Raw genomic sequence first — 144,179 nt, 5'->3', positions numbered from 1 at the left:
AACTAAAGGGCATTTGTTTCCAAGGTTTTGCTATTAGAAGAAATGCTAACTGCATACGCTTGGCATACTGTACCCTCTTGTGCTTCTACAGGAAGGTGAGAAAGAAGGGAAATTACTACAATTTTACGTTTCAAAAGATGTAACAAATTGCCCTGGAATTTTACACACTTATCCACAGCATTTGAGAGCATTCACCCCTCCCCCCATTTGCTACTACCAATTTGGATGACATATTTAAGAGCATTTAAAAATCAAAATGGGAGTTCCCGTTGTAGTTTAGTGGTAACTACCATCCATGAGGATGTGGGTTTGCTCCCTGCCCTGGCTCACAGCTTAAGGATACGTTGCTGTGAGCTGTGGTGAAGATTGCAGATGCAGCTTGCATCTGGCGTTGCTGTGGCTGTGGTGTAGGCCAGCGGCTACAGCTCCAATTCGACCCCTAGCCTGGGAACCTCCATATGCCACAGGTGCGGCCCTGAAAGGCAAAAAAATAAAATAAAAATAAAAATAAAAACAAGTCAAAATGGAGCAACCATGGTTCACACATCCAAAACAGAACCAGGTGGACACTGTGGATGTGCTTTTAGACACATTCCTATGGTAACCGAGAACCTGAATTTTCTCTGAACTACATCAAACTCAAGGAAACCAACAACCATTTTCAAAACAATATTTGCTAGCAGCTGCTAGCTACAACCCTGTACTTTCGAAGCACCCTTCCACCCTGCCATGTAATCATTTCAGACCTCAACAAATCCTTGCTTAACAAGCAGCCACACTTCTTATCTGCTCCAATACTAATTCCTGACAAATAATTTATGAAACCTTGTGGCCTACATAAGCCTCCTCATTTGGCAGTCTGTCGGAACACAATTCAAGTGCTTCCTGAATTTATGTCTCCCAGGCGACAGTCCTGCCAAAACCCCAAATAAATACCTCTTTATTTCAATCAGGTCTCCATTTCTGAAATTGTTATTGTTTTTGGTTTTGTTCATTTCTGTTCAAATATTATTTGGTCTTGCACCGCCTGAAGTTAAGCATATTTTTAAGTTTATAGGCCATTTGTATTGCCTTTTCCATGAACTGCCTGTTTATATCTTTTGGCTATTTTTTCTATTTGCTTATATCTCCCTTCCTTAATGATGTTTATAGTTTTGCTTTGTTTTAATGTTTAGGACTTAAATTCATCTAGGACTTATCTTTTTAAATGGTGTCAGGGAGTTCCCATCGTGGCTCAGTGGTTAACAAATCTGACTAGCATCCATGAGGACACGGGTTCGATCCCTGGCCTTGCTCAGTGGGTTAAGGATCCAGCATTGCCGTGAGCTGTGGTGTAGGCGGTAAATGTAGCTCAGACCTTTGTGGCTATAGCTGTGGTGTAGGCTGGCGGTACAGCTCTGATTTAACCCCTAGCCTGGGAGCCTCCATATGCCATGGTGCAACCCTTAAATAAGCATAAATAAATAAATAAATATAAATGGTGTCAGGCAAGGTCCTAATTTACTTTCTTTAAATGAGCCTCAGCATCATTCAGTGAATAGTCCTTTCTTTCCTTCCCCCCAGTGATCTGAAATGCCACCTTTTTATACACTAAATTTCTATACATGCAAGAACCCACTTTTGGACTATTCTGTTGATCTACTTGTCTTCACCTACACTAAGTTCATATAGTTTTAACCTCCGTATTTCTAAAATATGTTTGATGTCAGGTAGGATGGCTTGTTACTTCAATGCCTGGTTAAAGTTTCTTATTCTTGGAAAGTTTTGTTCTTTTACTTCAAACTCTACTACTGCAATTCTCCACTGAGTTACAGCTCTATCCTTATCTATTACTTCCCGGTCTATTCCCTTTCCACTGAGAAAACTTACCCTAATCTCAGGAAATTCAGTTTATTTGTAGCTGTCTTGGGGTAGAATAAATATAAATGATTTCTAAACATCTAAAATTATTTCTATTTCACCAGCAGCAAGCACAGTCAAGTTTGCAATCTAAATGCCTTTTGATTCCCCCACCCTGACTCTTTTCTTTTCCAAGAGCTACCGGCTTAGTTTAGGTTCTCAACTCTTGCCTAAAATAGTACAACAACTGCTTAAGGGAGTTACTTATCTCTGTTGCATACCTCCAATCCATTTTCCATGATGCTACCATAACTGTGTTTAAAATGCAAATCTTACAACCTCAGTTCCTGTTTAAAAGACTCCAGTGATATTCCATGATCCAAGTGATAGAGCCCTATCTTTTGAATGATTTTAAATACAGTGCTAATAGTCAATATTTATTAAATACTTTCTGCATCGCCAGATATTATGCTAGATGCTTTATACATATTGCTCAATGATCCTGTGAGGGTTAATTATTAATTATATTTTTCATTATCCTGCAAGGTAATGGAAAATTATTATTTTCCTTTAACAGATGCACAAACTAAGGCTTAGATGACTTGCCTAAAATCATACAAAATAGTATCTGCTAGTTACATTGATATTTAAAACATTGTATACACCATAAAATGCATGCCAGCCAGTTTGCTGCCTCTAAAACTTAGCTATTAAAAGAAGTTCTCATAATAAAATTTTTAAAGTAGCTACTTGTTTTTTAAAAGTTAGATGTAAAATAAAATAACTCAGAAAGGCTGAAAATAAAGATAAGGGGAGAGGAGTTCCCATTGTGGCTCACTGGAAATGAATCCGATTGGTATCCATGAGGATGTGGGTTCAATCCCTGGCCTTATTCACTGGGTTAAGGATGTGGCGTTGCTGTGAGCTGTGGTATAGGTCGCAAACAGTGCTCAGATCACGCATTGCTGTGGCTGTGGTGTAGGCCAGCGGCTACAGCTCCAATTTGATCCCTGACCTGGGAACTTCCACATGTGGGTGTGGCCCTAAAAAGCAAAAAAAAAAATTAAAAAAATAATAAAAGTATGGGAAAAGATAATCCATATGTATGCTACCCCAAGGTAAAAGCAACATAGTATATAGGGAAATATCAGCAAAAATAGAATTCAAAGCAAAATAATACTAAAAGCAGTAGCAATAGTTCACATTTTATTTTTAGAAGATACGATCTACCAGAAAAATAAAATTATACATTTCTATGGCGTTAGCAACTGTCTTTATTTTATTTATTTTTTTTTTTTGGCCTCATCTATGGCATGTGGAAGTTTCCTGGCAAGGGACTGAACCCACACCACAGCAGCAACCTGAGCCACTGCAGTGACAGCAGTGAATTCCTAACCTGCGATGCCACAAGAGAACTCTGCAACTATCTTTAAATACACAAACAAAAACATGAATGATCTGAGATTAATCAGAGTGGAGTATTTTAACTTACACTAACTAGAAAAAAAATTACAGAACAAGTAGGCAAAACTAAAAACACAGATGATTTGAAAAACACAAATAATACGCAACTGTAAAGACAAAGAAAGTTTTGAATGGATAAGCAATGAGATGCTGCTGTGTAGCACTGGGAACTCTATCTAGTTACCTATGACGGAAGATAATGTGAGAAAAAGAATGTATATATGTACGTGTGACTGGGTCACTTTGCTGTACAGTAGAAAATTGACAGAACACTGTAAACCAACTATAATGGAAACAATAAAAATGATTTTTTTAAAAAAGAGAAAATTTTTTAGCCAACAATAAGGGAACATAAATGCTTTTCAAACATCTAATTATATGCATTTTCAATGGTGGTGATAATGCTCTTTAGAGAGGGAAAATTAGTTCTTAAGGGAGCAAAAAAAAATCTTGAGTATTATTAGGTATTAGGTACTATTAGCTATTAGGGTATTAGATTTGTGCCTGTCTGCATCCCACAAAAAAAAAAAAAAAAACCTCAACCCTATCTGAAAAAACTTATTGCTTAATTTTTTCTTTTGTTATGGAGAAATTAATTTTAAGCTTAAATTTAAATTTATTTAATTAAAATCTTATTGTTTAGTATTCATTTTTTAAATAGAAATTAAACTGAATTTAACTTAATTTTTCTCTTCAGTGGGCAGTTATGGAAAAAAGGGCAGTTATAAAAAAACAGTGATCTAAAAACATGCACAAAAGTTGAGTCATGTAGGGAGAAAAAAAGAATATATCTGTATTCACTTATACATGCATATTTATGCATACATGCATAGACCTCTAACAAGTAAATAAGAAAACCATCCATTTTTTTTAAATAGGCTTAAAACTTGACAGACTCCTCGCCTAAAGAAAACATGCATGGCAAACAAGCACATGAAAAGTAATTAAAAGCATTATTCACTATGGAAATGCAAATTAAAGTCACAGTAGGATACCACTTTACACTCACTAGGATGGCTGTAACTAAAACGAAGGACAATGTAAGCACAGGTGAGAATGTAAAAAGGAAGCTTCTTATCATTGGTGGAAATGTAAAACAGGACAGCCACTGTGGGAAAGAACTTGGCAGTTTCTTAAGAAGTTAGATATGTACAATCTAGCAATTCAACTCCTAGTTATCTATCCAATAAAAATGAAAACAAATATCCACACACAGAGACTGTGTGGAATATTAACAGCATTATGCATAACAGACAAAACTATAAACAATGAAAATGTCCATCGAATGGATAAACAGGACACATCCATACAGTGGACTCAGTAACAAAAAATGAATGAACAACTGATACATGCAACAACATGGATGAACTCAAAAACATGCCAAGGGAAAGAAGCCAGACACAGAAGACTACAAGTTATAGGAGTCTATTTATATGAAATTTCCAGAAAAGGCAAAACTATAGAGACAAAACAGACCAGTGGTTGCCTCGAGTTTGGGTTGGAATGTGAAGTCACTGCAAATGGGCACAGGGAATTTTTTGAAGTAATGAAAATGTTATAAAACTAGATTGTGGTTATGGTTGTACAACTCCACATATTCACTGAACTGTATACTTAAAATGGATGACTTTTAAGGTATATAAAATTCTACCTCGATAAAGCTGTAAAGAGGAGGAGGAGGAAGAGAAAGAGGAGGGACAATTGACCCAGGCACAAAGTCACAAAAGAAATACCAACTATTTTGGCATTCCCGTTGTGGCCCAGTGGTTAGCAAATCCGACTAGGAACCGTGAGGTTGCAGGTTCCACCCCTGGCCTTGCTCAGTGGGTTAAGGATCTGGCATTGCCATGAGCTGTGTTGTAGGTTGCAGACACAGCTCGGATTCCACGTGGCTGTGGCATAGGCCAGTGGCTACAGCTCCAATTCGACCCCTAGCCTGGGAATCTCCATATGCCACAGGAGTGGCCCAAGAAATGACAAAAAAAAAAGAAAGAAAGAAATACCAACTATTTCTAGAACAAGATATCAAGATATCACAGATATGAAAGTCACTATGCATCTTGCAACAGATAAGTAAAATTTAAAACTATTAAAAAATGGGGGAGTTCCCGTCGTGGCGCAGTGGTTAACAAATCCGACTAGGAACCATGAGGTTGCGGGTTCGGTTCCTGCCCTTGCTCAGTGGGTTAACGATCCGGCGTTGCCATGAGCTGTGGTTTAGGTTGCAGACGCGGCTTGGATCCCGCGTTGCTGTGGCTCTGGCGTAGGCCGGTGGCTACAGCTCCGATTCGACCCCTAGCCTGGGAACCTCCATATGCCGCGAGAGCGGCCCAAAGAAATAGCAAAAAGACAAAAAAATAAAAATAAAATAAAAAAATAAAAAATGGGAACAACTTCAAATTTTGTCCACAGTAGAATTAGTAAATAAAATATTATCACACAATGTAACACTGTATAGTAATGAAAATAAAATACAGTTATGTGTAAAGTCATGGAAAAAAATCTCACAATAATTTTGGGCAAAAGAAGTGAAACACTTAAGAAAAAATAAAGCTGTATTCATATGAAGCTTAAAAACAGGTAAACATGTATATGCATTGCCTACAGATAACATACATGCATCCATCTATATATGTATATCCTGATAACAAACTACAAAGGAAAACAGAGAAATTATTATCACAAGAGTAAAACTCACAGATACCTTTAGGAGAAGAAAATAGGAGTTACAATGAAGAGGATCATGAGAGGTTTATGTAGTGCTGATAATATTCTGATCTGGATGCTATCTAAATTGTTTTATTACTTACATGTACAAACACAGACATATGATACCCCTCATTCTTACTGGAAACCAACTACAAACACACACACACACACACACACACACACACACACACACACACAAGATTAAAAGAATATACAGCTAAAGGAGAACTCTCCCTGCCAAAGCCCAAATTTACACATCCAGAAATTTTAAAAACAAACATACTTTAGATAATTTGGGTGTTGGAAACAGAAACTTAAAATAATTAACTGAAGGGCAGAGTACTACATATCGATCCATGGCACTTAGCCAAGGTAGTAACCAAAGAAAAATTTATAACCATAAAAAACTTGCAAGATCACAAGAATGAAAAAAATGAAGCAAGACTTCAACTGAAAAGGCTAGATACAAACCAATAAACCTAAAGAAGTAAAAGAAAGGAATGAACAAGATTTAAAGCAGAAAATGATAAATTAGAAAAAAAGCGGGAATACTATTCAGCCATAAAAAAGAATACAATAATGCCATTTGCAGCAACAAGGATGGACCTAGAGATTATCATACTAAGTAAAGTAAACCAGCAAGGACAAATAGTATAGGATATTGCTTATATGTGGAATCTGAAAAAAAAAAATGATACAAATGAACTTATATACAAAACAGAAAGAGACCCACAGACATAGAAAAACATGGTTACCAAAGGGGGAAAGGAAGGAGAAATTAGGAGTTTGGGATTAACATATGCATATTACTATATATATAACAGATAACCAACAAGGACCTACTGCATAGCATAGGGAACTATATTCAATATTTTGTAATGACCTAAAAGGAAAAAGAATTTGAAAATGAATAAACACACACACACACACAACACTAAATCTTTGCTGTGCACCAGAAACTTAAAGAATACTGTAAATCAACTATACTTAAATAAAATTTTTAAAAAGTTATTTGGTAAATCTAAAAAGTTCCCAAAATTTTGGCAAGTATGATTTAAAATAAAAAGAACAGGGAGTTCCCGTCGTGGTGCAGTGGTTAACGAATCCGACTAGGAACCATGAGGTTGCGGGTTCAGTCCCTGCCCTTGCTCAGTGGGTTAACGATCCGGCATTGCCGTGAGCTGTGGTGTAGGCTGCAGACGCGGCTCGGATCCCGCGTTGCTGTGGCTCTGGCGTAGGCCGGTGGCTACAGCTCCGATTCGACCCCTAGCCTGGGAACCTCCATATGCCACGGGAGCGGCCCAAGAAATAGCAACAACAACAACAACAACAACAAAAAAGACAAAAAGACATAAATAAATAAATAAAAAGAACAAAATTAAAATATGTAAAGAATAAAAAGGAATAGATGACGACACAGGAGTTTTAACTATAAGAAAATATGCATTAAAATGTCCCCCCAAAAATCTAAAAACTCACATGAAATGGGCAACTACCAGAAAAATATAAACTCTCTAAACAGACCCCCCCCAAAAAAAAATCAAGTAGAAACTGAACAAACTAATCAATAGTCATGAAAAAACTTAAATAAGACTAAAAGATTTCTCCTCCAAAGAGGCTACAGGCAAAAAGAATTCCATGAAGGAACTTTTCAAGCCTTCGTGGATCAGATTACTCACATCCTAAACACACTACAGAAGAAAAGTGAAACAAATGGGAAGCACTCATTTTACAAAATTAGTATGATCCTAACCAAAACAACACTATGGCTTAGTTCCACATGAAATCTAATGCAGAAATCCCACATAAAAAAAATTAGTAAACTTAAAGCAGCAGGAAACTGAATAATATCACAACAGTATGTTTTATTCCATTAATTTTAGAATGGTATAAATGAAATCTACCACATAATCCACTACATTAACAAGCTGACAAAGAAAATGATAATTTCAATAGATGCAGAAAAAAACACTAATAAAATCCAGTGCATGTTTAGATATAATTCACATACCAGAAAATTCACCATGTGAATGAACAGTTCAGTGATTTTGGTAGATTCACAAAGTTATGCAATCATAACCACCATCTAATTCTAAAACACTTTCATCACCTCAAAAAGAAAATCTGTTAGCAGTCACTCCCAATCTCCCCTCTTCAGACCACCCTCTGGCACCCATGAATCTACTTTTCATCTCTAAGGATTTGCCTTTACTTGATATTTTATATGAGTGGAATCATCAAATATGAGCACACTGTATTTGTCTTCTTTCACTTAGCATAGTGTTTTCCAGGTTCATCCAAGTTGTGTCCTGTATTAGAACTTCATTCCTTTTTAGAACTGAAAAATATACCACTGTCTGGATATATCCCATTTTGTTTATACCTTTATTTTTTTTATTTTTTATTTTTTTTTTTTTTGTCTTTTTGCTATTTCTTGGGCCGCTCCCACGGCATATGGAGGTTCCCAGGCTAGGGGTCCAATCAGAGCTGTGGCTGCCGGCCTACGCCAGAGCCATAGCAACGCAGGATCCGAGCCGCGTCTGCAACCTACACCACAGCTCACGGCAATGTCGGATCGTTAACCCACTGAGCAAGGCCAGGGATCAAACCCACAACCCCATGGTTCCTAGTTGGATTCGTTAACCACTGCACCACGATGGGAATTCCTATACCTTTATCTTTTGATGGACACTTGGGTGTTCTCCCCTTTTTAGACTCCACAGATAGTGCTACTATGAATATTTGTGTGCAAGTTTTTATATAGCATAAGTTTTCAAGTCTCTTGGTCCTGAACCAAAGAATAGAACACTTCATTTCATGATTAAAATTATTGAAAAACTGTATGTAAAGTATACAGCAAATACCATACTTGATGAAATATGAGATGCAATCCAATTAAAATCAGGAACAAGATAAGGACTGCTTATCTGGACAAGATACATAAACAAGTATCCCAGTACTAATGCTATTCAACACTGTCCTAAATGTTTTGACAATGCAACAAGAGAAGGGAAAGAAAGAACATACAAATTACAAAAGAAAGAAGACACAAAACTCTGATTATTTGTGCATGATACATCAAAAACCCAAGAGAACCAAATAAATTATTAGAAGTGATAAGTTCAGCGAAAGGGCTAGGTAAAAGCTAACAGAAAAATCAATAACTTTCCGAAACACTGGGCCTGTTAAGAGACTGTGCTTGTGTGTAACAGAAAATCTGAGTAAACACTGACTTGTTAATATTAGCAGTTGATGTTTTTCTTCACATAAAAAGATTCAGCTCCAGATGTCAAGACTGTCTCTGAAATTCTCTTGATCTTTGTTTCAAAGCTACAGCTCCAATCACTACACCTGTGTTTTACACAGGAAAAAGTTAAGAGGAGAAAGAGAAAAGCAGTACCGAGAGAGTCTACTCCTTTCCATAAAAGCTTTTCTGGAAACCCACCCAGCAATTCTGTTTGCATTTCATTGGCTAAAACTGTGTAATATGGTTAACCTATGCTGCAAAGCCATCTGGGAAATGAAGTTTAGTTGGCATACAGCTGCCACAAATAAAACTGAAGTTCTGAGCAGGCAAACTCATCTGCCACATGTTAGTAATAACCAAGTAGAAAGTATAATAGGAAAAACAATCCCATTCACTATAGCAACAAAAAGCTGTAAAATTCCCAGGGAAAAAAATCTAATAAAAAAAAATAAGGGAGTTCCCATAGTGGCACAGTGGTTAACGAATCTGACTAGGAACCATGGGTTGCAGGTTTGATCCCTGGCCTTGCTCAGTGGGTTAAGGATCCAGTGTTGCTGTGAGCTGTGGTATAGGTCGCAGACGCGGCTTGGATCCCAAGTTGCCGTGGCTTTGGTGTAGGCAGGAGACTACAGCTCCCATTGGACCCCTAGCCTGGGAACCTCCATATGCCTCGGGAGCGGCCCTAGAAAAGGCAAAAAGACAAAAAAAATAAAATAAGAACTTTATGGGAAACAAAAAACCTAGGGAAAAAATGACAAAAGAACATTTTTAAAAACACATGGAATAAACAGGAAAATATATCATAGCTGTAGAATGAAAGGCTCACTATTGTAAAGATACCAATTCTTTTTTTTTTTTTTTTTTTTTGGCCACCCCTGCTACATGTGGAAATTCCCAGGCCAGGGATAGAACCTGTGCCACAGCGGCAACCCAAGCAACAGCAATGACAATGCCAGATCCTTAAACCACTGTGCCAGCAGAGAACTCCTAAAGATATCAATTCTAATCAAATTAACTTATTAATAAAACTTAATCCAAATCAAAATCCTAATGGGATTTTTTAAATAATCTGAAAAAAGATGATTCTAAAAGTAATACAATAGATTGCAAGAATTATCAAGACAATTCTGAAATAAACACTTAGGGAAATTTTGCCCTATCAAAACACATGTACTACTGGCACAGAATACAGCACAAAATGTGGACTCCAGAAACAGACCACATGTGCATACACACACACACACAAACAGCTAGATTATAAACCTCAATGTTTTTTAAAATACAGAATCTATTTATAACCCTGAGTTCCTAAGAAGGCTTTCTTTCATAATATCCACAAAAAAGCAAAAATGTAAATGAAAAGCATTTATAACTTGAACTACATAAAAATTTTAAACTTTTATAGGCCTGAAATGCCACAGTAAAGTTAAGATTATTATTGGACCAGGAGACACCTTTTACAACTTGTACAAAAAAGAAATGATTACAATCTAGAAACAGAGAATTCTACACAATAACAGTCAAATGAGTAATACCAAAATAGTCTGGGGGTGGAGGTAATGGGTAGGGGTATATATGAAACAAGACTGGCCATGATCTGATAACTACTAATTTTAGATGATGAGTGACAATGAGGTCGCTGTGCCAATTTCTTTACTTTTGTATATGTCTGAAATTTTCCCACATTTTATTTATGGACTAATATGGAAAATGAACTAAGAGAATAGAGCAAAAAAAGCAAGTTGGTAAATATATAAACTAAGATGCTATCAATGATACATTTGTTTTTTTATAATGATTTTAATTTTTTTCCATTATAGCTGATTTACAGTATTCTGTCAATTTTCTGCTACATAGCAAGATGACCCAGCCATACATGTATACATTCTTTTTCTCACATTATCATGCTCCATCACAAGTGGCCAGACATATCTATCAATTATACATTTTAAACATCTAATTATATATTTCCCATGGGCCAATTTTCTCAGGCCAATATCACTATACTATACTTTCCTAAGTACAAATTAGTAAATTTATATTAACTTACTAGTATAAATTAGTAATACATATTAGTAAATAACTTATATTAGTTACATTAACTAATATGTATATAAATATAATGTTTATACTTAGGAAAATATAAATTAATTAGTGCACAGAAAAGGCCTGGAGTATATCAAACCAAACTAGTACCAATGGTTACTCCAAAGAGCAGGGAACTACTTTCACCATGAGTGTTCATCAAAGGAGAATTTTAGTCTAATCTGCAAGGCTTTAATTTTTCATTTAATTAGAATGTAAGAGGTTCACAACAGCACATATTTATCAAAATTCATGGAAATAAAGTTCTGCATGGTTACAAGAATCAGTACACATGCAAAAGCACATAGAACTGTAAAACAAAAGAAGTGAATTCTATTGTGAAGTTTAAATTTTTTTTAAATAGCAGCAAAGAAAACTCTCATATTACTGTCACCTAGTAGAGTGAACTTTGCTGTATGTAAATTATACCTCAATATTCCTAACCATTAAAAAAGGAAAGATTTGGGGAGTTCCCACTGTGGCGCAGTGGAAATGAATCCGACTAGTACCCATGAGTTTGTGGGTTCGATCCCTGGCCTCACTCAGTGTGTCCCAGGATCCGGCGTTGCCATGAGCTATTGTGTAGGTCGCAGACGAGCCTCAAATCTGGTGTTGCTGTGGCTATGGCATAGGCCAGCTGCAGCTCCAATTCAACCCCTAGCCTGGGAACTTCCATATGCCGCACGTACAACCCTAAAAAGCAAAAAATAAAAAAAAATTATTTGGAAGTTCCTATTGTGGCTCAGCGAGTTAGGAACCCAACCAGTATCCATGAGGATGCCGGTTCAATCTCTGGCCTTGCTCTGGGGGTTAAGGAGCCAGCGTTGCTGTAGCTATGGCGTGGACCGGCAGCTGCAGCTCCGATTCGACCCCTAACCTGGAAACTTCCATATGCCGCGGGTGCGGCCCTAAAAAGTTAAAAAAAAAAAAAAAAAAAAAAAAGATTTTAATTTAAAAAGAATGATCATAATATAATGTTTAATAAGGGTGTAAATTACACTTTTGTTAGGAAAGTTACCTATGATCTAATTTTTAGGTAGGTTATAAAATATGTACGTAATACCTATGTGTATATAGTATGACCCCACTTATATGCCTATATCTTATTTTATCTCTGCATATTGGGATGACAGATAGTTTTTCTCTTTGCTTATCTTTTTTCCTACATGAATACGTATTATTTTCTAATATGAAATCCTTTTTTTTTTCAACACTGGAGGGATGTGCACTGGCTCAAGGATAGCGACTCAGTGTAGAAACTCCTTTCCCTTTGGCTCTGCTCCCTAAGCCCAGACTCCAAGGGTGAGCCTTGGCAGTGACCCGAGGGAACGAAGCAGGTGGGACTGCCTGTGGGAACAAAGAAGGAAATGTGGCTAGGGCCCTGAAAGCAACGTGTCGCAGAGTACACGATCATTGGGTTACCACAGGCATGTGTGAAAGTGTTTGCCAAAACGAATATAGCTCTTAGGAACCTGTCTTGAGGCCCCACCAGGCGCCGTGAAAGCTTCCCCTCCCAGCACACTAGAAAGCATTCTCTGCCTGCAGATCAGTCCCTGTCAAATTATTTATAGGAGATTGGTCCACATACTCAAAATGATATGAATCCTTCTAATTATATCCAAACATGCCAAATGTCAGTACACATTATTCTGAGGGTTCGGGCTGCCAAATGTCTTGCCCCAACAAAGAGGAAACAGCCGCGGCATCAGCACATTAGTTCCTATATAAGCAGGACGAGCCCTCCTGCTTTATCTCAACCAAGAGCCCAGAGGTAAGTGACGGGGACCATGGAGCTGGAAGGACTCCAAGGGGGGAGAGACAGCTTACCCCATGGCCCATCCCAGAGAGTGAAACTGTTCCTCTCAACTTTGACTTTTATTTCCACAGAGCCAAGCTTTAGAGAAGGAAAAAAAAAATTTTTTTTTTTTTTATATGGCTGCAACTGTGAGATATGGAGGTTCTCAGGCTAGGGGTCGAATGGGAGCTGCCTCTGCAGGTCTATGGCACAGCCACGGCAACGACGGATCCAAGCGGGCATCAGCGACCTATGCCGCACCTTGCAGCAACTCCAGATCCTTAACCCACTGAGCGAGACCAGGGATCGAACTCACATCCTCACAGAGACAATGTCAGGTTCTCAACTTGATGAACCACAATGGGAATTCCACAGACAAGGGAAATCTTAATCCTGTAACTATCATACTGGAATTTCAGCGCTTAACTAATAAGAAACTTGTTGGTTTACAGTGTTAGGCACTTCCGAACCTGCATTTTCATCTGGCATCCAGAGGTGAGACTCGGCTTTATTCATTTATTGATGACAGGGGATTTAGTCTAATGAAGCTGAGAATGGCTCTTCTTTGTACACCATTTCCATGGTTTTGTTTTTACTTATGTAAGGAGACTGTGCTTCCAAATGACTGCTTATAAATGCTGGGAAATCAGTTTTTAAAAATGTCTTATTCTCAGAGACCACCATCATCTGAGTTCCAAGATAAAGGACCATTTACAAAAGAATGAACTTTGACAGTGAGTTTTCAGCTGCACTTAGAACTGTCCAGGGGCAATAGGCTATTCCAGGCCAACCTCCCTCTACTGACAAGCGTTGAATATTTATATGTTTTACCAATATTTCTTAAACAACTGGAAAAATTCTTAATCTAAAAGTGTATTAAATTAAGGGAGTTCCCATTGTGGCTTAGCAGTAACGAGCCCAACTAGTATCCACGAAGATGCAGGTTCGATCCCTGGCCTCGCTCAATGGGCTAAGGATCTGGCGTTGCTGTGAGCCTTGGTGTAGGTCACAGATGAGGCTCAGATCTGGTGTTGCTGTGGCTGTGGTGTAGGCCAGCAACTCCAGCTCTGATTATATCCCTAGCCTGGGAACTTCCATATGCCACAGGTGCAGCCCTAAAAAAGATGTAAATAAAAACAAACACCTTGTTAAAACCAGAGCATTTTATCTACTTTTTTATGATTCATTATTGTTTTTAGAAAGATTAGTTATGTTCATTTAAAATCACAAGTATTACATCCGCTAAATATCATACCTAATATAGAAGAGATCCTGTCCCTTGCCCAAGTAACTCATTGCCTGAGAGCAAAGGACAGACCCAACCAATCTAACATGCCAACAGAGAAAAACATACCTATTCACACAGGACAATGGCTCACATGCATGTAATAAACCCTTACATTTCTGTCTCTTTTCTTTTTCTGGATGGAAACAAAAGAAGCCTGTGGAATTTATGTGGGAGGAAGAACCTTCACCCTGTAGCTCTCATTTCTCTGCAGTTAGCTCTGTTAAATGACAGCTGAAATCTCTTGTGCCAAAAGGGGAACGTTAAAAGAGATTTTGGAATTAAGGCAATGCTAAGTCTTGGTAACAAGCCAAAAAAACCCCCCAGAGTAATAATTTATTATGAGGGTCTTTCAACTATTCACCAAGAGATATAACACCAAATGTTAATATAAGGTAGTTGTTAAAAATAATTATTTGGCTTATGAGAGAAAAAATGGCCATCTAAAAGGCAAAGGCATTTTTGATAGCTTTGAAAAGCTCAACCTTCATCTACACAAGACAAACTTTCCCTCCTGACTGTATGACTGTCTTAGCAAATGGCAGGTGCAAACATTATGCAGAAGGAAAAGTGGGGATTAAAGAATGACAGTTGCTATAAAACAATCCATCAACAACAGTCTTAGCTATAGATGTTGTTACAGTCTGGAGATTAAAACACACAGAGATTCCATTCTCACTCAGTTGTAGGTGCCCCACCCTGATGAAGAAGATATGCCAGCTGGGAAGGAAATTTTCAAAGTCTTAAAAATGGAGCCTCAAATTGCAATCTCATTCCAAACCAACCCTGTGCTAGTGTTACTGTATTAGAACGCTGGTCAACAACAGCTTGGAAGAACAGTTACAGCTCAGGCAGACGACATCAGTGCTTTCATTTCAAATTCGCCTTAACAGTGCTTTCATTTCAAATTCTAGCTCACATGAATAACTTCTGGTTTCTATTTCTTCTTTCCTCCCTTTTTCCCCCAAGGCAGAATTCTCTCTGATAAATCGCAGCCATGAGTGCAAGCTCAGATGCTGAGATGGCTATTTTTGGCGAAGCTGCTCCTTACCTTCGAAAATCGGAAAAGGAGCGGATTGAAGCCCAAAACAAGCCCTTTGATGCTAAAACATCAGTTTTTGTCACGGAGCCCAAGGAATCCTATGTGAAGAGCATCATACAAAGCAAGGAAGGGGGGAAAGTAACTGTAAAGACAGAACGTGGAGCAGTAAGTAAAAACAAAAGGAAAGAATATTTGTTTAATTTCTCTATCTCCTCACTTCAAGTTGAAGCCTTCCTTGCTCAGAATCTCTAAGCCTATTGTCAATACAAACATCCTTTTGGTCCATTAATAGACATCACATTTGGAAGGTGAAAGAAATTTTTAGCAGTATCCCCATTTCTCCTTTTCCCAACTATCCAAGGGACTTTAACCCACTAGCATCAGCTTCCAACATTTCTCTTCAACTCCTCACTTCGCAGTCTAAATCCCCAAACTTGGGAGAAATAAAAACTAGCTTCTCCTATCAAAAGAAAATAATGTATTAACTTCCAGCTTTCCTTACCCCCAAAGCAAAGTTTCTTGTAAGGAATGGCAAGAGAAAATAACAAATTAAACCTATTAAAGTAAAAGGCTATAACTGATACATAAATCTGTAACATGGAAACGGGGGAGGAAAAAAGTTTAAAAAGTAGTATGTATTCTAGCTTATCACAGGAAACAGATTTTCTTACCATCAACTTCTAAAATGAATATATATCCATGCCTCTATTTAAAGGACATTGAATAATATAATGGAAAATGTCCACAATTGTAGTTCTATAACCCAAACAGATAAACATAAACCCCAGCTTCAGCATTAATACAAACTGGTCTCTTGCTTTACTTGTCAGACGCTAACTGTCAGAGAAGACCAAGTCTTCCCCATGAACCCTCCCAAATACGACAAGATCGAGGACATGGCCATGATGACCCACCTGCACGAGCCGGGCGTGCTGTACAACCTCAAAGAGCGTTACGCAGCCTGGATGATCTACGTGAGCGCCCTTCAGCAGCTCTTTATTTCATCTGTCTCTCAAACAAATCCCTCACATTGAATATTCTGATTTTCTCAGACCTACTCGGGCCTCTTCTGTGTCACCGTCAATCCCTACAAGTGGCTGCCGGTGTACAACCCCGAGGTGGTGACGGCCTACAGAGGCAAAAAGCGCCAGGAGGCCCCGCCCCACATCTTCTCCATCTCCGACAACGCCTATCAGTTCATGCTGACTGGTGAGTGATTGATCCATCTATTTACAGAAATGTGGAAACAGAATCTTTAACAAACAAACAGACTTTGGGCTTTGATTACAATAATATATTGCAGCCACATGGGGCTTCACACTGTTTTCAAAAAAATTTCAGAGCTGTTAATGTCACGTATTCTTCCCCACAGCCTTTTTATAGATGAGTAAGTGAAGCTCACTGAATTAGTTCACTGACCTGCCCACGCCGACCCAGCTAGTAACCAGAAGCCTAGTTAAAACACTTAGTAGACCTCTATAAACGTACTTGTTTTTCCTATATATTTTATTTTCTGATTTGGACAGGAAAAAAATAAAATAGATTTTTTAAAATATGCATATCCACAGCAATCAAGGAAAACAGTTACCAGCCATAGCTGGAAAACCTTGTAAATTCTTGTCTTTATCTTTAACAGACACAACCAATATTGCCAGCCTTTGGGGTAGAACATGAGTAAAGACAGAGCTATGACTTTCCTTCCAAAGATTTTGAAGCATTTTCCCAATAGAATGGAAGAAAATAAAAATCCATCTTGAAAACATTTTTTAAAAATTATATCAAAGTCTGTTATTCCTATCTTATCAAGGCACAAATAGCTTTGATACAAACTGCAGGCCCAAATACAGCATTAAAACCTTTTATCAGCACATACCAATTGTACTGCCTTCGGAGATACTCTAAATTCCTGAGTTTCCTGTTCTTCCACGAGATTTTAGAAACTTGAAAGGATTTTGTTCTTTTTCTAAAATTTGTTTTTCTTGCACTGTTTTAAAATTATCTTAAAGGAGAAGAGAGAAGAGAAAGGGATAAAATAGGAATATTCCATTAAAAATTGGCCAGCAGTTCTACAAGGATTTCATGCCAATAAACTGCTTTTTACTGCCTTCCAGAAATTATCCAAATGCAGGCTCCTTCCACAGCGTATTTGTTTGCTGTGCCACACCTGTGCCATGTGGAAGTTGCCAGGCCAGGGATCGAACTGGAACCACAGCACTGACAAGGCGGATCCTTCACCCATTGAGCCACTTGGGAACGCGGTCATTTCAGAGGCTTCAATACTCAGCAGTTGCGTTTACACTGCTGTGTACACCACTACCCCTACTGAGGCCCCCACCCCTCCAAGTTTTGGAGGTGCTCCAAATTCAAGATTACTTATGTCTCCAAACAGGATTTCTGTATAAAACCATGCAAAACTGTGGCTCTTCATTCAGTTAGAGCATAGAATATTGCTTTCTTATCTATGTTCCCACTAGATGTGACAGGATCTTTCATGAATTCTATTGGAAAAAGAAATCAATCTGATTATGTTCCAAAACCTCTATCTACTTCCCTGAAAAGAGCTTTAAAGTTTTCTAAAGTCTATATCCACATCTAAACAGTAACCAAATTAGTATCTATTTCTCTGAATAGATTTTTAGATGAGAATTCTCTAAAATCTAGTCTGTCAGTTTAGAATTAAAGATTTATACAATTCAGAAAATCAGTATAAATCCAACATATAAGTCATATAAGTAGTGACAATTTTTGTTTTTATTACTTAGAAATGTGTATAAAATAAAAGTAAATGAACACCAACGTTTACAATTCCACATCCCTTCTTTTTTTTAGTATTACCAGCAGTCAAATTAATAAACACCTGGAAGGAGGTTGAGTAGCAGAGAAATATATAAAATCGAAGTTAAAAGAACCAAATATCTTGATTAAGCTATGGAATTATTAGAAAAGTCACATTCCTCTCGGGTCTCAGTTTCATCTGTTAAGTGAAACTTCCAAATTCTATGACTCCTACCGAAATAGTTACAGAAGAAATTACATGATGCCTGGAATTTTCTTTAAAATAACCCAGTGAGGGAGTTCCCTTCATGGGTCAGCGGTTAACAAACCTGAATAGGATCCATGAGGATGTGGGTTCAATCCCTGGCCTTGCTTAGTGGGTTAAGGATCCAGCGTTGCCATGAGTTGCGATACAGGTTGCAGATGCGGCTCTGATCCTGCGTTGCTATGGCTGTGGTGTAGGCTGGCAGCTACAGCTCTGATTTAGCCCCTGGCCTGGGAACTTCCATATGCTGTGGTGCAGCCCTAAAAACCAAAATAAAATAAAATAACCCAGTGAACTTGGGATGGGAGTATAGATTATATAAAACTGGCCAAATAATATTAACTTGAAAGTATATGATGGGTGTGGGAATTCTTTATATTATTGTCTCTACTTTGTAAATATTTGAAATTATGCATAACAGCAGTTTTTAAATTAATAAAATACAAAAAGATCAAATATGCTTCAATTAAACAATAATAATAAAATAAAACACAAAAAGAAATCAATGATTCTCTGCCTCTCATTTTCACAAATTTTACTCCAAGAAGCAAGTACTGTCTGGGAGCTACACACAAAACCAAAATCACGGGCGACATCTGCCAAATGTTTAAAAAGGAATAAACTGTGTTTAATCTGAACAGAGTAAATAATCTTCATATTGAATATTTTATTTTATTTTTTATTTTTGTCTTTTTGACTTTTCTAGGGCTGCTCCTGCGGCATATGGAGGTTCCCAGGCTAGGGGTCCAATCGGAGCTGTAGCCACCGGCCTACACCATAGCCACAGCAATGAGGGATCCAAGCCATGTCTGCGACCCACACCACAGCTCACAGCAACACCGGATCCTTAACCCACTGAGCAAGGCCAGGGATTGAACCCGCAACCTCATGGTTCCTAGTTGGATTCGTCAACCAATGAGCCACGATGGTGACTCCATATTGAATATTTTAAAAAACTAATGGTCTTGCTCTTTCTTTCACAGACCGTGAGAATCAGTCCATCCTAATCACGTACGTGATTTTTTTCTTCTTCTCTGGCTCATGATGACTGTCTTAGATGTTGACATCATGAGCTCTAGTTCTGATCTCTTCTGTTTCTGTGTGACAGCGGAGAATCCGGGGCAGGAAAGACTGTGAACACGAAGCGTGTCATCCAGTACTTTGCCACAATCGCTGTCACTGGGGAGAAGAAGAAGGAGGAACCTACTTCTGGCAAAATGCAGGTGGGTCGGGTTGCCAGGATCAGGAGCCCAGCTCGGCCTGGGCTCTCCGGGGAGAAACTCCTGGAGCCCCACAGGTGAGCACTGCTCTCGCCCTTCTCGGCAGGGGACTCTGGAAGATCAGATCATCAGTGCCAACCCCCTGCTCGAGGCCTTTGGCAACGCCAAGACCGTGAGGAACGACAACTCCTCTCGCTTTGTAAGTCTCCTGCACACGGAAGGATCTTCTCGGCCCTCGAGTGCCAGAGAAGCCTGTCTGAGTTATCATCTCAGTCTCTTCTCCCTCGTGCGCTTCCAGTTTGGTTTCTGACATCACTGTTTCTCACGTGCAAGGGTAAATTCATCAGGATCCACTTCGGTACCACTGGGAAGCTGGCTTCTGCTGATATCGAAACATGTGAGTAACAGGACCGTTGAAAGTCAAACAGAGAGACAAGTGAGCTCATCTGAAGCGATGCTCTGTGACACCTGGTGAGCACTGAGACTGCTGCCAGTGTTGCCTGAGAGCTAATGCCAGCTTACACACAACTGCTGTGTGCTTTCTTTACCTTGATCTCAGACTGATGGTTCAGTAGCACATTCTGGAATTCCTGCCTCAGAAGCATCTCTGACAGTTTTTCCAGGACAAGGAGTAGGACTATCTAGGAGTTTCCTGAAGGCTTACAATGCATTTCTGTGATTTGCTCTTGATCTAAGCTTTGGTAGGTATTTCCAAGGTAGTCCCTCACCGAAGAATCTAAGGGGATCCAAGAAAGGAGGGGATAGTAAGGATCAATTATAATACAGAGGTCACAGGTCATCCATATGAAAAGTTTATTTTTACTACAGCAGGTGTAGTTCACTCTCTGCTCTTAAGCGGTGAGAACCTTAGGTAATTGCCATATGTATTTGGGGTGCTTACACAGAGTACCAAGAGGATGGATCATCACATTAAAATCTTAATGAAGCCTAATGCAATACCCCCAATTTTAGCCAAAGCCACTGCGGTTCATTTACTATCTTGGCAGCGTTGGTATTTTTCCTAATTCAATACCTGTTTCTTTCTCTTTCCAGATCTTCTAGAAAAGTCTAGAGTTACTTTCCAGTTGAAGGCAGAAAGAAGCTACCATATTTTTTATCAGATCACTTCCAATAAGAAGCCAGATCTGATTGGTAAGAATGAACTTAAATTCATAGATGAAAGCTGATACTTTTGTTAACAACTTCTTATGTAAAACACATACCCTGAATTCTGTGTACCCAGAAATGCTCCTGATCACCACCAACCCATATGACTACGCTTTCGTCAGTCAAGGCGAGATCACTGTCCCCAGCATTGATGACCAAGAGGAGCTGATGGCCACTGATGTAAGTCACATACACTTACTTATTTAGAAACCCATTATGTATGGGAATAACAAGAGCAACCCACTGTAAGTGTGGTTATCTGAGAACATAGTATAAATTCTCCAAAATATGCTAGTCTCTTCTGCCCTAACCTTTGTCCTCTCGTCTCTCCTGACAGAGTGCCATTGATATCCTGGGCTTTACTCCTGAGGAGAAAGTATCCATCTACAAGCTCACAGGGGCAGTAATGCATTATGGGAACATGAAATTCAAGCAAAAGCAACGTGAGGAGCAAGCGGAGCCAGATGGCACAGAAGGTACCAAATGAACCTCCACCTGGGTTTAAATTAGAGAATGTGACAAGAAAAAAACACGTATTGTAAACTCATATCTCCTTTGTAGCAGGACTTCTGAACGGCATATACACATCACATGCTTTCCTTACCCTCCTCAAATTTCCACATCTCCATCATTTCTAAGCAGCCTAAATAAGTTTAAATGAACCCTAATAGCCATTTGTAAGGATAAATCCAAAAAGCATAACCTGGGATCAGATCAATTAGAGAGAATGAGTTGGAACGTGCTCTTGCAACAGTAAGAAGGTATATAGGATAACTTGGAAGGCCAGTCTGCTCAGCACCAGCCAGGTAAACCTTGTGGGGTGGAGGTGGGGGATACAAAATCCTCCCAAACACAGAGCTGTGGGTGACGGATGTGTCTAGACTGCTGTGCACACGTGTATGTTGTTTATATGTAAACCTGCAGACAATCTAGGCAGCCAGTAAGATCAAAAAGTAAGAAAGAAAAATCATACACTCTACACATGGAAAGAACATGGAACCTTTCCTGAGCACCTCAACTTGACATTCTCTCTCCCCACTGTAAACTTTTCAGCAGTAACCTTTGTGCCTGATGTGGCATTTACACCACAGTCACTGAGAGAAGTTTAGAAGGGGACTCTGTGGGGATCATGCAGTGAAATTTAATCCCCACATTTTCTGACAAAGAAACTGACTTGGTGAGGTTAAACCGGGAGGCACAAAACTGAAAGTATATTTATCTTCTTCCAACTACACCTACTGTGTCTTAAGAGCAGGAACCCCAGTTTTTGCCTTACATAAAGTATTTCCACAAACTCTGGACATATGCTTCTTGTTTAGGAATTGCTTGCAATACATCACCAAAGGCCGAATGACCACTTATTAGCAAGGACATGCTCTAATGCAGAGGGCCTCACCTGATCTTCTATAGAATTATTTAAAGATTGTTATTTAAATAAGAAAGTGGATTGGAAGAAAATGGAAAGATTACATTAAAGAGGATATCACCATTAAACATTTCTCAAACTGTGTCTCTGCAGTTGCTGACAAGGCTGCCTACCTCCAGAGTCTGAACTCTGCTGACCTGCTCAAAGCCCTCTGCTACCCTAGGGTCAAGGTTGGCAATGAGTTTGTCACCAAAGGCCAGACTGTCCAGCAGGCAAGTGCATAACTCTATGAATCTCACACCCCAGGCCTTCAGAACATGCCATTAAAAACTCTAACAGTCATTACCATGTCTAAAGGTGTACAATGCGGTGGGTGCTCTGGCCAAAGCCGTCTATGAGAAGATGTTCCTGTGGATGGTCACTCGCATCAACCAGCAGCTGGACACCAAGCAGCCCAGGCAGTACTTCATCGGGGTCTTGGACATCGCGGGCTTTGAGATCTTTGATGTGAGTTGTCATCACATTAATCAAAAGTGGGAGAAAAGTCAATTTCGGCTCTGATATACTGGGAATTATCATTCATTTACCTTTGTTGTGTCTACACTGCTTTCTCCAGTACTGCACCCAGAACAAAACACCTAGGACGTAACTGGATTACAGTGGTAGTAATAAAAAACAGCTAACATTTATTGAGAGGTCTGTATTTCTGGCATTCTACTAAGCACTTCAAAATGTTACCTCATTTTATCTTCACATCAACCCATGAAGGAGTAACTAATATGACTCCTAATTCCATGTGGAGAAACATGCAAGAAAATCAAAACACTTGCTAAAGATCCTCCAGTGATATGAAGCAAAGCTAGAACAGGAACCCGGATCTGTAGCATCTGATCCATATACAAGGCACCGCCTACGGAGGAGAAGGGGCCTGAAGTAGAAGCATAGTGACGGTTCATAGTTTCTCCTCTTCCAGGTTCATCTGACACACACCACTTCCTCTCTGGGGCATCAGGTTCATCATCTCTAAAACGAGGATGTCAATTATTATCAAGACTCTGTCAGATCTTCCACTGCTATACCACATCTGATCCCTAATTTCACTGACCTGACAGGAAGGATTTACCAAGTGTTTGATATGAATAGGAGAGAAATTAGCCTATTAATTTCATTAAAGGTCTTAAGTTTTCCTTAATAATGTGACAGCCAAAAGTGAAAATGTGAACTTTATCTTGAATTAGAGGGTGGGGGTGGTAAAAGAAGTGAAGTTTTGCGGTAAATTACTTTCACCCTTAAATCTGAACCGTTAATCATTGCGCTGTATTTCTGCTGTAGTTTTAATGCATATTATTTAATGAACTTTATTGCCTATGCAATCTCAGAAGTGGAAGGAGGTAGATTTTATCAGAACTCTTGCTGCGTGGTTAATACCTGTGTCTTTAAATAATGCCCAGAAATCATACAAAAGGTTCATGTCAAAATGATCATTTTTCTCCTGGGATTTCTGAAGAAATAATCAGTTTAAATTTCATTTCATCGCTACAGTCCACATTATTTTCAATAAAAGATTTTTCTTTCTTTCTTTCTTTTTTTTAAGGCCACAGCCACAGCATATGGAAGTTCCCAGGCTAGGGGACAAATCTGAGCTGCAACTGCCAGCCTACGCCACAGCCATAGCAATGCAGTATCTGAGCCACATCTGCAACCTACATCACAGCTTGCAGCAATGCCGGATCCTTAACCCACTAAGCAAGGCCAGGGATCAAACCTACATCCTCACAGACACTAGCCGAGTTCAGCCACAATGGGAATTCCCAATAAAAGATTTTTCAGCAATAAATTCTACTGCTATAAAAATCCATCTAATGTTCACAATTTGGTTTTGTGCAGTTCAACAGCCTGGAGCAGCTGTGCATCAACTTCACCAACGAGAAACTGCAACAGTTTTTCAACCACCACATGTTCGTGCTGGAGCAGGAGGAGTACAAGAAGGAAGGCATTGAGTGGACGTTCATCGACTTCGGGATGGACCTGGCCGCCTGCATCGAGCTCATCGAGAAGGTCTGTTTGATCTCAAAAGAAAACCTAAGCTGTAAGGGTAACTTTCACAAGTGTCTTAAGCAACTATAGAAAAGTACTGCTATAATCTTAAATAGACTGGTATCAGAACAAATTAGAGAAGAACTATTTAGAAACGACTCTTTTCAACTTTTATATAAGAGTTTAGTGTCTTTTTTCTTTTTAGGGTTGTGCCTGTGGCATATGGAAGTTCCCAGGCTAGGGGTTGAATCAGAGCTATAGCTGCCAGCCTACACCACAGCTATAGCAACATGGGATCCAAGCCACATCTTTGACTTACACCACAGCTCACGACAACACCAGATCCTTAACCCACTGGGTGGGACCTGGGATTGAACCCGTTTCCTCATGGATACTAGTTGGTTCATTACTGCTGAGCCTCAATAGGAACTCATTAGTTTCATTTTGACCAGTTTTGTTCTTTTTTTTTTTTTGTCTTTTTGCTATTTCTTTGGGCCGCTCCCGCGGCATATGGAGGTTCCCAGGCTAGGGGTCGAATCGGAGCCGCAGCCACTGGCCTACGCCAGAGCCACAGCAACGCGGGATCCGAGCCGTGTCTGCAACCTACACCACAGCTCACGGCAACGCCGGATCGTTAACCCACTGAGCAAGGGCAGGGACCGAACCCGCAACCTCATGGTTCCTAGTCGGATTCGTTAACCACTGCACCACGACGGGAACTCCAGACCAGTTTTGTTCTTCTAACACTGACTTAGATCTAATATTAAAGCAGCATCTCTATTGATATAGTCTGTTTCACTAGAAAAACTACTTCGTTAGTTTTTCTATATCCTAAATCTATATCCTTTATGATCCAAGATGTCAGCAATAGGAATAACTCTATTTTCTAAATAACAATTAATGCACAGGTAACACAGCTAGGGCTTAGATGAAAAGTAATCTGTTTGGAATTAAGAAGTCAAATTGCTTATGTTTCTTCATAATCTATCTTTAAGGAGATTAAATGCACAAAATATCTTTAAGGTTTGAGTTATTTATACTATTAAATTATTACATATAAAGTAAACATCATTCTAAGTCACTAAGTATTCTTCACAGAAAAATAAAAGTTTGACAATAGATTAATTCACCAAATAGGGAAAAATGTGATAAATACAGAACATAAATAAATAAATTGCCTCCACACGTTGTGCTGACATTTGGAGTTTTTATCCAGTTATTCTTTGAATTGAAAATAATACTATGGATTCAATGAGAGAAAGAATGGTGGAAAAGTCATGCTAGTGGAAACAAAAGGACTTCTTTCAGCTATGACCCTGGTTTACTTTCTAAATGTATTTAATCAGGAGTGCTCATAATTCAATTCAATCAAATAAGAACCACTGACTCTATCTTTTGAGACAAGATAGACTGACACCAACGTCTACTTTTCTGAATTTAGCCACTGGGCATCTTCTCCATCCTGGAGGAGGAGTGCATGTTCCCCAAGGCCACAGACACCTCCTTCAAGAACAAGCTCTACGACCAGCACCTGGGCAAGTCTGCCAACTTCCAGAAGCCCAAGGTGCTCAAGGGCAGGGCCGAGGCCCACTTCTCCCTGATCCACTACGCAGGCACCGTGGACTACAACATTGCTGGCTGGCTGGACAAGAACAAAGACCCCCTGAATGACACAGTGGTGGGGCTGTACCAGAAGTCTGCAATGAAGACTCTGGCCAGTCTCTTTTCTACATACGCTAGTGCTGAAGCCGGTACTTTCCGTGCCCCTTATCTAAAGTAAACCCATTCCCACAGAATGTTCACATACCATGTTAGCCTCCGGGACTCTAATTGATGGGTTTTCTTTTTATCTTAGACAGCGGCACAAAGAAAGGTGCTAAGAAGAAGGGTTCATCTTTCCAGACTGTGTCAGCCCTTTTCAGGGTAAAGTACAAATTTAACTTAAAAAAATATATTCAGTATTTATGAATTATCATAATTATAGACTTAGATAAATTAGGAGGGAATGGAACTATTTCAAACAGTCACTCTTCTCAGGATAGAGCCAAAGCAGTACCTCTCTTGTAGGGTGGAATGCTTTACCCAATTCCTATTATGCTCATCTAACATATTCAGGAATTCCAAAATGACCTTAGAAGCTTTCCTATTCTATAATAAGGCTAATGTTTAAGGAAGCACAGCTGCACTTCGGAACTATCCCTGTGGAAAGCTGTATCTTTATTTCACTACCACAGTCCTTTGAGAGTGTTCCAAAGCCCCTCTTGGAGAACAAACCTGAGATATACTCTTTAAGACATCCTTCCACCAAAACACATTTTTGCCCTCTGAGGGGGATTTAATTTTTTTTAATAGCTGAAAATCACTTAAAAGCAAACCTAGTGATTTTTAGATGGATGATTAAACTAGAAAATATCTCTTGAGAATAAGATAACAGTATACTAATGTTGCTACAAATAATATGCTTCTCTGAGATGACTTAAAAACTGGCTCTTCTAAAGGGGAAGGTAAGAAATGGCTGGTCTAATGGGTGCTTTGTCAGGACTTGTATGCAGATGCAACATTTCTTGACCTAAACAAGACAACTGCTCTATTTTTTTCTTTCTCACTACCAATTTGCATTATCTCACCAAATATACTCTTGTTTCATCAACTTATTTTTGTACATATTTTGAAGAGTAGAAACTCATACTATTCATTTTTTTTAATTTCCTGATGGCTACTGAGATATGAAAAAAAAAGCAACCCTGCCTTCTCAAAGAATATACCTAAGAAATATTAGGAAATATCTATATGCCAGTTTTCTATGGTTGAATAAAGCACCATTGTTTGTCATAACCAGTAACTCTTATCACTGGAATAACTCCCCCCATATGCTTCAAACTGTGGATCCTACGATCCACCCACACAAGGTCATATAGTGTCATGATTTTAGACTCTTCAAAAACAAAAACAGAAACAAAAGGAAAGAGAAAAAAACAAATTACAGGTCCCAGGGAATAATAAACTCAAGAATGGAACGGCAAACATCAGGACCGTTTGCTAACCTAGGTTACCACTGTAAACTGCTACTGTGAAAACAACTAACAGAGAGAGATGAAAGAAACCTCAGAGGTAATCTCAGCTATTTTCAGATGAGGCCCAGAGAGACAAAAAGGATTTTATAGAGTCAAGCAGCTCATTAGTGGCAATGCAAGACTATAGTCTTTTGTCTTCTGATTCCCAGGACAATACTTCCTGTGCATCAAGGCTCGGGAATTCAGTTTGTTTACAGGACAGTTCCTAGGTGTTATAAATGAATACCACGGAGACCTGCATTTCCTCCCAGCACTTTGGCCTCTGGATTATGTGGCAGGCTAGAATGCTTGAGACCTTTAAAATACTGAGCAACTGAAGCCTCAAAGACTTATATCTGGTAGTTAAAAGAGGTGCCTAGGTTTATTCCATGTAATTACAAAAAAAGAAAAAGAAAGAAAAAAGGAATCTGAAATGGACCCTTCTCATCAGTCCTTTTTATATGGTTTTCTAGGAGAATTTAAATAAACTGATGACCAATCTGAGGAGCACTCACCCTCACTTTGTACGGTGTATCATTCCCAATGAAACCAAAACTCCTGGTAAGATCTAAGAGCATGAAATAATCAAACAGGCACCAGTGCGAAATCCAGTGCCCAGTGGTGAGCACTCTGACATCTCTTCAGGGGCCATGGAGCACGAACTCGTCCTGCACCAGCTGAGGTGTAACGGCGTGCTGGAGGGCATCCGCATCTGCAGGAAGGGCTTCCCAAGCAGAATCCTATACGGGGATTTTAAACAAAGGCCAGTGTCTCTCTGTCGTGTTGCACTGAATGCTCTGAAGATTTAATCATCTTCCTTCTTGTCCTCTGTTCACTGTATTTCACGTATCCTGCTTAGTAAATATTATTAACTCTTGTGCTGGCAGGGCAGAATACAGGTTAGAAAAAGTGGCATTCCTTAAAAGTAGGAAGGAAGTTGGCATTAGACCATGAAAAAAATAGTACTGTTTTACTACCTGAGCCTAAAGGACAGTTGGATTTTCTACTTTGGCTTTTTCTCTGAGATTTTTATCGACATTTGTTTTTGGTGTGGTTTGATTTTCATGTATGACCATACCTCTCTAATTATTCTTTCTTTCTTCAACTAAACAGATACAAAGTTTTAAATGCAAGTGCTATTCCAGATGGACAGTTCATCGACAGCAAGAAGGCTTCGGAGAAACTTCTTGCCTCAATTGATATTGACCACACCCAGTACAAATTTGGACATACAAAGGTATAGCTATCATTTACTTACACCTGATCCAACTAGCTTCTGCCATTTCCGCAGCTCCTGTAGTCTGCGGATGACCTGTGGCTTTCCCTCTCTCCAGGTTTTCTTCAAAGCTGGCCTTCTGGGTCTTCTGGAAGAAATGAGAGATGAAAAGTTGGCTCAGATTATAACAAGAACTCAAGCCGTCTGCAGGGGATTCCTAATGAGGGTAGAATATCAGAAGATGTTGCAGAGGAGGTAACAATCCTGCAGAATATCAGGACTGTAAAGTCCCTTAGGGACTGTAAACCAGCCTTCCTGCTCATTAACTCTTTCATTTTGAGGTTAATAGGAACTTTTTGCCCATTCAGAACACACTCCTACAACACATCAGCCTTTGCCTAACCCCTCACACTTGGATTCCCCTCAAAGCTTCTCTCGTCCCTCAGTTTCTCCCTTTCATTCATCTCACGTCCAGCTGCAGGAATAATCTGCAGTAAGCACTATTTCCATCACGCCACATCTCAGTGTGTGGTTCCCCACGGTCTCTCATGTCAAGTCCAAGTTGCCTGTGTGTCTGTCAAGGCCCTCCCTATTCCCACCTCATCTATCATGCCCAACTGCGTAGCCCTTTCCAGGCTGCTGAGCAATGTGCTTATCTCTCACTCTCATGTTTGCACAAGCCCTTTCTTCTCGGCCTAATTTATCCATTTACCAGTTGAGAACGTCCACTTCCCCTTCCCTAATTAACATCATCCAATTCTATCCACCCAGCACCACTGCGTTCCCTGTCCTCACACACACATTTGCATTCATTCTGCTCATCTACACTTATTTACTTCTCTGTTCTAAGTGTTCCCGAGTCTTTTCCGTGTGTCAGCATTATGGCTTATGTCATGCTACCTGCCTTCTGAGAGTTAAAGTTCCTATAAATTGGACCTGGAGAAATAGAATTTCCATTTTAACAAGCTTGAAGAGACAGACACATTGTTACAAGGTAGTCAAACCTTGTCAGTCTAATGCCACGGTGTGCAGAGGGGTATCTTTTATTACTGTTTTAAAATTTTATTTAAATGAAAGAAATTTTGGAGCTCAATCCAGGCTAAATGCCCTGCAGACATTAACAATCTAACTGTGCAGGTAAGAATGTAGCATCTGAAAGGATTTGAGAAAAACCAGTACATTATGTGAAGATGTTAACAAAAGAAGTTTATAGAACAGACAATTCAGGGATGATTAAAATAAGAGCAGAGGCTTCAAGGAAAACATGATAAATTGTAAGCTCAATTTGGGTGGGGCAGTTCAGAAAGCAAGCCATGCCCTTTCACAGTTTGCATCAGTGTGCCAACAGCCAAGCAGCACAAACAGCTTACTATGCCACATCCATTCCCAAATCATTAATACTGTGAATTCTCAAATAATCTTAAAATGTACTTGCTGCTCATCTATACAAAGCTCTCCTCCTCTAGAGTCAGTTGCTTGGGTAGAGTGACAGGGGCTTGAAAACACAGAACTGCTCAATATGAGCAGGACACACTGACAAAGTGGTCATACTGAGGACCACTCTGAGTGTCAGGGCATGTGTGTGAAGCCTGCATAAATATACAGAATTTGGAGTTCCCACTGTGGCTCAGCAGTAACAAACCCGACTGGTATCCATGAGGACGTGGGTTTGACCCCTGCCCCCCCGCTCAGTGGGTTAAGGACCTGGCATTGCCATGAGCTGTGGTGTAGGTCGCAGACACGGCTCAGAGCTGGTATTGCAGTGGCTGTGGCATAGGCCAGCAGCTACAGCTCCGATTAAACCCCTAGCCTGGAAACTGCCATAGGCTGCAGGTGTGCCCCTAAAAAGCCAAAAAATATATATACAGAATTTGAGATATCATTTATATGTTGGGAGAGGTCATTAAAAGGAGATAATAACATTAAAAAGATAGTAACAACAACACTGTCTCCAGTGAGTGGAACAGTCTACACTGATACTTTTCTGTCATTTCAGAGAAGCTCTTTTCTGCATCCAGTACAACATCCGAGCCTTCATGAACGTCAAGCACTGGCCCTGGATGAAACTCTTCTTCAAGATCAAGCCTCTGCTGAAGAGCGCAGAGACCGAGAAGGAGATGGCCACCATGAAAGAGGAGTTCCAGAAAACCAAGGAGGAACTCGCCAAGTCAGAGGCAAAGAGGAAGGAACTGGAGGAAAAGATGGTGACTCTGTTGAAAGAGAAAAACGACCTGCAGCTCCAGGTTCAGTCTGTGAGTACTCTGCGTGCTGAATGCACCACGTTACAGAAGTTTTTCTCGAATTCACACAGACTTTGCATTCACAAATGGCCCTTTCTCAACAAAGAAAATTTCCAGTTGCTTTTTCCAGTATTTCACTTAACTTTCAACATTCCTGTGAGGAAATAAGGTACCCATTACTTTCAAATTGCAAGTGGAAAAATGGGAGATTGAAGAATGTATCTAACCACATCACAAATTTAACAACCATGAAAGAAGCAGTTCAAAGGCAGGTCCCCAAATCTGTCATTTTACTCATTTGCCTTGCCTGCTTCATCCCAGCCTTAAAAGCACAGCCGTATTTTTTTTACTGCCATGGTGTACAGCAGCTTGAGTGGAAACTTAGTTTCCAGACCAGGGCTACAGCAGTAAAAGTGCCAAGTAACAACGGCTAGACCCCCAGCGAACTCCCTGTTTTCTGAATGCAAGTGTATGGGGCTATATATAAGTTCAAGAAAGACAGTTATTCTTATTTCTCTCTGTATCTCTTTTCCCCAGCCCCCAAGATCGAGCTCAACAAATTCATCAGCCATTACTTGAACTGAACCAGTAGGGTGGAAGGCAGAGATTCTTCCTTTGATTCAATGCCTAAGTTCTTCTTTTTTGTTTTGTTTTGTCTTTTTGCTTTTTCTAGGGCCGCTCCCGCAGCATATGAAGGTTCCCAGGTTAGGTGTCCAATCGGAGCTGTGGCCACCGGCCTACACCACAGCCACGGCAACATGGGATCCGAGCCTCATCTGCAACCTATACCACAGCTCACGGCAACGCCGGATCCCTAACCCACTGAACAAGGCCAAGGATCAAACCTGCAACATCATGGTTCCTAGTCTGATTTGTTAACCACTGCTCCACAATGGGAACTCCACTGCCTAAGTTCTTAAGGTCTCTGTTTATTGGTTCAAGAAGGAGTTATAACCAGAGTGGGGTAGGTTTGGAACCAGCACTCTGGCCAAATATAACCTATCTCCTTGATTCAACAAGCCCAACAATGTCATGAAGAAACCTGTAAAAAGGATAGCTTCCAGAGTTCCCGTCATGGCGCAGTGGTTAACGAATCCGACTAGGAAACATGAGGTTGCGGGTTCGGTCCCTGCCCTTGCTCAGTGGGTTAACGATCCGGCGTTGCCGTGAGCTGTGGTGTAGGTTGCAGATGCGGTTCGGATTCCGCGTTGCTGTGGCTCTGGCGTAGGCCGGTGGCTGCGGCTCCGATTCGACCCCTAGCCTGGGAACCTCCATATGCCGCAGGAGTGGCCCAAGAAACAGCAACAACAACAACAACAACAAAAAGACAAAAAAAAAAGACAAAAAAAAAAAAAAAAAGGATTGCTTCCTTAAAATTCTGAAGCTTTTTCAACTTTTCCTTCTGATAAAATCACTTATATGATGGTTACATTTTCCTTAAAGCACAGTATCACAGCCTCTTCATCTTAGCTTCTTTTCATAGGTATTCTCATTACTCAGTAAGTAAATATTCACTTGTTTATCACCATTAAAAATAAAAGCAGGAGTTCCCGTCATGGCGCAGTGGTTAGTGAATCTGACTGGGAGCCATGAGGTTGTGGGTTCGATCCCTGGCCTTGCTCAGTGGGTTAGGGATCCAGCGTTGCCATGAGCTGTGGTGTAGATTGCAGACACGGCGTGGATCCCGCGTTGCTGTGGCCCTGGCATAGGCTGGCAGCTACAGCTCCGATTCAACCCCTAGCCTGGGAAACTTCCATATGCCATGGGAGCTGCCCTAGAAAAGGCAAAAAGACAATAATAATAATAATAATAATAATAAAAGCAAAGACTGAAAAAAAAAGTGTTTCATTATGGTGCAGTGGATTAAGGATCTGGCATCATCACTGCAGTGCTCAGGTCACTGAAATGGCATGGGTTCAGTCCCTGGCCCAGGAACTTTCACATGCTGCAGATGTGGCCAAATAAATAAATAAAAGCAAAGGAGCCCTGGGAAATCCCTGTTATCATCCATTTATGCATTTTAAAAACTTAAGATATAAACAAACATTGAGAAGTTAAAGATCTTCCCTGGGGCCAAAATAATTAGTGCTGAACTAATTTTCATGAGTTCTTTAGTCACTTAGAGAAACTTTATTGACATAAGTAATTTCTCAAAATTATAAGTTCGTAGGTATTCTAAAATTCATTTTGTGACTAACAGGTAATTCTTAAAATGGAAATGGAAATCTTGGACAGTTAGAGCACTATGACAGACTATCAGGGAGGTCTGAGTGTACACGGGAATGTACTCGTAGGCATGAAATTATTTATGTTCTTTTTTTCTTTTTTAATTCAATCTAACAGTTGTTTGAGGCAAGAAAGGAAATGATCAAAACCAAAACTAACCAATTTGATTAAGTTGAAAGCTTCAAATATTATAGCTGAAATGTTCTTAGTCATTTATTCCAACCCTTTTAATTGGATGAGATCACAAAAAATAAGAAAAACAAAGCAATCTGCCCAAGGTCATACATACAGAGGCAAATTTGGGCAAGAACCCAGGCTTCCTTGGGTCCCTCCACTCTTGTATACAATACTTTTTAAAACAGTCAACTGCTTTAATCCAGTCATTTTTCAGAGTAATTTGCTTCTAAATCTACAGTTCCACATCTAATTAGCTACATTTATCCAGACAATGTAATAATGTTCAATTAAGTTTAATTCATATTCACACTGAAAAATTCATTATCATTCAATAAACACTACTATTTTGTGCAAGGAACAAGTTCCCAACTAAATAACAAATTCTCTAAATAGCTCAATGAATCTTTCCACAGGAAGCTGACGCCTTGGCTGATGCAGAGGAAAGGTGTGAGCAACTGATTAAAAACAAAATCCAGCTGGAGGCCAAAATCAAGGAGGTGACTGAGAGAGCTGAGGATGAGGAAGAGATCAATGCCGAGCTGACGGCCAAGAAGAGGAAACTGGAGGATGAGTGCTCAGAACTGAAGAAAGACATCGATGACCTTGAGCTGACACTGGCCAAGGTTGAAAAGGAGAAACATGCCACAGAGAACAAGGTATGAATCAGATTCTGCTACACCATGCAGAGTCTGCCATCCAACTAAGGTGCTTTACTGCGGAGATTCCTTCTTAAATTTTCCAGGTGAAAAACCTCACGGAAGAGATGGCAGGCCTGGACGAAACCATTGCAAAGCTGACCAAGGAGAAGAAGGCCCTCCAGGAGGCCCACCAGCAGACCCTGGATGACCTGCAGGCAGAAGAGGACAAAGTCAACACCCTGAACAAAGCTAAAGCCAAGCTAGAGCAGCAAGTGGATGATGTAAGTGTATTTTTAATATGACCTGAAAATTTATTAAAAATATACTTTTAATTCCTAACAAGGTTTACTTTCTCATTAGCTTGAAGGGTCTCTGGAGCAAGAAAAGAAACTTCGAATGGATCTAGAAAGAGCTAAGAGGAAACTGGAGGGTGACCTAAAATTGGCCCAAGAATCCATAATAGATATAGAAAATGACAAACAACAGCTTGATGAGAAACTTAAAAAGTAGGAACTCCAGAAAAAAAATTCTATGCAACATCATCTTCAATTCATGTGGGTACTAATATGTCTTGTTCTTCTGTCTAAAGGAAAGAATTTGAAATCAGCAATCTGCTAAGCAAAATTGACGATGAGCAGGCGGTAGAAATTCAACTACAGAAGAAGATCAAAGAGTTGCAGGTGAGTCATCACACCTCTATTTGTTTCTGTACCCAAAGCCCTGAACTTTAGATGAGTTCCTGTTAATGTGCTGCATCTCTGCCAGGCCCGCATTGAGGAGCTTGAAGAGGAGATCGAGGCAGAGCGGGCCTCCAGGGCCAAAGCAGAGAAGCAGCGCTCCGACCTCTCCCGGGAACTGGAGGAGATCAGCGAGAGGCTGGAAGAAGCCGGAGGGGCGACGTCAGCCCAGATTGAGATGAACAAGAAGCGCGAGGCCGAGTTCCAGAAGATGCGCCGGGACCTGGAGGAGGCCACCCTGCAGCACGAGGCCACAGCAGCTGCTCTTAGGAAGAAGCACGCAGACAGCGTGGCCGAGCTGGGGGAGCAGATCGACAACCTGCAGAGGGTCAAGCAGAAGCTGGAGAAGGAGAAGAGCGAGCTGAAGATGGAGATCGATGACCTTAGCAGTAATGCAGAGACCATTTCCAAAGCCAAGGTACACACTACTATCCTTAAATGAGGGTAATCAATAACCTATAAGAACCTCCATCACTCTGTCATTAAACACTGTTTGTAGGCACTGATCTCAAGTTTTCTATTATAATATATTCCATTCTATTCCATTTTTTTAAATGCTGGATATGACTAAGATTATTTCAAAATCTACCTTATGCAAGTGTCAGTATCCAGTACCACTGAGATAAACGAATAAGCCCCAATAATGACCATTTTAGGAACATTTTGCACCCACCATGCTTGACGTCTAGCATGTTCCATAGAGTTGGTGCCATAAGTTCCTACTCACACACAATATTCTTAAAAATATTTTAAGAATCATGTGTTGGAGTTCCCTCTGTGGCTCAGTGGTTAACGAACCCAACTAATATCCATGAGGACGTGGGTTCGATCCCTGGCCTTGCTCAGTGGGTTAAGGATCCAGCATTCCTGTGAGCTATAGTGTAGGCCGCAGGTGCAGCTGGGATCCCTCATTGCTGTGGCTGGGGTGTAGGCTGACAGCTACAGCTCCGATTCAACCCCCAGCCTGGGAACATCTATATGCCACGGGTGTGGCCCTAAAGAGACAAAAACAAAAAACAAAAAGCAAAAAAAAAAAAAAAAAAAAGAATCAAGTGTTAACATCTTTTTACTGCATTCAGTATCTTGTCTTTCACTGCCACACATCCCGTAGGGAAACCTGGAGAAGATGTGCCGCACTCTAGAAGATCAAATGAGTGAACTTAAGACAAAGGAGGAAGAGCAGCAGCGGCTGATCAATGACCTGACGGCTCAAAGAGCGCGCCTGCAGACAGAAGCTGGTAAAGCTTTGAGTCCTGCAACTATGTCCTAGACTAAAGCAATTCCAGGAGTTTGAATTAACAGCAATACTACCGTATTAAAGAGGGGTAAACAACCTACCAGAATTTGCTGAGCAGATAAGAAAAAAAAAAGAAAGAATCAGCAGACTGGTTTACTTGTTATACTCCTACAGAGATACTGCTTTTTAAAAAATCTCTACTTCTAGCCAGTTCTGTAACTATTTAGAATTAAATAAAATATATATTTGTCATATATTTTATATATATATATATATATACACACACAAACATTAGGCTTATTTGTTTATGCTGTTAACAATTCTTTCGCTCCTCTGATCCTTAGGTGAATATTCACGACAACTGGATGAGAAAGATGCTTTGGTCTCTCAGCTTTCAAGGACTAAACAAGCATCTACTCAGCAGATTGAGGAGCTGAAACGTCAGCTAGAGGAAGAAACTAAAGTAAGTTTTACCAAAGATCTTCTTGGCTAATCAAAACTAAACATGTTTTTCCACAGAAAAGAAACTCATGGACTTGGAGAACAGACTTGTGGTTACCAAGGAGGAGGAGAAGTGGGTTGGACTGGGAATCTGGGGTTAACAGATGCAAACCATTGCATTTGGAGTAGATAAGCAATGAGATCCTGCTGTATAGCACTGGGAACTATATCTAGTCACTTGTTGTGGGGCATGATGGAGGATAATGTGAGAAAAATAATGTGTATATATACATGTGTGTGTGTGTGTGTGTGAGAGAGAGAGAGAGACTGGGTCGATTTTCTGTATAGTAGAAAAATGACAGAACACTGTAAACCAACTATAATGGAAAAAATAAAAGTCATTAAAATAAATAAATAAAAATTAATGTGTTCAGTTAGGTTCCACTTTAAGTGTATAAATTAAACTGAAAAAATAAATTTAAGTCACTAAACTTCTCCTTCCACAGGCCAAGAACGCCCTGGCCCACGCCCTGCAGTCCTCCCGCCACGACTGCGACCTGCTGCGGGAACAGTATGAGGAGGAGCAGGAAGCCAAGGCCGAGCTGCAGAGGGCGCTGTCCAAGGCCAACAGCGAGGTTGCCCAGTGGAGGACCAAGTACGAGACGGACGCCATTCAGCGCACCGAGGAGCTGGAGGAGGCCAAGTGTGTACCGTGAACTCTGGAGGCGGGAAATGACATGGCTTCCTAGCTGCCCAATTCAGCAACTCCCTGAAACGGCTGTGATAATGAGGATGCTAACATGACAACAGCAGAAGCTAACATTTACTGAGTGCATACTATGTGTCAAATGCTACTATATATTAACTCATTCAGTGTTCGTAGCAATGTTATGCTGCATTGTTATTGGTATACATACTTTACAGGTGACGAAATTGAGACTAGGAGAGATTAACCAACCAACACAAGAGTATATAATTAATACATAGTACAGCTGGGATTAGGACCGACATTCTGATTCCGGAGACCACCTTCTTCAGTACTGTAGCACAAAGACAGATCCCTTAAAACTCATGTTGGAGGCCACCAAACCATGCATAATATCCAGGGTGAGTCAGAATAGAGTAAAGCCTTAGTCTGAGTACAGACCAAAGGAGACTTTCAGGTAGACCTTCTAGAGCATTAGGGCTAAAGTTTTTTGTGTATATTAGGCATGTACAGTTGGCACACAATTGAGTAAAGCAAGAATGTAGACAATTCAGAAGGGAAAAAAAAAAACCTGCCTTTGCTAAGAATGCGTGAACTGTCCTGATTTATTGATCTATTTCTTTCTCTGGTGAGAGACTGTTCAAATATTTAGCATTAGAATAAACTGGCTATTTTTCTCTAGGGAAAAAGTATACAAGTAAAATGAAAAGTCTGAGAAAGAAGAATATACCCAATATATTTGTGCCCAATAAAGTACCTAGTTAGTCTCAAATCCTTTTTGGAATGATATGAGATATATAAATCAATCAATAAAATTACCCTGGCTAATCCTTCTCCATATCATACTCAATGAGAAGCCATGAAAATCCTGAAATCTTATGCAGTAAAGTACATGCCAACTCCAACAATAACCCCTAAGAATGCAAAAACAAAAAGGACTAGTGGAGTTCCTGTCATGGCTAATAGGAAGCAAATCTGACTAGTATCCATGAGGATGCAGGTTTGATCCCTGGCCTTGCTCAGTAGGTTAAGGATCTGGCATTGCCGTGAGCTGTGGTGTAGGTCGCAGACACGGCTCGGATCCTGAGTTGCTGTGGCTGTGGCACAGGCCAGCAGCTAGGGCTCCGATTGGCCCCCTGGCCTGGGAACTTCCATATGCCACGGGTGCAGCCCTAAAAAGACAAAAAAAAAAAAAAAAAAAAAAAAGGGCTTGAGTTCACTACTTTGGATCTTTTCATAGTTGATCAATCTAGAACCGTGTTCTGACTACCACAGTTTTGAAAACCATACTACTTGACATTATAGAAATAGGACCACGAAAGGGGGCCCAGGAAGTTATCACTTTCCCTTATTCCTGACCTCTTTCCTTAAATGCCTGGTTAACTTTTCAGGAAGAAGCTAGCCCAGCGTCTGCAGGAAGCTGAGGAACATGTAGAAGCCGTGAATGCCAAGTGCGCCTCCCTTGAGAAGACTAAGCAGCGGCTCCAGAATGAGGTCGAGGACCTCATGCTCGATGTGGAGAGGTCCAATGCTGCCTGCACGGCTCTGGATAAGAAGCAGAGGAACTTTGACAAGGTAGCCCCAGCCTGCTCAAACTCCATCGGTGTTTTACTTTGTCTCCCATTCTCCTTCCATCAGCTGACAATTTACCACTTTTCAGGTCCTATCAGAATGGAAACAGAAGTACGAGGAAACTCAGGCTGAACTTGAGGCCTCCCAGAAGGAGTCCCGTTCACTCAGCACTGAGCTGTTCAAGGTCAAGAATGCCTACGAGGAATCCCTGGACCAACTTGAAACGCTAAAGAGGGAAAATAAGAACTTGCAGCGTGAGTGCTCTTGAACTTTCCTACCCAACCTGGCCCTGGCAAGACCTATGCTGCATCAGTCTGACCACTTCTCCCTTCGGTTCACCCACAGAGGAGATTTCTGACCTCACGGAGCAGATTGCAGAGGGAGGGAAACAAATTCATGAATTGGAAAAAATAAAGAAGCAACTGGAACAAGAGAAATGTGATATTCAGGCTGCCTTAGAGGAAGCAGAGGTATATATGATGATGCCATAGGAGGAAAATCAAAGATAAACAGTGGTAAAAACACTCAGTGGGCAATGGTACTATGAGATGGATCCATTATTACACAGCAGGTGAGAATCTGAACTCATATAATCCTGGCGAAGGGCAATTTGGCAGTAATTATCAAAAGTCTTAAAAATGTAATACCATGTCCTGTAAATTTTATTTCTAAGAATCTATCCCAAGAAAATTATCTTAAATGGAGGTAGAGCTTTAAACACATGATGTCCAATCCCAAAAACAAGGTGAAGCAAACTACAGAACACCCGTAGTTGTACATATATGGGGAGATATTTATGGCAGAGAGTAATTTTTAAAGCAGGGCACACATTTGCATATACAATATAATTCTGTCATGAGGAGATAGCTATAAATAAGGGGAAAACTAGAAAAATGTACCCCATTAAAATTGTGTCTCTGAGTGGAAGCACAGAGGAAATTTTTCTTTTTTTATAAATCACCCCATATTCTACAGTGAACATATATTTTATAATTAGATATATATAGAGAGAGACATTTTTAAAACTGAGAATTTCTACAATAGGATTTAGTATATCACACATGAACATTTTAAGTTATAAAACAGATTGAGAGTTCCTGCTTATTATACACAAGTTTAATCATGTAATTTTTGTTAGTACTTGTATGAATAATATGCATCTATCACTTTATACTTTACAAAGCACCCTTATGACAGAGCTGCCCCATAAAATCCACAACTGAATAAAAGGGAAATTTCCCTAGTAGGCTCCTGGAAGTATCGTATTGCACTCTGTAAAATTAGACGAACTCATATCAGCAAGAGTTTGGCTCACAAGGAAATATACTCCAGAGAGCCAACTCACTTTCCATGATTAACTGATCACTATTTAATTAAGGCATCGCTTGAACATGAAGAGGGAAAGATCCTGCGCATCCAGCTGGAGCTGAACCAAGTCAAAGCCGACGTTGATAGAAAAATTGCCGAAAAAGATGAGGAAATTGAACAGCTGAAGAGGAACCACATTAGAGTGGTAGAGTCCATGCAGAGCACGCTGGATGCTGAGATCAGGAGCAGGAATGATGCCCTGAGAGTCAAGAAGAAGATGGAAGGAGATTTGAATGAAATGGAAATCCAGCTGAACCATGCCAACCGCTTGGCAGCAGAGAGCTTGAGGAACTACAGGAACACCCAAGGCATCCTCAAGGTAAATGCGTCCACATTAACTGCTCAGACAAGTCAGGGAGGTGACCCATCTTCCATTCATCACAACGGCTTCTGGTTAAACTATCCATTTTTTTTCTATTAAATTATAAACTATACAGTTCATAGTATGGAGGTAGCTAAATTAAGTACACAGAGTATAATATTAAAAAACATATATTGTGTACAAAAAAAGAACATACACACACACACACACACAAAACAGAAGCCCAGAGATAAGCTATGATAGGAGGGAAATTACAAAACTTTGATACCAATAGGCCTGAGGTTGAGTCTTGGTTTTTGTCACTTGCCAGCTGTGTGACTTTAGGCAAGTTATTTAACCTCTCAGAACCTCTGTTTCTTCTACAAAATACAAATGAAACCACCCTCTACACAGGGTTACTTGTGACAATCGAGTGCAGTAACAGATGTCAACCACTGGGTAAAGCGTATGGAAAACGCTCCATACCTGATAGACACTGGTGACTTGCACGTGAAAAATAACAGTTGATGGCATACACACAACAAGAATCTGTCTCCTGATAATTCTCTCTCACCTAAGCTGGTGACATCACCATTTCGACGCTCATTCACATCCTCCTCAGAGTGTCCAAGGCCCTCTATTAACTTAACAGGACACCCAGCTCCACCTGGACGACGCTCTCCGAGGCCAGGAGGACCTGAAGGAGCAGCTGGCCATCGTGGAGCGCAGAGCCAGCCTGCTGCAGGCCGAGGTGGAGGAGCTGCGGGCCACTCTGGAGCAGACGGAGAGGAGCAGGAAAATTGCAGAACAGGAGCTTCTGGATGCCAGTGAGCGAGTCCAGCTCCTGCACACCCAGGTGGGACTCTCACATCAACAAATGCTGACATATTGTGAAGCAATGAATCAGGATTATAACTGGAAGCACTCCATTTTTAAAAATATGTATATATGTTAAAGGATGGGGGATATGCTTTAAGATATTGATTGTAATTATCTTGGAGTGATGGGACCTTAGCTGATTTTTTTGATGGGCATTCTTTTTTGTCTTTTTTAGATTTTCTACCAAAAAGGAGCAAGGGTATTACTTTTATATTTTAAAATGAAATTTAATTCTAGATTATTTCAAAAACCATGATGTGGAATAAAACTGAGTAAGGATTCCCATTGACTTCAAAATCTGGAACTATGTCGAGTAGCCTCATCAGGAGTGCTTCGGCACTCGGCACTGCTATGTTTACTGTCCCTGTGCCTTGCAGGACATTTATCATTGCTGACCCGCCTGGGCATGAAATTTAGCAGCCCAGGTCATTGTGACAACCAAAAATATCCACCTCAGACGTTTCCAAATATCCACTGAGTTGGTCTTGCTTTCCCTAGAGAACCACCAGGTTGAAATCATAAGAAAATGTTTTCTTAACAGTCATTCAGTATTCCCCAAGGGAGCAAGCCATTCAGGTTAACAGACTATATTCCTTCTAATTGAGAAACTCTCACTGCCAGGCTCTCATAAAAATAATCTATTCTTTTCTAATGTTTCCAACCTTTAAAGGAGAGCATACTGGTGATGTCTGGTTGACATATAATTGAAAAAACAAGTAATTAATATAGGCATTCTCGAACCTCCAAACTCCTTATGCATAAATCAAATGGATGTAGGGATAGCGTGGGACGGGGGGGACCAACCTTACCGATGATTAACATTTTGCACTGAACAAATATTTAAAGTTTAGTGAAATGTTGCCATTAGGTCCCCTGCATGAGCCAACAAGTAAGACACCGGTAAAATCCCAACTGTGCAAACTGTAAGTCTTACGAATTTCCACTATTTTTGACAGAACACCAGCCTGATCAACACCAAGAAGAAATTAGAAAGTGATATTTCACAACTCCAGAGTGAAGTGGAAGAAGTAATCCAAGAGTCACGCAACGCAGAAGAGAAGGCCAAGAAGGCCATCACTGATGTGAGCAAGATGAGCATCTGTTTATAGCAATACATGTGTGTTACCTGCTATTTTTGAGTTTCTTTATTGCCCTGGTTTATTTACTAATTAGGCAGCCATGATGGCCGAGGAGCTGAAGAAGGAGCAGGACACCAGCGCCCACCTGGAGCGGATGAAGAAGAACCTGGAGCAGACGGTGAAGGACCTGCAGCACCGCCTGGACGAGGCGGAGCAGCTGGCCCTGAAGGGCGGGAAGAAGCAGATCCAGAAGCTGGAGGCCAGAGTGGGTCTCTCAATCCCTCTGAATCTGGGAAGGGAAAGGGGCGCTCCTCTATCCTTCTCTCTTCTTATATACTGACTCCCGTCCCTCTCCTGGGGCTGGGGACAGCCACCCAATATCTTCAGTAGGTCCCAAGTTAATTAATATCCCTCCAAGACTGACTATATAAATATCTTTCTTGATTGTAGGTACGTGAACTTGAAGGAGAGGTTGAAAGCGAACAGAAACGTAACGCTGAGGCTGTTAAAGGTTTGCGGAAACATGAGAGAAGAGTAAAGGAACTCACCTACCAGGTAAGGGGAAGAACTTACTGGACTATCCAGACTTCCTGCCCAAAGGGAAATTAAAAACCTGGTGATGGTTTATGTGGCATTCACAGACAGGAACACATTAACTTGATCTATACAAGCGGCAAATGATGTAACTGCTTATCACAGACCCTTTCCTAAGCTAGGAAAATCAGGAAGACCTTTAGATAAATAGCACAAGCAAGGAAAGAATATAGGTTTCAAAGCCATATCAACTGGTATTAGTCCTGGTTTGGCCTCTCTTACTTTTTCAACTTGGATAAGTTACTTAACATTCTACACCTTAATTGAAGAACTCGCGTCATGGCTCAGTGGTTAATGAAGCCGACTAATACCCATGAGGACGAGGGTTAGATCCCTGGTCTTTCTCAGTGGGTTAAGGATCCAGCATTGCTGTGAGCTCTGGTGTAGGCTGCAGACAAGGCGCAGATCCCAAGTTGCCACGGCTGTGGTGTAGGCCAGCAGCTATAGCTCTGATTTAACCCCCTAGCCTGGGAACTTCCATATACCATGGGTGTGGCCCTAAAAAGACAATAAATAAATAAATAAATAAACCTTAACTCATCACCTATAAGAGAGAATGATAACATCTACTCACCAGAGTAGGGAGGTAAGGATTGGAGATATATGTGATTCTCCAATATAGTACCTGCACACAGTGGGTGTTTCACAAGAGCGGCCACTGTTACTACCATGAAGGAAGCCTCAGAGTTGACTGTGCTTTCCCCAGGCCCACCTGCCATCTCACCAAAGTGATTTATTTTACCACCTACAGTAGTTTTATTTCATTGGACTGAATGCAGACCATTTTTTTCGAACTTCCAGACTGAGGAAGACCGCAAAAATATTCTCAGGCTGCAGGACTTGGTAGATAAATTACAGGCGAAGGTGAAATCATACAAGAGACAAGCTGAGGAGGCTGTAAGTATCTTTAAACCCTTAAGGGAAGAAGAAAACTTCTTTTAGGGTACAGGATGTATTAAGAGAATGTGTTAATGAGAAAAAAAGAGACAAAAAATGTCAATCATATTTTAAGAGAAATGATATAAACATAAAGTTATCCCAACTCCTCATTATAGATTAAGACTTCAAGAGGAAATATTTTTATTATTAAGCAATTTGTGGGGGTTGGAGGAAAACAAGAAAGTTCCAAATAAACTACCTTACTTGATAGTTACAAAGAATATCCAGTAGAACATCTAATTAACACCGCAATAAATACTCCTCTCCTTCTAGAAAGCCACAAAATCAGGTGTTCCCAAAACTCAAACATAAATCTTTTACCCCCGCTGACCCCTTCACTCACTACCAGTGTTATCAGCAGGGCTCACCCCTGCGCGTTTGCTATAGCACATTAGGATTTGCTGCGAGATTCTCCACTTCACTTTTCCTGGTCCTTCCCCACTCTTCCAGACACAACAGAGTGGGTACGAGGTAAGGAAAGGGAACACAGAAGGGAGAGACACAAATGGCACTAAGTCCAACCAACAGAGGACTTTCTTCCTAGCCCCATTTCCCCCCCATCTCTGTCTGTATCCGTCATCAAAAATACACGGCAAAAAAAATTTTAAGAGGCATTTTCCTGAAGTTATAATTTGACCTTGCACTTACTTTCTAAACTCCATGAGCATACATGGGTCTCCCCTCCTTTCCATCAGTCCACACATCATAAATGAATTTCACACATATACAGGGTTGTGTAATGAGCTTATGTCTTCTGTTTCAAAATCATTTCTTCTTTCATTTTTTTAGAGTAAAAAATATAATTGAAGTTATAACTTCTGCCTGGATTTGAAGTCAGATATGGCAAACAGACCATAAGAAGGAAATATCTGAGTTGAGAAAATAATACCTTTTGGTCACAAGTTCAGTGAGAACCACAAAGTCTAATTGTCACAACTTTATCTCCACTCTTAGGAGGAACAATCCAACGCCAATCTTGCCAAAATCCGCAAGCTCCAGCATGAGCTGGAAGAGGCCGAGGAACGGGCTGACATTGCTGAGTCCCAGGTCAACAAGCTGCGGGTTAAGAGCCGGGAGATCCACCCAAAAGTCAGTGCAGAATGAACATATCTGCCTGATGCTGCCAAGGGGCTACAGAAGGCACAAAATGTGCTATTCTGGGTCACTTGCTTTGTCAGGTCCTACTCTTAACGTTGAAAAAATTAAAACTACAGTGAACTTCTAAATTGAACCAAACTCACTTTTTTTTTTCTTTTTTTTCTTCTTTCTGGCACCAGCGTGCAGCAGCTTGGTGTGGGATCTCAGTTCCCAGATGACAGAATGAACTTAGGCCATAGTGGTGAAAGCACTGAATCCTAACCACAAGACCACCAGGGAACTCCCCAGACTGTCATTTTTTATTTCCAAAATTATCTGTTCTCAAACACAGTTCTTACTTAGCTATCATTTAATACTATATATGGCTCTGCAGAACATTCAATATTTGTACCTCCTGGCACCACCAGCTTCCCCTTTCCCATCTCCATTTCCACCTCTACAACACAGGTACCCACACGCAGAGACACATACAAAATTATCTTCTGCTCTTTTGCTGAACCTGATTCTACCATGTCTCTCTAGATTGTTACAAATTGCTAAGAAAACCACTCCCTGAGGCTACCCCTTCAGAGAGGACCCACTCGTGTATCCACTCCACAAGTTGGAATTGAGCACCTATTATGTGCTGGCCTCTGTTCTAAGTTTACTAGGTATTACAATGAACAAAGCATAGTTCCCACCCTCTGGGAGCTTATATACCACAAGGAGAGAAAGGCAGTCAACAAATAAGAAGCTGTGTCACACAACAGATGATAAGTACTAGTGAGAAAAAAAGTAGGAGAGAGGCAGTTAGCACTCTATAGAAAGTAGTCAAGGAAGGCTTCTCTAAGAAGGCATTTGAGTGGAGACCTGAAGGAAGCAAGAGGGTAAGCCATGAGATTAACAAGGCAGAGCCTTTCCAAGGGAAGGAACAACAGAAAATGCAAAGGCCCTGAGGCAGGATTAGTTTGGTAGGTTGGGAAGGAGGCTAGCAGGGTTAGAGGAGAATGAGCAAGATTGTTACAGCAAAAGAGAGGTATCTGGAGCCCAGAGATCCTGTAGGGCCTGAGGCCACCTCAGGACTTTTGTCTTTACTCAGAAAGAGATGTGAAATCTTTAGAAGGTTTTGACCAGAGAAGTGATATTAGCACATTTTTAAAAAGAATCACTCTTACTGCTGTGTTGAGAACAGACTAAAGGGGATAGAGGTGGAAACCAGGAGACCAGTTAGGAGTTTACTGCAAAATAAAAGATTAAAAAAAAAAAAAAGCCTGTGGCTTGGACCAGAGAGATGGCATTGGGAGATGACGAGAACTGGATGGATTCTAGATGTACTGGGAAGGTAGTGCACGTGGGGTTTTCTTTTCTTTTTTTCTTTTTAGGGCCGCAACTGTGGCATATAGACGTTTGTGGGCTAGAGGTCGAATTGGATCTACACCACAGCCACAGCAACACCAGATCCAAGCCACATCTGTGAGCTACACCACAGCTTGCAGGAACACCAGCTCCTTAACCCACTGAGCAAGGCCAGGGACCAAACCTGCGTCCTCATGGATACTAGTAGGGTTCCTAACCCTCTGAGCCACAACAGGAATTCCACATGGGGTTTTCTGATACATTGGATGGATAAGTGGGCCAGAGAAAGAGAGGAAGAAGAGGAAGAACTTATGAAAAGAGGAAGAACAAGACAAGATTCAATGCAGTATAAACACAAGGAGTTTTGTTTCTAGAAAGAGAGATGGCAATAGAACAAAATGCAATGTAGACAATAAATGTATTTTGTGTACTTGTGTCCCTCTTCCACCTCCTACCATCCACTCTCTCCTGTCCTCAAACCCCTATCAGCCTCATTCCTTTACAGTATAAACCACACAGGCCACAGTCTCCAAAAAAAAAAAAAATTAAATTAATAACAACAGTTTAAAACAAAAAATTCAAAACACGCTCCTAAACAAAATTTTGGATAGACGAGGATACCAAAAACATAATCCTAAAAACTCCTAGAAGTAAACATAAGAGTAAATTTTTGTGACCTTGGTTTACACAAAAATGTCTTAGCAACACCAAAAGCACAAGCCAAGAAAGAAAAAAAAAAAAGATAAATTAGATTTCATCAAAATCCAGAGTTTCTGAGCTTTGAGAAACACTGTTAAAGAGAAGGAAAAAACAAGCCACCAACTGAGAAAAAGTATTTGCAAATTATATCCCTGATAAAGAACTTGTTTCCTGCATATATATATATTAAAAAAAAAAAAAAACTAATGCCAAGTAGTTATACTGAAAGCCACACAATCATCTCAATAGATCCAGAAAAAGCATTTGACAAAGTCAACATCCATTCACGATAAAAACACTTACCAAAGTGGGTATAGAGGGAATATACCTTAACATAATAAAAGCCATTTATGACAAACCCAGAACAAATATAATACTCAATGGAGAAAAGCTAAAAGTCTTCCTACTAAATCTGGAAAAAGACAAGGATGCCCACTCCCACCACTTTTATTCAACGTAGTATTGGAAGTCCTAGTCATAGCAGTCAGACAACAAAAAAAATAAAAGGTATCCAAACTGGAAGAGAAAAGGTAAAATTGTTACTGTATGCAGATGACATGACACTATATACAGAAAATCCTAAGGACTCCACACAAAAAATACTCAAACTGATCAGCATTCAGCAAAGTAGCAGGATACAAGATTAACATTCAGAAATTGGTTGCATTTCTGTATACTAACAATGAAATATTAGAAAGGGAATATAAAAATACAATACACCTTTTCAAATCACACCTCAAAAAATTAAATACCTAGGAATAAACTCGACCAAAGAAGTGAAAGACATATATGCTGAGAACTATAAAACATTAATCAAGGAAATTAAAGAAGATCCAAATAAATGGAAAGATATTCCATGCTCCTGGGCTGGAAAAATTAATATTTTAAAAATGGCCATACTACCCAAAACAATCTACAGATTCAATGCAATCCCTATCAAATTACCCATGACATTTTTCACAGAACTACAACAAACAATCCAAAAATTTATATGGAACCATAAAAGGCCCAGAATTGCCAAAGCAATCCTGAGGAACAAAAACCAAGCAGGAGGCATAACTCTCCCAGACTTCAGGCAATATTACAAAGCTACAGTAGTCAAGACAGTGTGGAATTGGTACCAAAATACACATCAGACCAATATGGAACAGAATAGAGAACCTAGAAATAAACTCAGACACCTACGGTCAATTAAGCTTCGACAAAGGAGGCAAGGATATAAAATGGGAAGAAGACAGTCTTTTCAACAAGTGGTGCTGGGAAAACCAGACAGCCAAATGTAAATCAATGAAACTGGAACACACCCTCATACCATGCACAAAAATAAACTCAAAATCGCTTAAAGACTTTAATGTAAGACAAGGCCCATCAAACGCCTAGAAAAGAACATAGGCAAAACATTCTCTGACATCAAGCATACAAATGTTTTCTTAGGTCAGTCTCCCAAGGCCACAGAAATAAAAGCAAAAAAAAAAAAAAAAAAAAACCAATGGGACCTAACCAAACTGACAAGCTTCTGCACAGCAAAGGAAACCATAAAAAAAAAAAAAAAAAAAAAAAAAAAGACAACCTATGGAATGGGAGAAAATAGTTTCAAATGCTGCAACTGCAAGGGCTTAATCTCTAAAATACACAAACAACTTATACAACTCAACAGCAAAAAAAACCAAAAAAACAAAAAACAAACAAACAAAAAAAAAAACCCAATTTAAAAATGGGCAAAAGACCTAAATAGACATTTCTCCAAAGAAGATATACAGATGGCCAACAACCACATGAAAAAATGCTCAACATTACTAATTATTAGAGAAATGCAAATCAACACTACTATGTAGTACCACTTTACACCTGTCAGAAGGGCCATCATTAACAAGTCCACAAATAACAAATGCTGGAGAGGGCATGGAGAAAAGGGTACCCTCCTACACTGTTGGGAATGTAAACCGGTACAACTGTTATGGAAAACAGCATGGAGATACCTCAGGAATCTAAATATAGAACTACCATATGACACAGCAATCACACTCTTGGGTATATATCTGGACAAAACTTTCCTTGAAAAAGACACATGACCCCAATGTTCATTGCAGCACTATTTACAATAGCCAAGACATGGGAACAACCTAAATGTCCATTGACAGATGAATGGATTAAGAAGATGTGGTATATATACACAATGGAATACTACTCAGCCATAAAAAGAACAAAATCATGCCATTTGCAGCAACATGGATGGAACTAGAGACTCTCATACTAAGTGAAGTCAGAAAGAGAAAGACACTTATATCTGGAATCTAACATACAGCACAAATGAACCTTTCCACAGAAAAGAAACTCATGGACTTAGAGAACAGACTTGTGGTTGCCAAGGGGGCAGGGGAGGGATGAACTATGAGTTTGGAGTTAACAGATACAAATTATGGCATTTGGAGTGGATAAGCAATGAGATCCTTCCATATAGCACTATACTAGTTACTTGTGTTGGAACAAGATGGAGGATAATGTGAGAAAGAGAATCTATGTGTGTATGTATGACTGGGTCACTTTGCTGTACAGTAGAAATTGACAGAACACTGTAAATCTACTATAATGGAAAAAATTAAAATCATTTTTAAAAAAGAATGCAGCACAGGCAAAAAAAAAATCTAAAACTTCAATAGAGAGAAAACAAATCACCCAATTTTTAAAAAGGAAAAAGATTTAAACAAACATTTCACTAAAGAAGACATACGGAGAGCAAACAGGCGCATGAAAAATGCTCATCAGCATGAGTCACTAGAATAATAATTAAAACATAATGAGACAGCACTACACAGCTATTAATTATAATGGCTTTAATACTCTTTAAACATGTACAGTATGTTATACATCAATTATACCCCATCAAGCATTGGCCAAGATGTAGAAGAATACATCTGCTAGTGATAATGTAAAACAGCACAACCACTTTGGAAAACAGTTTGACAGCCTCTTAAAAAGTTAAGAAATTATTCATTTGCTCCATTCATTCCACTTCGAGGTATTTAGTCAAAAGAAACTGAAAATACATGTCCATAAAAAGACCTGAACACAAATATTCACAGCATATTTATTTGTAATAGCTCAAAACTGAAAACAATCCAAATATCCATCAACAGGTGAATGGATAAACACATGGTGGTAAACCCATATAATATAATACTACTCACTGACAAAAAGAAACTATTTACACACACACACACACACATAAAACATGGCTGGATCTCAAAATAATTATGCTGAAAGTCATCAGACCAAAAAAAAAAAAAAGTGTAGACTCTATCATTCCACTTATATAAAATTCTAGAAAAGAGAAATTAAACTATAGTGACTGACCAGTGGTGGATGGGGAGGTAAGATTTATGGGAGGCACAGAGGACAGCAGGACATAATACGAAGGACTAGAAGGAAACTTTGAAGGATGATGGACCTGTTTCTTGATTCAAATGATGGTGTCACAGTGTCTACAAATGGAAATACTCTTTAAACATGTACTGTGTGTTATACATCAATTATATCCCATAAAGCTGTTAAAATTTTTTCATTGGAGGAAATACTATAATTACAGTGCTTTGGAAAAATAAAAATTAGGACACTGTATGTCAAACTTTAAAGCCTGAGTTATAATTTTTGATAGGAATTATAACAAATCTATTTACCACTTTGGGGAAAATTAATGTATGTACTATTTTGATTCTTTCAGATCATTAATAAGGTATGCTTTTTAATTTACTTAGATTTTCTTTGATTTCTTTCAACCTTGTTTTATAGTTTCAAGTTCTGTCCAGCATACAAGTCCTATACATGTTTTGTTAGATTTACACCTAAATTTTTTTCCTTTTACTTTCTTTCTTTTTTTAAAGGAATTGTAAGTGGTATTGTATTTCTAATTTTGGTGTCCACATGTTCATTGCTAGCATATAGCATATAGAAGTACAACTGATTATCTTACATGCTAAAACTCTATTGAACTCACTTCAGAGTTCTGAGTTTTGGGTGAAATTCTTTGGGATTTTCTACATAGACATTATGTCTTAGAACACAACCTCTTAAAGTGAATCTAAGTTAATTAAAATGAAGTCTAAAATTAGGTAGTAAATTATGGGGGAAAAGTATGATCAGGAGCTCATCTTAAAAATCAAGCCAGACGACAGGACACCATCAAACTCCTAGAAGAAAACATAGGCAAAACACTCTCTGACATCAACATCATGAATATTTTCTCAGGTCAGTCTCCCAAAGCAATAGAAATTAGAGCAAAAATAAACCCATGGGACCTCATCAAACTGAAAAGCTTTTGCACGGCAAAGGAAATCAAAAAGAAAACAAAAAGACAATTTACAGAATGGGAGAAAATAGTTTCAAATGATGCAACCGACAAGGGCTTAATCTCTAGAATATATAAACTTATACAACCCAAGCAAAAAAGCCAATCAATCAATGGAAAAATGGGCAAAAGACCTGAATAGACATTTCTCCAAAGAAGATATACAGATGGCCAACAAACACATGAAAAAATGCTCAACATCGCTGATTATAAGAGAAATGCAAATCAAAACTACCACCAGATACCACCTCACACCAGTCAGAATGGCCATCATTAATAAATCCACAAATAACAAGTGCTGGAGGGGCTGTGGAGAAAAGGGAACCCTCCTGCACTGTTGGTGGGAATGTAAACTGGTACAGCCACTATGGAGAACAGTTTGGAGATACCTTAGAAATCTATACATAGAACTTCCATATGACCCCACAATCCCACTCTTGGGCATCTATCCGGACAAAACTCTACTTAAAAGAGACACATGCACCCGCATGTTCATTGCAGCACTATTCACAATAGCCAGGACATGGAAACAACCCAAATGTCCATCGACAGATAATTGGATTAGGAAGATGCAGTATATATACATAATGGAATACTACTCAGCCATAAAAAAGAATGACATCATGCCATTTGCAGCAACATGGATGGAACTAGAGAATCTCATACTGAGTGAAATGAGCCAGAAAGACAAAGACAAATACCATATGATATCACTTATAACTGGAATCTAATATCCAGCACAAATGAACATCTCCTCAGAAAAGAAAATCATGGACTTGGAGAAGAGACTTGTGGCTGCCTGATGGGAGGGGGAGGGAGTGGGAGGGATCTGGAGCTTGGGCTTATCAGACACAACTTAGAATAGATTTACAAGGAGATCCTGCTGAATAGCATTGAGAACTATGTCTAGATACTCATGTTGCAACAGAAGAAAGGGTGGGGGAAAAACTGTAATTGTAATGTATACATGTAAGGATAACCTGACCCCCTTGCTGTACAGTGGGAAAATAAAAAAAAAAAAAAATCAAGCCAGGAGTATTTCAATAAGTCCATTTTCTCTTATACTTCATAAGATTTACATTAAAACTGCACCTCTGCAAATTTTTAGAACAAAGGGTGAATCAGCGATGGATTTGGGAGGAAAGTAATATAGTTCCCACAATCTTATATATGGCATTCTTTTTTTTTTTTTTTTTTTGTCTTTTTGTCTTTTTGCCATTTCTTGGGCTGCTCCCACAGCATATGGAGGTTCCCAGGCTAGGGGTCTAATCAGAGCTGTAGCTGTCGGCCTATGCCAGAGCCACAGCAACTCGGGATCCGAGCCACATCTGCAACCTATACCACAGCTCACAGCAACACTGGATCTTTAACCCACTGAGCAAGGCCAGGGATCAAACCCGCAACCTCATGGTTCCTAGTCAGATTCGTTAACCACTGAGCCACGACGGGAACTCCTATATGGCATTCTTTATGTTTAATTTTTGCAATACAATCATAGAGAAAGTGTTTTTTTGCAAAAAAGTGTGTGATCCCTTCATTGATATTTGTAAGGGCTTTCCTAATCCTTTGATCCTTAACTCATTCTCTTGAAACAATTATTAGATCATCATTTTTGTACATTTTTGGTTCTTTAATTATTAATTAGTTCAATGCTCACTATATCACACCAGCCAACGGCTTTGCAAAATTCAAGTGGATTTTTAATACCACTTTCATCACCACCATTAAATTCTGCAAGTTTTGCAATGTTTGTCATCTTATTTTGCAGTCATCTTGCATTGATTAGTGTATAATTACAATGTCTGATGAGCACTATCATGCAATAGGGTATAACAAATCTGACACTACATTAGACCTGTTTCTTTTACTTAAATCTTGGTATTCTATTGCTTTTGTTACAAGTTAAGAATGTTGCCTATAGCCTGAAATATACAGGATAGCTTATTCTCAAGGCTCTGACCTTTAAAGGTATAACACTTTTCCATTTATATAGAGATAAAAAGTTGCAGAACAGAAGATAACATTTGTACTGTTGGAGGTTTACAGGAACATAGTGACTATGAGCTTGGACTTGGTAACAATTATTAGTGAGTACTTCTTGTTTCCTTATACAATAGCATTAGTAGAGACTCTAAAAAAAGGCATTCCACTACTGCAAACCTTAAAACATCCATCACCTTTGCCTAGAAAGCCTATTCTATAAATTTCATAATGATATGCATAAACATGCATGCACATGTATAATAACATATGTAAGAGAACAAAAGATTAGAACACCCTAAATGTCCCAAAATAGAACACTAATTCAATAAATTACAGTACATTCATAGGAGGGAATAATATGTAACTATCAAAATTCATGATATAGAAGAATTCCATAACCTATTAAGTTTTAAAGGCAGAATAGGAATTCCCACTGTGGCTCAGCAGGTTAAGAACCTGACCTAGTGTTGGTGAGGATTTGAATTTGATCCCTGGCCTCATTCAGTGGGTTAAGGATCCAGCCCTGCCACAATGGGAGCATAGGTCACAGATGCGGCTCCTTTCCGGAGTTACCATGGCTGTGGCTTGGGCCTGCAGCTGCAGTTCTGACTTGACTCTTAGCCTGGGAACTTCCTTAGGCCACAAATGCAGCCATAGAAAAAAAGGCAGAAAACCATGCTTACAGGCTGATATCTCAATTGTGTATTTGTTTAAACACATGTGTTTTGGAGTTCTCTTGCAGTGCATTATCACCGCAGTGACTTGGGTTGCTGTTGTGGGGTGGATTCGATTCCTGACCTGGGAATTTCCACACGCCACAGGTGTGCCCATAAAAAGAAAAAAAGAAATAAATAGGCTTTCCCATTGCGGCACAGTAGGTTAAGAACCAGACTGCAGCGGCTGGGGTCACTAAGGAAATACAGATTCAATCCCTGGCCCAGCACAGTGGGTTAAAGGATCTGGCTTTTGCAGCTGCACCTAGGTCACAGCTGCAGCTCAGATTCAATCTCTGGCCCAGGTATTTCCACATACCACAGGTGCAGCTATAACAAATATAATTCATTCATTCATTAATCAATTAAAATGTGATTTTAAAAAAAACTGAGTTCACAAACACGGGGTGGAGGGAAAGGTGTAAAAGGACTTAAACCAAATTTAGGTAGAGATTACCTCCATCCTAAAATTTTTAGGAATGATTTAAATTTTTCCTTCAGTATGCTAGATTATATTTTTCCATCTTTCTACAATGTGTACCTTACTTGTGGACTTTTTTTAAGGGCCATAGTTTTAAAATTCCTAAATAAAAGGAACCTGCTGCTTAAGCAGACTTCATATCCACTTTTTCTCAAAGACAGGGGTGCAACTGACAATGGAAAGGTGAGAGGAGGGGGTCATTTGATGAATGAGACCATTAGCACAACTGCTAAAAGCTGCAGCCTTTCATCCACGCTTTCAGTAAGGATTAACATTCCAGGGCTAACACAGCAGCTGTCAGAGAGCAAACCTAAATTCTGCCTTCTGGCTGTGACAGAGGTTTGGGCACCTGTTACACACACCCGTGTCCCCAGGCACCTTCCCTCAGGACGTCATCGGTCAGATTTCCCTAAGTGGGAAGCAGAAAAATCAGCTGTGGGCAGATGGAAAGAACCCTACTTAAGGATGGAACTTACTGGCCTGATTCCTCCCTCCTGGCTCCAAGGGCCACCAAGATGCTACGTCCGGAGCCCGCGAGAGAAGAAGAAAACCTCTTCGCTGATGAAGGAGAAAAACATTCCCCTTGGGGAACACACCCAAACCAGGGCTTTTCTTAGATTACAGTGGCCTGACCTTCACAGCAGGCCAGGCTATTTTCTCAGCTCACACAAACTATAGCTTATGGCTCCCTTCACACCCACCCCCCAAAACTGACATCCCACCACAGCCGGAGCCCTCAAATTACGAAAAATGTTGTTAAGAGTATGGATGGGAACAGCAGCACTTCTTGAGCAACAGAATTCTAATTTTTTCCCACACATCCTGAAAAATAATTCAATGGAGTCCCACAATTTTTAGCATCCAAAACAAAAGGAGTCAGCCCATTACACAGGCACATGCATACGCAAGGTAATAACATGCCTATAAATGCCCTGAAACACGTCAAATGTAGCTGGGCAACTTAAGAAGTTTCAAAAACGCCAAAATTGTTCGAAAATTTCAAAAATGTCCTAGTCACGTCAAGAGCCGGGCGTCCGAATCCCCTCACCACGATGACGGATTTCACGCCCGCCCACCACACGCGGCGACGACGCTCTGGAATCGCCAAGTCGACGAGGAACCCCTTCCTCCTCACAAATTCTCCCTGGAATCGCAAGTCGACGAGGAACCCCTTCCTCCTCACAAATTCTCCAGCGCACACTCACCGGCCAGGTCTCGCCGCCGTCCCCGGGCTGCTCCCCAACCGGCTGCTCCCCAACCGGCGGCTCCCCCGCCGCGGCGCCACCACTTCCGGCCTTTCCCTCCCGCCAGCGCGCTCCTCCCGTGATGCCCTGGGGCGCACCGGAAGGAACCCTCACCTCCCTGGGAAATTGAAGCCTGGTGTCTCTGCGTGCTTGTTGGGTGTTCCAAAGCCCACAGTTGCTGATTTCTCACGTGTTTTCAGTACTGGGATCCACCCACCCGCCCACCCCTCACTAGATCACAGGCCTTTGGAGAGAACCAACTTTTTATCCTCAGTGTCTGGAGCAGTGTCTTCATCAGCTCTTTGTTACAGGAAGAGACCATGCGCCCTGAATTCTCTTTGACACAAGGAAGCAAAGCTGAGTAGGAAAAGAAGGGATAATAATAGGGCCAGGCCTCAGCACAGAATAAGGAAGAGTGATGTTTCCTTTATACTAACAGCTGGCATTTAAAACCCTAAGTCCTTCCCTCAGTTTTGCAAGGCTCTAACCATCTGGCCCCTGGCTACCTCTGCCACTTCATTCCTTAGTACTGTATCCCTGGCTGCTTTCATCCCTGCCCTACTGGCCTTTATTCTGTTCCTGGGTAGGCACGATCCCCTCCCAGAGCCTGTGCATTTATTTCCTCTGCCTGGAATACTGTCCCCCGTTGATATTCTCCTGGCGTGCTCCTCCACTTCAAAGTGTCTGCTCAAATATCACCTCTTCAGAGAAACTTCCCTTGATCCATTTATTTAGACACAATACAACCACTTTTTCTTATCCTAATTTTCCTTTCCTTCAGAGCATTTATTACTAATTGACATTAGATATTTGTTTCCTTATTATCTTCTCCCCCTCCACACACACAAATAGAATCACCATGAGGGCAGAGGCTTTGCCTGTTTTGTTCCCAGCACTTAAAGTCCTCCCAGCATGTAGTAAGCCTTCAGTGAATGTTTGATGAATAAACAAATGAATGAGGGCATGCTCCATGTTACCAGCTCTGAGCATTACAGCTTCAAAATTAGCAATTCTACATGTGAATTTCATCACCATCCTGGCTTGGTGAGAGATCTCAAGCTGGTTCCAACTAACCCCATCTTGGTCAAGTTTGAGGATTTTGCCATCATACTCCCCACAACCTTCCGATGAGCTTATCCAGTTTTTTCCAGGACTGTCCCAATGTTAAAACTGTAAGTCTCAGGAATCTCTTCAATTCCAAGCAAACTAGGAAGGCTGATCGCCCTGCTTTGAGGTCTCCAGCCTCCATCTTCCTTGTTTTGTTTTATTGTTGTGTGTGGTGTTGAGGTGGAGAGGGGTGACTTCAGAGTGTCCTGGGCCATGTGAACAGGAAATTGGCTATATGTACTGAGTAGGATGGGATGCTGGGGATGGACAATAGGCAGGGGTCAGCTGGTGGGCCTTACCAAACAGTAACAAAAAAGACATGAAAAAAAAAAAAAAAAAACAACATAGACTTTGTTCTGGCTTTCAGAGCCCCCGGCACTGGCAGTGGTTGCTACATTCTCTAAAGAAACCTCCTGGTTTTGGAGTTCCCATTGTGGCTCAGTGGTTAATGAATCCGACTAGGAATTATGAGGTTGTGAGTTTGATCCCTGGCCTCGCTCAGTAGGTTAAGGATCCCACGTTGCTGTGGCTGCGGCTGTGGTGTAGGCCGGCAGCTATAGCTCCAATTTGACCCCTAGCCTGGGAACCTCCATACGCCACAGGAGCGGCCCTAGAAAAGACAAAAAGACAAAAAGGAAAAAAAAAAGAAACCTCCTGGTTTTCTAGCCTCAGTTTCTCCTGTTGACATGGCCTCACCCACTCTGAGTCACTTTCAAAAAGTAGCCTTTTGTGCATTCATTTATTCAGTTGTCATGAGAAGCCTATGAGTTAGGCTTATCCCCATCTTATGGATGAAGAAACTGAGGCTCAAAAAAGTTGAATAAGTTGCCAAAATTCACAGTTTAAATAGTGAGGTCAGGATTTTTTTTTTTTTTTCTTTTTAGGGCGGCACCCGTGGCATATGGAGTTTCCCAGGCTAAGGGTCCAGTCGGAGCTACAGATGCTGGCCTAAACCACAGCCATAGCAACACAGGATCTGAGCTGAGTCTGCGACCTACACCACAGCTCATGGCAACTCGGGATCTTTAACGCACTGAGCGGGGCCAGGGATTGGACCCGAAACCTCATGGTTCCTAGTTGGATTCGTTTCCGCTGCGCCATGACGGGAACTCCCGTGAGGTCAGAATTTGAACCCCAGTATTCTGACTCAAAGTCCACTCTTAGTCACTACATTATCATGTAAATAGACATTTGGGCTATGCCTATCAAAGGGCATAATTTTTTTAGGATACATGGTTTTGGAACCCAACAGTTAATATTAAAAGTTAATGATCATTGACAACAAGGTCCTACTGCATATCACAGGGAACTGTATTTAATATCCTTGATAAACCGTAACGGAAAAGATACAGAGGGAGTTCCCATTGTGGCAGCAGAAACAACTCACCAGTATCCAGGAGACAGAGGGTTTGATAACTGGCCTCGCTCAGTTGGTTAAGGATACAGTGTTACCATGAGCTGTGGTGTAGGTGGCAGACGCAGCTCAGATCCTGTGTTGCTGTGGCTGTGGCGGAGGCAGGCAGCTAAAGCTCTAATTTGACCCCTAGCTGGGTAACTTCCATATGTCGTGGTGTGGCGCCAAAAAGATAAAAAAAAAAAAATAGAAAATTTTAAAAAGTAGGAGTTCCCGTCGTAGCGCAGCAGAAACGAATCTAACTAGGAACCATGAGGTTGCAGGTTCAATCCCTGGCCTTGTTCAGTGAGTTAAGGATCTGGCATTACCGTGAGCTGTGGTGTAGGTCACAGACATGGCTCAGATCCTGTGTTGCTCTGGCTGTGGTGTAGGCCAGCAGCTACAGCTCTGATTAGACCCCTGGCCTGGGAACCTCCTTATGCTGAGGGTACAGCCCTAAAAAGCAAAAATAAAAATAAAATAAAAAGTAATTGATCATGTTTTTCTTAGTTCCAATGAGGCTTTGAGCAACCGAAGTAACAAAAACACAACTTATAGGCAAAAAAGGGCAAATGACAGAGACCCTAACTCTCACAGGCTTCAGTCACGTGTATGAGGCCAGATAGGGAAGCCTCCAGTTTACTGAGCAGACCTAGCTGGTAGAATTTCTTCTCTGAACACAATGTTCCCAGGCTACGCACACAATCTATGTTTTTGTTGTTGTTGTTTTTTGATTTTTTTCCAGAAAAGGATGCCTGGTTTGTGTGTAATTCTGAGAAGCATGTATAATTCTGAGAGCATTTGTGTCTTACAGGATCTTGCAAAGCCAGAAGCAGCTGTCTTGTAGTGAAAAGACAAGCTGGACTTGGAGTTAAACTGGACTTATTCTGGCTCCCACGCTGTCACTTACTAGCTGTATGACTAGTCACGTAAACTTGCCAAGCCTCAGTTTTTCTACCTGTAAAACTGATAAATCTATTTCCTCGTTGATTGAAAGAAAATCAGTTTAAATAATTGTCTAGATGACCCCCCCAACAACTTCTTGATTTGCAAAATTTTAGTGTATAAATGGTAGCAGTGAAAAAGGTTATATATTGCACTTGAAAGAGTTCCGTGGTGTTCCTTGGTGGCTCATCAGGTTAGAATTCCAGCACAGTCACTGCAGTGGCACAGGTTTGATCCCTGGCCCAGGAACTTCTTCATGCCATAGACATGGCAGGAAAGAAAGAAAGAAAGAGAGGAAGAGAGGGAGGAAGGAGGGAGGAGAAGGAACAAAAAAGAAAGAAAGAGAGGAACGAAGACAGAAAAAAGAAAAAAAGAAAAGAAAGAAAGAAAGAAAAAGAGAAAGAAAGAAAAGAAGGATGGAAAGGGGAAGAGTTCTGAGCTAGCTCTCTTGTGTCTGAGAGTAGAATGAGAAAGAGTCTAATTAATTAACATTAATGAGGAAACTTTCCAGAACTTCAATTTCTGATTCTGTAAGGTCAGGGTTAGATTAGGAAACATTCAAGGCCTCCTCTAGTTCTAGAATCTAATATTCTCACTCAATTTTTAATTGTGATTAAATATAAATTTGTCATCATTCATTAATGTACCTGTCCTGTGACTTTGGCCCAGAAATTTCTGATCCTGGCTGGGGAAATCCTTGCTGCTTTCTGAAATTTCATCTGTTACATAAGCTCTTTGACGGTTGTGAGGGGTAAGGAAGGATCCTGCTATCAGCACAATTAATTGCCCTTTCTTCTCAAGTAGCTGAGGAATGACCTTGATTCCGCTCGTTTCCCAGGCCTATTTGGCTCTGCGACTGCTTTCTCCATCCAGCTCTGCATTTCCCCTGAATGCGTCTTAGACAGTGATTGGTGGAGAGATTTGCTCCCAGGGAAATCAGGAAAGCTCCTTCCTCCTCTGTGACACCTGCTCGCTCCTTAATCCTTGCCTTCAAAGCTTCCACCCCCACCATCCTGCTGACATCAATGTCAGGATCACCTCTCTGATCAACCCAGCGCCCTTCCCAAGGCCCTCCTTTTCTCCAGCTTCTCCACGGAGCTTTTTTATTCTATCTTCTCTCTCGAAAAGACCACTTCCCTTGACTTCTTTGGATACTACTACTAAAGTTCTCTTTGCATTAGAGTTGACAAAATGATTCTACAGCAAGACTAGAGAAAACCCTCGTGGACACCCTTCCTCTCAGATGTGGAAGGGACAGGACGGCAGTGTGGGGAGTCAGCTATGGACTATGGGGCATAGCGGTGGGATAAAGATGAGGCCCCCCCAAAAGGAATATGTGCCTGAAAATAGTGGCCCCCAAACTTTCTAAGGATGAAAGTGAGCTTCCTCACTTGAGGACTTTTGTTGAGTAACCAGATGAGTAAGTATGCATGTCCAAGGCGGAGCTAAATGGCTCCACATAACAGAGGAAAAAGTGAGTTGGGGGCTGGGGGGAGGGGGGACACCTCAGGGAAAACAATCCAACCCCTGTGGTGGCGAGAAGGAAAATGGACTTTGTGGAGCTGACATTTCTCATGGAAACTTTGAATACTTTACTCTAAGATATGTAATAAAATCCTCCTCATCTAGTCTCCTCTTTAATCTTCAGTAAAGTCCATATTGCCCACCTTTTTTTTTTTTTTTTTTGCATTCATGGATTTTTTTTGGCCACACCCATGGCATGGGGAAGTTCCCAGGCCAGGGATCAAACCCATACCGCAAGTAGCGGCCCAAGCTGCTGCAGTGATGATGCCAGATCCTTAACCTTCTGAGCCACAAGAGAATTCCCATGATTATTTGGCACAAAGTTGATATAAATCAAAACATACCGTTTCAGCATGATCTGTAAACAGAATGCACGCAGAGACGGCCACATCTAGGCAGTATCTCATCTGATCCCCACACATAGGCAGAAACAGAATTATTTTTCTGATTTTGCAGCTGAAGGGGAAAGCCCTATTTCTTCTGGGCTGGCTCTTTTGACTCCAGTGAAGAGCTCAGCTGGGTATTTGCAAGGTCAAGTATTTGACCTTTTAATTCTCACTCTTTCCATCTTCATTTCCTCCTCTCACCTGCTTCACGTGCAGCCTCTCCCTGAGAACTCAACCTCCTTAACAAGCTCAATTACCACCTCCAAACAGGTGACTCCCCCCGCCACAGTCACCGACCCACATCTTCAGTCTTCTGTAAACTCTGATCCCTTATCTCTATCTACTTAGCTGGACATCATCATCCTCTCAATCTCAGTCTGTCCAAAGTCTAAATTCACATTTCCCCGCTGCAGTATTTCCTCTGCGCTGGTGTCATGCCCCTAGATTTCCAGGCTGACATGAGGACTGGATGAAAGGCAGGATTCTCTGATTCCTCTTTCCTCCTCAAACCCAGCATCATCAAAGTCCTGTGGATACTGCCCTCAGCGTATCCTTTGGGTTTTCTCCCCCGCCTTTTTTTTGTCTTTTTTAGGGCCACAGGTGCGGCATATGGAAGTTCCCAGGCTAGGGGTCCAATCAGAGCTGCAGCTACTAGCCTATGCCACAGCCACAGCCACAGCAACATGGGATCCAAGCTGCATCTGTGACCTACATCACAGCTCACTGCAATGCCAGATTCTTTTTTTTTTTTTTTTTTTTTTTTTTTGTCTTTGTGCTTTTTCTAGGGCCGCTCCCGAGGCACATGGAGGTTCCCAGGCTAGGGGTCTAATCGGAGCTGTAGCCACCGGCCTACACCAGAGCCACAGCAACTCGGGATCCAAGCCGTGCCTGCGACCTACACCATAGCTCACGGCAACGCCGGATCCTTAACCCACTGAGCAAGGCCAGGGATCGAACCCCCAACCTCATGGTTCCTAGTCAGATTCGTTAACCACTGCGCCACAAGGGAACTCCCCAATGCCAGATTCTTAACCCACTGAGTGAGGCCAGGGATCGAACCCGCATCCTCTTGGATATTAGCTGGGTTCGTTTCCACTGAGCCACAATGGGAACTCCCTCTCTTTTTTTTTTTCTTTTCTTTCTTTCTTTTTTAATGAGAGTTGCAACATTTATTTCAGGTTCTCTCTTGGGTTTTTTTTTTGTTTTTTGGTTTTTGGTTTTTGGTTTTTTTTTGCATTTTTTTTCTTTTTTGCCACACAGGCAGTATGTGGGAATTCCTGGGCCAGGGATTGCACCTACACTGCACAGTAGCAACCAGAGCCACAGCTGTGAGAACGGAAGAGCCTCAACCCGCTAGGCCATTTGAGAACTCCCTTCTTTCCTTTTAAATCTTATTTCTGTTCCGCTGAATCAAGGCCTTCTTCGCTTTATTTTATTTGGCTGCACTGAGGCATGCAGAAGTTCCTGGGCCACAGATTGAACCCGTGCCACAGCTGTAACCAGAGCCGTAGCAGTGACAGTGCTGGTAACTCACTGAGCCACGAGGGAACGCCAAAGCCCTCTTCATTTTACGCCATGATTATTTTTTATATTCAATGCAAGTAGGTATTACTTGCATTTTTAATGTATATTGAGTGGATTTTAATATATTGCTACAATGTGGGATAAGACCTCAAAAAATAAGCTTAGAGCGCAGAGAGGTCTTAAATTGGCCAAACATATGCCTTTCACCTCCTGGGGTTGTCTCTCTCTCTCTCTTTTTTTTTTTGTTAGGCCTAAATGGGACAATGAGGCAGACAACTGCAAGCCCACAGGACAGTCTTTGCCTTAAATCTGCAGGATGGACTCAGAGACATCAGGACACAACCACTGTGAATGCCTGCCAGCCCTCTAATTTAGGGTCATTCAGGAGTTAATTCTTTTTCTTTTTCTTTTCTTTTTTTTTTTTTTTTTTTTTTTGCTTTTTAGGGCCACACACATGGCATATGGAGGTTCTCAGGCTAGGGGTCAAATCGGAGCTGTAGCTGCTGGCCTACACCACAGCCACAGCAACACCAAATCTGTGCCGCATCTGCGACCTACACCACAGCTTAGAGCAACACTGGATCCTTAACCCACTAACCAAGGCCAGGGGTTGAACCCGAAACCTCATGGTTCCTAGTGGGATTTGTTACCGCTATGCCACAATGGGAACTCACAGGAGTTAATTCTAACTGATTAACTTTCTGCTGCCTAACCCCGTAAATCATACCGGAGCCTGTATAATCATCTCACCAACTTTTTTTTTTTTTTTTTTTTTTTTGTCTTTTGTCTTCTTGGGGCCACACCCACAGCACATGGAGGTTCCCAGGCTAGGGGTCCAGTCGGAGCTACAGCTGCCGGCCTACACCACAGCCACAGCAACGCCAGATCCGAGCCATGTCTGTGACCCACATCACAGCTCATGGAAACACCAGATCCTCAACCCACCGAGCAAGGCCAGGGATCAAACCTGAAACCTCATGGTTCCTAGGCAGGTTCGTTAACCAATGAGCCACAACAGGAACTCCCTCACCAACTTTTACACTAAGATTTTTTTTTCTTTCTTTTTTTTTGCTTTTTAAGGCTACAAGTGTGGTATATGAAAGTTGCCAGGCTAGGGGTCGAATCAGAGCCACAGCTGCCAGCCTACGCCACAGCCACAGCAACATGGGATCCAAGCTGAGTCTGCGACCTACACCACATCGAGGCAACGCCAGATCCTTAACCCACTGAATGAAGCCAGGGATTGAATTTGCATGCTCATGGATGCTAGTTGGGTTTGTTACCACTGAGCCATGATGGGAACTCCCTACGCTAAGATTTTTTTAAGTAGTTGCTAAGTGGTTCTAGAACCCCAGGTTCTCTGCTCTCCATTATAACCTATCACCAGTTCTAGATTAATCTTTAAGTGTTTTAAGTGTGTGTGTGTGTGTATGTGTGTGTGTGTGTGTTTGCTTTTCTGCTCAAAAGGCTCCCCAGCGATCTCAGAATAATGTTCTGGCTCATTTCCTTGGCACCAGAAGCCCATCACAGACGAGCCCAGCCCACATCCCCCGCTTCATGCCATACTACCCCCATCCCTTCCCTCCAGGCTTGCCCAGTCCACCTTCCTGACACACACCCTGCGAGTCTTGTTTCTAATCACCATCCCTAAGTTCCCTAAGCCCAGAACCTCCTCCCGGTTCTCTTAAAGGCTGCATCCTTTAAGTAGAGGCTAGAGGAAAAGTGAGGCTTTGGGATCAGCAACTTGGGATGTTGATTCTGGCTCCATTGCCTACTAGCCGTGGGGCCTCTGGGTCAATCACTTAACCCCCTTCCAGGTCAATTCCCCATCTGGACAATGGGGAGAAGAGTAATGTAAATAGTATAACCCCGTAAGGCTTGCAGAGAAAATCAAACATAATAAAATATACAAGTATGCTATGAAAACAACTTCAAAAATGATTCTAATTCTCTCCACAGTCACCATCTGCTTCAGAGCTCCTCTCTCTTCCAAAGCAGTATCTTATCATTAATAACAACTCTAATAAAATTTTACAGGCATGACATATCCTATGGGTTTCAAACACAGGGTCTATACCCCTAATCCACTGTGCGTCCCACTCACCTTGGCACTTGAGTTAACCTTGGGAAAGTAATACACCCTTTCTGCGACTGCGTACTTTCTGCCCATGTCATTACCACCTCCTCTGGAGCAGTGTTCCTATTTCGTATCTCCATTCCCCACTGCCAGCACTCAGAAGTGATGGGCTTGCAGAAGTGAAAGGTTATAGGCACTGGCTCTAGAGCCAGAGAGGATTTGAATCCCATTTCTGCCACGTACGAGTTATGTGGCCTTGGACAGTTTCCTTAAACTTTCAGTAGTGCAATTTCTTCGACCATAAAATGGGAATGCCATTCGCAGCTACTGCACAAAACTTTGAGGAAGTTTCAGTGAGCCAATATGGATAAAGCCTGGCACGTGGTGAGTCCTTAATAAACTATTACTGTCAAACAAGACTGAGTCTGATTCCATTCTTTGCTGCCTTATCACTTCAGCCCCCCTTTAGCCGATTCCCTGTGAATCGCCTTGATTCACTGATTCACAGGAACAAAATTCACTGAGCATCTGCTATGTACAAAAGGCTATCCCCTGAATAAAAGCAGCTGTGTTTATGCCTGACTGCTCTCTCTCGCTTTCTTCTGGGCCAAATGGTGCTAAGACACAGAGACGACTTCTCCGTGGATTGCAGCCTTCAGCCTTTCCCTGTTGTTTTTTCTCCACCAGGGAGTAAGAAGGTGTCCCAGCCTCAAGTCAACCCGTACAAAAAAAGTTCTTCACATTTCCTTGCTGAAAGCCTTCTCAGATCCCTAATGTGCTCATATTGATGGTGAATTCTCTAATAGCCAGGAGTAGAGTTGGCCACATTTCCTGAACTCATTTATCCAGAGGACCTTTCACTTCACAGGTTCTCTCAGAACTGGCATTCTGGCAAACCTGCTTCAGAAAATGCTCTGTCGAAGTCCTAGTCCTATCTGTTCCTCCTCTGCCCACATTTCACTGGGACTGATGCACACTGTCCTTTGGAAATGACTCAGCTACATGAGCCCACCCAGGGAAGACTAGAGAATCTTTCTTCTTTAATTGAAATCTAGTTGAATTACCATATTGTGTTAGTTTCGGGTGTACGGTAAAGTGATTCAATTATACTCTTTTCATATTATATGACATTATAGGTTTTACATTTTATATTATAAAATAGTGAATATTTACATTGTATATGATTAATGTAAATATTGATCACATACAGTGTAAACAAGTCAGGCTGTGTTGCTGGAAATGTCTCTGACTTCTACAAGGTAGAGTTGTTCCTGCATATTCAAACACCACTTAGGTTTCAGACAAAAAAAACCCCGAGCAACCAAAAAGCCATGTATTTTTGTTAGAACCCTCTAGAACCTCACTCGGAATTTAGGATTTTCTACCAAGGTGCAGTCAGTTAAGAATCCAACTGCAGCAGCTCAGGTCACTGCAGAGGTGACAGCTGTTGGATCCCCAGCCAGGTGCAGTGGGTTAAATAAAGGATCTGGTGTAGCCGCAGCTACGGCTTAGGTTGAAGCTGTGGCTTGGATTCAGTCCCTGGCCCAAGAACTTCCACATGCCATAGGTGCAGCCATAAAATTAAAAAAAAAAAAAAAAAGAATTTGTTGATTCTTAATTTAGCTCTTTTTTTTTTTTTTTTGCTTTTTAGGACCACACTTGCAACATATGGAGGTTCCCAGATTAGGGGTCAAATCAGAGCTACAGCTGCCGGCCTACACCACAATCACAGCAGTGCAGGGTCCTTAACCCACTGAGTGAGATCAGGGATCAAACCTGCAACCTCATGGTTCCTAGTCAGATTCGTTTCTGCTGTGCCACAATGGGAACTCCCTACTTTAACTTACTCTTAATTTCATAATTTGTTTCCCAGTCTACAGCAGCTTAGAAAAAGGAAAATCAGGCTAGTAGAGGCAAACATATACTAACCACAGACAAAATTACAGCTGAGTATCTTGTCATGAAGGTGAAGATATAAAAAGTGGAAAGGTGCAGAGTTAAATCCACGAAGGAACCATAATATCCTGGCCAGTTTCATTACATCACTTCCCAGACCCTTAAGGGATCAAGAAGTTAAAATCTATTCAAGATACTAGATTAAATAAATCAAGACAAATCAACTGTACTTCAATAAAATAAATTTAAAAAAAAAAGAAAAGCTCTGTGGAAAATCAATCAATAAACAAAGATAATATGTAATATACAAAGTTTTCTGTATACAATGGATTTTTTTTACTAAAAATAAATAAATAAGAAAGAAAGAATGGTCATGTTAAATGGACAATCTCGTGTTTTCCAGAAATTTCTGAGAAGAGGCACACATCATCTCATGTTTACAATGCTGGGTAAAGGAGATGTGATTACCATTTGTGCTATTGATTGTCCATTGCCTGACAATCCACCCGGTGGCTTTGCCCTTCACTGACCTTCCTAGCATACTCCGCCCCAGTTCCACTCTGCCCCTAGGACTCTCTAAGTCTCAAAGATCTGTGTCCAACGTCAAAATCCCTACGCAGCTGACTTGGCATTATGCAGCCTCCGCTGGTCATTTATCCAAGTAACTTAACAAGAGTGAGAGATCAGGGCTACGACGCATTTACATCTCACGAGTAAATGGTGATCCCCCAAACATAGCCAAGTTCGAGTGCTGGGCTTGCAGATTTGGGAGTATAAAGGGAGCTGGGGGCCACGCTCTTGAAGCTGCTCCGACTGCAGCATCATCGCAAGGTAAGTGCTCGCCGGTGCCCACTTTTTTGCTCCATGTAGCTGTGAGTACACCTGATCAGGTTACCTGGAGAGAAGGCAACACGGTAGCCTTTGCTGAGGGCCTACTAAGCATAAAGTAACATGTCGAGGACAATATGGGAGACCAGAGGGGAAGGCCTTTCAAGAAGTTTCTATAAGGAGTAAAAAGACAGGCATAGAAGCAATGACGAGGCCAAAAAAAATTAACCTGCAGGATAAAGCTGAATATAATGCGTACTTAACCCTGAAATGGTTTAGGTCAATATCATCACATGCAGCGAGCAGATAAACACGTTACTTTGTGCTCTCTCTTCCGTGATTGCCTTGAACTACCACTTGACATGCTTGTGGTTGCCTAAATTGTTTTGCTCATCAGGGTGACTCTGGGAAGCAATTCTCCCACGCATTTTCTCCATCGGGGAACATACCATAATCTGCTTTACTAATGACTGGTTTCCACACTGGTCTTGCATGGCGTGCCTTGTGCAGTTTGGGCTGGGTCCTGTCTGACACTGCAGGAGGAACCCCCAGAGGGATTCAAGCTTCAGGAGCCTTGTGATGCTTTGATGTGGGGCCATCGTCTCCAGCAGAATGCCTTCTGTCATACACTCCCAGAGCTAAGAGGAGTCTGTCTCCTTTCACGGAAGGAAACCACAACCCAAAGAAATCACAATAGCTGCTTTACAGAACTGGCATTAGAAAACTGAGTTCTGCCTCCAAGGCTGACTTCTTTTAAACTAAGGATTCAGAACATGATTCTTAAGCATTTGATTTTTTTTTCCCTGAGAAATGCATAGAAATTTTAGGATGTGGCTGAAGACGATTGGAGACTCATAAAAGGGAGACGAAAGGAGGTAATAAAGTAGAACACAAAGTGTTGAAATGTCTCTTCCTGTCTAAATGGTATTTCACAATGTGTTCCCCTGGCTCCCTAAAAAAATACCATATGGCAAATGGGAAGTTTGTGTAAATTAAATTTGACATTGAAAATTATTTGGACTCTTATGGTATCTTGAGATCTTCATGTAGGTTATAAACTTCTGGAATGAGATCCCCTGGTCCCAGATGAGTTATCAACTGGCCTACCGTCATCTTCTCCAAGAGAATACAGGCTATTTAAGGCAGAATCCTTCTAGACCTCTTAAAGAAGCCTTGCCTGTAACTCCCACTGCCAAAGAAGTCAACTACTGGTCTAAGCATCTAGCTTACAACCCGATCCTTCCCCCACCTCCTTCTTTTCTTCCCTGACCCCTCCCAGGCCCCACTCTCAGCCGGAAGCATCATCTAAGCCCTCATTACACTCCATTTAGACTTTTACAGAATTTGTGTTAGTCTTCCTTGTTCAAGGATTTATTCAAGCACATCTCTTAAACCTTACAAAATTTTGCATTCCTTTGGGGCAGAGACTGTCTTTATCATTTTCTATACCCCCTTAAGGGGCTGACACAGTACTCTGCAGACCAGAAGATACTCAAATTTTGTAACTAACCAATTATTTAAAGAATAATATTTAACCAAAGGGGAAAAAAGAAAATCTATTTCCATCCCACACCATCCACTGTGTCCCTATTTAAATGTAGCTGAACACAGGTTGTCACAATTTCTAGACTTATTTAAACTCTTTGTGGTTCATTTGCTCTTTGTTTTTGTTTGATTTTTGATTTCCGGAATTACTGCTGAGAAGACGCTTCATTCCTGAAGGACACTAACGGTCACTTTGGGAACCAAGAAGGTAAGAGTAACTTTCATCTTGATTGCGGACATAATAAGTGAAATTAGCAAATGTTGTTTTACCCATTCTTTTTTTTTTTTTTTTTTTTTTTTTTTGGTCTTTTGTCTTTTTTGTTGTTGTTTTGTTGTTGTTGTTGTTGTTGTTGCTATTTCTTGGGCCGCTCCCGCGGCATATGGAGGTTCCCAGGCTAGGGGTTGAATCGGAGCTGTAGCCACCGGCCTACACCAGAGCCACGGCAACGCTGGATCCGAGCCGAGTCTGCAACCTACACCACAGCTCACGGCAATGCCGGATCGTTAACCCACTGAGCAAGGGCAGGGACCGAACCCGCAACCTCATGGTTCCTAGTCGGATTCGTTAACCACTGCGCCACGACGGGAACTCCTGTTTTACCCATTCTTATTCCTGCCACCCTGATAAGAAGCTCAAATTGATGAAATTCAAGTCAGTTACTTAAGTTTCTCTAACGACAGATTACCAAATATGCAGGTTTTACCTTAGGAAGGATGGCTTCCCAAACTTGCTCGTCACACTAATAGGTATGAAATACACTGCAGAACTTTGACATGCAAGCTCCAGGTCAAGACACTTAGTTAGCCCAGAACATGATGCTCATAGGATCAAGATTCAGGCTTCACAAGGGTTAACTCTGCTGTTCTTGGAGCAGAGTCTGCACCCTTGAACACACTCATCTCTGCCTTTTCTCACAAGTATTACCGAGAAAGAGACCATGCCAAACCTATGTCCGGTGGAGTCATAAAAACACTTCCCCCTCAAAACCTGTGTTTATGGGAGGTAATTCAAGATGAATTAGGGCCAAGGAAACCAAAGTGTACTTAAGTCATGACCACACCATTGCTGACAAGATCCAGGAGCTGAGAAATTCCCTGAAGAGGAACGAAAGTTGAGAGCAACGTCATGGTGCAGTGACAGCAGAAAGAGGGGGCAGGGAGCTCTCAGAAGGTGGTGACAGCTGTTAGGTTGACTGAGGTGGCTGTCTCCACTGCCTGACCCCTAAAGACTGGAGCAGAGCTGGTGGTGGAAGGGACACAGCTGTGGAGGGTTGGAAACAGGTCAAGCTCCGAAAACAGAGAAGAGGCTAATTATGAGACTTTCTGGGGACAGATTCCCTAGGGACGGCCTGAGTCATGCCTAGAGAGTTGGATCAGACCTAACCAGGCAAGGTTTATCAGCCAAGAATAAATGGTTTTAACCTGGGTCCCAGAGCACGGCTGCATAAACATGGGGACAAGATCTGGCTTAGCAACCGCACGCACGCAGAGGATCGAGGGGCTTTGCTTGACAGTGAGTGGTGAGTCAGCGGTGTGACAGGGCTGCCAGAAGGCAGTCACCACCTCAGGCCTGACACCTAGGTCAAGAGAGGTGAGGGCACAAGCTGAGAGAGGACAACATGTGGCTTGGATGTCACACTTTAGGAGATTAACAGGAGTGAGTTCTTCTCAATGGTAAAGGAGATTCAGACGCATGTCGCAGAAGAGGCAGAGGAAGATGGCACCGGGGCTACCTAGCCTGGAAGAGACAAAGCCAAGGAGAACTCAGGGCAGCCATCAAGTGAGGGAAGAGCTGTCTTGTGGGAAGAAGGTTTGAACTCCTTCAGTTGTTACCAAGAGCCAGAGTGAGGATCCTGAAGTCACAGAAAGCCAGATGTTGGCTTAAAGCGAGAAGAATCCTTGGCCTGCAAAACCTGCCAATGGTTTCCCCAAATTCCCCAAAATCGAAACATGCCATCCCTTAAAGCATTCGAGGAGGCCGAACAACACTTGTGCAAGAGTATTTCTGAGATGACTAATTTGACTGGGTTCTGAGCCCTGGTTAGAGCTGTGCGTGAAAGGAGAAAAATCTCTCCTTCAAAACTGGTAGTGACTTGAATCTCAGGTGGACAGTCTTGCCTTTTAAGAGGCCTAAAGATATAGCTTGACCATGAGCTACTGTGGTCTTTGCCCAGTTCCAGGCTTCATTCGTTTACTACCACCACAAGTTTTGTGATGTCCACTGAACACCAGTTCTATTAATTCACTTACTATTTTTATTTACCTCGATTCACTTTTTTTCTTAGATTTGTTTTTCAAAGTTACCCTATCTGCTGGTTATGAAAGTAGGGGCCATCGACATCAGCGTCAGCTGAGACATTTAGATATTCAAAACCTCAAACTCCACTCCAGATCTGCTGACTCAGAAACTGATACAACATTGTAAGTCAATTACACTCCAACAAAATTTAAAAACATATATATGCATTTCAACAAGACTCCCAGTTGGATTCCTATGCACACCATATTTGGGAAATACTGCTTTCTATCACTAAAATAAACAGATATTTCACAGTCTCTAAATGCATAGCACATTTTACCCTGTTTTATCAGTTCTAATTTTCTTCACATTTTCCACAAAATAGTGTCTCTAAACTTGGGAGGCATCTTATAATCAATAAGAGGAGTATTATAATTAGCTATTTACAAAATAATTTATTTGATGATTTATGGCATCTTAGATTGTTATAAAATAAGGCAACAGACTTTAAAATAAGCATCTGTTAATTAAAACTAAGAAATATTTGCCTAAAATCGTTTTGTGTAGGAGCAGTAGCCATGCCATGGTTTTGGAGAGACTGGCTTTAGAAAAGCAAAATAGGGAGTTCCCGTCGTGGCGCAGTGGTTAACGAATCTGACTAGGAACCATGAGGTGGCGGGTTCGGTCCCTGCCCTTGCTCAGTGGGTTAACGATCCCGCGTTGCTGTGAGCTGTGGTGTAGGTTGCAGACGCGGCTCGGATCCCGCATTGCTGTGGCTCTGGCGTAGGCCGGTGGCTACAGCTCCGATTCAACCCCTAGCCTGGGGACCTCCATATGCCGCGGGAGCGGCCCAAGAAATAGCAACAACAACAACAACAACAAAAGCCAAAAAAAAAAAGAAAAAAAAGAAAAGCAAAATAGTGTTCATGCATTAAGTTTCCCACAATTCAGATCCTTAAATTCAGAATCCTCAGTCCCAACCACAGAGATTCTATTGCATTTGATTTTGATGGTGCTTTGGGTACCATGCTTACCACTAAGTCAAGCTAAATAATGTAAGGTCTTAAACCTGTAGCCCAACAAGATCCTCTCATGCTACCATTCTGAAATGGGTGCGCCTCAAAATGTGGCCGATTGTTCCTTGGAGATCCCCAAAAACTTTTCAGGAGGTTCATGAGGTCAAACAATTCTGAATAATACCTTTTTCACTCTGTTGACCTAATGATGCAAAAGCAAGGATGGATAAAACTTCTGGTGCTTTATTACAAGTCAAGACATGGCACCAAGCTGTACTTGTGGTCATAGTATTTTTCATTGCCATATACTGACAATTTTTTTAATTTAAAAAGCTAGCTTCAGGAGTTCCCATGGTGGCTCGGTGGGTCAAGAACTCGACATATTGTCCATGAGGATTCGGGTTCGATCCCTGGCCTCTCTCAGTGGGTTAAGGATGCAGGGTTGCTGTGGCTGTGGTGTAGGTTGCAGATGCAATTCCAATTCAACTCCTAGCCCAGGAACTTTCATACGCTGCAGGTGTGGCCATAAAAAGAAAAAGAAAAGAAAAGAAAGGGAGTTATCATTGTGGTTCAGAGAGTCAAGAACTTGACATTGCGTCCATGGGGATGCAGGTTTGATCCCTGGTCTTGATCAGTGGGTTACAACATGATCTGGCGTTGCCCCAAGCTGTGGCATAGGTCAAAAATGCTGAGTTCCCACTGTAGCAGAGTAGAAACGAACCCGACTAGGAACCATGAGATTGCAGGTTCGATCCCTAGCCTCGCTCAATGGGTCAAGGATCTGGCCTTGCCGTAAGCTGTGGTGTAGGTCACAGACGCGGCTCATATCTGGCACTGCTGTGGCTGAGGTGTAGGCCGGCAGCTGTAGCTCTGATTCAGCCCCTAGCCTGGGAACTTTCAGATGCCACAGATGGGGATGTAGAAAGAAAAAAAAAATTAAAAATAAAAAGCCAGCTTCACTTAAAAATGACTTAAAATTTGCAGCGGTGGAAATTGTTATTTATTACATCTCAATTGTATTTACATCTTTGTAATATTCTGCGCAATGGAAGGAAGTCCATGTAAAGCCCTCCTGCTGTGCACTGGACTTGACGGTTGTGCTGAGGAAAAACACATGTGCAGTTGTCTGAGTTTCAAGATGAACCAGCATCTTGATTCATGAAGAACCATTTTTACTTGAAAGAATAACCAGTGAACGTATCATGATTTCTCAGACTTGGATATTTGGCAGACATTTTCTTAAAAAGCAATGAAGTAGGAGTTCCCATTGTGGTGCAGTGGATACGAATCCACTTGGTATCCATGAGGACACAGGTTCAATCCCTGGTCTCGCTCAGTGGGTTAAGGATCCGATGTTGCAGTGAGCTGTGGTGTACGTTGCAGACAAGGCTCGGGTCCCGCATTGCTATGGCTGTGGTGTAGGCTGGCAGCTGTAGCTCCAGTTCAACCCCTAGCCTGGGAACTTCTATATGCCACAGGTGCCACCCTAAAAAGCAAAAAAAAAAAAAAAAAAAAGAAAGGCAATTAAGTGTCCTTATTATTTCAAGGAAAACAACGGACAGTGTTTGTTACAAATACTATAGATGAAGTTTCAAGCAAAAATTAAAATTTTGGAAGACTTTTATCTGCCACCATTAGCTTGACAACTTATAATACTTGAGTTTTCTAATGAGATCGGTGCTGATATTAATGACTGGGGGGGGTTTGTTTTGTTTTGTTTTTGTCTTTTTAGGGCCTCACCCTCGGCATGTAGAAGTTCCCAGGCTAGGGGTCGAATTGGAACTGTAGCCGCTGGCCTACGCCGCAGCCACAGCAACTCAGGATCTGAATGGTGTCTGCAGCCTACACTACAGCTCACGGCAATGCCAGACCTTTAACCCACGGAGTGAGGCCAGGGATCGAACCTGCATCGTCATGGATCCTAGTCGGGTTTGTTAACTGCTGAGCCATGATGGGAGTTATACAGCATAATGAAACGTCAATATTTGCAGGTTCTGTGTAATCCAGTGAACAATATTTTCCAAATGATAGATTAATGATGTTCATACATGGGTAAAAGTTTCATTCAAAGTTCCAGAGGGACCAACTTTAATGTAACAGGTATGAAATGTTCGCTGATGTGGTTTCAGATTCCACACTGCAACTAGCCTTTAAGAAACTACCGCAGAAGTTACATGTCAAGTTGTGTTATAGTTTCTAAAAGGAATATCCACAATTATTTGAAAAGGCAATTGCAATAAATATTCTTTCCTCTTCCAAATTTCATAACTGCACAAGATTTTTTCTACTTTAACAACGACTACATATATATTCTGTGTATATATATATGTATACTGAATACAGAAGCAGGCATGAAAATCCAGCTGTCTTCTATTCAGCAGACATTAAAGTGAGCTGCAAAAATGAAAAACAATGATATCACAGGATTTTGTTTTGTTTTGTTTTGGAAAATACGGTCATTTTTATAACAATATGTTATGTTAACACGCCATGGATTTGGTAGTAATTTGAAATGAATTAAATTTTCTCAACTTTGACTTCCAAGATTGTAAATATTGGTAGATACAACCTACGTAAACCAAACTCATTGGGTTCTCGATCATTTTTGAGAAGGTGAAGGGGTTCTGAGAGAACAGAGTTTGAGAACCACTGCTGCAGTCAAACCCACTTAAGCCACAACAGGAGGGACTCTCTTGCGAGAAGAGGAGAGCAAGATGGGTGAATTCTTCCGCCCCACCAGGCAGTAACTGAGAAAATTTAAACCAGCCTGATGGCCATAGGCCAGGGGCCTTCTCTGTGGGTGCTAAACTGAGTTCTAGTCTCTTACTATGAAAAGTTAACCACAAGCACACAGATGGCTACAGAGCAGAGCCAACGTAAAATCCAAATGCAAGTTGATCTGAATAAGGTCCAGAGGGAAGCAGAGGCTCCTCTTTCTGTAGAACTAGATACCCCCAGAATCACAAGGAGGGAAATGGAAACAACAGTTAGTGACCAGTGAGGTTTTCATAAAGTATAAGAAGGGGGAGGTGGGGAGGTCCTGTCGTGGCACAGCGGAAACAAATCTGACTAGGAATCATGAGGTTGCGGGTTTGATTCCTGTCCTTGATCAGTGGGTTAGGGATCTGGCGTTGCCATGAGCTGTGGCGTAGGTCACAGATGGGGCTCAGAACATGCATTGCTGTGGCTGTGGTGTAGGCCAGTGGCTACATCTCCAAGTGTATCCCTAGCCTGGGAACCTCCATATGCCACGGGTGCAGCCCTAAAAAAAATTTTTTTTAAATAAATAAATAAGACAAAAAAGAAGGGGGAGGTGGGAGATCTTCCAAGAGACAATGGTAAAATGTTTAATTTTCCCACTTTTAATAGGAGACATAAAAGGCTTTATACCAAAAAATGAACTATTTCTTAAGGGAGATAGAGGGGTACGTGTTATAACTAAACCCCATTTTTATGGGCGGTTACAGGAAAGTAAGTGGAAAAGCAAAAGGAGAGAAATGAAAAGGGGGAGAGAAGTGAGGAGATGTGAGGAGAAGAAGTAGAGGGTCAGGTGGGGGGTGGGGGGGTCCAGAGGGAGCAGAAGGAACACATGCAGATGAGGAAAAGGAACCAGAAAGCCACACACCTGCCGGCAGGGGCCCTGGACATGCGCTAGGCTGGCCTCTTCATTTTCGGGGGAGTCAGCGGTTTGACCAAGTTCAGTGCTGGGACTGAAGCCAGACTGTCTAGCTTCTAAGCAGGAAAAAACATTTTAAAAAAGCAGAATCAACAAAAGGGGAGGGTTTAGAAGGGAGTGGGAGAGAGAAAGAGAGGCAGACAGACACATAAACACCACATCCAACAGACACATTTGGCAGCGAGTTCTTAGGCAGGCGTTAATCTAATTAGACACTCTTTGTCACCCCCTGATGCTGCCAGTAACTGAAGTTCAGAGACCTCTGCGTTCAGCCCAGTACTTGTCAATTTTATCATATGCCCAGAAATCACCTGGAGAGCTTGTTACAATACAGATGCTGCTTTTGTAATCTGGGTGGGTCTGAGATTCTGAATGTCTAACAAGCTCCTGATGCAACCTGTTCAAGGACCGCACTTGGAGCAGGCAGGCCCTACACCCAGCCGTTCTCAGGGTGTGGTCCCTGGACCAGCCCCATCAGCATCTCCAGGAACGTGCTAGAAATGTATATTCTCACGCTCCATCCCACACCGACAGATTCAGAAACTCTGCAGTTAGGGCCCAGACATGTGTGTTTTGACAATCTCTGCAGTTCATTCTGGGGCATGTTCAAGTTTGGAACCACTGCCCTAAACCATCACACCTCCCATCACCTTGCTACCTGTAACTCAAGTCATCACTTTTCACTGGACTGCCTGAAGTTTCTGCTAAGAATTATCAACATTCCAATACTTCTTTTCAGACAGCTTTAAGATTTTTTTTGTTTGTTTTTCTGTCTTTTTGTCTGTTCTGGGGCTGCACCTGCTGCATATATGGAGGGTCCGAGGCTAGGGGTCGAATTGGAGCTGTAGCCACCGGCCTATGGCAGAGCCACAGCAATGTGGGATCCGAGCCACGTCTGCAACCTACACCGCAGCTCACAGCAACACCGGATCCTTAACCCACGGAGCGAGGCCAGGGATCGAACCCACAACCTCATGGTTCCTAGTCGGATTTGTCAACCACTGAGCCATGATGGGAACTCCCAAGACACATTTAAGATTTGGGAGTGACATAGACCATGGGGCTCAAACATGACGTGTAATCAAAGAAGTCTTTTCCGAGGCCTCCTTAATTGGGCTCAGCTTGGCTTTCCTCTCACAGCTTCTGGCTTCCATACCTGGAGCTGGACTAAGATGTTTCCAAGTCAACACTCAAGAGACCCCTCAAACGTTTTTCTTAGAGTAAAATTTTCCCTTTAGCTCATCCCCGCTTGCCCACGCCAGACCCCTAGAACTGGTCCTAGAGTCCTCAAGACCTAGGTTAATCCCAGGAGCTTCTGAATCCAGCCCCTTGTCCGAATGGAAGTAAGAGAGCAGGGCCTGCCAGATTCGGGAGCGCTCCCCAGGCTTCAGACTGAGCAGCCCCCCGTCTCCCCAGCCCCTGCAGCCATGAGCTCTGACGCAGAGATGGCCGTCTTTGGAGAGGCAGCTCCCTACCTGCGGAAATCAGAGAAGGAGAGAATCGAGGCTCAGAACCGCCCATTCGATTCCAAGAAAGCCTGCTTTGCGGTGGACGATAAGGAACTGTATGTGAAGGGTATGATCCAGAGCAGGGAGAACGACAAGGTCACAGTCAAGACCCTCGATGACCGGGTAAGTGTTGAGCTCAGATGCCCCTGCCAGCTTGGGCATCCTCACTTTCCTTTGGAGTGTTACAAAGTGGATGCTGCTCCGTGGGAACCTGAAGGCAGAACAAGACTCTGCTCTGCTCTGTAGTGACGCAGCGGGTGAAAGCTGCCGTGGTCCACACCCCTGCTCCCGTCTCCTTCTCCGAGGGCTTGGGCTTTGTTTTTGTGATGTTTGCTTTAGAGAAAGGGGAAGATGGTGGTGGAAGGGGTTGAACTCCCTCTCCCCTAAGGAGAGAGTGACGCTGATTCCTGCTAGATGGGTGAATATACCAAATAGAACTTGCCGGGCCGCAGACTGACTTACATAGGACGCTCCAGAGGCAATGGCTAGTGTGATGCCCAGAATTACAGAGCAATTACTATTCAGTTCAGTGCTTCCTGGACACCCACCATGTCCAGAACAGTGTCCATCACTTTGCAAATAGGAGCAAATCTCAGTGCCTGTTTCCCCAAAGTTTACAATCCAGCATGTAAATCAAGAGTATACGGCAGTATCCCTTAATCATTAAATAGTGTCCTTCTTTGTCTTTCTTTATGTCTTTTGTTTTAAAGTCTATTTTGTCTGATATGAGTGTTGCGACTTCTGCTTTTCTGTCTTGTCTGTTGGCGTGAAATATTTTTCCCCACCCTTTCACTTTCAATCTATATGTATCTTTTGTCCTAAGGTGAGTTTCTTGTAGGCAGCATATTGAAGGTTTTTGCCTTTTTATCCACTCAGCCACTCTGTGTCTTTTGATTGGGGCATTCAGTCCATTGACATTTAAGGTGATAATTGATAGATGATTATTTATTGCCATTTGAACCTCATGTTCCAGTTGATTCTATGGTTCCCCATAAAATAAAATAAAAAAAAAAAAAAGAGTATACGGCAGGAGTTCCAGTCGTGGCTCAGCGGTTAACGAACCCAACTAGCATCAATGAGGATTCAGGTTCGATCCCTGGCCTCGCTAAGTGAGTTAAGGATCCGGCGTTGCTGTGAGCTGTGGTGTAGGCCATAGATGCAGCTCGGATCCTGCGTTGCTGTGGCTCAGGTGCAGGCCGGCGGCTACAGCTCCGATTCAACCTTAGCCTGGGAACCTCCATATGCCGCAAGTGCAGCCCTAGAAACACACACACACAAAAAAAAGAGTACATGGCAGATATGAATCGCAGTTCACAAACTCAAGCATACAAGATAGATTTTTTAATATTTTTACTAATTGCTGACTCATCTCTACCGATTTTTCTTTTTGTTTTTTGGTGTTTTTTTTGCTGTGGCGCGCAACAGCTTGATGTGGGCCTTCAGTTCCCAGACCAGGGACTGAATCCAGGTCACAGTGGTGAAAGCGCCGAATCCTAACCACCAGGGAACTCCCTATTATTGTTGTTACTACTGTTGTTATTATTATTGAACTTAAGCTCTGATTTCAGCCTCTTTTCACAGGGTCGGAAAGACATTTTTCCTGCGTTATTATTGAGGTCCCCTCCCCAGAGTTGGGCTACATTTTCAATAATACCACACAGACCCCCTGAAGGATCTGCTAAGAAATAAGTCCCAGTTCCTGAGGCTTTCCGTCCCCCATGTGCTACTTCGGGTGTCTCTCTCTCTGCGGGGAGGGCCCTGGGGCGGAAGGGTGGCATTTCCTCAAGAGAATTGGTCTCTAAGAAATCCCCTCCCTTTTATCGTTTTGGTAAAACCCTCGAAGCTCCTCTAAGGACTTAGACTTCTGGAAAACAGAGGCGAGAAAGGCTTACAGGCTCCTTCCCTTTACTGCCCTATTTCCTTCCTCTCCAGAGTAATGGAGAGCCAGCTTGGATGGAGGGGAAAACAGAGAGGGGGAAAGGAGCTAACAGTCTCAAAATGTTGTTTGGATCCAAGTCCAAATGTTTTAACTATTAGAGCAGAGGTGCAAAGACTTCTGGAAGCCTGGAAAAGACAGGGGCGAGCGGAAGTGGGAGCACCCAAGAGGAGCCCCCCCCTTTTTTTCTCTTTTCAGGGCCACAACCACGGCATGTGGAGGTTCCCAGGCCAGGGGTCCAACTGGAGCTGCCGCTGCAGGCCTACAGCACAGCAACGTGGGGGCCGAGCCGGGTCTTCAACCTACACCACAGCTCAAGGACATGTGAGATCCCTTAACCCACTGAGTGAGGCCAGGGATCAAACCCACGTCCTCATGGATACTAGTCAGGTTCATTACTGCTGAGCCACCACAGGAACTCCAAGAAGAGCTTTAAAGGTCCCGAGACAATTTCAATGTAGACATTCCAGCAAAGCAACCCATGTGAGCAGAGGTAGGGAGGTGGAGATGCATGAAATACACTGGCACAGTTCTTTCCAACATCCCAGCTCAGTCTCTCTGCAGCACACACAGAAAATGGGGTAAACAGAGGTAAGCTGCTCTGGGCGTGGCCGTTCCGAGTCCTACCTGGCCAGCCTGAGGCTGAAGGGCTCTAGAGCTTTGCACACCTGTGACCCACGCCTGGCACACAGAATGACGTGCTGGGAGTTCCCGTCGTGGCTCAGTGGTTAATGAACCCAACTAGGATCCATGAGGATGTGGGTTCGATCCCTGGCCTCGCTCAGTGGGTTGGGGATATGGCGTTGTCATGAGCTGCGGTGTGGGTCGAAAACGCAGCTTGAATCCCACGTTGCTGTGGCTGTGGTGTAGGCCGGTAGCTACAGCTCTGATTAGACCCTTAGCCTGGGAACTTCCATATGCTGCAGGAGTGGCCCCCAAAAGCAAAAACAAAAACAAAAACAAAACAAAAAGCCATGCTGAGCTGGGGGCACCAGAGCAGAATTGGTTATGCAACTTGACCAGAATTGGATGCACCACAATGGCTGACACTTTCACCACGCCAGTAGCGTGGGAGTCCTGATCATCAGGTCCCCCACCCACCCCGTGTTTTCCCTCTCCACATCCAGACGCTAACTCTGAACAGCGACCAAGTCTTCCCCATGAACCCTCCCAAATTTGACAAGATCGAGGACATGGCCATGATGACCCACCTGCACGAGCCCGCTGTGCTGTACAACCTCAAAGAGCGTTACGCAGCCTGGATGATCTACGTGAGTTCATCCCCGTGGCCTTCCGCTCATGCGGGTCGTTCATGTTTGGAAAAACAGAACGTTACTGAGATCCCCAGCAAATAATTCTACGCCCTTTTGTTTCTTTATGGTACAGACCTACTCGGGCCTCTTCTGTGTCACCGTCAACCCCTACAAGTGGCTGCCGGTGTACAACCCCGAGGTGGTGACGGCCTACAGAGGCAAAAAGCGCCAGGAGGCCCCGCCCCACATCTTCTCCATCTCCGACAACGCCTATCAGTTCATGCTGACTGGTGAGTGATATCTTTAATCCACATTTTGGGGGGCAAGCCTGCAGCATGTGGAAGTTCCCAGGCCAGGGATCAAACCCATGCCATGGCAGTGACCTGAGCCACAGCGGTGGCAACACCAGGTCCTTAAACTGCTGAGCCACCAGGGAACTCCCATATTTTTAAAAACACGTTTTAGGCAATTATTCAAGTCCCTTAGCTGGACCAATTCTTAGTTAGCTACTCGAGCACCTCACAGGCCTTGGTCATCCAAACAGTGCCATGACCAAAGTGACCTTAGGAGAGGCAGAGGATTTCAGGGTGGAAAGCCAGGGGCGCAGTATCTTCCATTACCAGTCCTGGTGCCAAAGCCTGTGCTTGTGACTGAAGCCGCACGAAGCACGTGCTTATTTGGGGGGAATGTGGAACACAAGGAGATGCCCTGCCCCCACCTGCAAAGAACCCCCAACACGGGCACGCTGGGGGAAGAGGCTGTATTAGCAGCCGCTTAGCAATACAAAGTCAGAGACATGGGCCCAGCGACGTGCCTTCTCCTGCCTTCTCGGGCTCCTTTTTCTCCTCCCTAAATTTGCAGAAGAGATAGAGGTGTGCTAACACTGTCAGGCTCTCATACCTCACACCACCTCTTCTGCTCCACTTTCACCCGACTTGGGGCAGAGAGAAGGAGAAGCAAACACGTGAGCTCCAAAGAGGTTGCAAAGGCATCCAGCACAATGTTGCCCAACCTTCAGGCGTTCCCATCTCACATGCACCCTCCTGGCCAATGCTGCATATTTAAGATCCTTCACTGACCGAAGTTATATCAGTTTCAAAAGGAAGAATAATATCACTATCAGTATCTGTTTCTTCGGGCTGCTGTAACAAAGTATAACAACCTGGGTGGCCTAAACCACAGAAATGCATTGTCCCATAGTTCTGGAGCCTGGAGGTCTGAGGTCAAGGGCAGGGTTGGTTTCTTCTAAGGGCTGTGAGGCGAAATCTGTTCTGGGCCTCTCTCCCAGCTTCTGGTGGTTTGCTGGCCGTCTCTGGCATTTCTTGGCTTGTAGAAGCAGCACCTGATCGGAGTTCCTAGGGTGGCTGAGCGGTAACAAACCCGACTAGTATCTATGAGGATTCAGGTTTGATCCTCAGCATCGTTCAGTGGGTTAAGGGTCCAGCACTGCCGTGAGCTGTGGTGTAGGTCACAGACACAGCTCAGATTCCGCATTCCTGTGGCTGTGGTATAGGCCAGCAGCTGCAGCTCCAATTTGATGCTTAGTCTGGGAACTTCCATAAGCCGCAGGTGCAGCCCTAAAAAGACAAAAAACAAGCAAAAAGAGGAAGCACCAGATCTCTACCTTCATCTGCATATTGTGTCCTCATCACCCTCCAAATTCCTCTTTATATAAGGACCTCAGTCATGTGGGATTAGAGGCCCTCCTATTCCAGTACGGCCTCATCTTAACTAGTTACATCGGCAGCGATCCTATTTTCAAATACAGTGTATTCTGAGACACTGGGGATTAGGCCCTCCGCATATGAATGCGAGGGACACACCATTCAACCTATAACATTGCTGTAAACGGAACACCACTGTCACTTTCCATGAGTAGAAGGTAAAGGTAAAAGGAAAATGCAGTGACAGCAAGTCAGCGTCCATACATTCTCATTAGAAGGTGTGGCTTCTGGCAGGTTCTGGTCTGAGACTTGCTTTCTGCATTTAAAACGGAGATAAGAAAGTTAAGATCTGTGAAGACAAATAACCTTCACCCGGTGGGATTCGCTGTTCACTTCGCACGCTGCCCATGTTACACACCCCACCTTTGGGACATCCGCACAAACTGTCTCAAAGAAGATTCGACACGTCCAGGTCACCACACTGCTGGCTCCCGGCAGAGCCAGAACCAGGACCCACAGGCTCTGCCCATCCCCGTGTTGCCAGATGTGTATATATCCTGGCTGTTTGTTGCTGACTGATTTCCTTCTGCTGCCCTCTGCCCTTCCAGATCGGGACAACCAGTCCATCCTCATCACGTGAGTAACCCGGGTGTGCGCCGCGGTGACCCGGAGCCCTCCATCCATCCATCCCGCCTGCGCTCCTTTATCTCACTCACTTTTCCATCGGCAGCGGGGAATCCGGGGCTGGGAAGACGGTGAACACCAAGCGTGTCATCCAGTACTTTGCAACAATTGCAGTCACTGGGGACAAGAAGAAGGAGCAGCAGCCAGGCAAAATGCAGGTGAGCAGCTCCCGGCACCTGGAGGCTTGCTGGGATACGTACGCCTTAAATCCAGGGTAGGTGCCAGGTGCTCAAAGGGCTGAGTGCTCAGCGGAGACGTGGCATGAGGTCTCACCCCAGGGATGTTTCTAGGTCCAGGCAGGAAGCGGGTCCACCTCACAGAATCAGGCTCTAGCATCCGCTCCCTCAGCAACAGCCCAGTGACCTTGAGCAGGTCCACAGAGTCCTCTGCAGAAGGAATGGTTTAGGCCAGTGGTTCTAAACTGGAGGGAACATCAATCAGAACCATTGGGAGGGCTTGGACTGCTGGCCCTAGGCGTAGAATTTCTCATTGAAATGCCTACCTCTGAGTTCCTGTGGTGGCTCAGAGGAAATGAATCCGACTAGTATCCATGAGGATGCAAGTTCGATCCCTGGCCTTGCTCCGTGGGTTAAGGATCCGGCATTGCTGTGAGCTGTGGTGTAGGTCAAAGATGCGGCTCCGATCTGGTGTTGCTGTTGCTGTGGTGGAGGCCATCGGCTACAGCTCCAATTGGACCCCTAGCTTGGGAACTGCCATACGCCACAGGTGCATCCCTAAAAAGCAAAAAAAAAAAAAAAAAAAAAAAAAGGAAGGAAGAAAGAAAGAGAGAGAATGAAAGAAAGAAAGAAAGAGAGAAAGAGAGAGAAAGAGAAAAAGAAATGCCTATCTCCCATTCACAACCCTGGCATGTTGCATTTCTATCGTCCTCCCGCTGTTTGTGCTGCTGGTCCAGAGGTCACACTTTGAGAACCATGGGGCTGGACAGTAGTTTCCAAACTGCTCTGGAGCCAGATAGATAAGCAGTCATGGGAGGCAGTGTGGTGGTGAAAACTCTACTTTTTATAAGTGGACTTCTAAGTAATAGTTCTCATGAAATATTTTATGCAACTTAAAAAAAAAATTTTGGAGAACCACTGTTTATATCCTACGGGTCACTTTCATTGCTCACATTCTATTTCTACTTCTAACCCCAAATATCTATATAAACGGGTCCTGGTGCATGTAGTAACAGAGGTAAATAGTCTAAAAATCTGTGACTGATAGTGAAATGTTCTCAGAGAAGAAAAGCAGTCTGGGAAATCGAGACGGATTGGAATCTGGAATCTGGTATGGCCAAAAGTCACCTGGATGCTGTGCTAAGACACCGTCTAGGATGTGGCCTTGAGGACTCTTTGGAGGGATGGGGATGGGCCAGTGGGTACCTCTGCACTGGCCACCAGCCTGGGTTGGTCAGCATCTCTCCGAGGGCCCGTCCCAGAGGATTCAGACTTGAGAGTCACCAGGAAGCTACTTCAGAAAACAGTCCTCTCTTTTCTCTTCTCACTATTATTAGGGAACGCTGGAAGATCAGATCATCCAGGCCAACCCTTTGCTGGAGGCCTTTGGAAACGCCAAGACTGTGAGGAATGACAACTCCTCGAGATTCGTAAGACTCAGTCCAATTTCCAGCCACCCCCAGAAACCAACCCCCCCCCTCCAACGCTGGACATGAGAAACTGCCACATACACTAGATGGCATCCAGGCTTACCTACCCCCAAGCCATTCAGGTCAAGCTGCCCCACCGGTAGTCTAACAGTCTTTGAAGAGTGTGTTGGCTTCTTCCCAACAGAGGGAGGATTCAGCTAACTAACCAACATCCTGAAGTCACAGCGACTCAGATTCCACGAGCACAACAAAGCAATGTCTTTATGCTAAAATTCCTCTCTTTAGGCGGAAACATTTTAAGATGCAAAAGTCCACTGAGCAGTAGCCACTGACTTATTAGCCATGAAAACTTTCGTGTGAATGTAGTTAGTGGGTTTGGCCTCCTGCAAATCAGGAGGTGCTGGGAGTAGGAAAACCCAGTGCCAGCGCAGCGCTCACAAATGGGGGAAAGGCTACGACTGAAGACATCAAAGGACAGGTTCCATCTCAACATTTTGCTTGATATTCGCTCAACCAAAGAGGCATTTGCTTCCGACACTGGCGAATAAACTTTTAGGGCTCTACCTAACTTCACTGGCCAGCAGAGCAAGTGCCCAGACGTACTTCCATTCATTAAGCAGCTAAAAGTCCTGAAGACCCAACACTTACAATTTACACAAACCTTCACTGGGCCTTCACTAACTGTTCTTAGGCTTCATTCAGAAAAAAACCAAGGATATTACTGACTGCCGACTACATTCCAGAATCTGTGGGTGAACAAGCAAGAAAACATTTTTGCCCTCAGATCTGCTCACAGAGTGGTAGAGACCAATGAAGGAGATTACATAAGAAGGTGGTGTACACACACACACACACACACACACACACCCATACATATACTCTATATAATCCACCTCTCACTCCCCAGAGTGGAGGGAACCCACAGGCTGAGTGGGTCTCTGGGGAGGTAGGTTCACCTGTCCTGAGTGGTAAGGGAAACTGAGGCAAGAAATCTCAGAACCACAGCCAGAGGCAAAAAGAAGTCAGATAGACAGTCCAACCAATTTATCAATTCAAGGGTGTCATGAAGAGTTTGAGCCAATAAAAACCAAGGAGATGGTCAGATGAGAGGTGGCCGCAGGCAGAGAGGTGAGAGGGAGGCTCTGGGCACCCCCAGAGCTGCAGGGCAGGGCAGGTGCTTGGGGCAGAGCTGCTACCTGAGTCATGGCTGAGCAGGCCTGGGAACTGGATGCCAAACAGACAGAAGAGGGAAGTCCTCATGCTTCGGGCCTCACCTCCTCCCTGACCCTACACTGCCCCCATCCACGGCAGCACCTAACAAAGGCCGGCTACGGTGCCATGTATGTAAAATAACAGTGTTTGTCAATTCGCCCCTGGGCAGGGGAAGTTCATTCGGATTCACTTTGGAGCCACAGGAAAGCTGGCGTCCGCGGACATCGAAACCTGTGAGTCTAACCACTCTATCTGGCACCTTCAGATCTGGCCACAGAAGCATCACCTACCTGCAAACCTAAAATCAAACTGGTTTTTTTTTTTTCATTACCTTAGATCTCTTAGAAAAATCCAGGGTGACATTTCAGTTATCCAGTGAGAGAAGCTATCATATTTTTTATCAAATCATGTCAAACAAGAAGCCAGAACTCATCGGTAAGTTCCTTAGCGACGGTTCTCATCTTCCAAATCAGTCACGTTGGGGGAACGAAACAGACAGAGTCAGTTGTGTGTAAGATGCCAAAGGGATCTTTCTGCTTTACAGACCTGCTTCTCATCTCAACCAATCCCTTTGACTTCCCCTTCGTGAGCCAAGGAGAGGTCACCGTGGCCAGCATTGACGACAGTGAGGAGCTGTTGGCGACTGATGTAAGCATTTTGCATGTTTATTTATTTAAGCATAGACTTTTTTTTTTAATTTTTAGGGCCACACCTGCAGCATATGGAAGTTCCCAGAATAGGGGTTGAACAGGAGCTATAGCTGCTGGCCTACACCACACCCGACAGCCACAGCAACGTGGGATTTGAGCCTCATCGGCGACCTACACCACAGCTCACAGGCAACACTGGATCCTTAACCCACTGAGCGAGCCCAGGGATGGAACCCACATCCTCCTGGATGCTAGTTGGGTTCATTACCACTAAGCCACAACGGGAATTCCCAGCATAGACCATTGAATTCATAAACCGAGGGGTACCCAGGATCTCATGAGGAAGCTGGGATGCAGAGATGCTCAGTGATTGGACCCAAGATCTCAGAGATGAGTGCAGATCACATCCCTCCTCCATTCAGCTCCATTTCAGAAGATTCCAGAAAGGAGAAGATAGAAAGGTTCTCCAAAACAGGCCTTCAGTTCCACTCTCAAGCATTTTAGAGTAAATGTTTGCATGGATAAAGAGGTTTAGTTGGAAGTTTTCAGGGGTTAAAACCATCTACATGGTTCCTTAAGAAAATCTAAGTCACAAAAGACTAAAGCAGGAAAATTTAGTCCCACGCTGCGGCAATAGCTCCTTTCTTCCAGCCACCTGCCACCTCGGGCTCAGGTAAGCACCCACCTTCTCAGCACACCTGTCAGGCCTCTGGCATTTAGCTTTGGGGAGTGTCTCCAGGGTCAATAACTGTGGTTTTAGCTAAATGCATTGAGCACGTACATGTGCTAGGAACGGACAAAAGAGCTTTGCCTGCATTATCTCATTTAAGCCTCAACAAAACCTCTGGGATGGGCACTGCCACTGCCCCTTTTCACATGAAGCTGAGTCTTAGAAAGAAATACACACTATGTTTGCAGGTAGTTTGTAAATGACAGTCTGAATCCAGATCTGCCTAACTCCAGAACTTGAATTTTTAATTAAAATATGCCATCTCAGAGTTCCTGCGGTGGCATAACTGGCTAAGAATACTACTGCAGAGGCTCAGGCTGCTGTGGGGGCACGGGTGTGACCCCCAATGCTGTGGGTTAAAAGATCCAGCATTGTCATATTATAGCTTGTGGCTACAGCTTGGATTCAATTCCTGGTCTGGGAACTTCCATGTGCCATGGGTGCAGCCATAAAACAGAAACAAAAACCCTCCCCAAAAAAAGCCATCTCCCAGCAATTAATCTTCACCCCTGCTGGCTCCACCCTCATGGAAGCTGTAAAAGGTTTTGATCCAACAGGCCAGGGGCACTGCCCGGCTTCCTGGCCTGCATTTTGTGACATTACCAGGTGATGCTACCTGTTTTAAGGCAAAGCGAAAACGTTCATGATCAAATGAACTTCAATTTACATAAGTCTGGCCATTATGTGTTCGGCCAGGTTTCCCCAGCCTTTACCAGTTGATGAGTACAGAGAGGGAGGGTTTGTGACTGACGCAAGATCTCCAGCCCCTGGAAATGCCCTCATAAGCAATTCTAAAAGTCCCAAAGGCATTTGAGGTCCTCGCCAAAGAGCGATGCTGTCTGGGGATGCTGTTTCTCCTCCCTCCTAAGAAGCTTCTCCAGAGTGATGGTTAATGGTCGGATAGAGGCAGGTTGGTCCCCCTGAGTAACTGCATTCTCCAGGAGGGTCGCCTGGCAGTCACCCTTGGAGAGTCGCCAAGCAGTCACACTTTCACCTGCTTGCTTTCAGCGTTTACGGAAGTTTTCTCTCCTTGCCTGCAGTCACCCCTTCCTAGAACACAAATGTGCATCTGTCTGCTGGGGTGGGATACGGATTCAAGGGCTTCAGAATCTCTCCTCCCCTGGGTCTGCTCAAGGCATGGACTCTCCCTCCCACAGAAAGGGGCGCCACTCCAAAAGTGCCTTCCTCCAATACCATCCCGCTGACATTGACCTAAAGAGTCTGTCCCACCCACTCACCAGACATGTCCACACATTTCCACCCCACCCGTGGGCATTGCTGAGGCTCGGGCTGCAAACCTTGCTATATAATCATATGTATGCCCTGGAGAAAGATTTTCCAGTTTAAGATTTCCTGTCAAGGCTCAGTGGTCAATGAACCCGAAGAGCATCCATGAGGATGTGGGTTTGATCCCTGGCCTCAATCAGTGGGTTAAGGAAGGACCCAGTACTGACGTGAGTGGTGGTGTACGTCAAAGACGCAGCTCAGATCCTGCGTTGCTGTGACTGTGGTGTAGGCTGGCGGCTACAGCTCCGATTTGACCCTTAGCCTAGGAATTTCCATATGCCACAGGTATAGCCCTAAAAAGACAAAAGACAGGAAAAAAAATTTTTTCCAGCTTAAACCTTTGCAATAGAACAAGGGGTTATAAAACCAAATTGGCACCTGCTGTAAGCTCTGGTGACCCAGCACCAGCTCTGACCCCCGCCCTATCACGTCCCCTCCTTATCACATCCTGCCTGCAGGACTTGGGGCAGAGTTACTCACCCCCTTAGAACCCCAGTTCTTTTTATTTTTCTTTTCTTTTCTAGGGCCACACTTGTGGCATATGGAAGTTCCCAGCCTAGGGTCGAATCAGAGCTACAGCCGCCAGCCTATGCCACAGCCACAGCCACACCAGATCCAAGCCACATCTGTGACCTACACTACAGCTCATGACAATGAGCTAGTTAGGTTCTTAACCTGCTGAGCCACAGTGGGAACTCTAAACCTCAGTTTTTCATCTGGAAATTTGGAAAAATCTGTGCACCTATAAGGTTTGCATACGAACTTAATGAGACAAGAGGCAGATGGTGCTAACCCCCTGCCCAGCTCCTTCCTCATTTGAAAAACGCTATCTTCCCTCCCGGTTCTAATCTTCTCCAGTGCCATATTATCTCCGTGGGGGAAGACACTGGAACTCCTGGATTGCATGCCAAACTCTCAGGCTGTTGGATCTCGCCCAGGAGACCACCCCTCCCAGCCTCACACAAGGGTCCCCAGAGGACTTGTCCAGAAGACAGGGCTAATCTATGCAGTGGGAAGGATTAAATCTGTGCTCACTGGAAGGACGAAAACAGACTGTTGACAGTTTCTGCCCATAGTCTCCACCCACCCACACAAATACATGCAATTGAAGAAGTGGTCTTTAGCCCCTAACTGACCACATCCCACCTGTCATCCACTTATCGGGGTTCACTGTCTTGCATGCTATGTGACATGCCAGGGAAAAGCTGCACCTGGATCCCGGAGTCCTGCTGTGACAGCTGGCCTTTTTCTAATTCCCAGAATGCCATTGACATCCTGGGTTTCAGCTCCGAGGAGAAAGTCGGGATCTACAAGCTGACTGGTGCCGTGATGCATTATGGGAACATGAAATTCAAGCAGAAACAGCGGGAGGAGCAGGCAGAGCCCGACGGCACGGAAGGTACCACATCTGGGAGGTGGACCGAGGTGTGACACTACACCTGGGTCTGTGGGTGGCCTGGGTACATGAGAACTTTGTGCTCCGCTTGAGGGCTGCCCTTTGAAAACTGTGCAGACTGAACTGGGGTTGTCCGAAGCCTCTGGACATGCCCTGGGGCAGTCCATTCACTCGGTCAAGGAATCCTTGAGTGGAGATTCCTGGGGAAACCAAGAGCATCTTTCTCTTAAATGAGTAGTCACGGTCCACTCTCTCTCACCATCAGTTTACCTGTTATTTTAGGGGGGACATTTATGAAAAGATCTGGTTAAAGGGAACTTCACTTACTTTCTGTGCATATCATACCCAGATTACTGTCCTCATCACGGGGCCTAAAATGAGAAGGTGGCTAAGGCGGCAGCTAGGTCTCTCCCTCCCATTGCTCTCTCTTCCCCCGCCCCAACGTCTATTGAACTTGACCCTGAGCCAAGGACTGGTGAACCAGTCTTCCCCCCGTGACTCCCACCTGGACGATCTCGCCACCTGTCTCTGCCTCATCCCAGAAGGCCTGGAAATGGAGTTAAGGGCAGGACCCTTGGCCACACGCCTTCCTTCTCAGGCCTCCTGTCTCTCCCAAGCTCCCTGAGGAAAGAGCTGGTTTCTCCCGAATAACATCCGTGATGACACCCCACACTGTGTCAAGCATGTGTCTTGCACCTCAAATGATAAAAAGAAACAACAGCCATGGATTCAAGGCCAGGAAGATAGACTCATGATTTTATCACTGCCCATAAAGGCTCTCCTGAGGAGGTGAGGGTGGCCCAGGATACTCTCTCTTGTTAGAAACTCAAAGCCACCCAATTAGGAACCTTATCATAGGGATGATAGCCCATCATCTTCACAGCACCCCCCCCCCACAAGACACACTCGAGTGGAGGGGATTATACAGGAAATGTGCACTGGCAGGACAGCCTCCTGGTAGTACGTGGGAGTAACAGGGGAGAAATTCCAAGTGCTTAGAGCAGGAAGCACTTCGGATCGGGGTAACCACGGAAGGCTTCCTGGGGGAGGTGGGGCCACTGACTTGGACTCTGAAAGGTGGGTAGGATCAGAAAGGTGCAGGGGAGTAGAAAGCCCAGGCAGAAGAAACACGCGGAGCAAGGGGCTCAAAGGAAGGACTGTGACGGGGACAGAGGAGCACAGGTTGTGGCCCCCTTCGGCTATAGAAAAGAATGTGTGTGGTGGATTAATAACAGATGGGAACTGGAAAGCGGCTATTTTGGCATCAGTTTGGAAAGGCCAGGAGTGCCAGGATAAATGGTTTAGAGTGCATGTGACAGGCCCCAGAAGCCATGGAGGCCCCCAAGGAGCAGCAGAGTACAGGTGACAACCTGGGATTACTCTGTCAGCAGTCAGGCCGGCCAAGAGTGTGGAACGTAGGGAAAACCACGTCGGGCTCCTCGGCGCGGATGGACCCCACAGACGTACCTCGCAGGGAGGTCCCAGGCCCTTTTCCAGCCCTGGCAGCCGTGTGTTCAGTGTTTAGAAGCAGAAAGAGCCTGGCAAAGGGAAATGTGTGGCCATACCCGAGGCCTGCGCACCTCTGATGATGCTGCCAACACAGGCCAGTGTTTACTGAGTGCTTGCTGTGCACCAAGCCTGCTTCACAACCACCCAGTAACATGGGTACGGTCCCTGTCCCCCAGTCGACGCGTGACAAGATCGAGGCGTAAAGAAGCAAAGCCCAAATGTGAATGCAGGCTCCTTACCAGATTACTGTGCCACAACTATTAGAAACAGTGGAGGAGTTCCCACCGTGGCACAGGCGCAACAGGATCAGCAGCATCTCTGCAGCACCAGGACGCAGGTTCAATCCCTGGCCCAGTACAGTGGGTTAATGATCCAGTGTTGTCACAGTGACAGCGGAGGTTGCCACCATCGCTCAGATCTGATCCCTGGCCCAGGAACTCCATATACCATGGGGCGACCAAAAAAGAAAAAGAAAAAGAAAACAATGGAGATGCAAGCTATTTTGGCCTCATTAAGTCCTTAAACACAGCCCTGAATTTTTATTAACTTATCTCCCCAACCAGCAATGAGGTGATGTCCAATCAAGGAGAGGCGGTCCCTGGGAAGCAGCATTTCTCACCCCTTTCGATGAGCTCAGCGCAGGCAGCCAGGTCTATCTCAAGGTCAACTGGACTCCTAGGGAACTGTAGGAAATGGCCAGTATGCAACTGCCCTGGACCGTCACCAAACACCTGCGGCAGGGTCAAGGTTTGCACGTCTCTCTCAGCTCTTAGAATGGCACCTTGCATACACTGGGAAGGTGCTTAACCTAGATCGCTGACTGTCCAAATGGTACCTCCTTTACTCACACACCATTTCGTTGTATTATCAGACTCTATGCTTTTTAATGAAATGTAAACATCAGTAGGTCAAGATCGACCTATTTTTTTTTTTTTTTTGGCGGGGTTCTGGGCCATGTGGACATGCCGGGGCCAGGGATCAAACCCACACCGCAGCAGCAGCTTGAGCCACAGCAGTGATATCGCCACATCCTTAACCTACTGTGCCACAAGGGAACTCCTCAACCTATTATTAAAGATTGCATCTAGAAGGCAAATTGAAAGTTCTCAAAAGCCCAGGACCCCGGATTATGGGGCTGAAACTACATTAGAGGCGTCCGGCCCTGGGGCAGGTAGGACAACATAAAAACATCAAAAAGGATTACAGAAAGTATTTCTGGGAGGACCCAGGGCTTGACTGGATATTTTAGCAACTGCTGACTCGTGTGACACCATTTCTCCTCCTCCTTCAGTGGCTGACAAAGCTGGGTACCTGATGGGTCTGAATTCTGCAGAAATGCTGAAAGGCCTGTGCTGTCCAAGGGTGAAGGTCGGGAACGAATATGTCACTAAGGGACAAAATGTCCAGCAGGTAAGGAGGGGTGCTCTGAATCCAGTCGATGCAGGTATTTTGCTATTTTAACCATCATCCTAAAGTTCCCTCAGTTGCAGGTAGAGAAAAACAAGTGAAACTGGAGTTCTCGTTGTGGCTCAGTGCGTTTAAAATCTGACTAGTATCCATGAGGATGTGAGTTTGATCCCTGGCCTCCCTCATTGGGTTAAGGATCTGGCATTGCCACAAGCTGCAGCGTAGGTAGCAGATGCAGCTCAGATATAGCGTTGCTGTGGCTGTGGCGTAGGCTCCAGCTGCAGCTGCCATTCGACTCCTAGCCTGGGAACCACTCTGTGCTGCAGGTGTGGCCATAAAAAGAAAGAGAAAAATACATGAAACTGGCTTCAGCATGAAAGAGGAATTCATTCTTAGACCTCAGGGGTAAACTCAAGGACTCAAGGAGTGCCTTGGGCGCCATGAGGGTCCAGAGCCAGGAAGTGAAGAGCCCTCCAAAGACAGGCAGTCTCTCTCTAGCTCCTTCTCTGGGGCTCCGTGGACTGTCTTCTCTCTCCTGCTCGGTTGTGTTCTCCCTAGACAGACACTAAGCTTTCTCCGCCTCTCCTGCCCGTGGCCACTCTAGGCTCCCAGGTTTACATCTCTGTGGTCTCACCCTGAGACTGAGACCAGCATCTTTTGATCCCAATTCCAAATTCTCAGGAGAGACACTCTATTTAACCCAACTTGGACAAAATGTCCACCTCTGGTTCAATCAAGTGTGGTCGGAGCTCGAGTCATGTGTTCCCACCACGGTTGTTAGAAAACAATCTTTGTAAATGGGATAGACTTCGTGAACTGGGCAGACACCTCAAGACAGATTTAATACGAGGTTGAATTCTATGCAACTGCCAACCTCCAGCTGCTTTTGACCGTCAAGACGTCAACATCATATGCTTCAACTTCATATGTTTTAATACAATCGTAAAAAGAGTAATTTGAGGATTGAGTGGACGGGCCCTTTTCAAGGTGACCAATGCAGTGGGCGCTCTGGCCAAAGCCGTCTACGAGAAGATGTTCCTGTGGATGGTCACTCGCATCAACCAGCAGCTGGACACCAAGCAGCCCAGGCAGTACTTCATCGGGGTCTTGGACATCGCCGGCTTTGAGATCTTTGATGTGAGTTGTTTGGATAAATGGCCTTGAAGGGCCTTTCCACTTTGGGTCTGCTTTGCTGAATTGCCACTAGATTTTCCAAACTCATTCAAATTCTTTGGTATTTGAAACACCCAGTTCAACAGCCTGGAGCAGCTGTGCATCAACTTCACCAACGAGAAACTGCAACAGTTTTTCAACCACCACATGTTCGTGCTGGAGCAGGAGGAGTACAAGAAGGAAGGCATCGAGTGGACGTTCATCGACTTCGGGATGGACCTGGCCGCCTGCATCGAGCTCATCGAGAAGGTAGAGAGATGCTGCCCCCCCCCCCCCCACCGAGGACAGCTTCTCCTTGGAGGGACCATCAAGGCTTTGCTCTAACTCTTCCCTGCTAATAGATTGGTGCCCCTAACCCCACTCTCCCCAGCTGTGAGCTGTGATAGCTGAATCCCCTTATACATACAGGGTTAAGTATTTAGAAAGCACTCAGAATCTATTCAGACACTGAGAAGGGGTGTATGGAGTGGTTAAGAGCCAAGGGCTTAGTTATCTGCAAGAATGTGAGTGGAGAAGTTCTCTGGTGGCTCAGTAGGTTAAGGATTCGGCATTATCACTGCTACGCCTTGGGTCACTGCTGTGGCACAGGTTTGATCCTTGGCCCGGGAACTTTCACCTGCCATTAGCATGGCCAAGAAAGAAAATATGAATGAAGCCCAGGGGCTGACTGGGCATTTCCTACATGTCCAAAGACCCAAGGAGGAGGGACCATGGAGCAGGGGGCTTTCTGGAGGACTGTTACTATGAAAACAGCAGATGACATTAACTTTTTTTTAAAGTAATTACCATCACATTTTTTTTTTTCTGGTTGCATCTGTGGCATGCAGAAGTTCCCAGGCCAGGGATCGAACCTGTGCCACATCAGTGACAACACCAGATCCTTAGCCCCTTGCACCGCAAGGGAACTCCTGCCATCACTGGCCCTGGTGGAGATGTAACTTTCTAAGGTGGCCACTGGGAAACCCAGAAGCTATTTCTTTTCATATCATTTTACATCTGCGTATGCAACTTTGAAAATCTCTTGCTAAAAGTAAGTCAATTGGGGAAAAACTCAGCTTTTTTCCTTCCTATGTAGGGAGAGACAGAGTTCTTCCCTACTGTTTCATTTCTGCGCTTTTCCTTCACTTTTTACATAATAACACTTCGTTTTTGATGCTTCCGGTCACCAAATGCGTGAAGGTTTTTCCTCACAGCAGCAAGCAATTCTCTGTGACACCAGCTGGGTGTCCTACGATTTAATTCAATTCTGGCCCCATCTACCCAGAGATGACAAGGGCAAGCGGTAAGTCCCCAGGGGCCCTACGCCCTCTGCCCTACTTGGCTACAAAGCGAAGGTTCCCACGACCCCCTCCTCAGGTTTAATTAATTTGCTAGAGGGGCTCACAGAACTCAGGAAAACACTCGCTTACATTTACCAGTTGGTTAAAGGATGTGATGAAGGACCCAGGTGAACAGGCAGCTGAAGAGATACGGGGGGCGGGGGGGGCGGGGTGAGGGCTGGGAGGGTCCCAAGCGCCGGAGCTTCTGCCCCTGTACGGCTGGGGTGTGTCGCTCTCCCAGGGTGGGAGTGTTCTCCACACGGAAGCTCTCAGAACCTCCGGCAAATGGGATTTCACGGAGGCTTCCTCACCTAGGCGTGATCAAGGATCGACTCCGTCTCCAGCGCCTCTCCCCTCCCTGGAGGATGGGGGACAGGGGGCTGAAAACCCCAAGCTTTTCATCATGCCTTGGTCTTCCTGGTGCCCAGCCCCCCTCCAGGAGCCCACCCAGAGTCATCTCCATCGGAGAAAAGACAATCCTAGCACTCTTATCACAAAGGAAATTACTAGGGCTTTAGAAGCTCTGAACCAGGTACAGAGACTTATATATGTACTTTTTTTCTATTATCTCACAGTGAGCTACATGTATATGACACAGTGTCATTCCATGTTCTTTTGTTCAACAAACATTAAATAAGCATCTACTCTATGACTAGTATATTCTGTCATCACGCCAAACACACGGCACTTACATCCCACTGTTCCTAGAAACACAGTGACAGCACCAAAGGCCTTGTCCTTGGCTCCTACAGGGGATGGAGTCCCCGGGATGCACTAGGAAAGGCTCAGGACAGTCTCTTGTCCCCCTTCCAGCCCATGGGCATCTTCTCCATCCTGGAGGAGGAGTGCATGTTCCCCAAGGCCACAGACACCTCCTTCAAGAACAAGCTCTATGACCAGCACCTGGGCAAGTCCAACAACTTCCAGAAGCCCAAGCCTGCCAAAGGCAAGGCCGAGGCCCACTTCTCCCTGGTGCACTACGCGGGCACCGTGGACTACAACATCGCCGGCTGGCTGGACAAGAACAAGGACCCCCTGAACGAGACCGTGGTCGGCCTGTACCAGAAGTCTTCGCTGAAGCTGCTGTCCTTCCTTTTCTCCAACTATGCTGGTGCAGAAGCAGGTGAAATTCTTCCCTCCCACCCCCACCCCACCCCGCAGGAATCCCTGTGTAATTACTCATCACTCGTGAAGAACTAGTCGTGGCACATGAGCTTCAGGTTGAGCTTGATGGATGTGTCTGTCTCTGCTCTCCACTGTTCTTTCTCTCCCTTCTATTCTTTCTCTTCCTAAGAGACGGACTTCTAATCATATGATCCAGCTATTTCACTCCTGGGTATATATTTATATATCTAAAAAAAAAAACCCAAAAGCACTAATTCAAAAAGATACATGCACCCCAGTATTGCTCGAGAGCAGCATTATTTACAGTTGCCAAGGAGCAGAACGACTGAAGTGTCTATCACCAGACAAATGGATAAAGAGGATGTGGTACATACAGTCAACGGAATACCACTCGGCCATAGAAAAGAGTGAATTTTTTTTCTTCTTTTGTCTTTTCAGGGCCACACCCATGGCACATGGAGGTTCCCAGGCTAGGGGTCAAATTGGAGCTGTAGCTGCCAGCCTACACCACAGCCGCAGCCACAGCAACGTGGGATCCGAGCCACACCACAGCCTACACCACAGCTCATGGCAATGCCGGATCCTTAACCTCCTTAGGGAGGCCGGGGATCGAACCCGCGTCCTCGTGGATACTAATCAGGTTCATTCACCACAGAGGGACAACAGGAACTCTGAAAAGAGTATAGCCACTTGGATGGACGTAGAGGGCATTATGCTAAGTGAATAACCCAGACGGAGAAAGACAAATGCTGTAGGATAGCATTCCCAGGAGGAATCTAAAAAATACAACAAACTAGTGAATAAAACAAAAGAGAAGCCAACTCACAGACAGAACAAACTCGTGGTTTTACCGCTTTAGAGGGGGAGGGGGAGGAGCAGTACAGGAGTAGGGGAAGGGTTATTATGGGATTATATGAAATCATGTGAGTAAAGCGTATTAAAATTATAAAGCATTATAAAATTTAAATGAATTTACATTCAATAAAAAATAATTTTTTTTAAGTAACAAAAAATTCTTTGAGAGATCGAGTTCTACAGAGATCAACAGCACTTTCAGTGGATGGACGAGCCAATACCACACTCTTTAATAGTTATTTTTACTGAGATATTTTCATATAGTATAAGATTCACCCTTTAAAAATTCAGGGTTTGGGGGGAGTTCCTGTCGTGGCTCAGTGGTTAACGAACCTGACTAGCATCCATGAGGATGCAGGTTTGTTCCTTGGCCTCGCTCAGTGGGTTAAGGATCTGGTGTTGCCGTGAGCTGTGGTGTAGGTCACAGACGGGGCTTGGATCCCGAGTTGCTGTGGCTCTGGCGTAGGCCGGCGGCTACAGCTCCGATTCCACCCCTAGCCTGGGAACCTCCATACGCCGCAGGTGCGGCCCTAAAAAGACAAAAAGAAAAAAAAAGGGAAAAAAATTCAGGGTTTTTTTTAGTATATTTGTGGATTGTGCAACTATGTAATTTGAGAATGCTTTCCTCACCCCTGTCACCCTCTGGCAGTCACTTTCCACTGCCAGCTCCTGGCAACTGCATTTCTGTCCCTGGGTTTTGCCTATTCTGGGCATTTCATGTAAGTGGAATCGTACATTACATGGTCTTTTGCGTCTGGCCCCTTTGCTTAGCTGACTGTCTGTAAGGTTGGTCCGTGTTCTAGCAACTGTCAGCAATGCACTTCTTTCGACCAATGAGTCATATTCCTCGGCACGGATATTACCCGCTTTGTCTGTCCACACAGCTGAGAAGCCTCGCATTGTCTCCGTCTGGGGGACTGTGACTAATGCTGCTCTGAACATGTTATACATGGGTTTCTTTGTGGATTGCGGCCAGTTCTTCAGCGTATCCACCAAGGAGTGGAACTACGGGGTCATATGGTGACTCTAACTTTTTGAGGAACTTCCAGATCGTGTTTCAAAGCGGCTGCACAAACCCGTATACTTGTTTAGATTATCTTTACGTATATTTAAGTATTTGCCAAAATTGGGTTTAGAAATCATGGGCTAACTTAAATGCACCTATTTAGCAAATCCGTGCTTTTAATTTACACAATAGAATCACTCATTAGAGTAATTAGATAATTTTAAAAAATCAATGTCTAATGTTTGGGGCAGTAGAATATAAAAATGCGCATAACTTTAAACCTGAATGATGAGCACCACCTTCTTGGAGTTTCATTAGGGTGTCTCTGTAACTGCCTTGCATAACCTCACTCGGCGACTGATGCCAAGATCCAAGCATAAGCCCTGGGGTAGGCGTGAACCTGGGGAAGTGGCTTTCATGCCTCTCCCCACTCCTCCAAACACGAGTTCACGCTCGACCCTGGGGGCCATGATGGGGGAGTGAGAGGAGGATGGGGAGGGGGTGAGACCCCGCATTTCCCCCAGGACTGAATCTTGATGACATGTCCAGGCTAAATCAAGCTATTCTGAAAAAGTAGACCCAGTATATCACGATGTCAAATGAAGCTGGGCTATTCCTTTTAGGCAAAGGGAAAAATAGATTTGTAGGATATCCTGAGACATTCCAGTTAAAAGGTTTTCAGTCACTTTCCCATTAAGAGATAAACAGGGACTCAAGAATTTTATTTTGTTTATTTTGTCTTTGGGGGGCCGAACCCATGGCACATGGAGGTTCTCAGGCTAGAGGTTGAAATGGGAGCTACAACTGCCGGCCTACGCCACAGCCACAGGAACGCCAGCTCCAGGCCATGTCTGTGACCTACACCACAGCCCACGGCAACGCCGGATCCTTAACCCACTGAGCGAGGCCAGGGATCGAACCCGAGTCCTCATGGGTACTAGTCGGGTTCATTAATCACTGAGCTACAACGGGAACTCCCGGGTCTCCAGAATTTTAAAAAGGTAAACTTATGAAAGAAACCACACTCAAACTGAGAGGACCATTTCAATCTCGCCAACTGTTCAGTGGGATTTCAAGTCTGATTTATAAAGGAAAAGATTCTCCTTGGATACAGAGTCTAAATTATGCTCCCAGTCAAATGCCACCCATATTCCAACCCACCCGTTCCCACAGTGATAAAACTCAGTGTTCCCAAATCTGAGTAGTTTGGAGGCATTTTAAGAAACAGAAAAACAGAAGTGGGCAAGCAAACAAACCAAAAAACCCTTGGCTCTCCTATGTCAAAAGAAAACCAAACTCTCATTTCAGGGCTTGAAGGAAGTAGTTTAGAAAGACCAATGCTGACAGAAGGGGGCACTATTAGTGGGGATGTAAATGTGCACAGCCACTGTGGAGCACAGTATGGGGATTCCTTTAAAAATTAAAAAAAGAGCTCCCATGCGACCCAGCAATTCCGCTTCTAAGCATGTACCCAAAGGAAATGCAATTATCCCAAAGTGGGTGTACCCCCACGTTCACTGCAGCATTGTTTACAATAGCCAAGACACAGAAACAACCCAAAAGGCCATTGATGGATAAATGGATAAACCGATTTTAAAAAAAAAAAAGGGGGTGACATATGTATTATACACATGCACACACATATTATTCAACTATAAAAAGGAATGAAATCTTGCCATTGGCAACAACAGAACTGGTCCGTGAGGGCTTTATGCTATGTGAAAGAAGACATAGACAAATCCTGAATAATCTCACTTATATGCAGAATCTTAAACAGACTCACAGCCATAGAGATCAGATTTGTGGTTGCCAGAGGTGTCAGGTGGGGGGGTGAGAGGTCGGGGAACTGAATGCAGGTGGTTAAAAGATGCAGACTTCCCGTTATGCCATAGATTCCGTGGCTGCGAGGCGCAGCTGGGTCGCTATAGCTAATAATGCTGTAGTGTATGTGTGAAAGTTGCTAGGAGAGTAGATTTTAAAAGAAAAAATATTGTAACAATGTGAGGCGACAGATGTTAACCAGACTTAATGCAGTGATCATTTTGCAATATATACACGTATCAAACCATTTTTGTTACATATCTTAAACTTACACAAGGTCACTTAGGAAAACTAGGGGAGGGGTGGGTGGGGAGGAAAAGCCACCTGTGTGTCCTCAGGACTCACAGTTCCCACCCTCTGTGTCTGTCTCCAGGTGACTCCGGGGGAAGCAAGAAGGGCGGGAAGAAGAAGGGATCCTCCTTCCAGACCGTGTCTGCTGTGTTCAGGGTTTGTTTTTTAGCAGCTTCCACACTCGGTTGTTTTTTTTTTGACCCAGGGAGACGGTGTTTGCAAAGGTAAATGTGCATCTTCTGGTTTGTCCCAGGAAAATCTAAACAAACTGATGACCAATTTAAGGAGCACTCACCCTCACTTTGTACGATGTCTGATTCCCAACGAGACCAAGACTCCAGGTGAGTAAGAAACCATCAGACCAGGACTCCGGAAACGTATGCAAAATTCTGTGCGTCACACATATGCATGTTTCTCTGACGACTGGGTCATTACAGCTTTTATCACTTCTCAGAGTAGTCTATGACATAGCGCTGCCAGATTTGCCAAATTAAAAACACAAGGTACCCTGTTAAATTCAAATTTAATGGAAAAAAAAAATTTTTTTTTTTGTCTTTTTAGGGCCGCACCTGCAGCATATGGAAGTTCCCAGGCTAGGGGTCGAATGGAAGCTGTACACCACAGCCACAGCCACATCGATGGAGGATCCCAGCCGCATCTGAGACCTACACCACAACTCACCGAGGTGCTGGATCCCCAACCCACTGAGCGAGGCCAGGGATCAAACCTGCATCCTCATGGATACTAGTTGGGTTCATCACCACTGAGCCACAAGGGGAAATCCTAATGAAAAATTTCTCAGTATAAAGGTGACCCATGCGATATCTGGGATATACTTATCCTAAAAAAAAATTTATTTATCATTTCTCTGAAATTCAATTTCAACCGGGCATCCCGTATTTTATCTCACATCACCCCTACTCTGAGATTATATTCAAAATATTATGTACACAGAAAGCCAGGTGAAATCGATAACTTTCATAAGGTTCTTCAAAACCTTTCCCCCAGGAGTTCCCGTCGTGGTGCAGTGGTTAAGGAATCCGCCTAGGAACCATGAGGTTGCGGGTTCGGTCCCTGACCTCGCTCAGTGGGTTAACGATCCGGCGGTTCCCTCACCAGCCAAGCTGGTCCATCCCAAATGCTGGGCTTCAAGGTCCCGCCTCGGCAGCGTTACAGGAGAGCAGAGGAATTAGCTGCTCGAGGAACAGATCCCAGCCCCATCTAATCCCAACCACGGGACCTCGGCGGAGTCCCTTAGCTTTCGGATCCATAAAAAGAGGAGGATTAAAATAGCACTTTATTTATTCATTCGCATAGTTATTAGTTCATTTATTTATTGAGGGAGCCCTTATAAAGTGCTTACTCGTTTTGTAAATATTAATTCATTTAACCCAGTTAGAGGGTCATTGTGAGAATTAAATAAGCAAATACCCGTGAAGCATTTAAAACAGCCTAAAAAAAATGTTACCTATGCGTGCTGGCGGAGGTTCGCTGGATTTAGCATGGTGATCATTTCACAAACTATACAAATATCAAGTCAACATGCTATACACTTGAAACTAATACAATGTTACATGTCAGTTACACCTCAATTTTTTTACAATGCTAGTACCTAGCACTACAACGATAGTTGTGGTGAATTTAAGTAAACTCTGTCAGTTCATGACTGATGAGATGTAAGAGGGCAGGTAATACACTAAATTACACGGCCGCTCTAATTAATAACACTCAAGCACAACATTCTAAGGGTAGAGGAGACGTCATCGTGCATGCCCATGAAACTTCTACATCAGCTGATTGTTTATTAGGCCACCAAGGCAAAAAAGAAAATAAAATGGGAGTTCCCGTCGTGGCGCAGTGGTTAACGAATCCGACTAGGAACCATGAGGTTGCGGGTTCGGTCCCTGCCCTTGCTCAGTGGGTTAACGATCCGGCGTTGCCGTGAGCTGTGGTGTAGGTTGCAGACTCGGCTCAGATCCCGCGTTGCTGTGGCTCTGGCGTAGGCCGGTGGCTACAGCTCCGATTGGACCCCTAGCCTGGGAACCTCCATATGCCGCGGGAGCGGCCCAGAGAAATAGCAAAAAGACAAAAAAAAAAAAAAAAAAAGAAAAGAAAATGAAATAAAACAGGGCCAAACACATTCCGAACACTCAGTAAATGGTAACTGTCGATTACAGTAATAATAACTATAATCATGATAATTAAGAGAAACGTTTCTAGATCGAGACAACCAGTCTGTCCTCACCTGAGCCAAGGGCCACGAATAAGGTAAAGATGAATAATTCAGCATTTGGTCCCATGCTTATGGGGTGCTAGAGTCACCCCCCCCAGGAGGTTGAAACGGTTTCCACGGTGAGGCTGTAGGATGCAGACAGGCTCCAGTCTCCCCCCGCCCTCCATCCCCATCCATCTGGAAAGGACCTGGAGCCAGCCCTTCCCACTCAAGCCAGGGTGTGCTGGGGGGTCTCATGGTGCAGTCCATCCCAGGAAACCATGACGGAGCCCCCAACACGCCCCGGGGCCTCTCTCCGCAGGCGTCATGGACCACCACCTGGTCATGCACCAGCTGCGCTGTAACGGGGTCCTGGAGGGCATCCGGATTTGCAGGAAAGGGTTCCCCAGCCGGATCCTCTATGCTGACTTCAAGCAGCGGTAGGTGGGCTGCCTTTGCCTCTCTCCTTCTGAGGGGACAGTCTGCATTCCCCAAAGGTACGCCTATGGCTGGGTGTCTGTGAGCCCACAGGCCTCCCAGGGTTTCCAGAGGATTCATCTTTCTCTGTAGTGGGGGAGGGGAGTGTTCCTGTGCAGAGTGACAGCCCCAAGGTGGTACCGAGGTCAGAGCCAGGCCACTCCAGCCTGTCACTCCAGACCAAGGTTTCTTGGTCCCCAAAGTTGGCACCTGGGCCTAGATAATCCTTGACGGTGCTGGCTGTCCTGTGTGCTGGACGATTTTAGCAGCATCCCTGTCCCCTCTCCACAGTGGCCAGTAGAAGTCACACCCTCTCAATCCCGGATGTTGGCCGACGTCCCCTAGGGGGCAAAGTGCCCCCAGCTGGGACCCCATGCTCTAGCCCAACCCTCTCCTGTCAGCTACCATCTGGACCCATGAACCCAGACCCTGCCCAGGGGAGAGACGAGGAGCAGGCCTTCTGGAATGACCATCCACCTGCAGGTGCCAGCTGATTCAAGGCCCTCTGACATCAGAGAAGAGCCCTTTCCTCTGCAAGCACAGTCCAGCCAGGCACCCAGCTGGGGCATGTCCCCTGCCCCCTTCATCATGTCTCCCTCCTGCCACAGCCCACTTGCCTAAAATCGGCCCCCAGATTCCCCTCCGTCAGACTAGTCGCTGTGTAGTATTCCACTTCCTCCTAAGGCTGGTGCAGAGAAGGTTCCAGAAGGCCTGGTCTCGGGCATGGAGGCTTTCTTAGCAGCTGAATCCATTTGGGAAATTGCGTCGCTCAGCTGAAACCTCCACCCTCCCCCAGAAAGAGCATGGCCCGTCAGACTCACAGACTCACAGACTAGAGAAGAGCCTCGTGGTTGCCAGGAGGGAGGGGCTTGGGGGAGGGGTGGATGGGACGTCGGGGTGAGCAGATGCAAACTCTAATACATGGAGCGGATAATCCACAAGCTCCTACTGTACAGCACAGAGACACATGATAAACCACAGAGGAAAAGAGTATTTTAAAAAGAGTGCATGCATATGTATGTATAACTGAGTCACTTTGCGGCAGAAATTAACACAACATTGTAAATCAACAAAACCTCAATGTAAAAAAAGGAAGGAAAGAAACAGCAGGGCTGAGCACCCTCCAGGCTCTGCCCAGAGCTGAGTGGCCAGAGGCCCTTCTGCCAACAGCAGCACACCCCCTACCTCCCTCCTCAGGTACCGAATCCTCAACGCCAGCGCCATCCCAGAGGGGCAGTTCATCGACAGCAAAAACGCTTCCGAGAAGCTTCTCAACTCCATCGACGTGGACCGGGAGCAGTACAGGTTCGGCCACACCAAGGTGAGGGCAGAGGTGGGGCTGGGGCCACGCCCACTGCGAGTAACCCCCAGCCCTGCTGCTCCCGAGCCAGGAGGGGAAGGGGCTTCTTGCCCCTTCCGGGCAGCCTGACCATCCCTCGCCCACTCGCCCAGACAAAGGGAACTCCGTGTCCAGGCAGAGGACGCTCTGCCTCCGCACTGGTTTTAAGGGTCCAGAGGCTTTATGGGAAGCCCAGCCCCACCAGGGATAGAAGAAAGGATGGGAGCAGAGAGAAAGCGCCTGAGGGAGAAGCCGGGAGGTGGGAAAACACAGACAGGGCTCCGGGCGCAGGGAGGACTTGAGAACCAGAACCAGCCAAAATGATCACCGGTTACCGAGCGTACGTGCACTGCGCAGCCCTGGGACTCGCCTTCTCTACCCATTTCACTGAACCCCCCCAACAACCCAACGGGGCCAGGGAGGCGGACGAAACAGAGGTTCCTAGAGGGCAAGAAACTTGCTCGAGGTCACGTGGATAGCGGTGACAAAGGACAAGGGTACCTCTCGCCCTGACTCCAAAGCTCCGAATCCTGGAAAAGGCCAGGGGAGCGTGATCCCCGCCAGGGAAGAGCCTGCTGCCCCCAAGGGGGCCCTATTTCCTGGGAATATCCCGGGGCGGGGACACACTCTGCTGGTGTGGGCGGTGGGGGAGGGGCCCCGAGGGTGGGACCAGCCTCCTGAGATGGGGGGGGCAGGAGGGGGGATGTCTGTGGCTCTCTCCTAATCGTGGCCCAATTACGCCTGGGGTTACTTTCCTGCCCCACCATCCGTGCTTCCTGCACTTGAACTCGATCAGAACTGGTCCCCATGGGCTGGTGGGGCCTGGAACATACTTTGGGACCGGACAGAGGAAGGGCTGCTGAGGAGACCAGAGCCTCCAAAAACCATGTCCCAAGAGCCAGGTGGCTGTTGCTGGCAGCCCAGAGCTCTGAGGCTGAGGTTGGAATTAGGCAGAAACAGTCTCCAGGGGCCGGGGATGAATACCCGCTAAGGATGAAGCAGGGCTCATCGCTCCTTTAACGCAGGTGTTTTTCAAAGCTGGGCTCCTGGGACTCTTGGAGGAGATGAGGGACGAGAAGCTGGTGACCCTGATGACACGCACGCAGGCCGTGTGCCGGGGGTACCTGATGCGGATGGAGTTCAAGAAGATGCTGGAGCGGAGGTGATGCAGGACCCCCCCCCCCCCCAGGTCTTGGAGCTGGTTACCGCTTCCTGCTTCCAGTCCTGGGATATGAATGTCCTCGGTCGTCCCTTTAACTTGCATTTCCTGAGCCTAAGCTTGGTGCTGGGGATACAGAAATGAGTTGGGGAGCCCTCGGAGAAACAGGAAGCAGACACACGCTTGGCTAGTTTGCTTTTTGGTTTGTGTGTGTGTTTGTTTTGGTCTTTTTAGAGCCATACAGGTGTCATATGGAAATTCCCAGGCTAGGGGTAGAATCGGAGCCATAGCCGGCGGCCACAGTCCACAGCCACAGCCATGGCAACACCAGATCCCAGCCACATCTGCGACCTACACTGCAGCTTGTGGCGCAGCTGGATCCTTAACCCACTGAGCAAGGCCAGGGACGCACATCCTCATGGGTATTAGTCGGGTTCCTCAACCACTGAGCCACAACAGGAATTCCAAAAAGAAAGAACTTTCTGAAGGAGGCTCTGCATGGCCTGAGAAGAGGTGGCTTAAGAGGGAGACTGTGCTTGGAGTGAGGAGTGCCAGGCAGATAGTGGAGGTCCCCACATGCCACATTAAAGAGCCCAGGTTAAATCTTCTGGTCGATGGGGAGCCATGGAGGTGACACGAGGGGGGTTTGATGCTCAGAGGGGTAACCCTGGCTCCTACAAGGAGAGCAGGCCTGAGGACACAAGAGGAGCCAAGGCCAGGTTGTAGCAGAAGCCCAAATAAAAGGTGACAAGGACCTGAATTCAGAAATAAATGGGGAGGGAGGGAGGACGGGAGGCAACTTTAAGGGTCTCATTCCTTCAATAATTCAGTGGAAGGAATAGCAGGTGGTGGTTGTGTGGGCATCTCAAGGTGAGAATCTGTTGGAGGCCCATTCTCCTAGATTCCCCGGCATCGTCATTGCCACAAGGGGCCACCTTCACGTATTAGGCAAGAGTGCCTCCCAGGCATCTAGCTCGGTGAAGGGAGAGGAAGCCAGCACGGAAATGGAAAAAAATCTCAGAGGAGGGGCCCGTTTAGCGGAAAGAGAAGCAAGTTTTCAGGTTCATGTGAGCTGTGATATGAAGCGGCGGAGGACAAAGAGTCGGAGGCGGTGTTGGGGTCTCTGGGACAGAGGCTACAGTCTAAATTGGGGAAAAAGACAAATCCTAGGAAGGCCAGAGTCTGGGGGTGGCCCGAGCGGGCTGGAGATGGGTCCTGGGTGGACACCGACACGGAAGCACGGGGCAGGCTGGACTGGGAGTTTGGGCTTAGCAGGTGCAAACTATTATGTATAGAACGGACGGACAGGAAGGCCCTGCCGTGGAATACGGGGAACTCCATTCAATATCCTGTCATAAACCACGAGGGGAAACGAGATAAAAGAGAACATATCTGTATAACGGAACCCCCTGCTGGACAGCAGAAGTTAACACAACCTTGTCAACCAACCATACGCGAATAAAATCAATTAACGAAAAGCCCTTAAGCAGGATGCAGGAACCCATACGACGAAATACCGTGAAACAGGAAAACTGTTTCAAAGGCAGAAGGAGTTTCGAAAAGTCAAGAGTTAACCATTCAAATGTGGGAGAAAGCCCTGATAAAACAGGGATGAAAGATGCTCGTTGCCATGTAATTAGAGGCCCCTGACAGGCTTAGGCTGAGCATTTTCAATAGGGTGGGGAGGGTGGAGGCCAAGTGGAGGGGAGACCCTCCGCAGCTCCCTGCTTTCTCTCACCTCCCAGTCTTTGCACGTGCTGTTTCCTCTGCGCCTCACCTGCAGAGGAGGCTCTGGCGTCCACGGGATCTGCTCAGCTTGGCTGTATCTTGTTCCCACCTGCCGGAAGGGGGAAGGTCTTGGGCCCCGGGGGCCTGGGGGGCTGGTGGAGACTGGGCCTTGCTGTGCTCCACTAACCCCAGTCCTAACGATGCACAGGGACTCCATCTTCTGCATCCAGTACAACATCCGAGCCTTCATGAACGTCAAGCACTGGCCCTGGATGAACCTGTTCTTCAAAATTAAGCCCCTGCTCAAGAGCGCGGAGGCGGAGAAAGAGATGGCCACCATGAAGGAGGACTTTGAGAGAACCAAGGAAGAACTGGCCAGATCCGAGGCTCGCCGGAAGGAGCTGGAGGAGAAAATGGTAACCCTGCTCCAGGAAAAGAATGACCTCCAGTTGCAGGTCCAGTCTGTAAGTGTCTTCCTGAGACCAAGAGGCCCCATCGGCGTCCATTTAAGAGACAGTGGTGCCACCCAGTGGGCTTACAGGGTATTGCATCACTACCCCACCACTACAAGGAGGCTGGCCCGGGCTTCATGGCTAGAGACATATTTTGCTGGGGGCATGAGGGGGATGTGTCTGGCATCATAATAAAAAGCTGTCAGGAATGCACCAGGTTTTTTTCAAAATCTTATAAAAAAAGAAAAGTAAATCACTAAAATTAAATCATGCTATTCAAAGTAGAGTAGTTTTCTATATGTGATTTTGGAGAAAATGACTATACTCTAAAAATGCTTTAAAGATATGCATTTTTGGAGTTCCCTGGAAGTGCAGTGGGTTAAGGATCTGGCATTGTCACCACTGTAGCTAGGGTCATTGCTGTGGTGTGGGTTCGAGCCCTGGCCCCAGAACTTCCACATGCCTCAGGCACAACCGTAAAAACAAGACAAAATGAAAAAAGATGCATTTTTTTTTAATCAACGATACAGGGAAAATGATATCATATATCCAGTATGTAACACTCTGGCAGAGTAATGGTCTCATGGGGGGGGACTTTTTTTTAGGGCCACACGCAAGGCATATAGAGGTTCCCAGGCTAGGAGTCGAATCAGAGCTGCAGCAACCCGCCTACACCACAGCAATGCCAGACCCAGGCCATGTCTGTAACCTACACCACAGCCCATGGCAATACTGGATCCTTAACCCACTGAGCAAGGCCGGGGATTGAACCCGCAACCTCACGGTTCCTAGTGGGATTTGTTTTTGCTGCGCCACAACAGGAACTCCCAGTAACCGTCTCATTTTGCTGAGTCAGGACGATGCTCCTTTGCCACTTTCAAATAAGCCCCAACGCTTCCTTTGCAGCATCTCCTCTCCCCTTTTCACGTTCCCGATCAGTATGGGCGGCAATTATGAACCCTTTCCCATGCCCAGTGGGCACAAGAACAAGTTCGGAACCAGATCTCTGGGTTTACATCCCAGAACCTCCACCTGGTGGCTGTGTGCCCTGGGGCAGGGGATGTATCCTCTCTGTGCCTCAGCTGTCTCATCCATTAAATGGGCACAGTAGGAGTACCCACCTAATAGAGTTGTTAGGAGGACTGGGTGAGTTCATGCATGTAAAATGCCAGGACAATAAACACAGAGGCTGGAGTTCCCATCGTGGCTCAGCAGTTAACAAACCCGGCTAGTATCCATGAGGATGCGGGTTGGATCCCTGGCCTTGCCCGGTGCATTAAGGATCAGGCATTGCGGTGAGCTGTGGTGTAGGTCACAGACCCACGTTGCTGTGGCTGTGGTGTAGGCCAGCGGCTGCAGCTCCAGTTCAACCCCTAGCCTGGGAACCTCTATGTGCCGTGGGTGCAGCCCTAAAAAAAATAAAATAAAATAAACACAGAGGCTCTTCTTGCTGGACTCTTTTTGCTGATTACCCTGAGCTGTGTGTCCGGCTCTTAGAAGGCTCTGGCAGGAGAAGATACGGCCTGGCCACATTTAAGGCCATCGCTAGCTGATCTCAGCCTGTCCAAGGGACTTGTTACAGAGTCTTCCGGGACAGGTATGTATGTAGCCACTTATATCTTTTTTTTTCCTAATGATTTTTATTTTTTTCCATCATAGCTGGTTTACAGTGTTCTGTCAATTTTCTAGCCACTTATTTCTACTTTGAGTTTTCTGTTCTGCAGCTCAAGGAGGCAGGGCTAAGGAGACACAGGAAACACTTCCCTGCTGAGAGTTTTGAAAGGTTGTCATTTAGTGGAAATACTAGTTACCCCCTGACAGCACTGTGTAGACGTGTTGTTTTTCCGACTCGTGGTAGGAAGAGGAGGGAAATGGCTGGGCATCCAAATATGGCAAAACTGCAGAGGCTTTGTGAATGCCGTGAATGACTCTGCTTGAGATTATTTCAGGTGAACTTCTATTAAGTGGATAATGTCCTTAGTGGTTTTTTAAAAAGTGGATGATCTATAAGTATGCACATGCACACGTGTGTGTGTGTGTGTGTGTGTGTCTGTGTGTCTGTGTGTGTCTGTGTGTGTCTCATTCCTTGGCTTGGGTCCAGATGATGGGCTCCTGGAGAGCAGAGCCCCTCCCTCCTAGGGTTGGTCAAGCGGCTGATCAAAACAGAATGATCTACACAAGTTCCCGTTGTGACGCAGCGGAAACAAATCCAGCTAGGAACCATGAGGTGGTGGGTTCGATCCCAGGCCTTGCTCAGTGGGTTAAGGATCCCGTGTTGTTGTGGCTGTGGTGCAGGCTGGCAGTTACAGCTCTGATTGGACCCCTAGCCTGGGAACCTCCATATGCCGCGAGTGTGGCCCTAAAAAGCAACAAAAACAAAACCGATCTGCACTGCTATGTGGAATCTAATAAAAGTGATACAGAAGAACTTATTCACAAGGCAGAAACAGACTCAAAGATTTCAAAACCAAACTCATGGTTACCAAAGGGGAAGCACTGGGGAAGGGATAACTTAGGAGGCTGGGATTAATAAATACACACTGCAATACCTCAAAGAGACAACCGACAAGGACCTACTGTAAGCACAGGCAACTCTACTCACAGGGAACTATCTCTGAATAACCTGCAATGGAAAAGAATCTGAAACAAGTATATATATCTATCTATATATATATAAAACTATTTAACTATACATATAATCGAATCACTCTGCTGCACACCTGAAACTTACACAACATTGTAAGCCGACTATACGCCAGTAAAATTTTTTTTAAAAAAAGCATATAACAATCTGGCTCTTTTAGGAAACAGAAAATCTGATGGACGCCGAGGAGCGATGTGAGGGGCTCATCAAAAGCAAGATTCAACTGGAGGCCAAAGTGAAGGAGCTGAACGAGAGGCTGGAAGAGGAGGAGGAGGTGAACTCCGAGCTGGTTGCCAAGAAAAGGAACCTGGAAGATAAGTGCTCCTCCCTCAAAAGGGACATCGACGACCTGGAGCTGACGCTGGCCAAGGTGGAGAAGGAGAAGCACGCCACGGAGAACAAGGTGGGCCCGCCCGGCCAGCGAGGAGGAGGCGGGGAGAGGGCCTGGTTGCCCCCACTGCCCGGAAGTGAGGGGGAGTGGGCGGTGGTTACATCCCAGTGACTCTGCCCCTGCCCTGGTCTCCACCACGTGGGCTCTTCTCTGTGCCCCTGCTGCCTGCCTGGCTGCCTCACAAACCCCCAGCCCACCCCTCCTCCACAAAGCAAGAGACCCTCCAGGGGAAGCACCCGGCACAGGGGAGCCAACAAACGTGCCTGTGGGGCCGGCAGATGATGGGGCAGGCAGGCGGCGAAGGCGGCGGAAAGCTGGACCAGCCCTGGAATTGGCAGGGAGTCAGGTAGAGGGACCCTCGTTCTTCACTGGGAGAGTGTAGACGGGTGCGGCCCTGGGGGAGACCATCCGGAAATTCTCCGTTCAATTAGGAATCCACATATCCTTCAACGCAATGATTCTGCCGCGAGTGTGGCCCAGGGAATTCTCCTGCCAGGTCCCCAGGGGCCGTGCATGAGGCGTTCACGTCAGCATTGCCTGTGGTTGGGGGAGACGAGGTGCTGAAGGCAGGATCGGGGTCCACCCATCGGGGAAGGAGAGGTGAATGCAGAGGCTGCACAGCAGGGTCGGGGCAGCCGTCAGGGCAACAAGGTGGATGTAGAAGACCCAGTGCTGAGTGTGGGAACAAAGGAAGGAAAGGAAATAGAGCAGGAGGCCATTTCTGTAGACTAAAATTACATGCACACAAAATAGCATGCAATTCACAAACATAAGTGAAAAAAGCAATCTATGATTCACATCGAGATGGTTCCAATGAGGCAGACCCAGAGATGAGACTGACGAGGTGTGAAAGGGCTCGAGTCAGTGTCAGACAGACAACCAGGAGGGGAAGGGGAGACAACAGGGAGGGGTGAGGACTGTGGCAAACTGGAGAGCACTTGCCCTGTCCACAGGTGGCACAGGACTCCATGCCAGCCAACTGTCACCAGGCGACAACTGTAAACCCAGCCCTGCCAGAGCTTCCAATTTTCCTTGAGAAACCAGACATCCAGATATTATGTGAAATCTCACTTTTTTCAATGTTTGTAGCTTGTTCAAAAGTTGCAAACTATTATGTGGACTAAAGAAAATGTGTCTGTGGCCAGATTCAGCCTGCAGGTCAGGAATGAACCACCTCGGATCTGGAAGGGTGTTGTCCATGGAAAAAAGTTCACTATGATGCCTTAAAGCTCCAGGGTGGGTGCCCTTGTCCTGCTTCCCAGCACCCAGGACCCCGTTCTAGATTTTTCTCGCATAGCACCCGGGCCTCCTCTTCTCTTTCCTGCCTCATTCCAAACCCCAGTCAGCTAATAAATAAATCCCCACGGATGTGCTGCCTTTTAGAGGTAGCATTTTTGCATTTATCAGTGTGCCTTAAAGGAAGCATCCTAATAGGAGTCTTTGAGGCTCTGTGATAGGCCAGTGGAATTTAAAACACCCAGAGGCTTCTAGTTTCAGGGTGATGCAGCCAACACAGTTGAGTACCTGCTGGGGAGGCAAAGAAGCTGTAGCCAAAAAAGGAAAAGGAAAAAAAAAAAGAATCAAGAGCCTTTTCTGGAAGCGTCTGGTATGACTGTTGAAACAGTCCATCGGTGTTGGTGTTCTCTTAGGTAAAGAATCTTTCTGAAGAAATGACAGCGCTGGAAGGAAACCTTTCCAAATTGACCAAAGAGAAGAAATCTCTGCAGGAAGCCCATCAGCAAACACTGGACGACCTTCAGGTGGAAGAAGACAAAGTCAACGGTCTGATCAAAATAAACGTCAAGTTGGAGCAGCAAGCAGATGACGTGAGGATATTTCACACTACACGCTGATTGACTGCTTGCGGAAGTGCAGGCGAGGCAGGATCTACACAGGACGCAGGGGTGGAGGGGGCCGACTCTGGAGTCAGAATCCCGAGCTCAGATCTCAGCCCATTCCAAAAGAGCCGGGGATGTCGAGTGAACCACGTAAACTCGTGAGGCCTCAGCCTCCACCTTGCGAGACCAGATACAATTAGCCCTCCCTCAGAGGGTTTGCATGGAAAGCTCAGCAGGCACAAAGGGTCCAGTAAAATGCAAGGTGCTAATGTCACTACAACCACCACCATCACCACCATCATCACTAGCATCCAGGTGTAGGTCCTCCTGGTTCTAAAAGCTTCAATCCTGTTCTACCTTTGTTAAAAGTGAGCTCCATTAGTGGCCACAAAAATTACCATTTCCCCCTGTCATATTACATTTTTGTTCTGGACGTGAGAGCCAGGCTTGAAGGGTTCAGGACTCGCTCCCATCATGGCTACAACATTTCCAGACCCCTGTGAGGGTCCTGAGGCCAGAGCAGGTGTGCTCCTCCCCGACACCTCCTCTTCCCACACCCACACCTGTGCTCGTGCACACACACACACACACACACACACACACACGCGCGCGCGTTCTTTGCCGGTCTCCCCATGGTTGTGTGTGGTGAGCGGGGGAGAGGAGGGATGAGGCGTGATCTAGGCCTTCATGCACACAGCTGGGGCGGTGCTCACCCGCAGAAGCCCCTCTGGGTCTGGCCTGGACAAGCGCGGGCACCTCCAGACACCATGTTCCCACTGGGAACACGGCTGGGGACAGGCCAGGTGGGCTTTGGCAGCACGCGGCAGCTGGAGGCCTTTGAGGGATCCAGCCTTTGCTGGAGGAGGGAAGCGTGGGGGCGTGGGGGGGCAACTGGCTCCCCCCTGGAGCCAGAGGTGGGCAGTCCCACCTGTGGGAGGGAGGGACGCTGCCCTGGCTGGGAGGCGAACCCATCTCCCAGCAGCATCCCCAACCTGTGCCCTTGTCTCCCCAGCTTGAGGGCTGCTTAGAGCAGGAGAAGAAACTGCGGGCTGACCTGGAGCGAGCCAAGAGGAAGCTGGAAGGAGACCTGAAGATGTGCCAGGAATCCCTGGTGGATCTGGAAAACGACAAGCAGCAAGCGGAGGAGAAACTGAAGAAGTAGCACTTTGGGTTTCACCTCGGGGTTTGAGTGCTTTAAAAGGCTCGTGTGTCTCGCGGCCCGTGGTTTTAAACACCCATATGTGTCTCTTTGCAGGAAGGAGTTTGAAATCAGTCAGTTGCAGACCAAGATTGACGACGAACAAGTTCACAGTCTGCAGCTGCAGAAGAAGATTAAAGAACTGCAGGTAAAGGGTCAACGCCGGGGGAACCCTGGAAATCCCTGTGCCAGCGCCTCCTGATCCTGCCCCCGGGTGCCCTTCGCTGCTGCTTCTCTCCCGTTTCTGGAAGCTGGAGAGAATGTCTTGTCCTTCTCCTGATTTTCTTTTTTTTCTTTTTTTTTTGGAAATTAACATTCCAATTTTCTCATTATCACATAGATCTTTCTTTTTTTTTTTTTTTTTTTTGTCTTTTGTCTTTTGTCTTTTTGTTGTTGTTGCTATCTCTTGGGCCGCTTCTGAGGCATATGGAGGTTCCCAGGCTAGGGGTTGAATCGGAGCTGTAGCCACCAGCCTACGCCAGAGCCACAGCAACGCGGGATCCGAGCCGCGTCTGAGACCTACACCACAGCTCACGGCAACGCCGGATCATTAACCCACTGAGCAAGGGCAGGGACCGAACCTGCAACCTCATGGTTCCTAGTCGGATTCGTTAACCACTGCGCCACGACGGGAACTCCATAGATCTTTCTTTAAAATAATTAAAATAGCACCAACAAGGCTAAATATGATTGATAAGTGTGTCCTGACCACCACCCCTAAGCCCAGCGCCCTTCCATCTTCTCAGAGGTTCTGTGCATCCTCCTGGACCTTTGGTTATGGATTTACGTACTATTTAAGACTTGAAGAAAAAAAAAATATAGAAGTTCCTGTTGTGGCTCAGTGTTCACAAGGATGCAGGTTCAATCCCTGGCCTCACTTAGTGGGTTACGGATCCAGTGTTGTCACAAGCTGCAGCATTGCCGTGGCTGTGGTGTAGGCCTGCAGCTGCAGCTCCACTTCAACCCCAGCCCAGGAACTTACATATGCTGCAAGTGCAGCCATAAAAATTAAAAAAGAAAAAAATATATAGGAGATATATACATACACACAAAAAAATGAAGGAACAAGAACATCCAATATATGTATATATAAACGTCTACATAAAATATATGCATATGTATGTATATGATCTATACAGAAAAATATACATTAAAAATACTATCAGGTGGGAGCTTCCATCGTGGCTCACTGGTTAACAAACCGACTAGTACCCATGAGGATTCAGGTTTGATCCCTGGCATCGCACAGGGTTAAGGATCCAGCATTGCCGAGAGCTCTGGTGTAGGTCACAGATGCGGCTCGGATCCCACATTGCTGTGGCTGTGGTGTAGGCTGGCAGCTGCAGCTCTGACTAGATGACCCCCTAGCCTGGAAACCTCCATATGCCGTGGGTCTGGGCCCTAAAAAAATAAAAAAACCTATCATATAGAAACTATCATTCTGCAACTTGCTCTCTTCATGCAGCCGTGTGTCCTGCGGGGTTGTCCACGGTAGACGGGCGTGGACATATTTCTGCTTCATGGTCTCCTAGACTGTCGCTCCATCACGGTTGATCTGACCAGTCCCCTAAGGATGGACATTCAGATTGTCGCGAAGTTGGGTTTTTTTTCCCCATGGATTTAGTGTTATAATGTATTCTTTTTTTTTTATATAAGTTTTTATTTTCCCACTGTACAGCAAGGGGGTCAGGTTATCCTTACATGTATACATTACAATTACATTTTTCCCCCACCATTTGTTCTGTTGCAACATGAGTATCTAGACAAAGTTCTCAATGCTATTCAGCAGGATCTCCTTGTAAATCTATTCTAAGTTGTATCTTCTTGACTTCGTAACACCCACCGCCGTTCCTCCCCACCGGGCCCTCACAAAGGGGGCTGCTGCCCTCCCGCTGCTGCTGTGTGGCTTTCCTGACCCAGTGACCCCCTCAGGCCCGCACAGAAGAGCTGGAGGAGGAGGTGGAAGCGGAACACACGCTCAGAGGCAAGATCGAGAAGCAGCGCGCGGACCTGGCCCGGGAACTGGAGGAGATCAGCGAGCGGCTGGAAGAAGCCAGCGGGGCGACGTCAGCCCAGATTGAGCTGAACAAGAAGCGCGAGGCCGAGTTCCAGAAACTACGCCGGGACCTGGAGGAGGCCACCCTGCAGCATGAGGCCACAGCGGCCGGGCTGAGGAAGAAGCACGCGGACAGCGTGGCCGAGCTGGGGGAGCAGATCGACAACCTGCAGAGGGTCAAGCAGAAGCTGGAGAAGGAGAAGAGCGAGCTGAAGATGGAGATCGACGACCTTGCTAGCAACATGGAGACCGTCTCCAAGTCAAAGGTACCCGCCGCCTCTGCAAAGGCGCGGCAGCTTCCACCTGCCCAGGGGGCATGCAGGGTGAATGCCTCAGCTCACTGCATGTTCTAGACAGAAAACTTCTCCCCACTGCCGCCTGCTCCCGGTGTCCCAACTTCATTCGAGTCAGCCAAGCCCTGATCCAAAGACCTGCTACAATGCAAGTCTCACCACCCACTGAGCCTTTCCCGGAAGCTTCCAATCCACCGGGCATTTTCCGGAAACGACCTCGTGGATGGGTGGCACCAAGGAGCCCTGCTGGGTATGGTTTCCTCCATGCCACTTTCTTAGCCCATAATATTAACACCTGGGCAGAATAGCCAGTGTGATGTTACCATGACAGCAGGAGGGGATCCAGGTTTTGTGCTGCTTGAAGCACAAAAAATTCAGGAGGAGGAGGGGCTCTTGAAGAAAAATATACACAAAATTACGAATACAAAAGTAAGTGTTTACTTAGAATGAGAAAAATAAGTGACAAATTACTGGTGCTTCGGAGACTCCGTCACTGTCTTCTGAGAACTCCTCCAGCTATTTGCTGTAAACACCTACCTAGAAATCCATTCTTGCTTGCCACCAGCTTCCCCTCCCCATCTAGAACCTTCCACAGCTCCCTGCATGATCTAGGGAAAAGAGGCCCCTGAAGCTAAACTTCACCAGCTTCGAGGTAAACCCGCCTCTGCATGTGACTTCCAAGAAAAGGCTTCCTGAGAGAGAAACTGCAATCCTAGATTAGAGAGTCGCCTGCGTTCCTGGGTGCTCAGAGCTGCACTTGGGCTGCTCGGCTGGGCTGGAAAAAGCCATGACCCCAGATGTGAGGCTGTAGGCCTCCCGCAGAGGGTTGCCCAGAAGGTCAGGGTGTCGGATCCTTAACCCTCTAGGCCACCAGGGAACTCTGGGCTTTTTCTTTCTTTTTTTTTAAATAAAGAGTAACGTGGAAAGAGTGTGTCGGACTGTGGAAGACCAATTCAATGAAATCAAAGCCAAGGATGACCAACAGACACAGTTGATCCATGACCTGAACATGCAGAAAGCAAGGCTGCAGACCCAAAATGGTGAGGACGGGCAGGGCCCTGGGATCCCTGGAGGAGGCAGGAGAGGGCGACGGGCATGCTGACGGGGGCCACATGTGTTTGCCAGGGGAGCTGAGCCACCAAGTGGAAGAGAAGGAGGTGCTGATCTCACAGCTGACCAAGAACAAGCAAGCTCTCACCCAGCAGCTGGAGGAGCTTAAGAGGCAGCTGGAAGAAGAAACCAAGGTAAGGACAGGGCCTCTGGGACGGCAGAGTGGGGAGAACTGGGGAAGTCAGGAAGCTGGTTGGAGGCAGGGCTGCATCATCATGCCAGTCAGACACCCCCCACCCCCCCCACCCCCCCCCACTTCCTGGAGTCGGGTAGGGACCTGTCTTGGAGGTTACGGGACCTTGGCTTTGGCTCTCCTTCAAAGCTAGGGAACTCTCCCAGGATGCTCCATCCTCAGAGCTCCCCGACCCCCACAGGGTGGACTGATAAACTCCACTCCCCAGCTAGGGGCATTTCCCCCCCCATCCCCATCCCTGTGCCAGCTTGGACACCTCTGCCTCACCTCTGCCCAGCAATTCATCCTAGCCCCTTGAAATGCCCTCCTGTTTCTCCCTCATCACCTTTTGTGTGTCACCAGCTATAACACCCACATTTAGGTCCCCCTCCTCCGGAAAGACCATGTGGTTTTAGAGGCACCCTTGGGACATCTGCATAAACTCAAAACACCACATCATCTTTTTTTTTTTTTTTTTTTTGCTTTTGAGGGCCGCAGCTGTGGCATATGTAAGTTCCCAGGCTAGGGATCGAATCAGAGCTACAGTGGCCAGCCTACACCACAGCCACAGCAGCATGGGATCCAAGCCACATCTGCAACCTACACCACAGTTCACGGCAAGGCTGGATCCTTAACCCACTTTGTGAGGTCAGGGATCCTTATGGATCCTAGTTGTATTTGTTACCACTGAGCCACAGTGGGAACTCCTATCATCATGTTCTTGACGTCAATATCAAGATATTTATGTTTAGGGAGTTCTCTGCTGGCCTAGTGGTTAGGAGTCAGCGCTTCCACCGCTGTGGCCAAAGTTCGATCCCTGGTCTGGGAGCTAAGATCCCACATCAAGCTACTTGCACTCTGCAGGCAATAAATAATAATAATAATAATAATAAGTAAACTATAAACTGCTAGAGAGCAAGAATAATTTTCCCCCACTATAGTGGTAAACAGCAGGTATCACGCACAGTAGAACAGTGCACACAGTAGGTGCTTAGTAAATGTTGTCACTATGTGTTCAAGCACTAGAATAGGAAGCCAGGAGGCCAGAGAACTGCATAAATGTAATTCGGAGGTTACCGTGTGTTGGCTAAAACTTACAGGGCAATCTTTTAGCATTCCCCAAGCTCCATCTGCCTCCCCTAAAAAAGAAGTACTACATTTGTCTCCCATCTTCCAGTTATAAAGTAAGGGTCTTTGGTGGACTGGTGGGGCAGGGTGAGTGGAGAGGACCAGAGCCTGAGAAGGTCCATTCCAGAAACAAGGCTGTCCACTGGCCAGGATACAGAAGCAGCTATGTTCTCCCTCCTGGGCAAAGCTCCGCTGTTTAGGTGTATCTTTAAAGGGAAGAACATGCATCAGTTACTGCACTTGGTCACTCTGACAGTTTTGTGACCGTTATGATGAGAGCTACACCGTCCTCCTGACCAGGTGGGAGGGAGTGATGGAGGCTTCCAGTCATGTTCCCCCTGCCCCCAGCTCAGGAAGAGGTGGTGGAGCCACAGAAACCACACAGCTCATGACACATCCCACTGGTGACACCAGAAGATGCTTTGGAGGTTTTCATGGTCGAGTATTCCATAACACTGCATTAGGTGGTGAGAAAAGTATTCCCTTTCTAATTTTGCTTCAATTCTTCTGATTAAATAGGGAAAAGGTCTCAGTTTGGGTAGCATCTCTCTAGCACTCATGTATCTTCCCCATAAAGACATAGTAGACCTCGGATTCAGTGGCAAAAGTCCTTAGGCAAAATTGCCTTATCTCCATTGCACGTATCCTTATGGTGACCTTCAGTTTATGGCAAATATTAAGGTAAATATAATATAATAAAGGGGTCAGCTTATTTTAAATGAAGTAAATAAAATGGGAGATACGCTGCCAAGTCTGTGAGGGCAGCAAGGCAATGACTCAAGCTGGGAGACACTGGTTCCCACTGAAAATACTGAACTTGCATTTGCAGCAACATGGATAGAACTAGAGATTCTCATACTAAGTGAAGTAGGTCAGAAAGAGAAAGGCAAATATCACATGAGATCACTTATACATGGAATCTAAAATATGGCACAGATGAACCTGTCTGTAGAACAGAAACAAACTCACAGACATGGAGAACAGACTTGTGGTTCCCAAGGGGGAGGAGGAAGGAGTGGGATGGACTGGCAGTTTGGGGTTGGTAGATGCAAACTATTACATGTAGAATGGATAAGCAATGAGGTCCTACCATATAGTACAGGGAACTATAGCCAATCTCCTGGGATAGACAGTGATGGAAGAGAATATGAGAAAAAGATTGTGTGTATATGTATATGGATGGACGGCAGAAATTGACAGAACATTGTAAATCAACTCTAATTTTAAAAATCTTCTAAAAAAGAAAGAAAATACCTGAACTTGTAAAATGGCCAGATGCCTTTGCAACCTGTCACCGCTGTGACTCCACAGGCCAAGAGCGCCCTGGCCCACGCCCTGCAGTCCTCCCGCCACGACTGCGACCTGCTGCGGGAACAGTATGAGGAGGAGCAGGAAGCCAAGGCCGAGCTGCAGAGGGCGCTGTCCAAGGCCAACAGCGAGGTTGCCCAGTGGAGGACCAAGTACGAGACGGACGCCATCCAGCGTACGGAGGAGCTGGAGGAGGCCAAGTAAGGCTCCCATTACGGTCAGAGAAAGGACCCTAAGACACACGTGGAGGGACAGAGGACAGACCCCCTCTTCTTCCCCAGGTCTCCGAGTTTTCTTAAGCGTGGGACCCCCCACCCTTCCCCTGGGGCGCTGTCCGTTCCATGTGGCCCCCTTGGCGCCTCCTGGGTGACAGCTTTGCCACCAAACATTTGGGGAGTCTTCAGATGGTACTTTGCTCCTGTCCAGTCATCACTCTTGGTTCTTATCAAGTCCTAGACCTTTAGAGACAGCTCCTCTCCCTCGGATCTGCCCGTGACTGCGGAGGCGGTCCACCTCGGCCCACAACAATAACAAATCTGGTTCTCTTAGGAAAAAACTGGCCCAGAGGCTCCAGGAAGCGGAGGAAAATACGGAGGCTGTGAGTGCCAAGTGTGCTTCCTTGGAGAAAACCAAGCAGAGGCTCCAGGGCGAGGTGGACGACCTGATGCTGGACCTGGAGCGGGCCAACACCGCCTGCGCCAGCCTGGACAAGAAGCAGAGGAACTTCGATAAGGTCCTTGCCCACCGCTCGATGAGAGCTGTGTGTGAGATGCACGCACCTGCGGGAGGCTCTCGGCGCGTCCGCGTGGAGGGTTGGGGGATTTGCTTGTCAAAGTCCCTCCAAAAGGAATTTCTTTCATTTTTATTTATTTATTAATTTTTTTAACAGCTGCACCTGTGTCATATGGAAGTTCCCGGGTGAGGGACTGAATCCGAGCCATAGCTGCTGCTGCAGCAACACCAAATCCTCTAACCCACTGCGCTGGGCCGGGAATCGAACCTACGCCTCCACAGCCACCAGAGCCACTGCAGTCAGATTCTTAGCCCACTGTGCCATGGTGGGAATTCTAGGAATTTTCTTTTTTGTTAAAGCTAATTCAAGTTAATTTTGAGGCCAAAATCTCTCTCTGAATACAGCAGATCTCTGTAGAGACAGCAGAGCTTGGAACCCCCGAGTTTGGGGCTCACTCTGTTCCTTTGGTCCCTCGGAGGGAGGAGGCCAACCTTGGCATTGCTGACGGCCCCTGTTTACGTGGCTCTTCCCAGCCCCTGGCCCGTTCTGCCTCTTATGTGTCCCTCTAACCTCTCCTAGGTCCTCGCAGAGTGGAAACAAAAGCTTGACGAGAGTCAAGCCGAGTTGGAAGCGGCTCAGAAAGAGTCCAGGTCCCTCAGTACCGAAATCTTCAAGATGCGTAATGCCTACGAGGAGGTGGTGGATCAGTTAGAGACACTCAGACGGGAGAACAAAAATCTGCAAGGTGAGCAGTACCCGTGGTGGCTCATAAGTGATGAGCCCGACTGGAATCCATGAGGACGTGGGTTGCATCCCTGGCCTTGCTCAGTGGGTTAAAAGATCCAGTGTTGCTGTGAGCTGTGGTGTAGGTCACAGACTTGGCTTGGATCCCTCATTACTGTGCCTGTGGCACAGGCTGGCAGCCGCAGCTCCAATTTGACCCTTAGCCTGGAACTTCCATATGCTGCTGATGTGGCCCTGAAAAGAAAAAAAAAAAAAAAAAAAACCTGCAAGGCAAGCTCTTCCCATCACAGGTGCGTGATAGCCCCCAGTTCCCTTCTTCCCACAGATGTGTAATGGTCCCCCTTCTCTTCCGGCCACCCCGCCCCCACTTGGCCACATCCTCCGCCTTCCCACTGCCCCTCAAAAACCTGGCATCTACTCGGTTTACCCTGAGGCCCACACTTCCCAGCCAGTGTAAAAGCAAAAGTAGCAGCCAATGAAAGACTTAAACATACGACAGGACACCATCAAACTCCTGGAAGAAAACATAGGCAAAACACTCTCTGACATCAACATCATGAATATTTTCTCAGGGCAGTCTCCCAAAGCAATAGAAATTAGAGCAAAAATAAACCCATGGGACCTCATCAAACTGAAAAGCTTTTGCACGGCAAAGGAAATCAAAAAGAAAACAAAAAGACAACTTACAGAATGGGAGAAAATAGTTTCAAATGATGCAACCGACAAGGGCTTAATCTCTAGAATATATAAACAACTTATACAACCCAACAGCAAAAAAGCCAATCAATCAATGGAAAAATGGGCAAAAGACCTGAATAGACATTTCTCCAAAGAAGATATACAGATGGCCAACAAACACATGAAAAAATGCTCAACATCGCTGATTATAAGAGAAATGCAAATCAAAACTACCACGAGATACCACCTCACACCAGTCAGAATGGCCATCATTAATAAGTCCACAAATAACAAGTGCTGGAGGGGCTGTGGAGAAAAGGGAACCCTCCTGCACTGTTAGTGGGAATGTAAACTGGTACAGCCACTATGGAGAACAGTTTGGACATACCTTAGAAATCTATACATAGAACTTCCATATGACCCAGCAATCCCACTCTTGGGCATATATCAGGACAAAACTCTACTTAAAAGAGAAAATAAAGGAGCTTCTATACACAGAAAAAAAAAAAAAAAAAAAAAAAAAAGTAGCAGCCAAGCTCCATCCTCGAGAACAGAGGGCTCGCCGGGCTGCCGAGCTCAGAGCTCTGCAAAGAACAGATCTTCCATGGATCCTGCCTCTACAGGGCTTTGTGTCCTTGAGCCCGACACTAAATCCCTTGGGATCCCAGACTCCTGACCTACAAAATTTGATCAGACCAAATGCCCCCCAAAGCCCCTGCTCTCCGAGACTACGATTCTGTGCATGCTCTCCGCCACTTCTCCCCTGTCCTCTCCGTGACCGTTTGGTAGACTGTGTGAAGGGTTGGGGTCGCAGACTGTCCTGTTGCTTCTCTCTCCGCCACGTTCAGGGGAGACCACACACCTATTCTGGCCAACACTGCCCCCCAGCCCCCGAAGGGCTTGTCCATGTTTGTTCTCTCCTACATAAATGCCACGACTGAGTCGCCCACCACTGAGTCCCCTGGCACATGCCTGGGCCGTCAAACTGGGCCCGTTGAAAGAGCCTCAGTCAAGCCTGTCCTTTTCAGAAGAGATCTCCGACCTAACCACGCAGATTGCAGAAACGAGCAGGAATCTTCAGGAAGTGGAAAAGACCAAGAAGCAAGTGGAGCAAGAAAAGTCGGACCTCCAGGCTGCCCTAGAAGAGATGGAGGCAAGTGTCTGGGATGTGACGCGGAGGGCAGGGCGCTGGGAGCGGGGACGCGACAACCCCTGGGGCCCTTCCCGCCACCAGTCAGGGGGCTTGGGGGAAGCACATGCAGCTGCGCCCTGGGGGCACCAGCTGTTTCCTGCTGCTCCCTCCTCCAGTCCATCCTGTTTCTCCATTTGAATAAATACACACGTTCATGATGTCCATGAAGTCATGCTCTCAGAAAGCAAGAACTCAGTCACCAAACATCCCCAAAGAGCCGCCTCAGAATCCCTCACTTTTCACAGAGTTATACGCACTCAGCTTTGCCTGTGGTGAATTCCAGATGGTCCAGAGAGGGCAGTGTCCTGATGTAATAATCCTAATAACGCCCCAGGCCAGGGAGGGTTAAGAGTCTAGGGAAACTGGCACATTGCAGGATAACAGGGGAGCAATTTCTGTTTTTTCTTGTTTGTTTAAGAGAAGGGGTTAAAAACTTACTGTATGGAGTTCCCATTGTGGCTCAGTGGTTAACAAGTCCAACTAGGAACCATGAGGTTGCAGGTTCGATCCCTGGCCTTGCTCAGTGGGTTAAGGATCTGGCGTTGCCGTGAGCTGTGGGGTAGGTTGCAGACACCGCTCGGATCCCGTGTTGCTGTGGCTCTGGCGTAGGCTGGCGGCTGCAGCTCTGATTCAACCCCTAGCCTGGGAACCTCCATATGCCGTGGGAGCGGCCCAAGAAATGGCAAAAGACAAAAAAAAAAACAAACAAAAAAAAAACCAAAACTTACTGTAATGTGAACGAGGGAGAGAGAGAGAGGGAGAAGGGATTGGCTCCTGATCGTGGTCACCATTTAAAAAGACATGGTAATCGATTTTTTACTAATTCAAAACAATTTTCTGTCCTCCTCAGGACGCAAAGATTGTTAATAACAGGTTTCAGCTCTGGTTTCAGGAACAGCAGGGACATTCAGGAGCACACCGACCTCTCTGGGTATTCATGTGTAAAACGAGCCTAATAATACTCATTTTTATCACAATGGGGATGAAAAACCCCATTCAAGAGGGTGGAGTTCCCGCTGTGGCTCAGCTGGTTAAGAATCCAGCATTGTCTCTGTGATGGCACAGGTTCAATTCCAGCCCGGACGCAGTGGGTTAAGGGTCCAGAATTGCTGCAGCCGTGGCACAGGTCACAGCTGTAGCTCAGACTCCTTCCCTGGCTCGGGAACTTCCACAGGCCACGGGGGCAGCCAAAAAAAAGGAAAGGAAAAAAATAAATAAATAAAAAGATGGCTGTCCCTGGCACTCCTAATTGCTCCTTTGCTTTTACCAGGGTTCCTTGGAGCATGAAGAGAGCAAGATCTTGCGTGTCCAGCTAGAGCTGAACCAGGTAAAGTCCGAGCTGGACCGCAAGATCGCCGAGAAGGATGAAGAAATTGAGCAGCTGAAGAAAAACAGCCAGCGGGCAGCAGAGGCCACACAGAGCGTGCTGGATGCTGAGATCCGGAGCCGGAATGATGCTCTGAGGCTGAAGAAGAAGATGGAGGGAGACCTCAATGAGATGGAGATTCAGCTGGGCCACTCCAACCGCCAGGTGGCAGAGACCCAGAAACACCTGCGCGCAGTGCAGGGCCAGCTCAAGGTGCGTGTGGGGCCCCCGGGGGAGTGGCGGGACCTCAGCCTGGCCTGGGTGCTGACCTCAGCCCTGGTGTCCCGAGAAGGACTCCCAGCTGCACCTGGATGATGCCCAGAGGAGCAATGAGGGCCTCAAGGAGCAGCTGGCCATCGTGGAACGCAGGAACGGCCTCTTGCTGGAGGAGCTGGAGGAGATGAAGGTGGCCCTGGAGCAGACAGAGCGGACCCGCAAGCTGTCGGAGCAGGAGCTGCTGGACGCCAGTGACCGCGTGCAGCTCCTACACTCCCAGGTGTGTCCACCCCTGCTCCACTTGGGGTCCACCCAGGGGTCAGGCGAGACCCCATCTGGGTGGAAAGAAGCCCTCACCACTCTTCTCAGAATAGCAGTCAAGACCAACTTTTACCAGGTTTAGTTCTTGAAATCACTTTGTCTATAGATGGAAAGATTCCTGAGCTTTCTTTTATCTGAGGATAAAGGGTTGGGCACATTGTCAGGAAATTAGAAAGAGGAAGGAGAAGCATAAAGGGGCTCAGAAAGCTTCCCAGAGGCAGTTAATATTTAAGCCGGAAGCTTAGAAAGTAAGGGTTGTCTTTTGAAGTCATTATTTTTTGGAAAGTTTAAAAAAATTCCTTGTCTTAGAAAATAGAGGGTACAAAAAAATAGAAGAAAAATACCAACCATACTGTTAGCATTTTGAGATCTAGTCTCAAAAATAATTTTTGCCATCAAAAAAATATACTATTTTTGGTAGATGTGATCAATCTTTTTGCAGCCTTTTTTTTTTATTATTTAACAGTATGTCATGAATCTCTATATTTGAAAGCAGTTTTCCAAAAAAAGGTGTTTTCTATGATGTAGTTTTTGGTTTTGTTTTTTGGTTTTTTTTTGTTTTTTTTTTTTTTTTTTGCTTTTTAGGGCTTCACCCACGGCATACGGAGGTTCCCAGGCTTGGGGTCCTATCGGAGCTACAGATGCCAGCCTACACCACAGTCACAGCAACGCCAGATCCAAGCCACATCTGTGACCTACACCACAGCTCATGGGAACGCTGGATCCTTAACCCATGGAGCGAGGCCAGGGATCGAACCCGCAACCTCATGGTTCCTAGTCGGATCCGTTTCTGCTGCGCCACAACGGGAACTCCCATGATGTAGTTTTTGTGACAGGAAAGTAGTCCATTTTATTTCTGTATGATGGTACTTTAATCATCTATGATTGGATACTTTTTAATTGTTCTCAATAAACATTTTGACTTTTAGAAAGATTGCTGTGACAAACTTCGTCGGAACTACAATTTCACACATATCCGTGATTATTACTTTCTTAATATTCCCGAAAGTAAACAAATTTCTGGAAGTACAATTTCATGTCACACTAAAGACATTTATAATAGGTTGTAAATTGCTCTTTAACAAAGCTGGCCCAATTTTTTTTTTTTTGTCTTTTTAGGGCTGCATGTGTGGCATATGGAGCCTCCCAGGCTAGGGGTCAAAGAGGAGCTGTAGCCGCCGGTCTACACCACAGCTACAGCAACCCAGATCCCAGCTGCCTCTGGGACCTACACCACAGCTCATGGCAATACTGGATCCTTAAGCCACTGAGCAAGGCCAAGGATCGAACCTGTGTATCTGTGGATCCTAGTGGGGCTTGTTACCACTGAGCCCCACAATGGGAACCCCAAAGTGGTCCCAATTTTTATTCCCATTGGGAAAATACATGAGAGCGCCTTTCTATAAATTCTCAAAAACCCTATTTTTTTTTTTTTTAAACTTCACCAATTCTTTGGTTGAAAAATACCTCATTTAAAAGCTTCTTCTGGAGTTCCCGTCAAGGCGCAGTGGTTAACAAATCCGACTAGGAACCATGAGGCTGCGGGTTCAGTCCCTGCCCTTGCTCAGTGGGTTAACGATGCGGCGTTGCCGTGAGCTGTGGTGTAGGTTGCAGACGCGGCTCGGATCCCGAGTTGCTGTGGCTCTGGCATAGGCCAGTGGCTACAGCTCTGATTCGACCCCTAGCCTGGGAACCTCCATATGCCGCGGGAGCGGCCCAAGAAATAGCAAAAAGACAAAAAATAAAAATAAAAATAAAAAAAATAAAAGCTTCTTCTATAAAATTGGGTTGTGATGATTGTGGTAAATGTAATAAAATTCATTGAGTAATTTAGAGAAAATAAAATAAAAACAAAAGATTCTTGTTTCTTTGATTACTAGTGAGGTAATCATATGTGTGGGCTATTTGTATTTCTCCTGGTATGTCTCAGCTCTTTGTACTTCTGCCTTTTGCCTTTTTGCCTTTTCTTTCTTTTTTTTTTTTTTTTTTTGTCTTTTTTTTTGCCTTTTTCTAGGGCCCCTCCCACGGTATATGGAGGTTCCCAGGCTAGGGGTCTAATCAGAGCTGTAGCTGCCGGCCTGCACCACAGCCACAGCAACACCAGATCTGAGCTGTGTCTGTGACCTACACACGGCAACGCTGGATCCTTAACCCACTGAGCAAGGCCAGGGATCGAACCTGAAACCTCATGGTTCCTAGTCGGATTTGTTAACCACTGAGCCACGACGGGAACTCCTTTTTGCCTTTTCTAGGGCGGTTTCCGGAGGCATATGGAGGTTCCCAGGCTAGGGGCTGAATCAGAGCTGTAGCTGCCGGCCTACGCCACAGCCACAGCAATGCGGGATCTGAGCCGCATCTGCGACCTACACCACAGCTCACGGCAACATCGGATCCTTAACCCACTGAGCAAGGCCAGGGATGGAACCCGCAACCTCAGGGTTCCTAATCGGATTCGTTAACCACTGCGCCACAAGGGGAACTCCACTTTTGCCTTTTTTCTTAGTGATTTGTCTTATTTACATATTAAGGGAATATTTTTTCAGCAATACACACATTGCAAGTGTTTTCTCATTTGTCATCAGCCTTACAATTCTATGTATGACATGTTTTGATCATGAGAATTATTTTCCACTTCATATGTTATCTCAGCTGTTTTCTTGTTCTGACACCTTTAACTACATAATCTATCCTTCCTTAAATATTTGAATATCATTTACTCAATTCTTTTGTGTGTGCGTGTGTGATTTTTTTTTTCCTTCGGGCTGCATGTGTGGCATATGGAAGTTCCCAGGCTGGGGAATGAATCAGAGCTACAGCTGCCGGCCTACACCACAGCCACAGCAACACCAGCTCCGAGCCGTGTCTGTGACCTACACCACAGCTCCTGGCAATGCCAGATACTTAATCCACTGAGAGAGAGGCCAAGGATCAAACCCACATCCTCCTGGATACTAGCCAGGTTTGTTATTGCTGAGCCACAGCAGGAACTCCTCAATTCTGTTATGTACAATTCTTGGGTCTGTCTTGGGACCTTCTGGCCGATCAATAGTGAAACGGTATCTTTTTCATTTTTTTCACCCATGTGAAAAATAAGAAGTGGAATGTTCTCACGATTGACTTCCTTCCTACCCAGCTGTCTCCCTTCCAGTCGTTCCAAGTGTTGAAATGGAACCTGAACCTCTGGTATATCATTTTCCTTGCAGAACACAAGCCTGATAAATACCAAGAAGAAACTGGAAGCTGACATCGCCCAGTGCCAGGCGGAAGTGGAGAACTCCATCCAGGAGTCCAAAAACGCCGAGGAAAAGGCCAAGAAGGCCATCACAGATGTGAGCTCTGTTCTTTCTTATCAAAGATGCCGTTTGGAGATAAGAAAGGGGCATCTAAGCCAGGGTGTGGCTAGTAGGCTTCCCCTCCTGACCCCTGGGGTCAGCCAGGGAGGGGTGGTGGGCTGACGCCTCCTGTGAACCCAACCAGGCGGCCATGATGGCCGAGGAGCTGAAGAAGGAGCAGGACACCTGTGCCCACCTGGAGCGGATGAAGAAGAACCTGGAGCAGACGGTGAAGGACCTGCAGCACCGCCTGGACGAGGCGGAGCAGCTGGCCCTGAAGGGTGGGAAGAAGCAGATCCAGAAGCTGGAGAACCGGGTAGGGTGGCCGGAGAGGACTCTCCCTCCCAAAGAGAGACCGGTTGAGCCACCTCTGTGGCAGAACCACAGTCTGGAAACTTAGGTGGCAGGAAAGTGGGCACTGAGGCAACTTCAGGCCCAGTTTGAGGACCACTTGTGAAAGGCCCTTGAGCCAAACGCCTCAACTCTTTCTCCCTCGCTGGTCCCTGCCCCCCCCCAACACACACAACCCCACGTTAGAATGCATATCCCCTGACACCTGTAGCATAACGACACTTCTCATGTTCACATTCTGGTTTTATATAGATTCAGATCGACAAAAATGGGGGGAGAACATACTTTGCAATCATAAGATTACACATTTTGGCGCAGTTACATTTCGGAGCCAGCTCTGCTCTGATGAGCAAGGGCCCATCCTACACAGAACCTGCAGTCTCCCTCTGCTGCCCACTGCCCGGTCTCATGCACTTCCCCCCCGCCCCAGATTTGCCCATGCAACTGCAACCTGCAGTTCTACCTTCTTGCTCACTCTGTCCTAGATGCAGGGCCGCTGGCACTTCCTCTTTGGCAAAATGCGATCCCCACTGGGGGGTCGTGCCTTTTCTCTATCCAGGAGCATCTTTTGTAGCTTTTAGTTTCTTTGCTGATGGCTCCCTGCATTTCCTGGCTTTTCCCTTTAGACCCAGGATGGTTTCTTTTTGTCTTTTAAAACAAGCTGCACTACCAGCTGACAGTCTGGAGAAGGGCTCTCTGGAGGCAGATGTTTTACACATTTCTGTTGTCCCTGAGAGAAGGGACATGAAAGAGGAGGAGGGGGAAGAGGAGGAAACATCTTCTCCCAGCATGACAGACCCAAACACCTGCTTCCCCACCACAGCAGTAACCAGAGCCACAGCAGCGACAATGCAGGATCCTTAACCCGCTGAGCCACCAGGGAACTCCTCCAAACACATTCCTTACGTCAGCCTCCCAATGATGAGGTACCAGCACTTGCACACCTTAAATGTGAAAGACTTTTTTGACTAAAAACTACAAGGCTGTAGACACATGAGTGACAAAAGTAAACTCCAGGCAAGTTGGCGCACCCCCCCACCCCAAATTCTTTAAATGCTTTTTTTTTTTTTTTTTGTCTTTTTGTCTTTTTGTTGTTGTTGCTATTTCTTGGGCCACTCCCGCGGCATATGGAGGTTCCCAGGCTAGGGGTCCAGTCAGAGCTGTAGCCACCGGCCTACGCCAGAGCCACAGCAACACGGGATCCGAGCCGCATCTGCAACCTACACCACAGCTCACGGCAACGCCGGATCGTTAACCCACTGAGCAAGGGCAGGGACCGAACCCGCAACCTCATGGTTCCTAGTCGGATTCGTTAACCACTGAGCCATGACGGGAACTCCTCCGCTGGTAGATTTCAAGGTTCATCCAGTGAGTCTGCGGGCCCAGAGCTGCCCTCTCTGTGGCCACCAGGATTCTCAGTGACTGGCCACCACCCCCGCCGCTGGGCTCTCTCTGGACCACAGTGGGGCCACAGAATTCTTGGTGGCATGTCCCCTTGAGACTTCAGGAAAGGCAAACACAGCTATGAAATCAGGATGCCTGTGCAGTGCTTCATCATTTAAAAAATACTTTCACCAAGTTGGTCTAATTTGAACCCCACATTCAAGGTAGGTTAGGCAGGAATTATCATCTCCATTCTAAACAGACAGAAACTTTTACTCAATGATGGAAAGTGACTTGCTTGGTTTTCTGGGTTTGGGGGCAGGGGTGGGGGGCGGCATGTGGAAGTTCTTGGGCCAGGGATTGAATCCAAGCCACAGCTGTGACCTACGCTGCAGTTGTGGCAACACCAGATCCTTTAACCCACTGTGCTTGGCTGGGGATCAAACCTGAACCCCTATAGCAACCTGAGCTGCTGCAGTCGGATTTTTTTTTTTTTTTTTTTGGTCTCTTGTCTTTTTAGGGCCACACCCACGGCATATGGAAGTTCCCAGGCTAGGGATCGAATTGGAGCTGTAGGTGCCAGCCTACGCCACAGCCACAACAACAAGCCACATCTGCGACACAGCTCATGGTAATGCCAGATCCTTAACCCACTAAGCAAGGCCAGGGATGGAACCTGCGTCCTCATGGATGCCAGTCAGATTCGTTTTCCGTTGAGCCATGATGGGAACTCCTGCAGTCAGATTTTTTAACCCATTGTGCCACAGCGGGGATTCCAGGAAGTGACTTGCTTGGGATCCATTAGCTGGACCTGGAGCTTAAACACACCTTTGACTCTCCCTGGCCCAGGTTCTCTCCATGACCCCTGCTGATCAGGATCAGGCCCCCAGGACGGCCCTCACCAAGCTGCATGGCCCCAGATGAAACGGCACTTTTGCAAAGCCCAGTACCCAAGCTGTGTGCACTTGGAGATGCTTCTGCCCAAAGACGGCGTCTTGTCATTTGAACAAAGCACGGCATGGACTAACGGTGGCCTAGGGAATAAAATAAAATGTGTTCCTGAGCCCTAGGAGGAAACAAAACATCACTAGAGGGTCTTCAGTTCACCCTAAGACAACCGGCACATGAGTGGGTGAGAAAAGCCTGGGACACGTGGCCTGACCTCTGTTCTCTTCCGCACACAGGTGCGGGAGCTGGAAAGTGAGCTTGACGCTGAGCAGAAGAGGGGCGCTGAGGCTCTGAAGGGCGCCCACAGATACGAACGCAAGGTCAAGGAGATGACCTACCAGGTAGGCAATGACTCACCGGAATCCCCGCGGATGCCTCCTGGATCACAGCTGGCAGAAGCAGTGGGCCCTGGCACGGTCGCTCTGTTTGCAGGCCGAGGAGGACCGCAAGAACATCCTCAGGCTCCAGGACCTGGTGGACAAGCTGCAGGCCAAAGTGAAGGCTTACAAGCGGCAGGCAGAGGAGGCTGTGAGTGCGGGGCCCTGGGTGCCCTGGCCCCGAGCAGGAGCCCGTCCCTGTTTCCTAGGGCCTGCGTTTTCACTGGCAGGCTGTAATCACGCGCTTAGGAGGCCTGCCCCTCCCTCCTGGTCTGCAGGAAGCAACCCTGCCCCGCCTCCAGCTCCTCCAGGCCTCTTGGCTCCCCAGACCTGGCCCAGCTACTCCATCCCTTCACTCTGCCTCAGCCTGGGTTCTCCCACCCAGCCCGACTCACTCCACCTGCCCTTGACTCCTCACCCAGCGCCCTGGCCCCTGGGACCTGGGACCTGACCTCAAACATCTCACCCATCCCCCCTCTGCCCGGGGACCCCGCCACCTCCATGCTCCCCCGAGCTCCCTAACTCCCACCCTCCGTTTGTCTTTTTCTATCTTCCCTTGAGCAAATATGTGAAATCAACTGGAAGGAAACTGTTTGGGCTAAAATCAGCATTTCCCAAATATCTCCTGGGGACACTGGGTCTGAAGGATGTTAATAGCAGGATGCCAGGGTGGTTTTGGGGGGGGGCGGTCTTTTATAGAAAAGAAATTGTTTGGGAAACTCTGGGTGACACAGAGTTGGATGGGTTTCTGGGTTTGGCGGGTGATGTGGAATGGACCCTTTGCATGGGGAAGAGGCGTTCTGGGCAGTAGCATTTCCACCCTTGACGGACCTCAGCCCCTTTTGATGGCATGCAGAGCATCCCACAGGGCTAGTGTCCTGAGGAACAAAATCTGGGGGCCGTGCCCTGGATGGATGACTTGGGGTACAGCCTCTCTCCCCGTCCTTTCTCCCCCCTGCCCAAGAGGCTGGTGCTTCTGCCCTGATCTTGGGGAAGCAGATCTGAACGGGTTAAATAGGAAGTTGCAACAGGACTGGCCAGGGTGGCAGGGGCCCCGGAGGCCCCCTTCATCAGAAAGCCTTGGTTGGCCTTCAAACAGGCCCATGCGATGGCCTGGCCACAGGCAGACCATGCTGGGAGTAGACCCCGGGCAAGGGGCTGGACCACTGGTCTCAGACCCCTCCGGGTGCCTTGGGACTTGGGGTTCCTCTAAAGTGCTCCAGCTGGGGAGATAGCAGGGAGGAGGGTGTGGGGGAGGTGGGGAGGGGGGGTCCTGGAGGCAGCAGCCCCGCCGGGCAATGAGGCAGTATACTTGGTCAGGAGCTGCGGGCATCTTCCTCACTGCCTGCGGGGGCTGAGGGCTCAGCTTTCCCTCCTCTGCTGTCAGGGAATTGGGGGCCCAGGTTCTCCTAGAACCGGGGGCCTCAGAGCCAGAGGGAGGGGCTTCCTCAGCCTCCTGCCCCCTCTGCCTTCTGTGCAGGAGGAGCAGGCCAACACGCAGCTGTCCAGGTGCCGGAGGGTCCAGCATGAGCTGGAGGAGGCCGAGGAACGGGCGGACATCGCCGAGTCCCAAGTCAACAAGCTACGGGCCAAGAGCCGAGATGTGGGGGCCCAGGTGAGAGCAGGCTTCCCCCGAGACCCAGGACCAAGTGGCACCAGGCAGAGCTGGGTGGGTGCTTGTCGGAGTCCCCTCTCTGCTGCTGGCCGCACAGTCACAGATGCCACTGCTTTAGCCTGCGCCCTGTGGTTCCAGGCTCACGGGGTGAGGGTGGGGCGGGCAGAGACCCTGTTGTCCCTGTCCCTCCCTGTTGCAAGAAGCCCTGGCTTTGGGAGGACTCAGCCCTTCTTCTCCAGGGGCCTGACGATCCGTTTTGACAACGTGCAAAGGGGGACAAAGTCAGGCCTTAACAGTGTTCCGAGGCCCAGCCTCTCCAGCCTCCCCACCTGAACACTATGCCCAGCCTCTCCTGAGGGTTGACTCACGCCTTGTGCATGATTCTTTTTTCTCCCACAGAAGATGGAAGAATGAGCCCCTCCAGATGCCGTGGCCATGGGACACCCAGGCGAGCGGAGGGAGGTGTGGGGAGCAATAAATTGCCCTGCTGGCGCGCACCCGGCCCTGCTGCGTTTATTGCCGCGGTCCATTCCTCCTCCGTGGGGAGGCTCTCAGCCCCCTGCCGGGTCTGCTGTTCACTGGAAAGAAAGCCAGGGGTGTGAAAGTGGACCCCTTGCGAGATGCAGCACCAGCTCCCCAGCATTTACAAGTAAAGACCCTTGCCGGTAACTACGGCGCATTTTCTGCCTAGAAACTCGGTGACTCTTTCCAACTCAGTTCCACAGATTTCCCCTAAATTTAGAGACAAGGAAACTGGGCCCAGATAAATTGAGCCCTCTGACTGTCGTTGTCTAGGGCAGGGGAGACAGGGCCCCTGAGGGCCCAGTCCCTCCAGGCAGGGCGCTTTCCACCAGGCAGCTCTGCTTTTCCATCCTGTCCGCACCCCCCCCCCAAGACCACCCACAGCTCCCAAACCTCTGAGCCCTTAGGAGGTACTTCCAAACTCTCATTCACCCCTGAAAGGACAGATGTTTCCAGAAAGGCTGGCCAGGGGCTGGCCACTCCTGCAAGCCCTGCCCCTCCTCCTGGCAGAATCCCTCCCCTCCTGGCGCAGCATCCCCCCTATGAGACAAGGGCAAAGGGCACAGCTAGTCTTTGGGCTCACTCCCGGATCCCACCAACTGACTGTGTTGGCTTGCCAACCCTGAAGGGGCAGGAATGCAGTGGGACGAATAAGGACAGGATGCGGTTATTCTGAGAAGTAAAGAATATGCAAGAAACACCCGTGGTCTAGAGCCCACTAGACTCAGGTTAGCACCCTGGTAACCTGTCATCGTGGTGGACAGGGGGGACACCTGGCCTCAGGGTATGGGTGGAGTATAAGACAGGGGTCCAGATGGACAAAGCCTGGGGCTTCTGCTGCCTCACTAGGGGCTTCCTCTGGTTGGAGGAGCTGACACATCATGCAATTGGGGATCATCAAAAACAGTTTCCTGGAGTTTCTGTCGTGGCGCAGTGGTTAATGAATCCGACTAGGAACCATGAGGTTGCGGGTTCGGTCCCTGCCCTTGCTCAGTGGGTTAACGATCCGGCGTTGCCGTGAGCTGTGGTGTAGGTTGCAGACGCGGCTCGGATCCTGCGTTGCTGTGGCTCTGGCGTAGACCAGTGGCTACAGCTCCGATTCAACCCCTAGCCTGGGAACCTCCATATGCCGCGGGAGCGGCCCAAGAAATAGCAACAACAACAACAACAACAAAAAGACAAAAAGACAAAAAAACAAAAACAAAAAAAAACAAAAACAGTTTCCTGTGGATTCACTCTTTTCTGACACGGCAACCAAAGCAGACCTGAATTCCACCTGCTGAAACACACCCCGTCCACCTGGTGTGTCCTAGGAAGATGCCCCCCCGTGCCCCCCCCCCATGAGTATCTCTGCACTTCCTGGATCCCCTACCTGAAACACACCCCGTCCACCTGGTGTGTCCTAGGAAGATGCCCCCCCGTGCCCCCCCCATGAGTATCTCTGCACTTCCTGGATCCCCTACCTCCCCACCCTGGGCCCCTAGATCTGGCACATCACACTTTGCAGAGGCCTGGAGCAAGTCAGGGAATGTCTCGGCACCTCCACAAGGGGCTGGAAGTGCTGGCACTTCCTACCCCGGGATGGAGTGTTGAATGATTCCTCCATGAGGCCTTGCAAGAGCCCTCCCCAGAAACGCAGTACTGCCCAGACTGGAGATGTTTTGCCCACAATAGAGATGATAATAATAATGCCATCAGGATCATCATCCAGCTGTGGAACCCACCCACCAAACCTGGGCGTCCAGTTCCGGGGCCTCGGAGAGCAGCGCCTACGCCTACTCTGACCTTCGGGCCTCTTCAAAACAGAGCTTTGCTGCCACCTCCTGGCTGTGGAAAGACATGCTCTTCATTATGCAAATAACCTAGAGCTTACACCCCTCAAGTCTTGACAGGAGACACACTGAGTCAGAGGTGTCCTTGGGGACCAGAATCCTCTCCAGGCCCTGGTTTTACAGATGAGGAAATTCAGACTAGTAATGGGATCTGGGACACCCTCAGGATGTAGTGTCTGAGCCCCATGCCTGGGTTTCGAGGCTCCCCGACCAGAGCTCCCCCAACGACGGGTCCACAGAGGAGAACCTGCAGAATCTGAGCTGGAGGCTCAGGACCAGCTGGGCAGGGAGTGAGCCCTGGAGATGGCCCTGGCAGCGGAGGGTGGAGCCATGGGTGAGGGTCTGCTCCCAGAGCTCACCCTCCTTGCCCCAGGAGCCTCTGCCAGGCTGGAAGAGTTGGCCCCAGAGTGGAAACCTGAGGACCTCCACAAACAGCCCCCCTCCCCTAATGAGGGTGGGTGACCAGACCCTGGGCGCCTCTAGGATGAAGGTGGACCGTGGCAGTTCCAAAAGTGCGTCTCCTTGGCCCATTTCCTAGACCCAAGACAAAAGACCAGGTGTCCATCCACAGCGAGACACCTGGGGCAAGACCCCTGCCCTCTGACCCTCCAGACCCCTCCCCGCTTCCTCCAGTCCCCAGAGGTTGAAACAATGGGCTTCCTGGCCCTCTGGCCTTTGGGTGGGTCCAGCCCCTGGGAAGCCGAGATAGAGAAGCAGAGGGATCCCTCCCTGTCGGTGGCGGAGGCCTCACTTCCTTCAGGGCCCACTCCCCAGCGCTTCCTGGCTCCTTCTCGAGTCACTGGTGCCCTCACCCCGCTGGCCCCTGGAGCTCTGCCCGGTTCCTCTGGCCTCCCCAAACCTGCCCACACCTCCGTGAGGCCCTCCCTCAAACACTCCGCACGTTATGCCAGACCCCGCCCTGCACATCTGTCTCCCTCCTCTGGAGCAGGGCCAGCCGAGCGGGCAGAGTAAGCGCCACCTCGCTGCGGCGGCGAGCATCCATCTCCAGGTTATAAATCCGCTTCGGACGGCTTAATGACCCATTCGCTTTCATTGCACGCTTCAACTTGGCGCAGGCCTCCCCCCAAATCGAGCTTTTAGGATCGCATCCAGGTCCCTCTTTTAATGTAAACCAGAGCTCACACTCATGGCTCTTGAGCCCAGGAAGAAGCAGTTATTTCCTCTGGGATCTAAGAGGCGTACATAGTGTCCCGGAACCAGCTCATCCCAGCTCACAAGAGCCAGTTAAATGCTGAGGAATTCCGTGAGCCAGTTCTACACAGACGTTATTAAAATTAAATTTTATAAATTTACCAGGAGATGAATTGCAGATCTGCTTCAATTTACAACGGGGTTATGTCTCAAAAAACTCCTCATGGAGCTCCCATCGTGGCGCAGCAGAAACGAATCCGACTAGGGACCATGAGGTTGCGGGTTCGATCCCTGGGGATCTGGCGTTGCCATGAGTTGTGGTGTAGCTCGGATCCCGCATTGCTGTGGCTGTGGCATAGGCCAGCAGCTGTAGCTCTCATTAGACTCCTAGCCTGGGAACCTCCATATGCCGCAGGTGCAGCACAAAAGAGCAAAAAAAAAAAAAACCCTCATTGTAAATTGAAAATATCGTAAGTGGAAAATGCATTTATAAATCAACTATTCTTCAATTAACTGAAAAAATAAGGTTCAAACCCTCATTTTAACAACAAGAAAGAAAGAAAGAGGGAGAGAGAGAAAGGAAAAATGCATTAAAAACACCAAACGTCATAGCTCAGCCTCGCCGACCTTGAATGTGCTGAGAACACTTCCATTAGCCTACAGTTGGGCAAAATCATCTAACACAAAGCCTATTTGATGGTAAAGTATTGAATATCTCATGTAATGTATTGAATATTGTACTGAAAGTAAAAAACAAAATGATTGTGGACAGAATGGATGCAAAATGGCTGTAAGTGTATCAGTGGCTTCTCCCATCCACCCCCTACCCCACCCCACCCCAGCCTGTGATGGTGGGGCTGGCCCAGAGCTGTGGCCCACTGCCCTGCCCAGAAGCAGCACGAGAGGATCAGACTGCAGACCGCTAGGCCAGGGAAAAGATCCAAATTCAAAATTCAAAGCATAGGGAGTTCCCACTGTGGCTCAGAGGGTTATGAACCCAACTAGCATCCATGAGGACGTGGGTTCAATCGCTGGCCTCCTTCAGTAGGTTAAGGATCCGGCGTTGCCATGAGCTGCAGACGGGGCTCAGACCTGGCGTTGCTGTGGCTGTGGTGTAGGCTGGCAGCTGTAGCTCAGATTTGACCCCTAGCCTGGGAACTTCCATATGCCATGGGTATAGCCCTAAAAGAGCAAAAATAAAAAAAAAATTAAAAAAAATTTCAAAGCACAGATTCTAAAAAATGCGTGTTGCTTTCACTAAAGTGAAAAATTGTGAGTCGATCCATTGAAAGCTAGGGACTGCCTGTACATGAAAAACGAGGGTAATAAAAAACCCAACGTATGGAAAACAGTATGGAGATTCCTCAGAAAACTAAACATAGAACTACCATTCGATCCAGCAATCCCACGCCTGGGCATCTATCCAGAGAAAACCACGACTCGCAAAGACACATGTACTCCGATGTTCATTGCAGCACTATTTACAATAGCCAAGACATGGAAACAACCTAAATGTCCACCGACAGAAGAGTGGATCAAGAAGGTGTGGTGCATAAACACAATGGAATATTACTTAGCCATTAAAAGGAACGAAATAACAGCATTTTTAGCAACATGGATGGACCTAGAAATTATCATGCTAAGTGAAGTCAGCCATACAATGAGACCCCAACATCAAATGCTTTCACTGACATGTGGAATCTGAAAAAAGGACAGACTGAACTTCTTTGCAGAGCAGATGCTGACTCACAGACACTGAAAAACTTTTGGTCTCCGGAGGAGACAGTTTGCGGGGTGGGGGGATGTGCTTGGGTTGTGGGATGGAAATCCTGTGAAAATGGATTGTGATGATCATTATACAACTACAGTTGTGATAAATTCATTTGAGTAATAAAAAAAAATTAAAAAAATTTAAAAAATTTTAAAAACCCAATGTACAACTTCCCAACCATTTACTACATCTTATTACGATCTATGATGTACGACTTTTAAATCTATCGGTGGAAACACTCTCTAATGGTGTGCTACCTACACCTCCTATCTCTCCATTCAGTGACGTCACTTGGGGATCCTGAACTTGGCCATGGTGGAAATATTTACACTATAGAAACTGGCATACACTTCAATGCAGGGCTTTCTCCTTGTTTGCTTGCTAAACGTTTACCAGCACACCACTAAGTGGAACCAATGAAACCCACATAAAAACAGGTCTGCAATTCTATATATGGAGATATTGGAGTATGTAGGGCCTCCTGCTCCTGCCAGTCCTACAAGGCCAGCTGATTCAAGGCAGCGCCGTGAGAGGATTTCTCAGGCCTGCAGATCATATCCTGCAAAGGATGAGGAAGGTGCAGAGGACAAGAAGGCAGTGTGGACCATGCCATCGGAGTCCCAGTTCCTCCGCTCTGGGCGTGGGAACTCACTCAGCTGTGACAGAAAGTCAGGTTCAACGTCTAGGCAAAATGAAGATTTACTGGTTCACCTAAACGGAAATTTCAAGGGCAGTCAATCTTCAGGCTGACTGGGGCGCACAGATATGGCCTTGGATCTAGGTTTTTCAGATGATTTCTCATCTTGCCTTCTTTCCAACTCTCTGTTCTGCTTTTCTCTCAATGAACTTTCTTCCCAGGAAGTCTGCCCCTCTGGGATTACAAAAGAGCCAGGAGTATCTCCTTAATCTTAACACTTTAAGCTTTTCCTAAAGGAAAGGGCTTCTCTTTCTCAGAAGCAAAAGCCAAAGGGCTGGTTCTTCTTGGCTGTAATTGCCAGGGTGCTTGGGTCCCTAGCCAGGAGGTGGAAGGAGGATGTGGGGCTTTGATTGGTCAGTTCTGAATCACGGGGGACCAGCTGTACCCCAACCCTGTGAACCCAGAGTCAGGAGAGATGTTTCCTGTTCTTCCTATTAGGTCAGGTTCCTGTTCCAGAAGCAGCATGTGGGGGAAAAAAGCAGCAACTGCTCACGACGAGGCTCATGAGCACAGGGCCATGGCCTTGCTGAGTCTGCTTCTTGCTTCTGGAATTGGGCTGCCTTCCCGCAGGGTCATTGTGTGGACAAATCCAGACCATGGCTGTAAACCCCTGGCACAAAGAGGGTTTATCTAGAATGCCAGCTGGCATTTTCTTTTCTTCCTAACTTATCCTCACGTGTCTCCCACAAAAGAGGCACCCCTGCTAACACGAGATCCTGAGACAGAGGAGGTGCCTAGGATCTCCCTCCGCCCAGGGTGGGACCAGCTGGCACGCAGACCCCGCAGACCCCTCTTGTCCTTCAGCACTCCTGCTAAGAGTGCAACTTCTCATAACACACCATCACTTCCTCCCCAGCCAGTGACCTGAATTCCATGCAGGGCCTCTCACTGCTGACAGCAGCTCAGAGGCACTGCCCTGAAGCCAGGAGCTTCCTGGCCCATGAGTCAGGAGGGAGAAGTCCGGGTAGGGCCAGACAAAACATCTGGATCCCAATTAGGACGTGGCTGGGATCTGAACCCAGGGCCGACCACACAGCAGGCTGGTGGCACTGCCAGGACACTGCTCCTTTTGGAGAGCAAGCAGACCATGCATCCATGAATTGATAAGGGCGGGGATGCAGGGGGTGGGGTGGTATGACATGTCAGGAGCTGTTCTAAGCTCTAGGTACAGAGGGGGAAAATAAATAACAAGCCTTAGCGGTGCCTTCCTCTCAAAGGTATTACATCTCCAACCTCAGCTGCTCCCCCAGGGGTTCCTGACTCTCACCGGCCTCGCTCGCCCCTCCCACTCCTCTCCGGGCCCTCGGATTACTGTACTCATTCATTTCCGGATTTCTCTCCATCACTAAACCACCATCTCCACCGAGGGAGACAAACACTCAGAATCCTCCAGCGTGGATGAGGTGAACCATAGAGATTGACAGAAAGGATAAATGTTCATAACAGCAATATCTTTTTTTTTTTTTTGCTTTTTCTAGGGCTACTCCCATGGCATATGGAGGTTCCAGGCTAGGGGTCTAATCAGCGCTGTAGCCACTGGCCTACACCATAACCACAGCAACACAGGATCCTTAACCCACTGAGCAAGGCCAGGGATCGAACCCACAACCTCATGGTTCCTGGTCGGATTCGTTAACCACTGCGCCACCACGGGAGCTCCCATAACAGCATTTTCATAAGAATAAAATGATTGCAACTAACCTAAAATGCTTAGTAATCAAGGGCTACTAGAATACTTTGTGGCTATAGCTATAATTGCAGCTGACATTAATTGAGCACTCATTAAGTGTCAGCTGCTGTCTTAAGAACTTCACATGCATCATTTCATTTAATACTCACAAAACTTCTCTGTTGGAGGCTCCTATTTGATACTCATTTTACAGGTGTGGCTCAGAGAGGTTAAGAATTTGCTTAATGTCACACAGCTAGTAAGTAGTAGGGCCTGAGCTTGCAATCACCAGGCTAGTCTAGGGTTACCTGGGGGTTATGTATCCTTTAAAAGGCAACCACACAAACGACATTTGACCATATCCAGACATATATATTAACGTATTTACTAGAAGAAGTTAAATGAAAAGCTAAAGTTAATATGTACATGCTGACCCCAGCCCCATGAAAACATACGAATATGTCAGACTCGCCCACCATCAAGGTAAGGAAACAGTTTCTCATCTCCTTGAGGTTTCATGTCTTCGTAAAGCTATGCATAACTTTTTTAAAGTCATCTCCCTGTGCATTTGACGCCCTTCCGGCTAGGCAACCTGGTCCAGGCTAATTTGAGCCTTGCGAAGATGTCTGCTCCTTGCCAGCAGACGGATTTTACAAGGATCGTCTGAAACCAAGCTGAAGGCTGGCCCTGGGCAGTCCTGAGAGATGGAGGAGGGGGGTCAGGGCAGTGCGGATGGAGGACCCTCGTGAAGAGTGTCACAATAGTGTCAACTCAGTCACAAAAGCTGCCGTGTCTTTGTCTGGTCAGAGAGGCACCCCCGCCACCTTGCTTCCCTAGCAAAGCAAGGACCCCTCTCTGCTCCGTGCCGCCTCCCAGCCCCTCAAGGGCCCGGGTGCTCTAAGGGGCGGTGGAGACAGGCAAGCCCAGGCTACTAGCGCGGAAGTGCAGAGACTGTGGACGGGGTAGACAGGAGAGGGCCGTGGGGCAGGAGGCTCCCCGGGGTGTGAGACCGGGTCAGCAGATGGACACTGCCCCAGCCAGCTTTGGCGTGACTTCCTTCCTCCAGCCCGAAGAGCTTCCCAGAAGCAGGAATGATCTGAAATCCCCCCAGGGCTGGAGCCAGCCCAGGAAATACTGAAGGAAATAGCTCAGAATGCCAGGAGGAGGGGAAAGAGGGGAGAGAGAAAAGGGGCGGCGTGGGCTGGGGGGCGGGGGGGTGGATGACATCACAGGTGTAGCCCGGACCCGGGTGGGAGAGGGGAGGGGAAGGGAGTGGCAACTGGAGCCTGAAGAGCCATGGGGAGAACTGGTCATATTTAGCCCAGAGAAGACGCTAGGGATGGGAGCAGCATGGCCAGCTTCAAATACTGAAGCAGACGCTTAGGAGAAAAGAGAACGTGTCCAGTCTAGAGCCTTGCTATTCTAAGTGTGGTCCAGCAGCAGCAGCCTCCCCCAGGGAGCCGCTTAGACCTGCGGAATCCCAGGCCCCTCCCAGGCACAGTGACTCCCAGCCTTGACAGGATCTCTTGCTGATGTGTGAGCGCATTCCGTCCGAGAAGCACAGGTCTGAGTCACTCTCCTCACACGGGGGGGGGGGGGGGGGGCCTGCGGCCAGGGCCCATCTCTGGACTGTCTGCTAATGGTCTCCCACAGGATAAGGACAGAAACTGAGTGCTGGCCAAAGCTTTTAAAGCCATTTGACAACCACAGCGACTTCCAAGGCCCCAGTCCGTGGAGCACACACTGACCGTGCTTAGTGCTATAGCACGGGTGTGATGAGCTGTACCTGGAGGAGGCGGAGAACTCATCAGGCCCAGTAGGTCTCGAGTCACCAGGGGGGGCAAGAGTGGTCACCTGAGCCCCATCCCGTGTTTCTGATTCATTAGTTCTGGGGCAGAACCTGAGAATCTGCATTTCAACGTCACTGATGCTCCTGGTCCTGGGATCACATGGTGAGAAAACAGGTCCTGACCAGTGGGCAAGACTTACAGGACCCAGGTGTTCCCTGGTGGCCTAGTGTTTAAGAAGCTGGCATTGTCAGGGCTGTGGCTCAGCTCGCTGCTGTGGCTCAAGTTCAATCCCTGGCCCAGAAATTCTGAACACCGTGGGTGTAACAGAAAAAAAAAAAAAAAAAAAAAAAAAGAGTTACAGGACTCAGATTCTTGCTTAATAGAAAGAAGAATGTGCTAATAATTAGCATTGTATAGCACAGAGCCAGGTGAGCTTACCGATTGGGATTAGCAGAGGCAAAATATTATACACAGAATGGACGAACAATAAGATCCTACAGGACAGCACGGGGAACTACAGTCAATATCCTGTGATAAACCACAGTGGAAAAGAACATGAAAAAGAATATACATATATATCTGTATATATATATATATTTATATATGTGTGTGTGTGTATATATATACGTATAATTGAATCAAGCAGAAATTAACACACCATTCTTAAATATGATAAATTTTTTTAAAAAATCGCTTACCCCCTAGACTTTACAAAGCCCCGTGGGGCAAGCTGTTATATCACCATTTCTATTTTAGAAATAGACCTGTCCAACTGGACCTGTCCAAGGTCAAATGGCAGAACAGGTCCACACACCTGGTGGTTCCGATGGAGTCTGCATGGGAGGCTGGGTCTGACAGTTTTAAGACCCCTCCTACCTTAAAGAAATTGGACCCTTGTGGAGTTCCCGCTTCGCACAGTGGGTTAAGAATGCGACTGCAGGGGCTCAGGAGGCTGCGGAGGCGTGGGTTTGGTCCCTGGCCTTGTCCAGTGGGTTAAAGGATCCAGCATCGCTGCAGCTGCAGCCTAGATCAGCAGCTATGGCTCAGATTTAATCCCTGGCCCTGGGAACTTCCATATGCCATAGGCCGCTAGTGTAGCCATTTTAAAACAAAACAAAGAAAAAAAAAAAGAAAAGAAGCTGGAGCTGCGTTTTTCCCCAGTTCCAGCCTGCTGGCTTCTCTGCAGCTCAGGCAGGTTTATCCTCCCGGTTACCTCTCTTCCCCAGGGGTGAAGCTCTCCTTCCTTCCAGTGGGAGTCAGGCTCGGGACCAACGGGCTCAACTACCTTGCGGCTCAGTCCCTATAGGGGGCGCTGTGGTGCGCTTCCAAATCCCGCTTCAGACACTCAGGCACCAGGACTACCTCTGCTGGGAGTGTCCGTGGCTGACGCCTCTCAGCTTAGTCCCTCCCTCAACCCAAGAAAGCCCCCTCACCCAGGGCAGCCTGCATCCGATGACCAGGCAGAGGGGCATAAAGGATGATGTCCCTGCTCAAAGCAAAGCTACTCGGAGGTCCCGTCATGGCTCAGGGGAAGCAAATCTGACTAGGAACCATGAGGTTGCGGGTTTGACCCCTGGCCCCGCTCAGTGGGTGAAGGATCCGGCGTGGCCGTGAGCTGTGGAATACGTCGCAGATGTGGCTTGGCTCTGACGTTGCTGTGGCTGTGGTGTAGGCCAGCAGCTACAGCTCTAATTCGACCCCTAGCCTGGGAACTTCCATATGCTGCAGGTGGAGACCTAAAAACCAAAAAAAAAAAAAAAAAAAAAAAAAAGCAAGGTTACACTCAGGAAGTATCTCATC

At 45.6% G+C, this 144,179-nt stretch overlaps 2 protein-coding genes across 6 annotated transcripts; both read left to right on the top strand.

Moving 5' to 3' along the window:
• The first annotated feature begins 13,054 nt into the window (after positions 1 to 13,054).
• Positions 13,055 to 44,925, top strand: MYH8 (myosin heavy chain 8). Of its 4 annotated transcripts, none has more exons than XM_021066270.2 (40): positions 13,055 to 13,115; positions 13,592 to 13,634; positions 15,398 to 15,631; positions 16,297 to 16,440; positions 16,519 to 16,675; positions 19,490 to 19,517; positions 19,615 to 19,729; positions 19,833 to 19,925; positions 20,060 to 20,123; positions 20,780 to 20,878; positions 20,970 to 21,073; positions 21,231 to 21,369; positions 22,413 to 22,531; positions 22,617 to 22,766; positions 24,147 to 24,317; positions 25,738 to 26,047; positions 26,152 to 26,219; positions 27,823 to 27,910; positions 27,995 to 28,112; positions 28,463 to 28,586; positions 28,684 to 28,820; positions 30,562 to 30,817; positions 33,622 to 33,864; positions 33,951 to 34,127; positions 34,207 to 34,352; positions 34,436 to 34,526; positions 34,612 to 35,001; positions 35,695 to 35,821; positions 36,165 to 36,283; positions 36,768 to 36,964; positions 38,359 to 38,542; positions 38,628 to 38,793; positions 38,885 to 39,009; positions 39,918 to 40,226; positions 40,861 to 41,064; positions 42,044 to 42,169; positions 42,261 to 42,431; positions 42,617 to 42,721; positions 43,562 to 43,657; positions 44,654 to 44,925. In XM_021066270.2, the coding sequence occupies exons 3-40, from the start codon at positions 15,422 to 15,424 to the stop codon at positions 44,801 to 44,803; spliced, it is 5,820 nt and encodes a 1,939-aa protein (XP_020921929.1). In that variant the 5' UTR covers positions 13,055 to 13,115; positions 13,592 to 13,634; positions 15,398 to 15,421; the 3' UTR covers positions 44,804 to 44,925. The 4 variants fall into 4 exon arrangements, with proteins under 4 accessions (XP_020921929.1, XP_020921928.1, XP_084842294.1 ...); XM_021066269.2 differs by having other exon boundaries at positions 15,394 to 15,631; XM_084986168.1 differs by lacking the exon at positions 13,592 to 13,634.
• A 23,543-nt stretch (positions 44,926 to 68,468) lies between these two features.
• On the top strand, positions 68,469 to 133,443 carry MYH13 (myosin heavy chain 13). Of its 2 annotated transcripts, XM_021066284.2 has the most exons (40): positions 68,469 to 69,030; positions 77,170 to 77,384; positions 80,325 to 80,468; positions 80,584 to 80,740; positions 82,723 to 82,750; positions 82,845 to 82,956; positions 84,312 to 84,404; positions 85,786 to 85,849; positions 85,953 to 86,051; positions 86,161 to 86,264; positions 89,544 to 89,682; positions 92,480 to 92,598; positions 93,583 to 93,732; positions 93,847 to 94,017; positions 95,901 to 96,210; positions 100,268 to 100,341; positions 100,439 to 100,526; positions 102,720 to 102,837; positions 104,072 to 104,195; positions 105,239 to 105,375; positions 107,309 to 107,564; positions 110,357 to 110,599; positions 112,237 to 112,413; positions 113,438 to 113,583; positions 113,681 to 113,771; positions 115,556 to 115,945; positions 116,886 to 117,012; positions 117,098 to 117,216; positions 119,694 to 119,890; positions 120,240 to 120,423; positions 121,003 to 121,168; positions 122,874 to 122,998; positions 124,308 to 124,616; positions 124,696 to 124,899; positions 128,144 to 128,269; positions 128,418 to 128,588; positions 131,191 to 131,295; positions 131,387 to 131,482; positions 132,812 to 132,946; positions 133,346 to 133,443. In XM_021066284.2, the coding sequence occupies exons 2-40, from the start codon at positions 77,181 to 77,183 to the stop codon at positions 133,358 to 133,360; spliced, it is 5,817 nt and encodes a 1,938-aa protein (XP_020921943.2). In that variant the 5' UTR covers positions 68,469 to 69,030; positions 77,170 to 77,180; the 3' UTR covers positions 133,361 to 133,443. The 2 variants fall into 2 exon arrangements, with proteins under 2 accessions (XP_020921943.2, XP_084842209.1); XM_084986083.1 differs by lacking the exons at positions 68,469 to 69,030; positions 77,170 to 77,384; positions 80,325 to 80,468; ... (5 more) ...; positions 85,953 to 86,051; positions 86,161 to 86,264 and having other exon boundaries at positions 89,334 to 89,682; positions 122,874 to 123,004; positions 124,371 to 124,616.
• Positions 133,444 to 144,179: the final 10,736 nt, after the last annotated feature.

Source organism: Sus scrofa, chromosome 12, assembly GCF_054392235.1.
Source record: "Sus scrofa isolate SSC_HxYL_T2T_F1_AM1 chromosome 12, Sscrofa_HxYL_maternal_Yorkshire_Landrace_v2.0, whole genome shotgun sequence".
NCBI lineage: Eukaryota > Metazoa > Chordata > Mammalia > Artiodactyla > Suidae > Sus > Sus scrofa.
Note: the sequence above shows the minus strand (reverse complement) of the source record. Positions and strands in the feature narration are given on the sequence as shown.

Coding starts and splice junctions, on each gene's coding strand:
- MYH8 (XM_084986168.1), top strand. CDS start 15,422: ATGAGTGCAAGCTCAGATGCTGAGATGGCTATTTTTGGCGAAGCTGCT. Junction 39,010..39,917: donor CTGCCTTAGAGGAAGCAGAG/GTATATATGATG, acceptor TATTTAATTAAG/GCATCGCTTGAACATGAAGA. Junction 42,722..43,561: donor TAAAGGAACTCACCTACCAG/GTAAGGGGAAGA, acceptor TCGAACTTCCAG/ACTGAGGAAGACCGCAAAAA.
- MYH13 (XM_021066284.2), top strand. CDS start 77,181: ATGAGCTCTGACGCAGAGATGGCCGTCTTTGGAGAGGCAGCTCCCTAC. Junction 89,683..92,479: donor AGAGCCCGACGGCACGGAAG/GTACCACATCTG, acceptor CTCCTCCTTCAG/TGGCTGACAAAGCTGGGTAC. Junction 100,342..100,438: donor CCGTGTCTGCTGTGTTCAGG/GTTTGTTTTTTA, acceptor GGTTTGTCCCAG/GAAAATCTAAACAAACTGAT.